Source organism: Acinonyx jubatus, chromosome B3 (assembly GCF_027475565.1).
Source record: "Acinonyx jubatus isolate Ajub_Pintada_27869175 chromosome B3, VMU_Ajub_asm_v1.0, whole genome shotgun sequence".
NCBI lineage: Eukaryota > Metazoa > Chordata > Mammalia > Carnivora > Felidae > Acinonyx > Acinonyx jubatus.
The window spans coordinates 127572861-127717039 of record NC_069386.1 but is presented as its reverse complement, the minus strand read 5'-3'; the positions used below and the strand labels follow the sequence as shown (position 1 = coordinate 127717039).

At 36.5% G+C, this 144179-nt stretch overlaps 2 long non-coding RNA genes across 5 annotated transcripts; one reads left to right on the top strand and one right to left on the bottom strand.

The window, feature by feature from the left end:
* Nucleotides 1–40106: 40106 nt before the first annotated feature.
* Nucleotides 40107–131568, bottom strand: LOC128316094 (uncharacterized). Of its 4 annotated transcripts, none has more exons than XR_008299580.1 (5): nucleotides 130439–131568; nucleotides 127821–127892; nucleotides 90987–91066; nucleotides 44294–44372; nucleotides 40107–43560 (listed from the first exon to the last, which is right to left on the bottom strand). It is a non-coding gene; the product is annotated as an uncharacterized LOC128316094 (long non-coding RNA). The 4 variants fall into 4 exon arrangements; XR_008299581.1 differs by lacking the exon at nucleotides 90987–91066 and having other exon boundaries at nucleotides 40107–42758; nucleotides 43315–43560; XR_008299578.1 differs by lacking the exon at nucleotides 90987–91066.
* LOC113601576 (uncharacterized) lies at nucleotides 130590–135612 on the top strand. Its single transcript, XR_003422868.2, has 3 exons — nucleotides 130590–130724; nucleotides 132419–132550; nucleotides 133918–135612. It is a non-coding gene; the product is annotated as an uncharacterized LOC113601576 (long non-coding RNA).
* The last annotated feature ends 8567 nt before the right edge of the window (nucleotides 135613–144179 follow it).

Below are 144179 nucleotides of genomic sequence, written 5' to 3'. Positions count from 1 at the left end.
ATATAATTTTATATAATATATATATAAAACATATGATATAAAAATATGTATATATATGTGTGTGTATATATATATATATATATATATATATAACATAAAACATGCCATTTTAACACTGGGATTCAGTGGCATTAATTGCATTCATGATGTTGTGAAACCATAACCACTGTGTACCTCCAGTAACATCTTGTGGTAGAATCTGCGTAGGTTACAATTCAGAATCCCTGAATGTTTGAAAAGTCTTCATATCACCAAGTCTGTGGTTGCTATAGATGGGTTTAAAGTTACTTTTGTTCAAAAACTTATATTTGTTGCCCTATTGATTTCATGCTGAGAATATTGTGGATGAGAGTTTGTCTTAGCTTGGACTGCCTTAACAAAATACTATAAACAGAATGGCATAAACAACAGAAATTTATTTCTCACAGTTCTGGAGGTGAGTTGTCTAAGATCAGGGTGCCTGAATGGTCGGGTTCTGGTGAGAGATCTCTTCCTGGCTTGTAGATAATCACCTTCTTAATGTTTCCTCACATGGTGGTGAGAAAGAGAAAGAGCTCTCCGGTTGTCAGCGAGCCCTCTTGCTCAACTACAGACCCCAACAGTTATTTATCACACTTCCTTGAGGCATTAACAATGTCTGGAACATTCTAACTGCCAGACCAGAAAAGCCCTAATAGTAACTAGAGGCCTAGACAACCACACCCCATGCATTTCCTTCCCTGCCCATGAACAAGGGCTCAACATATAACCACCCCACCCATGGTCATATGCTTCCTGCCTGCTTCCTTGCATGTACCCCTGAACCTCTACCTACAAAACTCTAAGTGCCCATCTTGCGGGCAGAGAGGTCGCTCATTAAGGCTTCAGCCTGCCATCTCCTCCAGCTGCCAACATTTGAAATAAATTTCTCTCTTTTGCTTTTCCAAATCCTTGTTTCTTGAGTTATTGGCTTCTCTTATGACAAGTTTCTCCCAGTTTGCTGCACGAAAACTCAGCCAGAAGCTGTGCTCTCAATTTGTCTAGTCCCCATAGCGTTCCCCCAGGTCAGAGCAGTTGGCCATGGCCTCTCACCAGGGTTCACCTGTTCATCTCCTGAGTTAGCAGCTGTGATAGTTGCATGGTAACATAGCCTCTCCTCTTCTGTGTTGGGTTGGTCTGAGACTGTAGGTATTGATACTTTTGGCTAGAAACTCCCAGGAGGCACTCACCTGGGCTTGTTTTAGTTGTATTGAGTCCCCACTAATGTTTCCCCAGCTGGAGCCCATGTTGTAGCTGAACCAGCCCTTGTGATTCTTACTATGATTGCAAGACACAGCTAAGCAACAACCACCGGGGAAAGAGAGAGGTAGTGTGGACCCAGAATGTTGTGCCTTTATTGGGGTTGAGAGTGCAGTGCCTAGGTTATTTTGGGTTTACTCTATTGGTGAATTTAAAACCATGGTGGGAATTAAAGCACAGGAAGGAGAAAGCAGGGCCACTCAAAACATCAGTGACGTAGGTCAGGCAGGCTTTCTAAAATGACAGCTTCATGGGTGTGGGGGGCAGTGGGGCTCTGTATGTAGTTGTGTAATGCGTAATATGTTTATTTGAGAGAGATGGCTTTCTTTGAAATGGATGCCTACACTTGAAAGCTCAATGTCAGGCACTTACATAATAACTAAAAAAACAAAATCAAAACAAAACAAAACAAAACAAAAAACCCTAATTGTCAGACATTTACATGATATCTTCTTTGTGACACTGATCCCATCATGGGACCCCACCCTGATGATTCTCTAAATGTAATCACTTCCCAAAAGCCTCCCCTCAAATATCAACACATTGAGATTAGGACTTCAGTTTGTGGATTTTAGGGGGAAACATTCTGTATAAGAGCTGAATCTCATTCAGTTGTAGATTTGTTTTTTCCCCTGCCCTTCTCTTTCTGGAAATTTTTAGGATTTTCTTTCTCTCTTTGGTAGTTTTACATTTTATTACAATGGGTTTAATAGGTGTGTCTGTGTGTGTTTGTTTTATTATTCTTGGCACTAGAAAGTCTCTTTTGGGTAATTCATGTCTTTCATCAGTTGGAGAAAATTTCTTCCGTTATTTTGTTGGGCATGTTCTCTCTTTAACCTTTTCTTTATTTTCTCCTGGAACATGGTAGATACATTTAGAATTTCTAGATCAATCCTTCATTTTCTTCCATAATTTTTATTTTACCTATTCTGTTATGCTGTATTTTGTGTCTCCCTATTTGTGAAGTTTTCTAACATATCTTTCTGAATTCTTTTTCTCTGCTTTTCAATTCTCATAATTCAAATTTCTGATCACTAGTTGATTCCTTTGTATGAACCCAATGCCCTTTTGCATTTTCCTAGACTATTAAATTAATGAAATGTTAAGGTGTGCTATATTTTCACTTTTTACTCTGTTTCCTCACATAATTGTTCTTATATTTATTTTCTTTACTCTTCATGGTGTGAATTTGCCTTAAATATTTGGCAATTTATGGGTTGTATACTCATCTTTATAGCTGAAGTCCCCTGTCTTACCAAATCGTAAATCTTCTTGCCCACAGGATGTTTGTGAGGAAAAGATATACATGTAGGGCTGTTCGTCTTTTGGTACTTTGTCTTTATAAAGAGGTTGGTAGGAAGAATGTGATAGCTGGAAGGTTATTTCACCTGCCCATCTTTTGGGTATGAATGCTCCCATTTCATATTTGCAATCATTAGCCATTAAGTACACTGCCCTGTTTACCCTGATCCACGGCTCACAGTGCAAAGTACACACAACCACCATTGCCTTGTGGAACAGGACGACATCAGTGTATGCTAAGAGGTGTTCCAAGGGTGTAAATTCACCTTCTATGAAGCCCCAATTTATCACCCTATAAATTACACATCAATTACTTTGTAACTGGGATCCATCTGTCAAGAGTGATGAATCTCTTCTTCTTGGTACTATTTTGCGGCAATATTTTCTTATGTACATTTGAGCAGAGGTTTCCTTATTCAGTTCTGGCCCTGCTTGCCTTCTGCCTTTCAGGATTTTCTAAAATTATCTTATCCTCAAGGATTCCCTTGTTGTTCTCCAAGGTGATTATTGATTTTTTAAACCATCACCTTATTGAGTCTAGGGACTTTAGAGAAAATGGAAAAACTATAGCTCATGCTCTTCAGGCATCATATTCAAGCCCTTGTAAGCCATTAAAATTTTGCTGACTTTAGCTATACATCCAAGGCCATAACATATATATGTATGTGTGTGTGTGTGTGTATATATATATATATATATAATTTTTTTCAGTAATCAATGTTTAGTATGTTAGTGTATTAATAAATATCATACATCTTTGTTATATCAGAACTATGGGAATTTATTCCAGTGTTTACATTGGATAATAACAATAAGAACTGGATGCTAATGCACTATAAAATTCTACAGATTCTGGTTTGCAATTTTCCTTCTTCCTGGGAGGTAATTCTAAGAAAACTCTAAGCTGCAAGTGTATTTTATACCTCTTTAATAAAAATCTGCTGAAAGTTTATTTTAGGAAATTTAACAGAGAAGTGAATAGTATTAATTCCAGACCAACAATATTTATTGCTTTTCCAAGTCAGTGTTCAGGAAAAAATAAATAATAAAACAGAATGAAATGACTTTGAAACATATTCTTTTGGGGATCCTTAATACTTCCCTCTTCTAACCCTCTGATGCCCAGAAATAGTTATGCTGGAGATTCATTGCTAAGACAGTTAAAAAGAAAAATAAATTGTCAACAATCAGGAACTTCTGTAAATTACAAGATAGATAAATAAATAGATAAATAAATAAATAAATAAATAAATAAATAAATAAATAAAACTAGCTTGTCACTAAGATAAATTAGAAAAACACATAAACAAACTAACAAATAAAAAAACTGAGACAAACACTGGCTTTCCTGAATCACCACAAATCTGAGATGTACAAACAACCAAAAGAATAAAACAAAAGGTTTTAAAGTATCTCCAAATCTACTGTTCTAAAGGTGGGGAGGGGATATAGATTCACTTAGTTGTAGATAAAAGTGTAGAAATTTAGTAAAAAACATCTTCCTGTCTTTACTGGATTTCGGGCAAGCTTCACCTATTTTGTTGTTTATCATAAACTTCTGTCTTTTCGAGTCCTATAGGGCAAACTACACCTAGTTTACCTCACTAGCAGGGTCTTATAAAATTTACATACGATCGAATAAGGGAAGGACTTGCAATCTACTTATCATTCATTAAAAATATAGAAAAATAGCCATAGAAAGATGGAGAAATTAAATATGAGTAGTGCTGGAACAAATTTTGGTGTTTCAATCTGCTTTTAATTAAAAAAAATGTTTTAAGGGTCCTTTCAAATAATCAGGTAGTTATCCCAACCTTAGGAATAAGTAGATGATGGACTGGGTGTTTGACATGGGGTTTTATCTATAAAGCACAGGGGTGACTGGGTGGCTCAGTTGGTTCAGTGGCCGACTTAGGCTCAAGTCATGATCTCACAGCTCATAAGTTTGAGCCCTGCATCAGATTCTGCTCTCAGAGCCTGGAGCCTGCTTCTGAATCTGTGTCTCCCTCTCTCTCTGCTCCTCCTCTACTCGTGCTCTGTCTCTCTCTCACACACATACAAAAATAAATAAACATTACAAAAATTAACAACAAAAAAGGAAGGAAATACTTTTTTTGGGGGGGGGGTGGTGGTGGAGGATGTAACTGAGTGGACTAGTCAGTGGTGTACAGCTTTCCCACATGCTATTTGATGAAATCTCTGAACCGAAAGATTTTTCTGGGGTTATGAAATAAAACTGTTTCCTTCTTATATGCCCTTCTAGCAATAGTCTGCTCCAGGAAATGCAAGTATTTACGGATGATATAAAACTTCAGTAAATACTAAAAAACAAAGCAAAGCAAAACAAAATACAAACTAAAAACCTGACATGGAATCAAAGTGTGACTTCATCAAATTTACAGCTATACTTTCACATTCATCAATTTTGCATGGCTGCTCATAGGTATGGTTTTCAGGAATTTAATTTCAAAAGCACATGCAGTAGTTTCTATTATTATCCTTCTCTTAAAAGACCTGACACATTAATAAGTAAACAGAGGGGAAGACAATTCCAATATGCCTTATTACAAATACAAAATGCAGAGGGGTACCAATGCAGGGGCATCTATGGTTCTCTGGGATTCAAGGAAGATTTAACATGAAATATACTATGTGAGGTGAAATTTGAAGAAGGACAAGTAGGCAAGGCAGAACAAAGTGAGAATATTCCAAAGAGTGTTGGAGAATGTTCTGTGAAAAACATGGAAGCACTGTAGCTCCATGGCAAGGCATGGGAAGTACAAGTGTCGGTAATGCGAGAGTATAAACAAAAGGGGTGATGGGGTGGACTGTGCAGACAGAAGTCAGTTTTTATGGCAAGTAATTTTAATTTGTGCCATGAGCTATTAGCCATGTTTTAAGTAGAGTTGTCAAGATTGTATTGTCATAGTTGAAAATACATTAGACAGGGTTGAAATCCCAGAAAATCAGCCCAGAAGAGAGAATACTATAATGGTTCGAACAAAGGTAATGCACACCAGAAGTGGGAAATAGATTTTGAGAATGGATAAAGAGATACAGATTCAGAGGTGTTGAGAAGACAGAATCATTAGGGTGCCTGGGTGGCTCAGTCGAGTGTGCAATTGTAGGTTTTGGCTCAGGTCACGATCTCATGGTTCTTGGGATTGAGCCCTATGACTGGTTCTGCACTGGCAGTGTGCAGCTTGCTTGAGATTCTTTCTCTCTTTCAAAATAAATAAACTAAAACAAAACAGAACAAAACAAAAACCAAAAGAAGAAGACAAAATCATCAAAGAGTAATGTTGGATTGGAAAAATTAGGGAAGAGAATAAAATACAATGGGAAACCAGGAACACTCTGCATTTTAAGTCTTAGGACATTGAATTGATTAATTTATCATTTTTGATGAAAACATGGGACTGGCATCATGTTTAGGGAATACATGATGACATTAGCTTTGAATATGCTAAAGTAGTAATATATGCGATTTACCAGTAAGAAAACGTAATAAGTAAATGGACATGACCTGGAAGTAGGAGAATCTCTCCTCCAAGTAAAGATAGATTTAGGGGCGCCTGGGTGGCTCAGTTGGTTAAGCGTCGGGCTTTGGCTCAGGTCATGATCTCACAGCTCATGGGTTCGAGCCCCATGTCAGGCTCTGTGCTGACAGCTCAGAGCCTGGAACCTGCTTCAGATTCTAAGTCTCCCTCTCTCTCTGCCCTTCCCCAGCTTGAACTCTGACTCTCTCTCTCTCCCTTAAAAATAAACATTAAAACAATTTATTTAATAAAAAAATAAAGATTTAATATTCATTACATACTTTTTATGCATATACCATGTGTAGTCCTAGTAACAACCTAAAAGGTTATAGAAGAACAGTCCTTAGAGAGGAGAGAAACGGAGGGTTTTATTATTATTATTATGAAATTTATTGTCAAATTGGTTTCCATACAACACCCAATGCTCATTGAACAGGTGCCCTCTTCAATACCCATCATCCACCCTCCCCTCCCTCACACCCCCCATCAACCCTCAGTTTGTTCTCAGTTTTTAAGAGTCTCTTATGGTTTGGCTCCCTCCCTCTCTAACTCTTTTTTTTTTTCCTTCTCCTCCCCCATGGTCTTCTGTTAAGTTTCTCAGGATCCACATAAGAGTGAACACATATGGCATCTGTCTTTCTCTGTATGGCTTATTTCACTTAGCATCACACTCTCCAGTTCCATCCACGTTGCTACAAAAGGCCATATTTCATTCTTTCTCATTGCCACGTACTACTCCATTGTGTATATAAACCACAATTTCTTTATCCATTCATCAGTTGATGGACATTTAGGCTCTTTCCATAATTTGGCTATTGTTGACAGTGCTGCTATAAACATTGGGGTACAAGTGCCCCTATGCATCAGCACTCCTGTATCCCTTGGGTAAATTCCTAGCAATGCTATTGCGGGTTCATAGGGTAGATCTATTTTAAAAATTTGAAGGAACCTCCATACTGTTTTCCAGAGTGGCTGCACCAATTTGCATTCCCACCAACAGTGCAAGAGGGTTCCCATTTCTCCACATCCTCGCCAGCATCTATAGTCTCCTGATTTGTTCATTTTGGCCACTCTGACTGGCGTGAGGTGATATCTGAGTGTGGTTTTGATTTGTATTTCCCTGATAAGGAGCGACGTTGAGCATCTTTTCATGTGCCTGTTGGCCATCTAGATGTCTTCTTCAGAGAAGTGTCTATGCATGTTTTCTGCCCATTTCTTCACTGGGTTATTTGTTTTTCGGGTGTGGAGTTTCATGAGTTCTTTATAGATTTTGGATACTAGCCCCTTGTCTGATATATCATTTGCAAATATCTTTTCCCATTCCGTTGGTTGCCTTTTAGTTTTGTTGGTTGTTTCCTTTGCTGTGCAGAAGCTTTTTATCTTCATGAGGTCCCAGTAGTTCATTTTTGCTTTTAATTCCCTTGCCTTTGGAGATGTGTCAAGTAAGAAATTGCTGCGGCTGAGGTCAGAGAGGTCTTTTCCTGCTTTCTCCTCTAGGGTTTTGATGGTTTCCTGTCTCACATTCAGGTCCTTTATCCATTTTGAGTTTATTTTTGTGAATGGTGTAAGAAAGTGGTCTAGTTTCATTCTTCTGCATGTTGCTGTCCACTTCTCCCAGCATCATTTGTTAAAGAGACTGTCTTTTTTCCATTGGATATTCTTTCCTGCTTATCAAAGATTAGTTGGCCATACTTTTGTGGGTCTAGTTCTGGGGTTCCTATCTATTCCATTGGTCTATGTGTCTGTTTTTGTGCCAATACCATGCTGTCTTGATGATGACAGCTTTGTAGTAGAGGCTAAAGTCTGGGATTGTGATGCCTCCTGCTTTGGTCTTCTTGTTCAACATTACTTTGGCTATTTGGGGTCTTTCGTGGTTCCATATGAATTTTAGGATTGCTTCTTCTAGCTTCAAGAAGAATGCTGGTGCAATTTTGATTGGGATTGCATTGAATGTGTAGATAGCTTTGGGTAGTATTGACATTTTGACAATATTTATTCTTCCAATCCATGAGCAGGGAATGTTTTTCCATTTCTTTATATCTTCTTCAATTTCCTTCATAAGCTGTCTATAGTTTTCAGCATACAGATCTTTTACATCTTTGGTTAGGTTTATCCCTAGGTATTTTATGGTTCTTGGTGCAATTGTGAATGGCATTAGTTTCTTTATTTGTCTTTCTGTTGCTTCATTATTAGTGTATAAGAATGCAACTGATTTCTGTACCTTGATTTTGTATCCTGAAATTTTGCTGAATTCATGTATCAGTTCTAGCAGACTTTTGGTGGAGTCTATCAGGTTTTCCATGAAAAATGTCATGCCATCTGCAAAAAGTGAAAGCCTGACTTCATCTTTGCCAATTTTGATGCCTTTGATTTCCTTTTGTTGTCTGATTGCTGATGCTAGAACTTCCAACACTATGTTAAACAACAGCGGTGAGAGTGGACATCTCTGTCGTGTTCCTGATCTCAGGGGGAAAGCTCTCAGTTTTTCCCCATTGAGGACGATATTAGCTGTGGGCTTTTTATAAATGGCTTTTATGATGTTTAAGCATGTTCCTTCTATCACAACTTTCTCAAGGGTTTTTATTAAGAAACGACGCTGAATTTTGTCAAATGCTTTTTCTGCATCGATTGACAGGATCATATGGTTCTTTTCTTTTCTTTTATTAATGTGATGTATCACATTGATTGATTTGCCAATGTTGAGCCAGCCCTGCAGCCCAGGAATGAATACCACTTGAACATGGTGAATAATTCTTTTATATGCTGTTGAATTCGATTTGTTAGTATCTTGTTGAGAATTTTTGCATCCATATTCATCAGGGATATTGGCCTGTAGTTCTCTTTTTTTTCTGGGGCTCTGTCTGGTTTAGGAATCAAAGTAATGCTGGCTTTATAGAATGAGTCTGGAAGTTTTCCTCCCTTTCTATTTTTTGGAACAGCTTGAGAAGGGTAAGTATTATCTCTCCTTTAAATGTCTGATAGAATTCCCCAGGGAAGCCATCTGGTCCTGGACTCTTATTTGTTGGGAGATTTTTGATAACTGATTCAATTTCTTCTCTGGTTATGGGTCTGTTCAAGTTTTCTATTTCTTCCTGTTTGAGTTTTGGAAGCGTGTGGGTGCTTAGGAATTTGTCCATTTCTTCCAGGTTGTCCAGTTTGTTGGCATATAATGTTTTATAGTATTCCCTGATAATTGTTTGCATTTATGAGGGATTGGTTGTAATAATTCCATTTTCATTCTTGATTTTATCTATTTGGGTCATCTCCCTTTTCTTTCTGAGATGCCTGGCTAGAGGTTTATCATTTTTGTTTATTTTTTTCAAAAAACCAACTCTTGGTTTTATTGATCTGCTGTACAGTTTTTTTAGATTCTATATTGTTTATTTATGCTCTTATCTTTATTATTTATCTTCTTCTGCTGGGTTTAGGCTAACTTTGTTGTTCTGCTTCTATTTCCTTTAGGTGTGCAGTTAGATTTTGTATTTAGGATTTTTCTTGTTTCTTGAGATAGGTCTGGATTGCAATGTATTTTCCTCTCAGAACTGCCTTTGCTGCATCCCAAGGTGTTTGGATTGTTGTATTTTCATTTTCGTTTGTTTCCATATATTTTTTAATTTCTTCTCTAATTGCCTGGTTGACCCACTCATTCTTTAGTAGGGTGTTCTTTAACCTCCATGCTTTTGGAGGTTTTCCAGACTTTTTCCTGTGGTTGATTTCAAGTTCCATAGCATTGTGGTCTGCAAGTGTGCCTGGTATGATCTCAATTCTTGTATACTTATGAATGGCTGTTTCATGACCCAGTATGTGATCTATCTTGGAAAATGTTCCATGTGCACTCAAGAAGAAAGTATATTCTATTGCTTTGGGATGCAGAGTTCTAAATATATCTGTCAAGTCCATCTGATCCAATGTATCATTCAGGCCCCTTGTTTCTTTACTGATCCTGTGTCTAGATAATCTATCCATTGTTGTAAGTGGAGTATTATAGTCCCCTGCAATTACCACATTCTTATCAATAAAGTTGCTTATGTTTGTGAAGAATTATTTTATATATTTGGGGGCTCCTGTATTCATCGCATAGATATTTATAATTGTTAGCCTTTCCTGATGGATAGACCCTGTAATTATTATATAATGCCCTTCTTCATCTCTTGTTACAACCTTTAATTTAAAGTCTAATTTGTCTGATATAAGTATGGCTACTCCAGCTTTCTTTTGACTTTCAGTAGCATGATAGATAGTTCTCCATCCCCCTCACTTTCAATCTGAAGGTGTCCTCAGGTCCAAAATGAGTCTCTTGTAGACAGCAAATAGATGGGTCTTGTTTTTATATCCATTCTGATACCCTATATCTTTTGGTTGGAGCATGTAGTCCATTTACATTCAGTGTTATTATTGAAAAATATAGGTTTAGAGTCATTGTGATGTCTATAGGTTTCATGCTTGTAGTGATGTCTCTGGTACTTTGTGGTCCTTGCAACATTTCACTCACAGAACCCCCCTTAGGATCTCTGTAGGGCTGGTTTAGTGGTGATGAATTCCTTCATTTTTTGTTTGTTTGGGAAGATCTTTATCTCTCCTATTCTGAATGACAGACTTGCTGGATAAAGGATTCTCGGCTGCATATTTTTTCTATTTATCACATTGATGATTTCCTGCCATTCATTTCTGGCCTGCCAAATTTCTGTAGATAGGTCTGTCACTAGTCTTATGGGTCTCCCTTTGTAAGTTAGAGCTGTTTATCCCTGTGTGCTTTCAGAATTTTCTCTGTATCCTTGTATTTTGCCAGTTTCACTATGGTATGTTGTGCAGAAGATCGATTCAAGTTACGTCTGAAGGGAGTTCTCTGTGCCTCTTGGATTTCAATGCCTGTTTCCTTCCTCAGATCAGGGAAGTTTTCAGCTAGGATTTGTTCAAATACACCTTCAGCCCCTTTCTCTCTCTCTTCCTCTTCTGGAATGCCTATGATATGGATATTGTTCCATTTGATTGTATCACCTAGTTCTCTAATTCTCCCCTCATACTCCTGGATTTTTTTTTTATCTCTCTTTTTCTCAGCTTCCTCTTTTTCCATAATTTTATCTTCTAATTCACCTATTCTCTCCTCTGCCTCTTCAATCTGTGCTATGGCCGCCTCCATTTTATTTTGCACCTCATTTATAACATTTTTTGGCTCCTCATGACTTTTCTTTGTCCCTTGATCTTTGTAGCAATAGATTCTCTGCTGTCCTCTATGCTTTTTTCAAGCCCAGTGATTAAATTTAGGACTATTACTCTAAATTCTTGTCCAGTTTATTGCTTAAATCATTTTTGATCAATCATTAGCTGTCGCCACTTCCTGGAGTTTCTTTTGAGGAGATTTCTTCCGTTTTGTCATTTTGGGTAGTCCCTGGGGTGGCTCCAAGCTGCAGGGCACTTTCCCTGTGCTGTCTGGAGTAACTTCTGTTCATGGGCGTGGCCTCAGTCAGACCAGATGTCTGTCCCCAGCCCACCGATGGGGCCACAGTCCGACTGGTGTGTACCTTATCTTCCCCTCTCCCAGGGCAGGACTCACTGTGGAGTGGTGTGGCCCCTGTCTGGGTTACTTGCACACTGCCAGGCTTGTGTGCTGCTTTGATGGGATCTGTCGGGGTTAGCCAGATTAGCTAATTAGCCAGATTAGATGAGCTAATCTGGGATTAGCTGGGGTGGATCTGCAAGGTGCACGGGGGCAGGAAAAGCAGGCTTAGCTTGCTTTGCCATAGGTGGTCCCCTATGGGAGGGACCCTGCAGCACCGGGAGGGATGCAGGCAGACCTGTTGGAGGGATGGATCCACAGAAGCACAGCATTGGGTGTTTGCGTGGTGCAAGTTCAGTGAACTAGTTCCCTTTGGGGTTTCAGCTGGGGAATGGAAGAGGGAGATGGCGCTGGTTAGCACCTTTGTCCCTGCCGAGCTGAGCTCTGTCTTCCAGGGCTCAACACCTCTCCCTCCCAGTGTCCTCCCTCCCTCCCTCTCTCTTCCCCGAGCAGAGCTGTTGCCTTATAACATTCCAGGTGTCAAGTCCCGCTGGCTATCCTCTCACCCTCCCCACTCTTAGAGAGTAGAGCTGTGCCTTTTAACATTCCAGATGTTAAGTCCCGCTGGCTGTCAGAACTCATGCAGTCTGGCCCCTCTGCTTTTGTAAGCCAGACTCGGGGTTCTGCCTTGCCCGGAGGGCTGCCCCTCCACCTCCCTGCCTCCCTCCCGCCAGTCCCACCAGTCCCTGTAGCGCGCACCGCCTCTCTGCCCTTCCTACCCTCTCCCATGGGCCTCTTGTCTATGCTTGGCTCCAGAGAGTCCGTTCTACTAGTCTTCTGGCCGTTTTCTGGGTTATTTAGGCAGATGTGGGTGGAATCTAAGCGATAAGCTGGACGCGGTGAGCCCAACTCCCCCTGTGCCACCATCTTTCCCTCCATCCAAGAAGCAGAGGTTTAAGGGATGTAAAATACGGCCCCAAATTAAATGGGGTTTCAGAATTCAAACTGGGAGTGAAATTCGACAATTAAACAGTTGTCAGTGCACATAAGGTAATACGAGCTATCAGTTGAGGTCTAAAAGTTGGACCATGCAGGGCACCTGGGTGGCTCAGTTGGTTGAACGTCCAACTTCAGCTCAGGTCATGAAAAAAATGTGTGATGTTGGTCAGGCTGACAACACAGTGAGCAAGCATAGACTGTTCAGTCCTTTCCATAAAAACTACCTCATGAGAGAAAAAATAAATTAGAGGAAAATACATAAGTCAGAAAAATTGATGTTAAAAGCTGTGTGGAACTCCTACAGAGAGAGAGATAACTTGCAAACTGTTGTGGAGAAGAATTGTCAGTCTGACAATTTTTTCTCCCTGAAAATGAAGGGAAAAAAATTTCAGTCTTCAGAGAAACAAAAATTGACAATCAGCTAAAGTACAAAATCACACTGAAATTAAACTGATGAGTAGTAGCACTGAAGACAAGAAGATGAAAAGACAATGGCATAATACATTCAAAGTGTGGAAGGAAAATTATGTCAGAAGTAGAATTTAAATCTGCCATTCAATTATAAAATGTACAATAAAAAATTTTAATTCATAACAACATCAGAAGGTTCATCGCATAAAAATCATATTTTAGAAAAACCCTTGAAGAGTATACCCAGAAAAAGAAAAAATTATAAATAAGACATAATTATATATATGAAAGAAATGTAAAGAGAATAACTGAGCATATGGTCCTGTTTTCTTCAAAAACAAGAGACATAAAAAGTTATGCTCTTTAATATAATAAAGCACAGAAGAAAACATGGAACTATTGACTTCCCAACTTATAAAAAACTGTATCCATAATATACATGTGCATACATATTTTGTATATTTTTTTCTATATTTAGGGTTTATATAGCAGATATGAGTACGTATGTGTAAGTATATATAAATGAATAAATTTTAATTTTCAATGTGTGCTGCATGCTAAGATTTTTTATTCTGTTTCTTTTTTAATGGTTGTGACCCACTGAATTGGTTTCTCAAACTAAAATCGAGTATGACAATTAATTTTGGTGACTGGAAACTAGAGAAAATTAATTGTATTATGTCATAAAGTTGTTATACTTGGAGAGAGAGTGTGTGTGTGTGTGTGTGTGTGTGTGTGTGTGTAGTTTTTATCATTCACTATAGAGGCTAAAATGCTTAATTATGTTATTATACATTAGCGATTAAAACCATAAAAATTCAAATAGAAGTGAATTGAGAATAAAAGAGGCACTAAAGGCAAAAAATCAGCAGTATGTAGCTTATAAATAATAAACTGAAAAAATATATGTAAAGTTGAAAATAAAGGACTAAAAGTCGGTAATATTTCTTCTTTTAATACTGGTGGCCTAAGCGATTTGATCAAATGTCCCTCCAAATATATTTTAAAAGGCGAAATGAAAAAGAAGACACATCTTAGTAGCATAAAATATTTAATAAAATAATGAAGAATTACTGGTTTAATGTCAAGAATAGGGTAAGGACCCCCCCCCCCCCGAAATGAAATTCATTAGGATCTAGCCCCAAGACATTTGCCCCCTGCAAAATGTAGCCAGACCTGAAAGAGCTCCCTTACAAAGTCTGGGGATAGGGATCAGAGTTCTGAGGACATGAGGAATGGAACCTGAATTACCCCCACTTTCTTCTGCATTTACCCCATTGCTTTAGCTGTGGGGCCCAAAAGATTCACAGTCATTTTCAAATGACTCTAGTAGTTGGAGGGACAGGGTAGGACTACAGGGCCAACCAGAGTGGAAGTCCTGTGTGGTATACCTGTTGTGGGCAGAGGTCCTGAAGAGCCAAACTCAAGAAGAGGGCTAAAACCTCCATGCTATTCCTTCATTACAGAGACCAGAAAACTCCAGAGCCATGGCCTGGGATAGTGAGACGCCACCTGCACCTGGCAAAAGATATCCAAACTCTACCTAGAAGGAAACCTAGTGTCCTGTAATGCAAGCAATGACTAATATGTAGAAAATATGTATAGTCTTTGCAGCCATGCCGAAGAAAGGGTAGTTTGAGTCTAACCAGGAGAAAATAATCAAATTGATGGATATTGCATTCTTTGAAATAACCGAAACTATTTGTGATGGTATCATGAATGCCAAATTGATGGAGTACTGTTCTAGATAAAAGAAGCTGGGAAGTCTGGAAAACTAAATACAAGAGGTGATCTTTGCATGCCATCTGGATTGGTTCTTAAAAACTATAATGTAAATTATTAGGACAACTGGTAGATTTGGTTATAACTATGTATTAGAAAATAGTTCTCCATTCATGTTATATCTTCTGAATATGAGAAATCGTGTGTTTATACTGGAGAATGTGTTGATGTGCTTTTCTTAGAAGATACTTACCAAATGTTTAGAAATGAAATGTCATGGTGTATGTATCTTTTAAATGTTTCAGCAAAAAAGGTGTGTGTGTATGTGTATGTGATAACGCAGATATGACAAAATATTAACAAGTAATGATTCCAGATGATAATTATATGGGGTTCATTGTACACCTCTTACATCAGTTTTGTAGGTTTAGCATTTTCAAAATAAATAGTCAATGAGGAAAAATGGGAGAAATCATCATCATAAATATTTTCAGTGTTTTATATGTATTATTTTATTTAATACTCATAACAATTCATGCAATCGACCCTAGAGATTTCACAACTACAATATGTGTTATGTTGAAATTTTTTTATTTGTTTTGGAGAGAGAGAGAGAGAGAGAGAGAAAGAGAGAGAGAGAGAGAATGAGCAGGGTAGGGACAGAGAGTGGGAGAGAGAGAATTCCAGGTTGGCTCTGATATGGGGCTCAAACCCAGAAACTATGACATCATGACCTGAGCTGAAACCAAGAGCCGACTCTTAACAGACTGTGTTACCCAGGGGCCCCTTGAATTTTAACATTTCCAGTTTAATTTTAGACATGTTGTTTTTGTGGAGCTATTGGATCATCCAGTTAAAGATTTACAGCAACAACTCTATGCAGTGGGAAGGGGAAAACACATCCTTTTTGGATAGCATGCTGTCTGTGATGTTAATAATTCATGATATCAAAGTCTAAAAAATCATAATATATTTCCTAGTGGTCCTAAAAATCTAAAGATTCCTTTTGTTATTAAGGATTATCTTCTTGTAAATCAATCCCGAGCCTCATTTTTTTGTAAAGTTTATTTTATTTATTTTGAGAGAGAAAAAGGGAGAGTATGTACATGAGTGAGGGAAGGGCAGAGAGAGAGGGAGATAGACAATCCCCAGCAGGCTCTCCACTGACAGCATAGAGCCTGAAGATCCTGAGGTGGGGCTTGATCCCAGGACTCTGGGATCATGACCTGAGACAAAATCAAGAGTCAGTCACTTAACCGACTGAGCCACCCAGGCACCCCAATTCAGACCTCATTCGTAAATCCCATTAATTTATATCAAGCAAAATATATCTGTGGATAAAAGGAAAAGCATGAAGTTATCAAACAATATTTTGAAATTATATGGAGAAAGACATTTAAATGAAGTAATTGTTCCTAAATTCTTACATATTGCCATGGAGACAAGTATTGTCTGTTTTACTTATTAACCTTTTCTTTTAAAGTTAAAAATCAAGCTTCCAATTTTTTGAGGGAATATTATTTGACTTAAGAACTAATTTAGTATAGAGTTTTGAACTCTTTCTGCATTAACAAATTAAAAGTTAAAACAATACAAAAATTTACCATGCCCTACTTGTATGAAAAATATGGATATATGTCACAAGCTAATGCAAACACATTAGTATCGAGACAGATTGAGCCACAGGAAAATAAACAGGAAATGATGACTGACTAGTGATTAAAAGTAAAATTTTAAGCTTATTTATCTTTGAGAGAGGGAGAGAGCGCAGGCACCTAAGTGGGGCAGGAGCAGACAGGGAGGGAAAGAGAGCATCCCAAGCAGGCTCCACTCTACTTGGCACAGAACCCAACATAGGGCTCAATCTCATGACCATGAGATTATGACCTGAACTGAAATAAAGAGTCAGATGTTTAACCTGCTGAGTCACTCAGGTGCCCCTAAATAGTAGATGTTAAAGATCGTAAGAAAGATCTTCTCTGCTATTCTCAGTATTAGCCATAAATTATATTCTGATGTATATAATTGATTAGCCATCAATTATGTTAAAGAAAAAAAATCTTGGTGTTTTTAATCATTTCTCCAATATTATCTTTTGAATGGCAATGGTGGAAAATTCCTACAAAAAACACAAAGAGGAAAATAAGATCACGTTTTAAAGTTAAAACTTTTAGATCAACAAATTAGAGCAACAGAGCAAACATAAATATCAGCAAGTCAGGTCTACCAAGACTTGAGTAAAATTCAGTTTAATATATTGAGATGTCTGAATAATAATATATTAACACAAATTGGGGCTAGACAACCAAAAGAGCATAGAAAAGATAACCACACAGACAGGCAGATAATGATGTCAGAATCCTGACAATGGGAGATCTCCTTCATCAATGGACTTTGAGTATTGTGGAGACTCCATGATTGACAGGATGATATTTGTTTTCTCAGTAGTTTATGAGGGAGGGTTACTGATGTTTATTGTTTCTTTAAATAATAAGATGCTAGATTCTAAGAGCCAATTACGTATGGTGCATTGGTTGAGAAAAGGGTGTATGATATTCCATAATGGATAAAATATGATAAATGGACATAATGAAAGTTTCTTTCTCATTCAGGCAATGGCCCAATGTGAAATACAGTGTGCTACACCTATGTAGGGATTTGTAATCCTGACCTCCCTCCATCTTGTGCCCTGGAGTAGTTGGCATTCAGCTAGCCAATTGGAAGAGAGGTACATGTATACTAATTTCATTGGCAGGAACTAGTCACCTGCTACACTTAGTTGCAAGGGTTTCCATCAAATGTGCAAGTGGAATTCAAGAGTATCTCTGGAAAATAAATTAATCTATGCCAACAGAACTCAGAGCAGTAATTGCTTGAATGGAGAGGGGTTAAGAGAAAAATAAAAATTGGAAAGGACCACTTCGTTCCTTGGGGTGGTTATACAGGTGTATATAATTGTCAAAACTCATCAAACTGTGTTCTGAAAATATGTGCATTTTATGAAATGTAAACTATTTCTTGATAAACATGTATGGACTTTTTAAAGGAAAAGAATGTTCCAGGTCAAAGTGCTGCATAACAATTTACCCAGAACTTAACGGTGTACTTTATTAGTCAAAGCCTACCTTGATTAATTGGAAGGCACATAAATTTCCACTCTCAATGGGATGATTCTCAAAAGTTTTGGGGGCCATGTTTTGAAATCACTACATTGAGTCTTCTGACCACAAATTATTTGCATCCCTTTTACATTCAAGATACCCCACCCCCTACACACACACACTCCTACAGTCTCATCCTATTAGGGTATCAGCTCAGTCTGGAAATCTTCACCATTTCACCTCTGGAACAATATCTATGTAGCAGTTACTTTTGCTAGGTAACTATTATCCTACAACAGTACCTAAAAGCAATCTTTTTATCATGCTCACAGAATCTGTAGGTTAGGGCAGAGAGGCAGAGGGGTAGAGTGGATAGTTTTCTCTCTTCTGTAAGCCCGGGCACTTCAGCTAGGCAGACTCAAAGATTGGGAGGTCAGTCAATAACCGGGCACTATAATAACGCAAAGGCCCTTTTGCTCCGCTGTTTGGAAGCTGGGCTGAAAAGATGTGGAGGCTGTGCTCAGCGGAGGAAGCTGACAGCAGCATCCATGGGTCACATCGCTGTGTGGCTTGGCTTCCTCACAAGGTGGTTATAGGATAGGCAGATATTCTCCATGGCAACCCAGGACTCCACATTTGAATGTTTTGGTGTCACATCACCTTTTATCACCCACCCTCAGAGGGCTCATGCATGCCTTCTGATCCAAAGGCCATAATGCCTGCCTCTGAATGAGAACAGCATCAAAGAATTTGAAAGCCATATGATGAAACAAATGAGAAAAAGGGATTCTGAAGGTGTGAAGGACATTTCTTTTACAGAGAAGACTGGATTGCTATCTCCCTGAAATGCCTACCACAATATCATGAGACATTAGTTGCATGTCTAAATATGCCACAATCGCCTTTCAGTTTCTTAAAATGCAGACAACTTCATCACCAGAACCAATTAATTTGGAATATTACAGGTCTTTTTGCTTTGATCCCTTTTGCATATTCTAGGCAGTATTGTGTGCCCAGGGATCAAGTTTCCAGATTGGAGAGAAAGGGAAACCTACTCAGGTCTCCTGAAAGCAGTAGGCACTTTCAGAAATGGTCACCAGGGATGATACTGGTTAGTGGAAGAATCTGCCTTAATCTTTTATTAGTTTTTTTCAAAACAGTCTCATCAAGGAAGTAGGGGAAATATTGTTGTCCTCATCTTGCATTGGATGATTGAGGCACTGAGAGAGGAAATGCAGGACAATGTTCAAGGCGGGGACCTCTGGATTGCCACTCTTTAGCATCTTGGCATCAGGCTTTTGGGAAATTGATAGTTAAAACCTAAACTTCCTTGTGTATTGTTTGCATATATTTATTCACTTGTACTTGTTAATCAATATCATAACATGACACATAGTTATGGCAGTTATGGATCATTAGTGACTAAGAGAATTCTTTCTCTTTTCTTGGAATTTCTAGCATCCACGCCTAATCCCATTCCTTATTTCTATCTGCCACAGAAACCTTGGTTCTTAGCACTGGTATGCCCTGAAACACAACTACTTTTTCCTAGTTAGATCACTTACTTAACCTGCTTGGTTAACTGTATGTTGCTTCCTGGTAAATGGAACCTCAGAACATCTCAATCCCTCTAGCTGCTCTGAATGAGCAAAGAACAGAATAATAGATATTGAAGAACTTTCAGAATTGATAAATAAAAAGACATGGTTATTTGTCCAAAGCCCATGAAGGGCAATCTTCTTATGAGATTTATTAGTTTGTTTTCAGCATAAAATAGTTACCATAGAAACGCATTATGACGATATAGATTCTCATTTTCTATGGAAATGTAGATTAGAGTAACCTTGAAAGGAGGAACCTTAGGCTTTTGTAAGAGTTGTGCACAGTTTCCAGGCTCTTATACAACATATTTAAAATAAATTTGTATATTTCCCTTCTGTTATTACATGATTTTAAGGAATTAAAACAATACAATGATACTATAAATTTTTGTAAGACAGATTATTCAAGGTTAGGGGTATATTATTGAAAGGAGCTCATGGATACCAAAGCTTAAGAGTGGTAAATTTTGCAAATCCCACTTTGAGTACATTAACTCTGTTAGGAAACAACTGGTTTCCATGTTTTATCACCCCTGGTAGTTTATAAATATAGTTGTTTCATTGTTATATACCTAACTTTTTGCTGTTGAATTTCCTTTTTTATTCCACAGCTTATGACCAATATTTTAATTGAGAAGTAGCATAATTTCTTCATTGGTCAAGAAAGTCATCCTGTGTGCACTGAATTACAAAATAATCTTGCTGTGTATTGAAAAGTAGTTAGTGATAATATGTTGTAAGTAATATGTATTTAAATTTTTTTTCTTTAATTGAACATAATATGGAAGTACTTTTCATAAGTCTCACATTTCAGTACATTTTATTTTGTAAAGACTGCTGCTCTTGCATTATAAACAGATTGGAAATGAGTAAGTTGAAAGGCCTCATACATTAAAATTCGAGAAAAGCAAGTATACTTGAAAAGTTTCAGTTTGAACAAATCCTGAGAAATGTAATGCTTATTAGAAATATCAGAATTCTTAATCTTTTTAAGAAATCAAAGCAGCAAACACATACAGACCAGCTTCCTAAGGTCATAAATTATGGCCACTCCTCTAAAGGTGATGCCCTTGACACTTTGATACCTTCCGGCCGGTCCTTTTCTGCATTATTCATATGAATGCTTCCAGAACTGTGTATTTCCATATACACTAGAGATAACATTGTTCTGGGGTTTCAGTGGCAGAAGTGCCAAGTACTGAGTTCCATTGCCAAACACTCACTGGTGAAATAGAGTGGACAGTCTCACATCTCAGTCTTCTGTATGTAGTGACCACAAGCTTAACCTCATACACGGATGGATAGTATTTCTGAAAATTGTTTTCAGAGAGGCAAACCTGACATCCTCACACTACAGGCTTTGTGCTCATTTGTGTAGCAGTTTGTGGCTGCTTCCAACTTAGGTATAAATCTCTATGTTCCATTCTTCCTTTAAATTGCCTGAAGAGGGTTTTATTCCTTGTGTCAGCCCCAAATGTGTATTTATTTCATCCTCTGTCATTACCCACAGTAGCATGTAAAAAGAAAGCTTTGAAACAAACTGATAATGAAAAGTCCAACAGAAGCTAACTGTCATGCTACTGGATATATTTGTAATTTTCCTTCTCTCCAAATGTAGAACCCGGGCTTACAGACAAATTCAGTGTTAACCTTGGGGATTCTCAAAGCATTTTATATCCTCAGTTAAATGTTTGGTTTCCATTATCGGCAGCCGGTGTTATTATGCTCTGTATATAAGACATTAGAAGTAAGTAGAAGGTTAAAACACAGAAAGAATACAGTACGCGGTTTATCTGTTCTTACTGCTCAACCATTTCCTAAAATTCATTCTTCAAATGGCACATTGCTATAAGCTTTCACCTCAAACTGTTATTTCATTTTAAACACTTATAACAGAATCTGAAGAGCCTACTCATTTAGATTTATATTTCAGAAAATGGGCAAAAATAATAAACTTCCCCTAAATGTATAGACATGTAACTGTGGGTAAAAGAAGCAAATCAGGAAGATAGTGTAGCCCACTCTGAGGCACAGACTCTATTGCAAACTGGAAAGAAGATGTATCCAGCCCCAAATCAAGATGAACATTTTGAGGATTTGAAACCCAATGTTGTGATCAGAAGTAGATGTACCAGTTGGATGGATTCTATAAAGGGCCATGGGGACCATGATTTCAGCTTCCCTAATATACTGAGAAGGAAAAGTGCTTCTCAAGAGAAACGTGACTGGACCGGAACACAAAGTTTGGAGGAAAAGGTGAAAAAAGTCTACTGCTTTATGCAGTCTGGAGTTATGACCCAGAGCACCTTCTGACTAAGGGAAGTGAGAAGACAAAAGATAGAGCCTAGAAAATGAGATCTTAAGTAAGACACAGTCTCAGTCAGGATTCTCCAGAGAAACAAAACCAGTAGGCACAAAGAGAGTTCGAGCATTTGACGTATGTGATTAAAGGGGGTGGCGAGTCCAGCGTTAAGTAGTCCAGAAGGCTGGAAATCTGGGGCAGGAGCTGATGATGCAATCATCTTTTCTTTCTTAGAGATACCTAAATTTTGTTCTAAGGCCTTTCAACTGATTGGGTGAGGTCCAATGACATCATGAATTATCTCCTTTACTCAAAGAGAATTTAACCACATATACAAAATGCCTCCACAGTGATACCTAGATCGATGTTTAATTGAATAAGTGGCTACCATAGCTTAATCAAATAGATGTATAAACCTAAGGATCTCTATGTCTTTGCCTAGGTCTGCTATTCAAACTATCATCTTGGGCAAAGAACCACGGATTGCCAATTAAAAATAGTAACTGAAAGATAAACAAAATAATTTAATGGTCTTATAACCATCTGTGGAGAATAAGCTTAGGAATTCTCTAAGCTTGCACTGATGGGTTAACAAGGCATATAGGAATAGGAAACCTCAGGAAGAAAGCCTCCAGGATTAGGTAGGTGGAAACGCCCCCCAACTTAGTACAATAGCAGAAAGCTGCTTTCACAGGAAGAAACAAAATAGGTAAACAGGTAAACAGGGCTATAGGCCACAGCAGCATGAAGTTGCCCAGAGCAGAGCCAATTAGCAAAAGAAAGGTGCCTTGTTGACCCTGAGGCAGCAAGCTCTGTCTTATCCCCTAGGCTAGCTAAGATAAAAGATGTACCTGAGGCCTGCAGTAAACAACCATCTGCCAGGTGCCAAGATTTTGTTTTGTATTGGCCCAAACCCCTAACGCTGCATATCTTCAAAACCCCCTTTCCCTCACACACGTGTGTTAATGTTCACGGTTACACTGTCTCTTTGTGCACATCCTTCATGCTTGTAAGCCTTTTGATCCTAATAAAAACACAGCAAGGACCTTTACTCAGGGCTCTGGTCTCCTCCAGGACAGTAGCCTTCTTTCATTTTAATCATGTGTCCGCTTTCTTGCTGGACAAGAGAGAGCACCAGACCCAGAGTCTACAACAACCATCAAATAAAGTAAATACATGGTTTCAATATTTTAAATATAAAAATTCCAGACTCAAATATGTTGTAGTAATTGCAACATTCAAACATATAATTTCAATCTTACACAAACTCATTCAGAGAATAAAAAGGGAGAGAGAATATGACCCAACACACACTAAGAAGTTCGACACAGGGGCACCTGGGTGGCTCAGTTAGTGGAGCATCCGACTCTTTATTTCAACTCAAGTCATGATCCCAGGGTCATGGGATCAAGCCCTGTATCAGGCTCTGCTCTGGGTGTGGGGCTTGCTTAAGATTCTCTCTCTTTCCCTCTCTCCCTCTTCCCTACTGATGCATTTCTCTCTCTCTCTCTCTCTCTCTCTCTCTCTCTCTGTCTAAAAAAGTAATAAAAAAGAAGGTTGACACCAGAAATAAGTTTGGTACCAGAATTCAAAAGAATTTATAATCAATCTGGGTTTATGCCAGGAGAGCAAAATGCAAAGTTGATTTTAAATCAGAAATGCTATCAATGATATTTTCAAATTAAAGTTAAAAAGCTGTATGATCTTTCCAAAACATGAAATAGAAAAGCACTTGAGAAAATCTTCAACCCATGTTGATAAATTACTTTACACACCCAGGAATTGATGGATACTGTATTAACTTGATAAAAGATAACCAGAAAAATCGCTAGTAAACATCATAATTAATGGTAAAATGTTAGAACAATTCCTTTTAAAATCAATAATATGTTCATGATCACTACCTCTACTTAACACTAAACTGAAATCCCGTAGCTAGTGCTGTAAGACAAGAAAAAGAAATAAATGTAATGGAAAAAAACTCACATCTTTCAGTTACTCCCAGATGGTATGTTTGACTACATCAAGAACTCAAAGTGGCTATAAATATTATTCGAATTAATGAGAGTATATTTTACAATAATTTAGAGAAAGCAATTACTTATTTATGTACCAGCCAATAAAAAGTATGTCATTTTTATTACAATATAAAAAGATGTCATTTTTATTACAACAAAAACATAAGGCAGCTACGGACAGGTCTGGGAGAAACTGAACAAACATACTGAGAAAATGGTAAAATATTATTTTCTGTATTAAACCAGACATAAACAAACTTAAGCATGTATCATGAACAGGAAGATTCAATATGGCAAAGATAGGAATGCTTGCAATTGGATCTGTATAGTTAATGCGATCTTATTCGGAATTCAATATAATAGATTGTGATTAGCTATTCTAAAATCTAAACAGAAAGCTAGTTAAAAAGGGCAGTTAAGATAAGAAAAAAAAAAGGAGAAGGAACAAGGCAGGGCAGGGGAGGGCGGGGCTTTCCCAGTTAGTTATGAATGCTTACTGTAAAGTTCTAGAAATTAAGACAGTAAGAGTGGCAGAAGGATAGGAAAGTAAAACAGCACAATACAATAAAACTCCAGAAACAGAACCACACTTATATGGAGGCCTGATACACGACAGAGCACTATGGTTCAAAGGAAAAATAGGTGACCTCTTCAATAGTTGGTACTAGTATAATTGGTTATCCAAAAGCAAATGAATAAAATTAGATGCTTGTATATACGAGACATAAACATCAATTCCACATGGTCAAAGGCCTTAAATTGGAAACACAAATCTTAATAAATAAAAAAAATAAAGAGGATAAAAATTATTCAACGTATTTTCATATAGTTAGGGTAGGGTTGAACATTTTAAACAAAGGACGATGAAAGGAAACTATAAAGTACAAAGGAAAAAACTGATTAATTTGATTCCACTAAAACTGAATACTGAACATCAAAAGACACTTAAGCAAACTGCAGAGTCATACCTGTAGTTTTATGTAGTGTGATACAGTGTGATATGGTTTTATACAGTTACAACATGCAAATCTATGCAATATATTACTTAGGAATAGATTTAAAGAATTATAGATTTATATGTATGCTACAATATTTAAAAAGCAAGGGAAATACTGATACATTTCTTCTTGTTTTTTATGTTTTTACTTATGTTTTGAGAGAGAGCACAAGCGGGGGAGGGTCAGAGAGGGGGGAGACAGAGGATCTGAAGCGGGCTTTATGCTGACAGGCTGACAGCAGTGAGCCCAGTGTGGGTGGAGCTCAAACTCATGAACCGGTGAGATCATAACACGAGCCAAAGTCGGATGCTCAACTGACTGAGCCACCCAGGCCACCCTCAACACATTTCAATGTAATGTTCATTCTGGGGGAAAAGGGTAGATGGCACATTTAAAAACATGTGTAGAACTTCTGAAATGTTATTAATGTTCAAACGAATATTCATTAAGTTTGGTGGTTATTATTATCTATTATTCTTGGTTATTTGTCTAGCATATATTTATATGCTATGTATGTATTTTTTTATTTTTTTACTGAATTATAAAATGTATAGAGTGAAAGGCACACATCTTAAGGTTAGAATCCAGTGAATTCTGGCAATTTCTTTACCTATAAAATACACAGCTATATTCATATAAAAAAACATTTCCATCATTCCAGAAATATTATTACCCTTCATAGTCCATCACTGTTCTCTCTCGGCAACTGCTATTCTGATTTATTTCCTCATAAATTAGTTATGCCTCTTCTGGAAATTCATATAAATGGAATCATATGTATTCTTTTTTATCCTGGATTTTTAAACTAAGGTAGTGTTTTTGAAGTTCATTAATGTTGCATGTATCAATAGTTTCTTTCCTTTTATTTCGGAGTAGTATTCCATTGTATGAATATCCAAACTGTTTATTTGGTTTCTTGTTAATGGATATTTGGGTTATTTCCAATTTGGACCTAATATGAAAAAAGCTGCTATAAACATATTTAACTTTATAAAATTGCCAAAGCAACCTCCAAAGTGGTTACAGATCTATACCTATGCACTTTAAATACCCAGTGTGGGCAAGACAGAAGAATCAAAGATGATCTCAAGGTTTTCGGTATGACTAAACGGAAAGATGAATTTGCCATTTACTGATCTGTAGAAGATTTAGGCAGGAAAGATTTGGAAGGTTAATTTGAAATTCTTAAAAGACATTTGAATAGAGCCCTCAAAGAGGCAGATGGATATATGTTTGGAAGTTCAAAGGAGAGGTCAAGGCAGGAGTTCCAGAGTCATCATCATACTGATTTACAGATTCATTCATTCACAGAAATATATTTTACTGAATGAGCACATATATGTGTCAAGCTCTTGTATGTAAACGTGAACCATATCAGTGAAAAAAAATCAAAATCCCCCCTCTTATGAAATATATATTATGTCATTTGTGGCCTACGAAACTGGATGAGAAAACTTAAAGAGTATAGAGAAAAGAAAAGGGGTTTGAGAGCTGAGCCCAATGGCAATCCATTGATTAGAGATTTAAGTGATGAAAAAGAATAGCTAAGAGTCTGAAGGAAAAAATGTCCTGAAATACAACAGAAAATGTGGGAATGCTTTGAAGCCAAGTATGGTCAATTGCATTATTGGCCTGTTTCAACGAATCTTGTATTCATAGACTTTTCCATGGGACTTTGAATTTACTCTGACTAAAGGAGTGGAGTATACCTGTCCATGTCTTGGGTTTGTTGTGGCCAGAATAAAACAGGAAAGTCAGTGGGTCAGTTCCATTCTTCGCCCTTAAGAGGATTTGCATGCTCCTGTTTGTACTCTTGTACCTCTGCCTTTCCCAGGAGAACATGTTTGGACTGACCAACTTGTCTCTACAAAAGATGTGAAGTAGAGCTTCCCACCTCCATCTTCACGTGGCCTTTTTCTGTCTGTCTATTTCCTCTCCTCTTGTTATAAAGACATTGGTTTTTGGATGCAGGATCTACTCTAAATCCAGTGAGACATCCTCTTGAGATCATTAAATTAGTTATAATTGCAAAGACCTTATTTCCAAATAAAATCACATACACTAAAACTTGGTTATATCTTTGGGTGGACACAATTCTTTCTAGTACAGTATGTTAAGGGCATTGTGTTTCTGCCCACTTAAATATAATTTTCTCAAGGAAAAGAACTGGGTTTACCCATGTTTCCGTTCCAAGTGTCCAGGAAAATGCCTGGGAATCAATAAATATTTGCTGAAATAATGTTCTATAGTGTTTTCTCCAAAGACATAGCAAGGATTTCTCTTGTGAGTCATAGCTTATACTTTAATCATCAGGAATGTTATTATTATCATGAATTTATTATTTAAATCTATTGTCTTAAAATCTTGGGTAGTATCTTCTGCCATCTTGTTCTGAAGTAGCTTCCACCCCCCCCCCCTCACTCCCATCCTCAATCTTTTGAAGCACACATGAAAAAATCTCATCAAAGTCAGATATGGTCGTCAATATAAAAGGAAATAATAAATCAAAAGAATTACCTAAAATTTCTGATAATAATTTGGCCTTTTATCCTGACAGTAATCATAAGTCCATTTAACAAAAACCAACCATCATGGTGTCTCTTTCATTAAAGTTCCTTTGTCCTAAAGCATATTGCTTGATGTGCTCTGTTGATTTATTTCCTCTCTCTTCTGAAAAGTTCTGTTTCTTTTCAGAAAAGATAATAGTGAGTTTTCTATAACATGCTGTTCCTGTTGTTAGGTAATTATTCTGTCTGGAAAAATATATTATAATAGATTTTTACAAAAGAGCTATTCAACACAATGCATTTTAGTATGGAAATCAACCATCTCAGGAAAATGGAAGAACTTAAGGCAGAAATGAACCCTTCTCTATCTACCTAGTTCTTTCTCTGCTACATTTTGAGAAATCTAGCCCATAAAACTAGTGAAGAAAACATGTAGCAAAAACATATGAGGGATATTTTTCCATCTACCATAAGTGAAGCAAAATGCTTAGTATTTAAATTAATAAATTAAATCCATTATTATAATGTATGCTTATCTTTTGTTTATGATGAATCTATATGACAAGAGTTAGGTAAAAATGTGTTTCATTAGCATAAAGTAGGGCAAATATAAAGTAAAAGTTAAAAACAATTGTTTTTCCATTCCATATATAACTTTCTTTCAATTCAGTTCAAATACCCATGAAGTTCCAAACTTAAAATTCCTAAGATGAAGATATATATATATATTCCAAATACCTCTGAACATTGAAGATTGTGTATTGTTTGAGTTATTTAAAGAGGGGTGGCTGAATCAGTTAAGTGTTTCAGCTGACTCTTGGTTTCAGCTGAGGTTATGATCTCACAGTTTGTGAGTTTGAGCCCCACATCAGGCTCTGTGCTGACAAAAGAGCCTGTTTGGGATTCTCTCTCTCCCTCTCTCTCTGCCCATCACCCTGTTTGCTCTCTCTCTCTCTCTCTCTCTCTCTAAATAAATAAACATTAAACAAGAAGTTATTTAAAGATTTTTTCACAGTGGAAAAAAAATTAACATTAGAGACAACACTGGCCAGACCTAACTGTTTTAAAAGCTGCCACTGTGGATAATAGGTTATAATTTGTAATTTGAAATGCATAATGCATGGGATAATAGTAAATATATATTCTGATTTTACGTGCTTAAAGATTTTTACTTTAAACTAATTGTTGATGTGCAGAAGTTGCAAAAATAGCACAGTGAGTTTCTGTGTACCCTTCAGCAAGTTTCTTCCAATGATAACATTTCCTATCACCACATTCATTGCCCAAACCAGGAGACTGGCATTTGTGCAATACTATTGGTTATGCCACAGGCATTGTTTCGATGTCACCAATTTTCAAATGAAACTTCACTTTGGTGTATAAATCTCAATTTTTATCGTATGTGTGGATTTGTGTAACCACTACTTAATCAGGATATTAACCTCTTCTGTCACCACAAAGAAGCACCATCATGCCACCCCTGTATAAACCTATACAAGAGCACTCTCCCCAACCCAAACCCTTGCTGACCAATGATCTATTCTCTATCACTAAAATTGTACTTCAAGACTGTTATATAAATGGAATCATGTAGTGTGCAACCTTCTGCAAGTGGCTTGTTTCACTCGGTAAAATGTCTTGAGATACAACCAAGCTGTGGGTCTCAGGAGTTTATTTCTTTCAGTGCTAAGTTCTGTTCCATTGTATGAATATATGACAGTTTGCTTCACCCAATGAAGGACATTTGGCTTCTAGTTTTGGGCTATTACAAATGAAACTGCAAAAAACACTCATGTGCAGGTTTTGTGTGGACATAAATTTTCATTTCTCTAGAGTAAATACTCAAGAGGGTGATTGCTAGGTTGTATGTTAGCTTTACAAGAAAGCATCAAGCATTTTTCTTATTAAACTACATGTGTAGCTTTTTAAGAGTCTGCCAAATAAGTGTACTATTTTACATTCCCACCAGCGAGGTATGAGAGTCACACATCCACACCAGCACAGCCATATAATCTACACCTTGTGGTATCTCGTTGTGTCTTTAATTTGTATTTCTAGAATGGTCAATGATGTGGAACATATTTTCATGTGCCTAGTTTTCAACTATATATCCTCCATGGTAAAGAGTCTTTTCAGGTGTTTTCTTTTCTTTCTCTACACCCGCCCCCCCCCCCCCCCCGGGCTGCCCTACATTTTCTTACTGTTGAATTTCTTTATGCATTCTGGATTGAAGTACTTTGTCAGATATGTGATTTACAAATCTTTTCTCCCACTTTGCAGCTAGCATTTTATTCCTCTTAAAAGTTGTCTGCAGAGCAAAATGTTGTCAATTCTCAGCTTTTTCTACCAAATATATTAAACTCTAACATAGATGCTTGACTTAGAAAATGTGTATTTTAATTCATTGAATTAGTGTGTTTGTATGTGTGTGTATATCATTTTTAGAAAAAATAATAAGGGAATATAGATAACTTAGAAGAAACTAAAAGAGATTCTTAGGATTTTTAAAATCTTTTGCAAAGTTATTATTTTATACAGCATGCTTTCAAGGGAACTGAAGCATATTTCTGCATACTTTGTAGCAGTATCTTTGATGTATGCATGTGGCATTTTGCCCTTTAATTACTGACTTTTTCAGCTAACTGATTTTAAGTATTAAAAACGTTTAAACCAATTTTTCTCTAAAAGAAAAGGCAATTTTCTTTGGAGAAATTATTTTAAGATACTGCACCATATAACTAATTATAACACAAATCAGCACTGTTTATACAGTGTCATCCAACAGAGAAGTGTTTTGGAGGACTGAATGAACAATATAAAAAGCTGTCCTTAAAGGGAACATTATCAAACACGTTTTACCTTGAGCCAGGCTTCTTTAATACAGAATATGTAAATAAACTAACTTTACCTGAAAACCTCAAATTTTGTGAGGTAGTGTTATCTTTAAAGGGGACAACCAAACAATAAAGCCAAAAAAGTTATTAAAGGAAAGATTTAGCATGTGGTTGATTACGGCATGTCCTAATTACAGAAGCAGGACATTTCAAGAGCAATCAATAGATTCAGAATAATGAAATCATTGTGCCTATCTTCACAGTAAGGATTAAATGAGAACAGAATTTCCTCATTTTGTATGCAATCATTTAAGTTTTTAAAGTAAAAAAAAAAACCTGCAAGAGTGACGTAAAAATAACACATAATTGCATTGTTGACAGTTAATGGGAATTATTTGAATGTGGTTTACAGCTGATGTTTTCTTCTCTTAACACTGTATCATTTTAGAGACAGAAAGGACCCCAGAGATCTTCTAAATCAAACCAAGAGTAGAAACGTTTCATTTACACGAGGATCGAAGACTTATGTCATATTAAAACGATTCGTGAATCCGTAGTAAGGGAAGTGGTACAACACTGGGGTTATCAGCACAGCACACGGGCAAATCAGTTAATTTCTGTGTGCCTCAGTTTAGTCATCTGTAAAAAGGGCAATATCTATTAGCAATATCTATTTTCTTAGGTACGTTGTGAGGATTACATATGTTAGCATACGTAAAACATTTAGAAAAGTGTCTGACATGAAGAAGTGCTACACAACAATTAGTGGCTATAATTATGATTTCGAATCATCATATAATGCGGCACATTAGCCAGAAGATCTCACGGACCTCTTAAAAACCGTTTGCAGAGCAAACCTGTCTTCCATGTCAGTTCCATGGAGGGACATAATATCCATGGAAGGATCATAATATCGTTGGAATCTGTTGCATTAAATTGCTTTCACAGAGAATGATTTTGAGGATCGAAAAAGCATTTTTCCAGGGTCAGGTTAAAAAAAAATTTAGGAGCAGCCCTTTATATATAATTTTGCTTCTAAATCTTACCCAACATTCATGCAGTAACAAGGGCTAGAATAGAACAAGGCAAGGTTGGGGATGCAGGAATGCACCACTAATCGTCTTCAGAGACTGTGGACTGATGGCTGACACCTGCCTTCAGGCAACTGTGTGATTTTGCTAAGTGACTTACCCATACTGTGCCTCAGTGTTCACATCTTTACACCTGAAACAGTAAGGGAGCGAGGCAGCACAGATCAGAATAAGAACTGGGATCCAGCTTTGCTACTAGGAGGATATAGATGTCTCTGGAATTAGCAGTTTCTATACCTCTACAAATAATAATAATAATAATAATAATAATAATAACAACAACACATGTATCTAAGTTTATGGGGCAATAAATTTATATAATTGGGAGCTCTCTTTATAGGCATGCAACAGAAAAACCAATGAATGGACAGATGGCCACGGACACACAGGGCGAGGAGAGGGAGACAGCAAGATAAGAATGGAGCAGGACTAGGTATCCCAACTAAAAGGTCCCTCAAACGTCACTGACATTTCCTAATATCAGAAGGAAGATTATGGAAATGCAGAATTACCTAAAGTAGTTTGAGTGGCAGAGTACTCACAAATTTTAGCCTTAAAAGATTTTGGATAAAGCGTACAAGCTTGGGACATAAAGAAAGGGATGCTTACCATCCTTCCCGGCAGCCTGCATTCCCCGTTTCCATGATCTGTCTCACCTTCCCTGGCACCACTTGGACTGCTTACCTATGCAGGTCCTTCCTGGGCCCGGGACCTGTGCAGCCACAGGGAAACCCCTGCTTCTAAACCTTCCACACTTGTTTTAATGCTCTCCTGTCATTGTCTTGAAATTCTTCACCACTTTCAAAAAGACAAACAACATTTTCATTTTGCACTGGTCTCTGCAAATTATGTAGCTCCCTCAGTCACTAGGAGTATGAGCTGCTAGATGGAGTTGAAACTTTTCAGCTATTTTGACAGGGATCCATTGCACCAATTGATGCAAATATAGTAATGAAAAAAATCCCTTTTTTTTGTTTTGTTTTGTTTTGTTTTTTAGCTGGCCTGTGGTTTTTAATTTGGAGACTCTAAGTAAATTTACTGAATTTACGATCAGCATTGTAGCCTTGTGCTAACATTTTATACAACCTCAAATACAAAACATAAAGTATGACAAACAAATAGCTTTTTTTTTTCTTTTTTTCTGGCATCTACGCCATGCAAGTTCTCTACCAGCAACGTCAACTGAAATCCCTTAAGATGCCACATCTCTTAATAACTTACTTGTAACACATGCCGAATTGGGGCTGGGTGGTGCCACCACTTATTTCCCCAGTGCATGCTGTGCTGCTGGGATTTCTTTCCCAGGTCGCTCATGTGATCTCAAGAAAACACATGTTGCAAGTTGTGTACCCTTTAGTTTAATTCAGCCCAGATTGTGGGGGATGAAATGTATCCTCAATGAGACTAAATTTTTCACAAATAAATCCTTCAGATTTTAAATCCTAGCTATAAACCTTAAAGTCAAAAACAGCAACCTGAGACAAAAGGGGGAAAAAAAGGAAAATGAAACATCGCACATGGAACCTGTAGCCTTGCAGAAGCCACTGGGGGGTCCGCCTGCGTCTTGATTTTGCCATCTGTACATCGGAAATGTCTCTAATCTTTGACAGGATTGTCATAAAAGTTAAGGAAAAATCAATAAAATACTTGGTCCTTGGTGGTATATCAGTAAAACAAATATATATGTATATACACATATATATATATATTACTTTTTACTGTCATATCAAAAACAGCTGAATATGGTGTTCACTAACCCAATTTATTTAGTGATCCCAAATCATTCTACACCCCAAAATGCCTAGTAGATACGACAGAAAGGGTGTTGAGAAAATAGTTAACACAAATAGGTACAGAAACAGATTCACAAAAATGACACTTCTGAAGTACAGACAGGAAAATACACACATATTAGAAGGCCATGACAAACATACTTTTGAAAGATATTCTTCAAAATATCAAAGATACTTTTCAAATTTTTTTATTTATCCATACCTAAAATACTCATTTTATCTTGAAAGCAGATTATTACCCTTAGTTCAAAATTATTTTGTTTTTAAATAATTTTGCATTTTCCATGTTTTTTTTCTAGTATCATTTAATGACAAGATAATCTGATCCCATTAACATTTCCCTCCCTTTGTGAGTAAATTGTCTTAATTTTTTTTCTTCAATACTTCACTCTATGTAGCCTCCCTTTATAGAACTCTATGTGTAGATTTGTCTACATTCATTCTATTTGTTCATTTGGTCCTTTGACTCTGAATACATTTTGCCTTACTTTGGCTCTGTAGCATTTTCTTATATTGTTTCCTTGATTATTTTCCTCCTCTTATTTTTGCTTTCATTACTTTTTTTTTGGAAATCCCATGACTAGGGTTTTATAATTTTTCAGAGTTCTTCAACTTCATTTTTACCATATTTATCTTTTTTCCTGTATTTTTGACCATCAGAAGACTTTTTTAAAAAAATTATTTAATGTTTATTTTATTTTTGAGCGCATGAGAGACAGAGCATGAGCAGGGGAGGGGCAGAGAGAGAGGGAGACACAGAATCCGAAGTGGACTCCAGACTCAGAGCTGTCAGCACGGAGCCCGTCGCAGGGTTGGAACCCACGAACCGCGAAATCATGACCTGAGCTGACGTCAGATGCTTAACCAACGGAGCCACCCAGGTGGCCCCAGAAGACCTTTTTCATCTCTAATTGCTTCTTGTTCTTATTTGTCTACTCTTGTTTTATGGCTTGAATATATTCCTCTTAAGATATTGATCAGAGCATGTGTAGATTTTCTATGTTTTTTTTTTTTTTTTTTTCCCCTGTTGTCCTCTGTGCTAGTCTCCATTGTTTCCTTTGTTCTCTGGATTTTCTTCAAATGGGTATTGCTCCGCGGATGTCCTTTTGTATTCTCTGGGACAGCCCTGGCTGATTAGACTAGTGCTGCGGATTCTCTGCTCTATATAGTCCAGACCATTTCCACAAGCCAGCCCCTCTCCCGTGGGAGGGTGGGCTGCAAGCAGAATGGGTCCCGGGCAGCAACTGGTGGCTGTTGAGTGTCACTACAGATCACAAGGCCCGAGAAGAGCTAGGGCCTCTTCGAAATGCTAGGAGGAGGCAAAGCAACTGGAGAAGTCTAAGCTATTTCTGGAAAGGTTAAATATTTTGATATTTTTATTGCTGTTCAGCCCCTTTTTCGGGCCCCAGGGGTTAAATGCCAGGTGATCAGTGCTCTCAGTGTGGAGCAAAGGCGTAGTCAGTATGAAGAAATGGGGTTAGAACGGAGCCACAGGCAGCTTCTCAGGCAGTGTCCCCGGTCTGTGTTCAAGCACTCACCCCACCTCTTCACAGCAGCCAGTGTTGCTGCCGGGGACTTTGTAAATCAGTGCTATAAAAACACTCCCAACTCAGGCCACAGGGATCTTTCCCCTACTGCAGAGCTTCTTCAGCTCTCTTTTATAGATAATATTCTCCCTCACACTTCTTATTTTGCAGAAGCCTAGGAAATGCCTCTGACCACCAATGAGCCCATCAGTCCCACACCTGCTCAACGCAAGCAAAGTTTCCTCGCTGTTGCAAGTTAGTACCTAGTCAGGCATCTCATTGCAAACTGGTGATTGGAGTGTGACAATACCTGGGCTTATTTTCTCTGGTTAAACAGAAGCCTGTAAATGTTTGCCTGATATTCATTACATGCAAAACCTATAAATTGACACTATCTCACTATTATTTGACATTTACTGACCTACTATAAAATACACACGCAACTGAAAAATTGATATGTGATGTATAGGATGATAGCGGTTGAGAGGTTGAGAAAATAATGTTCAAGGTAGATTTCTTGAAAAGAGGAGAGATTTTAATTGCATCTGGAAGGATAGGTTTATCAGACAGACAAGCTAATGTTGAGGTAAAGGAAGGGAGAGGAAATGATATTTGCCAAAGTGGTAAGGTATGAAGTATTATAAAATATTATGGAAGTGGTAATAATATACCAAAATTTTAAGTTTCATCCTTAGTATTTGGTAAAAATCTGTCGTACAATGTTGGCTTCAAGCTTTGGACAAAGAGACTGTCAAATATCTACATCAGTGTCAATTCTGTCATACCTGACGTTGCACGTGATTGGCAATGGTAGGATTGCATTTTAAACTCATAATAATCAGGCCAAATACATCAGTAATACCATTTAGGCAACGCTATTAGGTGTAATGTTAATATCTAGAGTCATATTCAAAAATTTATTAGCATTGTAGATACAATTAGGAGTACAATTTCTTAAAAATATTTTGACCAAAATGATATCAGTTGAAATAAAAATGTGTGTTTATCATTGCAAAAATCAATGTTCCAACAATGAAGACTGTTAATTAACTACAAATGTAGTTAAACAGACACACAGATTGGTGAATACTATAAATACCAGAAGTTACTCCCAATGCAATACATTTTGGAAGAAAAATGTATCCTCTTTGAGTTAAATATATTCAAATAATTTTAAATTAAAGCAAAGATTGATGGATACTACACTGTATCAAAATTCTAGTCTCTATACAAGTGTTTATTGTTCTAAAATTTATAACATTAAACATAACCTTTAAATGTTTGGTCATGTAATACCATTGACCCCAAGAATTTTTAAGGAAAAAATTCTATTTGAGAACTGAAGATTTCTTCTATCTTGAGAGGATGAATCAACACTGTATCAACATTATCACCTAACAATTTCACAAGAACTCCGTGGCATGTGTGATATCCAAGAGAAATCATATTTTATCCAGTTATAAAGCATGCAGAATATGTAAAGGCTATGCGAAAGCTTTAGAAAATGGATGCATTAATTAGAGAGTGAGAAAGAAAAAGAAAGAAGTGGTTAGCATAAGAATGTTTTACAAAATAATCCAAAATGTGTGGGAACACTCCAATTGCAATTAAAGTTTATTTCTTACTCCTGTACTGATTCACAGAGGGTGTTCTTAGCAGATGGCTCGCCTCCATATGGTGGTTCAGCTGCCCAGATTTTCCATATTTTGGCTTCCCTGTTTCCCTAGAGACATGTCATTACCTGCCTCTAGCCAGGGAAATGAGAAGGAGAGCATGGTTAGGGGTGAGGAGATACACTTATTTCTTAAATGCTTGACCTGGAACTGATATACATCACTCCTGATACATTTTCCCTACTGTGCAGAAAATAGTGATATTTTAAAATACAATACCTCTTTATAGCAAATGTCAAGTATCTGTACATATATAGAAAAGAAGACTTTTTTTTTTAGCCTTACAGCTTGGTGGTCTTAATGGTGTTTTGGACTGTTTCTTTGTGTCCTTCCCAAAATTCATACGCTGAAATCCTAACCCCCAATGAGATGATATTAAGAAGTTGGGCTTTGGGAGGTAATTAGGTTTTTAGGAGATATCATGAGGTAGAGCCCCATGATGTAATAAGTATTCTTACAGGAAGAGAAATAGACTAGAACTTTCTATCTCCATCATTTAAGGATACAATGGTAAGACAGCAGTCTGCAAACCAGGAACCGGGGCTTTCACCAGGAACATAATTGGCTAGTAACCTGATCTTGCACTTTCTAGACTCCAGAACTGTGAGAAATACATTTCTGTTGTTTAAACAACCTAGCCTGTAGTATTTTGTTACAGCAGCCTGAGCTAAGGCAGAAACTAGTATTGAGAAGGGAGCTGCTGCTGTAACAAATACTATAAATGTGGAAGCAGGTTTGGAACTGGATAATGGGTAGAAGCTTGTAAGAGTTTTGAAGAACATGCTTGACAGAAATCACTGATACTGCTGTAAAGGGGATTTAAAAGGGATTTCTGGTGAGGACTCAGAGGAAAAAAAAAAAAAGAGAAGAGCTGTAAAAAGAGTAATACATAATATAATAATCACATACAGAACATTGGTAGAAATAAAAATGGTAAAGGCCATTCTGATGAGGTCTCAGACAGAATTGGGGAAAAATATGGGACAATGGAATAAAGATGATCTTTGTTCGAAAGTAGCAAAAACTTGGCTGAATTGTGTTTGTGTCGTAGGGTTTGGTGAAAGGTAGAACTTGTGAGCTAAGGAATTAGACACATTTTTTGTTTGCTTTATTGTACTTTGTTTTATTGTATTTTATACAAATTGAAGGTCTGTGGCAACCCCGTGTTGAGCAAATCTATGGGCACCACTTTTCCAACAGCATTTGCTCACTTTGTGTCTCTGTTCACATTTTGGTAATTCTCACAACATTTCAACTTTTTCATTATTACTTTTTTAAATTTTTTTAATGTTTATTTATTTTTGACAGAGAGAGAGACAGAGACAGAGCATGAGTGGGGGAGGGGCAGAGAGAGCGAGAGACACAGAATCTGAAACAGGCTCCAGGCTCTGAGCTGTCAGCACAGAGTCCAACACGGGGCTCAAACTCACAGACCACGAGATCATGACCTGAGCTGAAGTCGGACGCTCAACTGACTGAGCCACCCAGGCGCCCCTATTATTATTATATTTGTTATGGTGAACGATGATCAGTGATCTTTGATGTTACTATTGTTAATTGTTTTGGGTCATCATGATCCATGCCCATATAAGACAGTGAACTTCATCAATAAACGTTGTGTGTGTTCTGACTGCTCTGTTGACCACCCATTTCCCCATTTCTCTCCTTCTCCTAGACCTCCCTCTTCTCTGAGACACACAATATTGAATAGGCCAATTAAGAACCCTACAATGGCCTCTAAGTATACAAGTGATAGGAAGAGTCGCACATCTTTCACTTTAAATCAAAAGCCAGAAATGATTAATCTTAGTGAAGAAGTCATGTTGAAAGCTGAGATAGGCCACAGGCTTCTTCAACCAGTTAGCCACGTTGCAAATGCAAAGGGAAAGTTCTTGAAGGAAATTATAAGTGCTGCTCTAGTAAACGCATGAATGAGAATGAAGCAAAACAGTCTTCCTGCTGATCTGGAGAAAGTTTTAGTGGTTTGGAGAGGTGGTCAGAAGAGCCACAACAGTCCCTTAAGCCAAAACCTAATCCACAGCAAGGCCCTAACTCTAATTCTGTGAGGCTGACAGGTGATGGAGCCGCAGAAGGAAAGTTTGAAACCACCAGAGTTTGATTCATGAGGTTTAAGGAAGGAAGCCATCACACGGTGAAGCAGAAAGTGCAATGTAGAAGCTGCAGCAAGTTACCCAGAAGATGCAGCTAAGATCATTACTGAAGGTGGCTACACTAAATGACACATTTTCAGTGTAGATAAAACAGTCTTATATTGGAAAAAGATGCCATCTAGATTTTCACAGTTAGAGAAGAGAAATCAATGTATGGCTTCAAAGTCAAAGGACAGGCAGACTCTTTCGTTAGGGGTGAAAGCAGCTGGTGACTTTAAGTTGAAGCCCATGCTCATTGGCCATTCTGACAATCCTAGGGCTTTTCAGAATGATGCTAAATCTACTCTGCCTATGCTGTATAAATGGAATAACACGGCTTGGATGATTTCACATCTGTTTACAACATGCTTTACTGAATATTTTAGGCCCACTGTTGAGACCTACTGCTCAGAAAAAAAGGCTTCTTTCATATTATTGCTCATTGACAATGCGCATGGTCACCCAAGAGCTCTCATGGAGATGCACAATGAAATTACTATTATTTTCATGCCTGCTAACACGATATTTATCCTGCAGCCTCTGGATCAAGGAGTGATTTTGACTTTCAAGTCTTATTATTAAAAAAATACATTTCATAAGGCTATAGCTAGGGCCTTTGGAAGTAATTAGGTTTAGATGTGGTCAAGAAAATGAAGCCTCCATGACAGAATCCGTGTCCTTATAAGAAGAGAAAGGGCCTGTAGTCTGCCATGTGAGAATCAAATGAGAGGACAGCTACGTGGGAACCAGGAAAGGGTTCTCGTCAGGGACTGAAGCAGCAGGCACCTTGATCTTAGACTTCTAGTCTCCAGAGCTGTGAGAAATACATTTCTGTGTTTAAGCCACCCCATCTGTGTCATGTGTTATGGCAATATAGATTGACTGAGGCAAATGATGAATTTAACTCTCCTTCTGCTTTATTTACTTGCTGAGAGATAAGCACCTATTGGATCTCCTGGAGCTAACAAGAGAGTGAAACAGATTGAATGAGTATTCTATAATAGAAAATCTATACAAAAAAAACATCTTGGGGGCAGCTGGGTGGCTCAGTTCATTAGTGTCCAACTCTTGGTTTCAGCTCAGGTCATGATCTCATGGTTCCGTGGGACTGAGTCCTACGTCAGGCTCCACAATGACAGTGCAGAGGCTTCCTGGGGGTTCTCTCCCTCTCTCTCTCTGCCCCTTCCCTGCTTGTTCTCTCTCTCTCTCAAAATAAATAAGTAAATATAATGTGTGTGTGTGTGTATATATACATGTAATTGTTATTGGCTATAAGTGATTTAGTGATCACTAGTATGCAAAGTTATATGTAGATCTTTCACAGTTGATTTTTTTAACAAAATAATTACAGAACACCTTTTATGAAACAGAATTAATGACCATGACTACAAAGATGGGTGATTGCTTTCAACATTTTTTTTTTATCCTATAGCTGAAGAACTCTGTGACATTCAGGAAAGATTAGATCACACCCATTTTATTCTCACATAAATGTTTTTAAAAGAAGGAAGAGCATTTTTGTTTTTCGTTGAGGAGGATTCTTGAACAAAAGAAAGGATTAAAATTATACATTGTAAATTGTTTTCCCACTCTTGATATTGTTCAAAACTAATGGTTATTTGAATATAAAGCAGTTCCTTTCAAGTAACCGGAACTGATGTGATCCAGAGTGTAAGTATATCTTCCTTGACTTCTCTGTAAAGTTGCTGCTATCAATCTGTTACAAAGATATTGTAGGAAGCGTGCATAATATGAATGCAGAGGCACATGAACATTGTTTTATTACCTTAAAACCAACTACTTCTGAGCCCATATATCAGGACAATTTTTCTTACAACTTCTGTATGAATCAGTGGAACTCATAAAAATATTATAAATTAAAACAAGACAAACAAGATGTTGAATGGAGACAATCATATTAGGTACATACTTGAAAAATATTAAAAAGCTTTTTGTCACCTAGTATGTGAAGCTTCACTTTGGGGATCACATCAATAAAAGTCCCGAACATCATGAATCATATTTTCCAGTCTAGCATATGAATGAGTGATAAATCTATACCCCAATAGGTCATCTTGGAGAGAAAGGTAAAATAATGACTAGGCCACAACCTTAAGTACCAAGGTAGGGAAGTCAAAACAAACATTTTAGTGTTGCTCCATCTCAAAGGAAAACAAATGTCATTTGAACATTGCACATGTGTAGTCCAGTAACTACAGGAATAATCCAGCAGCTGACACTGTGTTCAGAAATAATTGTTCTTGTAGGATAATGTGAAATTAAAAAAAATTGTCTACTAATTTTTGGATAAAGCTGCTATAATTAATTTTGATACAATTTCAGGTTTATTTTGGTAAACTAGAAATTAATTCTATCCATTATGGTAGGATTGGGCTTCTTCTGAAAGCCCGAATATGGATGTTAGCATCTACGTTTTCATATTTAGTGAAAATGCATATTGGTTACAACTCTCTTTACCAAGGAGGACCTGTTTATAGGAAGAAAGAAGAAGGAGATATTAAAAAAGCAGTCTAAAGTCATAACATAGAGGACTTTGTGGATCATGCAAAGAGTTTAGAATTCATCTTCTGTATAATAGTGAACACAAATGAAGAGTTCAAATGTAGAAGAGCAGATACATATTTGGAAAATTCCCTATATATAGTCACTCTTTTGATAGTAAGAAACATTGGGTTTTACTAGTGCTGCTTAGAATTTGAGTCCTTTCATAAAGACATCAGATTCTAGGGTTTTGGTCAAAATTCTCTGGCAGGATGCAATAAACTGAAACACTTTATGTTAGGGCTCAAAAATATTTTGCGTGCTTGCCTTCTAAATTCATGACTTTAGATCGTCCTGTATTTTCCTAATCAATGCCATTGAACAACTACAGTTGAACTAGATATGGAAAGGCAGGAATGGATTCAGGAAAGTGTTTCCCTTACAAGATTTATGTTTTAAAATATGCAAAGGGGTTTTAGCTGAAAGAGAAATACATCACATATAGTAGTTTCTCACATGCTCATCAAAAACACCACTTATTAAAAGATAATATCAATTTTGGGGTGTTTAGAATTACACAGTTGAGAAGATAACCTTATGACTCTGAATTCAAGGATTTCTGTAATGAAAATGCATATGGTATTAGAAGCAGAAAAAAAAGGAAAAAAGGTGGAGGGTAGAAGAAAGTGACACCCTGCAGCAAAGATGAAAAGAAGCAACTTAGCGATTAATCATGTCTCAAGAACTTATTTTTTTAAGTTTATTAATTTTTATTTTGAGAAAGACAGAGACAACATGAGTGGGGGAGTGGCAGAGAAACAGAGAGAGAGAGAGAGAGAGGGAATCCCAAGCAGGCTCCCTGCTGGCAGCTCAGAACCCAGCAAGGGGCTTGAACTCAAGAAACCAGGAGATCATGACCTGAGCTGAAACCAAGAGTCCAATTTAACTAGCTGAGTCACCCAGGCGCCCCTCTCCAGAACTTATTTTAATTCCCTAATATTTTATCTAACATGCCTCCAAGTCTCCCCAAGGCCTCACAAAATTTTCTGACATCACTCTTTTTTCATGAAGGTGTGCTTCTGGGTTTTGTCATTTGCCAAGCCAGTCAGCATTCACACCTCCATCCATTTTCTTGGTTGTGGGGTATCTCAGAGAGTGATGGGCACTCCCACTGCCTCTAATTGGATGGATTTACTACCTACCATGCCAATAGTTAGAAATTAAATTGTTTTCTGTAAGGATTTTCTGCATCTTTAGAATGATTAGTCTATTTGTCTGCTCTTTTCTTGTAATTTTGGTGTATATACAGGCAAAATGGGGAATATTCTCCCCAAATCTGGTATTTCCTCAAATATAAGCATAAAGCCTCAGTCTCATAAAGTATCAGAACTAAATGGTAGTCATGGATAGAACTGTTTAAACAAAACACGGTGACTAGTAAAACCACTTTATGCTTTTTAATTAGTCTACCTCGGCGCCAGTTGGAATTTAAGGTATGGCTTCAGATATTACTCGAAAACACTAATAATAATATCCCCAAACTTAACACACTTTACCATCCAAAAATATATGATACTCACATGTAACTTATAAAATAGTTTTCATAATATTAAATAAAACTTAATATGATCTAATATACACTATTTGCCAATCTGATAAGAACTAAAAATAGAAAAATAGAACTAGTGATTATTCATGTTAGACCCCAAATACAAGTTTAAACAGTCTTTGTAATTTTGAGATTTAAATGAACTATTTATAATACAATCCTGCAGAAAATAGTCCATGTCTCTGAATCGAGATACCAGAGCAGACTTATGGTTGCCAAAAAATGACAGTTTTGAACATTCCACATGTCTGAATGATGGCTTCATCCGACTTCACAACATCTGCTTTTGGTAAAGGTCTCGTAGTCTTGTAGCACATTGCAGATATTTCAGGGAAGAGAGAGAATTCTTTGTCAAAACAGAATTATCTGGAATTTTGCTGTAAATTATGTTTAGGAGCCCAACCCTTTTGTGTATATAGTTATTAAGAGATTAATTATTAACTCAAAAATAATATTCTTCTATGTGCTGGCCTCCAAAATCCCTGATCTTAGCGGACTCATAGGTTAAGTGTGGCATTTCACAAGTAAACAGATAATTGGAATACTATGCTGCAATAGATAAGATAGAGCAATACACAAGATATCATGGAAGCAGAGAAAGAGAGTTCCCAGTCTAGATTTGGAGGCTTAATGCATAGTCAAAAAAGTAATCTAAAATCAAGGAGCATAAACAGAAATGGACTCAAAGAAACCAAGCAATGGGCCTTTGGCAGCATCTAGTTCAGCCACATTTTGTATGCAAGAACACTGATGTGTAGAAAGATAACACGTCAAGTAATCTAATATAGAGACTGATGAAGCTCAGAACTTTAATACCAACTTAGTTTTCCTTGTACCTCAGTGTACTTAGCAGTCAGTTACCTGAAGTTGTTCTGCCCAGGCCTAATTTCTGGACAGGTGACTCCATATTGTGTTGATGACTGGTCCAATCATCATGGATCAGGTGAGTGTGGAATAATGTCGTAGAAAACAGCTAGAGCCCGTTTTGCAGTTGGTAGGTGTACTTAGAAAGATAATCGAATGAACAATAGCATTGTCTCAGCCATGGAAAGGATTCTGTTACCATATTTGCCTTGAGAACTTTTAGTCACCAAGTCAGAAATGTCTCTGTCATATACCAAGAGGGCAGAAGTCGAGAGGACTTGTAGGCAGGATTGTAGGACTTGACCAAAGAGGGATAGAAACCCTTGATGGAAGACTTTTACCACAGGGCAAAAAACTGTTCAGGGCAGTAAATTACTCCATGGGTTGCAGAGAAGGAAGGTTTTGCAGAAGCACATGGTGATGTGTCAAAGGAAAATTCAAGTCTCACTTTATGAAATTTGCCTCATATTTCATGGCAGAGGGGACCACAAACAGGGAAGAAAGAAAGAGAGAGAGGGAAGAAGGAAAGAAGGAAAGAAGGAAGGAAGGAAGGAAGGAAGGAAGGAAAGAAGGAAGGAAAAGAGAGAGAGAGAAGAGAAAGAAATACCAGAATGGCATTGTAAGGCTCTAATATAATAGATCTCTGAAGTGGTAAAGTGGTAGAGACAGATGATTAAAGCAAGTGAAAGCTTATCAGAACAAAGGTAGGTGGGGGACAGTATCAGCAATTAACCTTTGTGGCTAGGGACTCCAATTTTTCTACAGACCTCAGAGAAAGCACCTGAGATAATTTATTATCCAGACTTCTGAGATTATTATGTATCATATTGAGAGCATATTCTGGCTGAATGAAGGTTATATAAGAATTCATGAAGTGCTACTTCATTTGTAAATGAAATATTGATGAGTATATATAACAAAAAAGTAGATGCCATTTCTTGCAATAATTACCAGGAAAAACAAGCAACATAAATACCTTTGTATATTTTGCTGTTCTTTGCATGAGAAGATAACGCTATAGACATACTGCAAGATTCATGCTTGGAGTAACTTTTCTGAAAAAAAAAAAAAGGAATGAAATGAAGGTACTCTTGAACAAAATTAGTAAGTAATCCACAAAGCCTGTTTTTTTTCTTGACTTTATTATTAGCATGTCATAATCTCAGCTACTGAGTGGTATTTCTAAAGAGAATATATTTCAGGTTGTAAACTTTACTATTTATTTCGAATAACATTACATAAACCTGATAATGATTTCAGGACTGATTATAGGACTCCATTTGCAAACTTGACTAGGTCTGTCATTTTATTAACAATGTCACTATTCCTTCACGTGATTACTATCTTATCTTATCTATATTATATTATATTATATTATATTATATTATTATATTATATTACATTATATTATATTATATCAGTGTTACAAATAAAAATGGACAATTATTTAATATAATAATTTAAAGAAAAACAAACTATGGAGGTCTCATGAAAATGAAGACCATTTGGAGCATTAAAGCTTCCATAATCGTGGGAAAACTGGACAGTTATATGCAAAAGAATAGAACTAGACCACTGTCTTACACTGTACAAAAAAACTAAAAAACTAAACTTAAAGTGGAATAAAGACTCAAATGTGAAACCTGAAACCATAAATCCCCAGAAGAAAACAAGGTAGTAATTTCTTTGACATCAGGCATAGAAATGCTTTTTCTAGATATGTCTCACCAGGCAAAGGAAACAAAGCAACATTAAGTTATTGGGACTACATGAAAATAAAAAGCTTTTGCACAATGAAGGAAACCATCAACAAAATGGCAAGGCAACCAACTTACTGAATGGGAGAAGATACATGAAAACGATGTCTTTGATGAGCGGTTAATATCCAAAACATATACAGAATATATATGACTCAACATCAAAGAAACAAATAACCCAATTAAAAAATGGGCAGAGGACCTAAATAGACATTTTCCAAAGAAGGCATAGAGATGGCCAACAGACACATGACAAGATGCCCAGCATCACTCATCATCAGGGAAATGCAAATCAAAACTACATTGAGATGTCACCTCCTATCTGTCAGAATGGCTAAAATAAAAAAGACAAGAAATAACAAGTGTTGGCAAGGATGTGGAGAAAAAGGAACCTTCGTGCACTGTTGGCAGAAATGCAAATTGGTGTGGCCATGTGGGAAATAGTATGAAAGTTCCTCAAAAAATTAAAAATATAATTATCATTTAATACAATAATTCTACTACTGGGTATTTTCTGAAAGAAAGTGAAAACACTAATTTGAAAAGATATATGCACCCCAATGATTACTACAGCATTATTTACAATAGCCAATATATAGAAGTAACCCAAGTGTTATCCATAGATGAATAAAGAAATGTGTAATGGGTGTATATATATATATATATATATATATATATATATATATATATATAATGGATATATAATGTGGTATATCTATATATCTAATATAGATATATAATGTGAGGTATCTATATAAAGATATGTAATGTGAGATATATATAATGTGATATATATCACAATATGATGTGATATAAATTATGTGATATATATCACATTATATACATATGTGGTATTATATACATATACATTATATACATTATATACATATAATGTGGTGTGTGTGTGTGTGTATGTGTGTGTGTATATATATATATATATATATATACATATATACATATATATTTATAATTACTCAGCCATAGAAAAGAATGAGATCTTGCCATTTACAACAACATGAGTGGACCTAAAATGTATGATGCTAAATGAAATAAGCCAGACAGAAAAAGACAAATACCATATGAGTTTACTCATATGTGGACTTTAAGAAACAAAATAAATGAAGAAAAAAGACAAAAAAAAACAGACTCTTAAATAGAAAACAGACTGATGTCTGCCAGAGGGGAGGTGGGTAGGGGTGATGGGTGAAATAGAGAAAGAGAATTAAGAGTACACTTATCCTGATGAGCACTGAGTGTGTAGGGAATTGTTGGATCCTTATATTATACACTTGAAACTAACACAGCACTATGTTAATTATACTTCAATAAAGTTCCCATAATTGATCATTATGGTTCAGTGCTTATGAACTCTGAAGTCAGCTTCCCTTTGTGCAAAACCTGTGGCATCTCTTCACAGTTCTGAGGATTTAGGCAGAAATTTCATCATATAATTTTTCAGTTTATTTTGCTATAAATAGAGCAAAATACAATGACCTACTTTGTGTGCTGATTAAATGAGATTTTTTTTTAAAGTACCTAGCAAAATACTGCTCATAGAAGAAAAAAAAAAAAACAACAAGAAATCTTAGCTATCAATATTCTAAGATTAAATGTTAGGAGATAGGAGTTTCTAAATCCTAGCTTAATATTTACTAACCAGGAAATTCCACACATAGGATTGCTTTGAGTTTCAAAGGTAATCTATAAATTCTTCGATGAAGTGTAGTTACTTTGAAATAATTCTGGGCTCACAGATTGTAAGAAATAAACTTTTAAATAACGTCACCTGAATATCCAAATTAAAGAGGTGAAATGCCATACAAGAGTTGTTTCACTAGCATATTGGGGCTGGGCAAAATATGGTCAATTGAATATACGAATAATTCAAATTTATCACGAACATACTTTATTTTTCTTCCATTCATATTGTGGAGAAAAATTTTAGTCTTCGGTTATTTCAATAAAAACAGCCAACTAAGTACCACTGAAAGACTCTTGAGTGATTTGTGATCTTACAGGGCACCTATAGGTTTCCCCCCAAAACCTGCATGCAAGAGGCATACCATTGCAACTAGAGATTTGTTATTAAATTGATGCACAGCTGAGATATAGGCAAATACATCTTAAGTAACAGAATTGTTAAGAATACTGAAGAAATCTCACTGAGTCCATTAATATATTCAGAGAAAATAACTTGTCAATCAGAAAAAAAAAAAAGAGAGAGAGAGAGATTGGTCAGGAAAGTGAGCCTTCAAGCATGATTTGCAGAGGCAAGTATCTGTAACATCAATTCAAGCACAATTCAGAGGTTCTTTAAGAAAGAAAATATTCACCAAAGTATTTATGGTGCTATTGGTAAACCATTCCAGGAGAGAGGTAGACTACCTCAAGGTAATTCTATTAACATAGGTAACACATTCCTTTCAGTGTAGGAAATTCTAATTATAATAGAATCAGCATCAGAACAGGGGCATTTAAAGGATTAGCATAAGAAGGGTCCTAAGTAAAATTTAGTTCCATTTATAGAAATTCCTATTGTTTAAATATAGATGCCTTTCATTTCAAAATTATCTGGTCCTTACACTAATTAATAAATTATGATTTGGCTTCATATTTCAGTTTTGTGAACTATTGGTTTTTGTGTCCCTGAGGAAGGAATTGCTTCTTATTGTGTAGACCTATCAAGTTTCTGACCATGAAAATCTGAGCACCAGGTCTTGCCTGAGGTAAATCCCCCAACCCCCAAGGTAGGTATGCTGGCTCCTCTGGAAACCTCCAGACCCCAACTAAGTTTCCATTATACCATTCATGTAACTCTTGTCTTTATAGAAAATATGTTCTCAGAGACTAGTTACTATTCAGTCTCTTGGTTTTAAAGCTTCTTAATAAGCTCTTATTCCAAACCTCTACCAGCAGCTCAAGACTTTTTAGCTCTTGACTCATCTATCTGCACTGGGATATCTAAAAGCGTATCTAAATTAATCAGTTTAGAAGGGATCCACCCACCAACTGCATGAATGTCGTGTCTCTCCTGTATTCTTCCCCATTATGGTAAGTGGCACCATTTCATTTAATTGTTCAGGCTTAAAAGCCAGGAGTCTTGCTTTCTTACTCACCCCTGAACAAACTATCATAGCAATTGCTGTCAATTCCTCACTTCAAAACTGATTACATTGAATCTATTCACCTCACTACCACCCCGATCAGCTGTTATCCTCATAGTCTATGAACTAGTCTAATATCTTCCACCTTCCCTTTCTCTCATAGATGGGGTGTTTGTACCCCCCTCTCCCCACGCCACATTTATATGCTGAAATTCTAACCCCCAGTGAGATGGATGTCGGGAGGTGGAAGCTTTGGTAGGTAATTGGATCATGAGGACTGAGGTCTCATGAATAGAATTAGTGCCCTTATAAGACATTAGGGAGTTTCCTTTTTCTGTACTTGAGGAGGCAACAAGAAGAGGGCCATGTACAAATCAGAAAGAGAGCTCTCACCGTAACTCAATTTGGCCGCACCGTGATCTCAGATTTTACAGCTTACAGAATGGTGAAAAGTACATTTTTGTTTGTTTGTTTGTTTGTTTGTTTAAGCAACCCAGTTTATTCTGTCTTAGCAGCCCAATCTAAGACTTGTCCCAGTGATTTTTTATACCCAGCCACCAGGGTTGTTTTTTAAAATTATGAATCCCTTCATGCAATTATCAGACATCTAAGATTAAAATCCACACACTGAGGGGCGCCTGGGTGGCAATCGGTTAAGTGTCCAACTTCAGCTCGGGTCATGATGTCATAGTTCGTGGGTTTGAGCCCCGGGTCAGGCTGTGCTGACAGCCCGGAGCCTAGAGCCCGCTTCGGATTCGGTGTCTCCCTCTCTCTCTGCCTCTCCCCTGTTCATGCTCTGTCTCTCTCTCTCTCTCAAAAATAAATAAATATTAATAAAATAAAATAAAATCCACACACTGAATGCTGATTTATGAGGCAGTCCAAGATCTGCCCTCTGATGGCTTTTGCACCCCAGCATCTCCTCTTGCCCACCGGGTTCCAGACCCACTATGGTGTTCTCTCTTCCCTTAAAACAATTTTTTTAATGTTTATTTATTTTTGAAAGAGAGAGGGAGAAAGAGCATGAGTGGGGGAGGGGCAGAGAGAGAGAGGGAGATGCAGAATCCGAAGCAGGCTTCACTCTCTGACCTGTCAGCACAGAGCCCAATGAGGGGCTCGAACTCATAAACCGTGAGATCATGACCTGAGCCAAAGTCAGACGCTTAACCTACTGAGCCACCCAGGCGCCTCTCTTTCCTTTTTAATTCTCAGTTCTTGCATTTTTTGTTAAGTAGCCGGTATGCCCATCATGGGGCTCGAACTCACCACCCCAAGATCAACAGTCACACACTCTACTGAGCCAGCCAGACGACCCTCGTTCTTGCAGTTGTTAATTCTCTGCTTGGAATTCTTTCTTCCTAGGTCTTTCCCATGGTTCAGCTCTGACTGTGAAGTATCTCCCCTCAGAGGGTCTTTCCCACTGTAACACCACAGACATTCTTTTGCAAAACATCATGCTTTGTTTCCTTCATGATACATGCCATTTCCTCATAGAATCTCATCTGTTTCTGTCTATGAAAACAGGGTAGCTGTGGGACAGATTCTTGGTTGTTTTCCCCACACCAAGAACAGATCCTCCTAAGGATTTATTAAAGGAATAGATTTCACAAGGAACAGAGGTCAGAGGACACTGGGAGAAAATATATTTTGGGGATGACATAGTGCAATTTATTTTTTATTTTTTATTTTTCAAAGTCCAGAACTGTGTCAGTGATTACATTTGCCTACGGGCTTTCAACTGGTTAACAATGAGAGCACAACTCACACAAAAGTTTTCTGACTTCCAGTTCATGGTACATTTAACATATCACACCACCTGTTCAATAGCCCTATTCCTCTAGAAATACACATAGAAGTCATAGAACTTTCACTAACTTTACTTTGCATTTATAGCCCATCTATTCTTATACAAGTAGGGCTTTGAGATAGTGGACAAAATTTAAACATAAATAAAACATCACTGTGTTGAGACATACACATAGATTTTCTGTGTAATTAAGGGGCCATAATATAGCGTGCCATTTATTAAAGAATAGAGTAATAATTGTTTTAAACAGTGCTTCTCCCATAGACTAATTAATACTATTTAAATCAGCATTTCCTACTCACACACAAATTGTAACCTGATTTCCTTAATGTGGTATTTTTATTCTGTCTTCAATGGATTACAATATATTTGAGGGAAAAACCCTACATTCCATTCCTTTTCTCACAAATCATTTGGCATCGTAGTTAATAAAATGCTCACCATACGGTGGAATCCAACTGCCATGTTCCAGAGTTCATTTCATTTTTCAAGAGGTAACCTCTGAGAACAGAAATAGTTTCTCAAGAGACCTGGGAAGGGTCTGTAAAAGGATATCATTTATGCCCAGATCGCATCGGTGCATTCCACCCAAATAGTCAAACATAAGAACAGGATTTGGCCAGAAGATTAAAACATAGCAAAAATAGCATTCTTGTTCCTCTGTGTCTGTGACATAAATTAAGAGGCACCGTAAAACCAACATCCACTCTAGACATCCTCAGGTCTAATTTTGTTATTTTTCTCATTAGTGGTCCAAACTGTAGTTCATCCTGAAGTGATCATGTTTCCTTTGCAATCTACTTTTATTTTCTACTTTTAAGAAGTCCTTGTCAGAGCCTGGATTAATTAAGCTATGGAGTCCATTTTATAAATCTGGCTGTAGAAAAAGCCTGAGCCCTGGCTCCAGCAAAATGATCATCTCTCAGACATAGTCTAGGTTCACTGGCAGATCCCACGCTTCTGTAAATAATCTGTATGGTTTTCGGTTTGAATACTATTTTGACCAATAGATTTGACCATTGTCTACATTTCCACGGTTTTGTGGTTAATCAAATGTCTTAAGTTTAAGAGTCCTTGAGGCTATGAATTGTACACAGCTTTTAAAGACTCCCTTGCTCACCAAGCTGAATTCAATACAGCAGAGTTGGTACAGGGCAGAGCAAAAAAGGAGGTTAACCACACTTGACTATATCAGGTGTACATGTTTTGTCTGCATAATGCCAAAATACTGGTGCAAAGGAGAGACAAGAAGAACTTTTATTTATTTCCCTCTCTTGTTGTGCTGAAGTTATTACCTCCTTGTCCCCTCTCCAAACACACCCCTATTTATTGGGGCCTCATAAAGTTGTAAATGTCAATTCATTATAGCAGAAATAATATAGGCATTTCTGTAAATGATGTACTTTACCCTCTCCCCAGGTTGTTTTTGAAGGAAATCATGGAAAATTCATTGCAGCCTCGAAAAATGTCCAGATAATAAATGTTTCTCTTTATATAAGTACACGGTATTCCTTGTAGAAAAATAACAACACATATTTGCAGATCATCTGTTAAGTTTGCTCAAGTTATATTTTCCTCTTTATTAATAGAGTTCAGAGTTGTAAGAATATAAAAACCCAACCAACTTGAGAAAAGGCTTCTGAATGTTACCTCTGTCATTATAACTTTTGTTTAAATTCTTTAAGAACTAAAATTAAATTCAATTGGAAAGTTATGTATATACATATATCTATATGTGTGTACATATATGTATACATTATATATATATATATGACATATATACATACAGCATTTTTCTTCCATATTTATTCAAATGTATTTGGAGAATCTGGATGACATTTTACTGTGTCCATCAATGTGCCCACTTCTCATTACCATTGCTAACAGGAAAAAAACAATCTGTTCTGATATTCATAACTTTCAACTGTCCCTGCTTTCTGAAATCTTACAGCACCTTGAACTGTGCCTGGGATTCTATTATCCTGTTAATTTTAGGGACAGGTCAAATCACACATCTTAAAGTATTAGATCATAAAGCATGTTTAATGCATGCTTAATTCATCTTTGTACCAAATCCCAACCATACTGCACTGCTTCAGAAATCTTTTCTTAACACGTAAACACGTGAAATCAATGCACATGGGAGCGCTGCACAGTTGAAAAGGGCAGGTGAACAAGCTGTGCGCGTGGACACATTCTATCTGCATCTTTTTGTTCACTCCATTTGCTATACAGCTTTTGGGCTTCAGAACATATTTTGAGATTTCCCATCTTCCAAGCTATCAGCAATTTTCCGAATGATATTTTCAGCTTTTTTAGGGACAGACAATGAAACCAAAAAATGAGTTCCATGGGGAAGCTAATGGTGGGTAGTTATTCAGAGTCATGTCTGTACAGCTCCCTTTTTTGTAGGGGAATGAATTTCAATGATTCATCTATTTTGAGTCATGTTCATGCAAGTGTATTTCCTGGGATGGATTAAATTGACTGAAAACTAATGTAAGCAGAGTGAAAAATTAACAGGGTTTTAAAATCATTTTATTTATTGGTAGTGGGTAGTAAATTCAGAAGTCAATTTTCTATCCATAAATCAGGACAGAAGTTTATTTTTTTCTGAGGTTTATGAGTACATAGCGTGAGATGCATATATTAATATATTCAGTAAAGATGCAGTTACATTAAGTAACTGTCAGATTATCTCTGATGATAATTTATTCCTTTGACATCAACTACTGGTCATCCCACAGTATGTAACACCATGAAAGTAGCTTTTAGTGAATAACTTTAATTGATAACAGTAGATGGAAAGGACATAGTTTAAATATGCATAAACACACATTCACACATATATGCACACACATATATGCATAACATATATGTCTTATATAACATATAGGATACAGAATATGAGATACAAAACTGTAGGTGCTTATAGCTGGTAAATAGGGAACAACTGTCATATTCTCTTAAAGCAAGGAAATATTCTTTAGTCATTGATCACGGGGGCTGAGGAGGAAGAAAAATATCCTACGGTTAAAGAGACGGTGTTTTGTCTGACATGATCCACACAAAAAGTGAGTTGGGGGTGACTGTGCATCTTAACAATTTTAATCAGAAAGAACAGTATGTTATATAATACCAATCAAGGTTATATGTAAAAATCCCTCAAATTAATATAAAAGCACAATCTTGTTCCAGAGAATGCTATCTGCCTCGCTTATGATGTGCTGGGCTAATAGCAAGTAGTGGTATTGGCTGTGTTGGGTGTTCAGCTGTGCTGAAAACCTACTGAAAATGTGTGCTGACCGAACTACAGGAAGTATGGGTTCTTGCTTTGAAAGTTTCATTCATAATACAGGAGGTTCTAGATTATCAGTAGATCGCCATTGCATGGCAAAATTTTTCAGTAGGCTGTAAAAGGAAACAAGTAGACCAGGAAGTATAATCTACAGTGCTGTCTGAAGCAATGATACATAAAGTAAAAGAAAAAGGCAAGGCACTTATTAGTAAATCATGAGAGGCTAAAGTAGAGCAAATCTTTACCAGAACTGTCTAGCAGAACTTTACCAGAACTGTGTGAGCTAAAAATATGACCACATAAGTAACTGAAAAATTTTTGGTAGCCATTAGCAAGTAAAAAAAAAAGTGAATTTTAATAATACATTCTAACTACAAAGATCCAACATATTTTGAGATGTATTCAATACACAATTATTGAGGTATTTACACTGTTTTTCATACCAAGTCTTGCAAATCTAGTATGTAATTTACACTTGGACTACATTTCAATTTTGACTAGACAGTTTCAATTTCAGTAGACACATGGGGTTAATAGCTTTCCAAATGGGACTGCTCAGGTTAGACAGAACTTCCTATAGTTAGCAAGAACTCAAAGGAAGGAAAGCTGATGTCACTCATGCACTAAAAAAAAATATCATGATGTTTGAGGAAACATATTGAGTTAGATAATTCCAGGAACAGCCTCATATTCATGCCAGCTTCTTCTCATTTGGGGAGGAAGATTTCAAATTGAAGAAGAAAACATGGGGAGAGAGGTAAGAATATATCCCTGAAAATGCAAGCTGAATTGAGGTAAGGGATATGTAAGGAACCCGAAAACAAGGAGATATTTAATTTTTATTTATTTTTGAGACAGAACGTGAGCAGGGGAGGGGCAGAGAGAGAGGGAGAGACAGAACTGAAGCAGGTCCAGGCTCTGAGCTGTCCGCATGGAGCCCAATGGATCCCAACGTGGGGCTCGACTCTGGAAGTGCAAGATCATGACCATGAGATCATGACCTGAGCTGAATTTGGAAGCTTAACCAACAGAGACGCCCAAGGGTCCCAAGAAGGAGATATTTAAAGAATCTGTCTGTGTGCTCTACTGAGCTGCTATTAAGTCTAGTGTCTTCTACAGACTTCACAATTTGGTGACCACCTGACTGATTTCCTGGGATCCAGATGATCTTGCAAGTAAAGACCCTCCCCTCCCCCCCCCCCACACACACATACACACTCACACTGTGGCACTGGAGATCAAACAACTATGCTATACAAGGCTCTGGTCTATTCTCCAGGATAGAGGGGTCATGTGGAGGGTAAGCAGATATTCCAGCCGGCCCAGGGCAGTTCCCCACCATGCTTATTATGCCAGTGTAATTATCCAAAGTTCTTTCTGCCACTGTCAAACATCTTCGGATTTAGAAGATAAATTATATGTTCACTCCATGAAGCAGACCCAGAAGAGCTCAAGGAATCCCACATCCAATAATGGTTCGAAGACCACAGATGCATTCCCAAGGTCCACACAGATGGGGAAAATTGGATGCAAGATTGTAATCCGTTGAAAACAAGTTGATGAGAAGAAGGAACTAAGCTGACTTCTTTGTACTTAAGTTGGTTTATTTCAAATGAGTATATATTTTCTCTCTCCATGGCTCTCCTTTTCTATGTAATTTTGTGTCCATTTGAATCCCAAAGTTGCTGTCACCATTAATAAAACTGAGTCGTTTAAAGCCACATATTTATTAAGCACCTAGCTGTTTCTTGCTCTATCTAGAGATTTCCTTAAATTATTAGACTTGTTTATTCTGAACTTACAGTTTTAAAATATATTCATAATAAACAGCCCTAAATAAAGTGGTTGATTAAGACCCTCACCTTGTGTCCTATTTTTTTTTTAATAATTATTATTACTTCTTTACTGACCTTTATATGGATACGCTTTAGGGGACATTTCAAGTTTCCAATTAACTTTGAATGTGACTAGAGTTTTATAAATGAGGGATGATTTAGGCAAATTTATGGCATGTAAAAGATTATAGTTAACTATGTGCTAAAGTAAAAACCTAGCTATCTGGAAAGTATTTATTTATAGAGGAACATAAACAACTTGCATTAGAGAAATTTACAAGAATCTGAGGAATGATCAGAATGTATCTAATGCATTTATATGTGGATATAAAATATGTAATTTATTATACTGATTTTCAGCTATCAAAGATGCAGCAATCATAGTGACTTTACCTTCTTTTCCAAGATATCATATCAAAATGATTTTATTTTACTGTGTGTCCATAATGACTACATGAGTCAGGATGCCTTGACTTTTATATTTTCTTCTATCTTTTCTATTCAAGCCCTTAATAGACAAGGGACAAAATCCTCATTATCTACAATAAGAAAAAGCAATAATTTAATGAAAAAGGTACCTCCAATGCAGTAATAACAAGCAGATACCAATTCATAGTTTTGTTTTCTTTATTTTTTAAAGTAACTTCTTAATCCTGGATATTTACTAAAGTCAATCTTTGTTCAAAATTGTTTGGAATTTGAGTGAATTAAATTAGATGGCATTATAAAAATCTTACCTTTTTACAACTTTCAAAAATGCACATGCACTCATCAATCTGAAAAGTTACCAAAATATTTCCTAACAAATATACTGCAAAATTGGTTCAAATAAATATACAGTAACTTTTAATACACATTAATCACCTGGATACTACTGATGATAAATCTACTGCTAAAGCATTTTATTAGTGTTATTACTTTCATACCAAAGCTTTGTTATGTTTTTCAAAAATCCATAAATATAGATGGAATAACATAATTGAACGCCAACCTGAGATTAAAGAAATATCAATGTTTTGTCATATTTGCTTTATCTTTTTTTTTGCTCAAATGATATTTCAAAGTAATTCCTAGATAATTCATTCCTAAATACTTCAGAATACATCTCTGAAAAAGAACATTTTCTTAAATGACCACAATATTGTGATCACATCCAATGAATATTACATGTTAGAAAATTACATGTAAAATATATTCTTACATGATCACAATACTGTCAAAACATCTACCAAAATTAATTCAGCTTTTAAAAATATCATCATGGAATGCATATCTAATCATATTAGAAAGAATGGATTACCTAGTTGTCAATTTTCCTATTATTTTATTATTATTAAAGGAAATAATAAAATCATAAACATATCAAAATATAAATAAATAATATACATGTGTATTATGTAAGTATATATTTACATGTATGTTTGTATGCATATATGAACTATTTATATAATTGCAGTTTGGGTTCTAAAGTGTATTATGTATTTCAGTGAAATCTCTTTTGAGCCTCTCTAATACAAATATTATACTTTAACTTTTCTTTTATTTTTTTCCTTTTGGTTGGTGAAGCCAGGTTATTTTTCCTGTAGATTTACCTAATCTGAATACTGCTAATTGAATACATTTGATGTGTCTTATTATCATTATCTGTGTCATGTATTTTCTATAAATTGAAATCTAGATCTAGAGTCTTGGTCAGATTGAAGTTCAAATTTATTTTGGTAAAAGTATTTCACATGTAGTCCCCATGAGACATATAAGCTGGGTGTTACATACTATATTTTGTGTGAATTTGTCTGTGTGGTAACTTGTTAGTTGATGTCAGCCACTGATGAACTTTGGATAGACACGGAAATCCATTAAAGGGTTGGAAAAGAACAATATACTAATTCTCTTGTGTATTTTATTAGCTAGAAAGCTTCTTTCAAGATAAATTTCCTCTCCTCAATTATTTGTTTACATGAGGTGTAGTTCATATAAAAAATATAGTTCAAATGTTTTTATCCATTTTTTTTTTTTACTCTGTGTCAACCCATGCAATTCTTTTTTCCCCTATTGTTTCTATTTAAATTCTAGTTAGCATACAATGTAAAATTAGTTTCAGGTGTACAGTATACTGATTCAACACTTCCATATATCACCTGGTGTTCATCACAAGTGCACTCCTTAATTCTCATCACCTATTTTACCCATCTCCCCGACCCACCTCCCCTCTGGTAACCATCAGTTTTTTCTCTATAGTTAAGAGTCTACTCCTTGGTTTGCCCCTGTCTCTCTCTCTCTCTCTCTCTCTCTCTGTCTCTCTTTTTCCTTTTGCTTGTTTGTTTTGTTTCTTAAATTCCACATATGAGTGAAATCATGGTGTCTGTCTTTCTCTAACTTTTTTTGCTTAGCATTATACTCTCTAGCTCCATTCATGTCATTGCAAATGGCAAAATTTCATTTTCTTTTGTGGCTGAGTGTGTGTGTGTGTATATATATATATATATCTATATATCTGAGATATATATATATATCTCATGAGATATACATATATATATATATATCTCATCTTCTTTATCCATTCATCAGTCAATGGACACTGGACTCTCCATAATTTGGCTATTGTTAGTAATGCTGTGACAAACATTGGGGTGCATGTATCTCATTGAATTAGTATTTTTGTATTTTTGGGGTGAAACTTATTTAATTTGTAAAAGAATATTGATTGCTCCAAAATTAAAATATAATTTCCTATCTCCAAAATTTATCAATGATTTTTGAACTCACATATATTAACCCATTTCAATCATTATGCTCTTTGGTGTCCAAATTGTCCCCTCTCTGACAGGTGAAAGCTTTTTCAATATGTCTTGATTATTATCAAACTATATCAGAATATGAAGAAGAAATATTCCCAATTGTTTTTATGAAGTTACAATAACCTTCATGTCTAAATCTTACAAGGAAATGGTGAGAAAATACAATAAAAAATTACTACCCCTTGTGTACATAGATGCAAAATCCTTCAGTAAACATTAGGAAATCAAATCCACCAATATATAAGTAGCTATTACATCATAATTTATGCCAGGAATGCAAAGATGGTTTAACATAAAAAAAAAACCTGGGAAATTACATGATCATCTATATAGCTGTAGAAAAATCACTGGATCAAATTTAACACACATTCATGAAAAAAAAAAACTTTCAGCAAGCTAGGAATAGAAAGACATTTTTGTCTGTCTCTTAAAGGACATCCACAAAGAGCCTACAACTAACAACATTCACACTGGTGAAATTTTGAATATATCTCCTCTAAGTTTGAGGAGAAGGCAAGAATCTCTTCCTTCACCATCTTCATTCAGTCATGTACAGGAGAACCTATCTAATGTAATAAAGCACAAATGAAAAAAATAAATAAAAAAACAAAAAACAGCAACAAAAGTATAAACATTGGAAAGGAAAAGTCCAACTCTTTGTGCACATTTGGCATGATTATTTACATTAAAATACAATGACATATGCAGAAATCTGTTATAAATTATATGTGCTTTTTAACAAGGTTACAGATATATAACGTAAATATATAATAATTATCTTTCTAGGTAGCAATAATGAGCAATTGGGAAGTTTTTTGAAGATTCTCAACACCAGAAGCACTAAATACTTGGGGATAATTTTATTAAAAGGATGCAAGACTATCATAGCTAAAATTTTACAAAAACAGTGTAGAGAAAACTTAAAATAAGACCTAAGTGCGAATTGAAAGACTCATATTGTTAAGATGATTATTTCCCTAAATTTGATGCATAGATTTAACACAATTTCATTTAAAATCATAAGAAGCCTCTTTTGTGTGTGTATAAATTGATAAGTGAATTCTCTATTGGAAATAAAAGGAAACTAGAATAGCAAAAACAATCACAGAAAAGAGTACCAAGACATGAATTTAGTTTATTTTAAACCACAGTAATTAAAACCATATAGCATTGGCATTGTATCAGTGAAAGAGAATAGAGAGTCCAGAAGCTGATGCACACTTATCTGATAAATTGATCTTTAGAAAGGTATAAAAAAATAAATTGTGTAAGAAAATTATTTTTAAGAAAGAGTTTTCAAACAACTAGATAATAATTTTAAAATAGAAAAGAATCTCATACGTTACCTTACACTATACATCAATGTCAAACTGAGGTTGAACATAAACTTAAGTGTAAAGACTAAATAATAGATTCTAAATAGCCTAAATAGATTCTAAAATGTCTAGAAGATATCATAGGAGAATATATTTACAGTCCTCTATTAATGCAAAAAATTTATTATGACTCAAAAAATGGAAATTATAAAAAATTGATGTTAGTTTATTAAATTTATAATTTTCTGTTCATTAAAAGACATGCTTACAAGATAAAAGATGAAGCATACTCTGGAAAAAATGTTTTCAATACACATTCTGAGAAAGAATTTATATTCAAATTATATAAAGAACTAAAACTCAATTTTAAAAAAGACTATAGGATAAAAATAAATAGGCACAATTTTGAAGACACTTCACAAATAAGTCTTATGTACAAATGAAGATAACACTTAAGCACTTTAAAAGATGCTCAACATCATTAGCCATAAGGAAAATGCAAACAATAATGAAATACGACAGGACACACACTAGAATGGACAAACTAAAAAGATTAACGCCAAGTTTTGATGAATTTATGGAAAAATGGAGATCTCAATCACTGGGAAAAGCAGAGTATTATACAAAAAGTTGGAGTAAAGGTTTGGCAAGTTTTTACCAAAAAAAGTCACACATATACCTTTCCTGTGACCCAGAAATTCCACTTCAGGAATTTACACAGGAGAAATTAAACAAATACTCACAAAAATATTGTATAGGAATGCTCATAGAAGTTTTGTTTATAATGGTCCCAAACTGAAAATAATCCAAATGTTCATAAACACAAAAATGGATAGGCAAATTGGGATATGCTGATTAAATGGAATATAACAGTAAAAAAAGAATGTACTACTTCTAAACTGACAACATGGGTGAAACTCATCAATGTAATATTCATGAAAGAAGCCAACTCAAAAGAATATGGGCTATATTTCTTCATTTGTATGAATTTCTAAAATATGAATAACTAAGCCATGGTGATATTAACCAGAACAGTTGCTCCTAAGAAGGGTAGGTGATTGATAAAAAAAGGTCCTAAAGAAACTGTCTTAGAGGAGCACCTGGGTGGCTCAGTCGGTTAAGTGCCCAACTTCAACTCAGGTCATGATCTCAACAGTTCATGAGTTCAAGCCCCCAGTAGGGCTCTGTGCTGACACCTCAGAGCCTGGAGCCTCCCTGGGATTCTGTGTCTCCTTCTCTTTGCCCTTCCCCAACTCCTGCTCTGTCTTTATCTCTCAAAAATAAATAATCATTAAAAAAATTCAAAAAAAAAAATAAGCTGTCTTAGATTATGGGCATTTCTAAATCATACTTGGATATGGACTTCAATGTATATAAGTTATTCTCAATAAAGAAACAATAACAACTCATGCAACAGGAACTAAAAGTATGTATTAATTCAATGACCATAGAAGTTTGTTTTCAACCGTTATAGATGTTTATTTCTCACACAGGTAACTTTAATTTATATCCTGTATAGAGAACATGCCTGTCAATGGATGCATGTCTGTGGGCAGCTTCTCTTCAAAAAGTGATTCAGGGATTCAAGTGTCTCCCATCTTAAGTTTCCCTGCCCATTTTATCTATGTTTCAGTTATTTTTTTAAATGTTTATTTAGTTTTGAGAGAGAAGGAGTGTGAGCGAGGAGGGGCAGAGAGAGAGAGGGAGACAGAATCTGAAGCAGGCTGCAGGCTCTGAGCTGTCAGCTCAGAGCCCGACATGGGGATGGAACTCATGAATTATGAGATCATCACCTGAGCTGAGGTCGGACGCTCAAGCCACTGAGCCACCCAGGCATCCCTATGATTCAGTTATCTTTAACTTGTTGCTTTCATGTGGCTTATACTCATCTACACTAAACTAACAACAGAGATATGAGAAGGAATATTGAACACGGATGGTTTCTCTTCATCTGGTTTGAGAAGTGGTACCCATTAGTTCCGCCTATATTCCACTATTCAGAACTCAGGCATCGTAGTCAAAGAACAAGAGTTGCTGGGTAATATGATCTCTCTGTGGTACAAGAAGAAGGGGAGATCAACTTGGTATCCAGCTAAACATCTCCGCTACATAATAAGCCAAATGTTCCTCGAGAAAATCATTCTGATATATTTTTTTTCTCTGCTGACACTCAGTAATAATAAATTCTAGGTTTGCTTCATCATTGGACTGAAATCTTAACAAGTTGCAGGTTTTTAAAATTGTGATATAAAAAAAACAAAATAGTAGCACAATGTCATATTTAAAAAATATTAAATTGTTTTGTGTTTTTACATTGAAATCATGTTGTCAATTTTTTCCCAGTTAGTATTTTTCTAATTAAACAAAATATTAGCATGCTTTAGGTCTTCTAATGTGGACCTTAAAAGAAGTCTAAATAGATTGAAGATATTAATAAATGCTGCCTTGAATAATCCGTTTTGGGTATTCCATCAGAGGATAAGCCTCAGCTATGACTTCCTGACAGACAAAAGGTTCTTGCAGCTTCTTTGATCAGAGATCCACATAAACCATTTATTTCCACCCATTTACATATGTAGCCATTAATTTACCTAATACTTATCCAGCTGCCTTTATCTAGGTATATGTGTGCTTTTAATTTTAATTAACCATCCTTTTCCTTATGCATATAACTTCAGCTTTATCCAGAATGATACAGCATCCTGCTTCCTTGTCTTAAAAATGACCTGAACTTTAAATGCTAATTTTTCCTTCTTATGCCATCTATCAGTATATAGCCACCTTGACATTTGCATAGAGTAATTTCGTCTTGCCCCTTAAGAACTCACTGCATCTTAAAGATGTATGCAGAGTTATCCACATGAGTTACACTGATAAGTCTCTGGGTTGGAACTTTGGTGAGAATTCTGTGCATGAGATTTTGTAGTGAACTGCTTTCATATAAGTATATAAATTCAAAGCTTGATTATTAATGTATTACTTTGTAGAAGACAAGGCATCTTTAAAAATATTTTCAAAATATTTTTAATCTTCCCTGTGAATCTCATTTCCAATGTGGAAGACGCTAGATCTTTTAAAAAGCTATGAACTAAGTTTGGGATGGAAGAATGTTCTCAATGAAGATCATCAAACTAGTCAGTTAAGTATGAGGGCTGACATATATACATTTTATAGATAAATAAACTGTGTAAGCATAGTAGGTTAAGGAATTTGCCATGGTAAACAAAACAATGGTGAGGACAGGATTTGAATTCAATGTTTCCTGAGTCCAAAGCTCCTGATCTTAATATTGCACTAATATATTTCCACAGCAAGTGGTGTATTGTAATGAATTGCAAGTAATGAATAAAATAACACTTCACATGAAGTATCAAGATGTTCTTATTTCATACTTTTTTTGAATTTAATTTCTATCCTTTTTATTTTATTTAGAAGGACTTTAAACAATTAAAATGGCCCCTGAGAGCTCATCAAAATTCTAACTGAACAAATAGTACCTTCGATTTGATACTTTCATTGCCTACAAAGTGTTTATAAAACTAAACACTTCTGCAATTTTACTGAGCATTTGAAAACAGCGCTGATCGCTAATAACTATTCAGTATATACCAGACAAGGGGGGAATTCAACTTTTAAGCTTCAGCTATTTTTGAATTGCCTTTGTGCCAGAGAACTCCACCTTAAATTGCTTTTAAAGTAGAAAATATACACTGTCTCCTCTCACATAATTCAAAAATATTTTAAAGTTATATTTCTCAAAAAGAGTAAAATGACAAGGGAGCTGTGATCAGGTCTTTGTAGTCTGTCCAAAGGAACATGATTTAAATTTTTTTTGTTTTTTTTTTCTGAAGGGGAAGAAGGATCTACGGTACAAGTGTTTGGAGAAAGTTAGCTACAGTCTCTGCTGTCATAAATATAATGTTTGTGTGGTATTTGGAGATCCTGTAAAGGGCAACACTAAATTATAGTGTGAGGTGAAATGTAATAGCCAGAGAAGAGCTCGATCTTGAATGGCTGGGATCCAAGTTTCCAAGGTTACTATTACCCGCAAAATGTTATCCATTCAAGCTGTCTTCTTTGAGTTCAGGAGGCAAATTAGATCATCATTTCATGAACTTCATGCATTCACACCTTGTTCGTGGAAATATTGCTATTGTAGTGACTTAGCATACTATCTCAATGAGGTGCTTGTCATTAGTTTTGCTATTGTAGTGACTTAGCATACTATCTCAATGAGGTGCTTGTCAATTTCAGCAGAGGCCACTTAGTTTTACTGTGTCCTCTGGTCAAAGATTTAACCCATGACTCAGAGAGCCAAAGGATATAATTTTGGGGGGAAGGTGCAAACGTTTCAATCTTTTGTAGTGGGGGGGGGGAAGCGGCTCCAAGTTGTATTTCCATCAGGCGGAACGCAAACGAGCACATGATACGTGTCCACAAACACCTTGTTTATGAACAAAACCACATACCAAACGATAGAAACATCATCTGTGTGTTGAGCATATTTCTACTGGACACCTCTGACTTGCAGAGACAGATGAGATACAAGGATGCTTGTTTTATGTTCTCAAATTGTGTTTTTTGTTGAATAATCTATCTTTGGAGCTCAGGATCCTGGGGCTAAAATGATATGCAAAATGTTACTACAAATATTCTTGAAAAAATAAATATTTTGGAAGTGTAGGTGGGGAGCAATTAATTCTACCTACGGAGAGCCACCAGGAAGCCTTCATATTAAAGGTAATGTCACCTCTGACAGAGGAGATGCACGCGTGACATTGCATAATTAAAAGGGGGTTGCTAGACAGGAGAATGCAGGGGCATTCCAGACAGGAGACAGAATACACCCGAAGGCAGATATGAGAAAGCCGGTTTCTGCAGGGCCTTTGGAGAAATTCAAGGTTGAGAGTCGTGAATTGTGTTTAAGAGAGGAGTGAGGAGAGGAGTAAATTAAAAAGGAACAGAGACTTAAGCTTCTGTTTTACGTGAGGACAAAATGAGTGAATTGGAGGATTATCAATAGTTTTTAAGATAAGGCTCAGCATGATCATGTTTCTATTTTAAAGAGAATCCTGGCAGCAAGTGAGCGATGGGATAGAAAAAGACTGGGGCAGCAGGGTCAGATAGGAGGTATCAGCTATTATCAGATGGATTCTATGTAGTGGGTTCCATATAATGTCTCTTCAAATAGGAGTCCCGAGTTACATACAGTATGCCACAAGTGATATGTGGAAGATTAACGCATAAAGCCTGGGTTCAAATGTGCAGACCCTTTCCCGCATCTCTTTCCAGAGTAGGACTGCCACAATAGGCAAATTAGGGCAACTTAATTTTTAGACTGTATCATTTTCTAGATGTGTTGGAGGAAAAGAAACACAAAGTTGCAACTGAACATCTAAATCATAGAAAAAGTGTAGAGAAAGGTCGGCACAAATGCCTCAACTCTGCTGCTAGGTAGAAGAATAACATAATCTGGCTACATGTGTGCGATAAATTGTACAATAAATAAATTTTCAAAATGAATGAGATTAGAGGTTCCTCTTCTATGTAGTTTAACATTAGATAATGGATATATTAAGTACCTGAGTTGTCTATGTTTTCTGGGTAAAGGCATTGAGTTTTGGGATATTCAGAAAGATACACATGAATCCAGAAGATAAAGCATGCTATTCACGCCTTTACTGAATTCTATAAATGATACTCCCTGTGTAAGCTTTACAAACTGATGATGGTCATAGTTCAATGACAGAGAAGGGCACACCCTCTTAAGCAAAACACTTCCCACTGCTTGGAATGAAACAGCTTCAAGGTAAAATTCTTTCAAAAAAAATTTTTTATGGTTATTTATTTTTGAGAGTGAGAGACAGAGCATGAGTGGGGAAGGGACAGAGAGAGAGGGAGACACAGAATCCAAAGCAGGCTCCAAGCTCCGAGCTGTCAGCACAGAGCCTGACGCGGGGCTCGAACCCACGAACTGTGAGGTCATGACCTGAGCCGAGTCAGACGCTTAACTGACTGAGCCACCCAGGTACCCCAAGGTAAAATTCTTTTAAGGTTTCTAAGCTTCAAGGCTTAAAAGAATTTGCCTTATGGAAGAAACTCTGAGAATCAGACTCAAGCTTTCAAAATGCTTTTCGTTTTGTAAGATCATTTTATTATAAATGACCATGTGCCTCTTCCCACCCAATAAAAGCTGGTGAAATATTCTGAGTGGCTTAAGTTTCAATCTGAGCAAAAAGAAAAAGAAAAAGAAAAAGAGGAAGAAAAAGAGAAAGAGAAAGAAAAAGAAAATGACTCCATGCTTTCAGTCAGGTAACAACAAAGATATACAAACCCTACCATCAAAAAAAATTTAATTATAAGTAAAAACCCTAGAAGAATGTTCACCATTAATTGCATGTTTGCACCAATGAACAATTGTAAATTACATAAATCTGCATCATATGGAAAATAAATAAATCAGGGCATAGTCACATAATGAAATTCTAAAATGTTAACTAGATCTATGTGTACTAAACATATTCATAAAGTCACAACTTTTTTAGTGAAAGAAGCAACAGCCAAAATGATATATAAACTATTAAGTCAATTATGGATATATTAAAAGCAACAAAAATATAAGTTGTTGGAGATGCCTACCTATAAAAATACAAATCATAAGGACACTCAATAAGTTGAAAATAATACTTACCTCCTGGGAGAAAGAGACACAATTGGGATAAGTTGAATGGGTATTAAACAATGTTTAGCTGGGTGCCTGGGGGGCTCAGTAAGTTAAGCATCCCACTCTAGGTTTCCGCTCAGGTCATGATCTCATAGTTCATCACCTTGAGCCCTGACAGTGTAGAGCCTGCTTGGGATTCTCTCTCTCTGCTTCTCCCTCTCTCTTTTTCTTTCTCTCTTTCTTAAAATAAGCTTTAAACAAACCAAACTATGTTTATCCGTTTAAGCAAAAATGATCTGATACATATAGTGCAACATGATGAAATATGTTAAATATATATGGTGAACATATATATAGTATAGTACTCTCATGTCAGTATAGTACTCTCATGTTTTTTCCATGTTTTAAGTATTTTGTAATAGCATGATTCAACCCACACTAATGAATCACTACGACTATTTCAACTGATAAAACACAAATTCTCCTCATTAATTTTTAATGTTTAAAATGACCAAATGGGTGCTATGTTACAGAAATCACCAGAGTATGGGGCACCTGGGTGGCTCAGTCTGTTAAGCATCCGACTTGGGCTCAGGTCATGATCTCACGATCTGTGAGTTCGAGCCCCGCATCGGACTCTGTGCTGACAGCTCAGAGCCTGGAGCCTGTTTCGGGTTCTGTGTCTCCCTCTCTCTCTGCCCCTCCCCTGTTCATGCTCTGTCTCTCTCTGTCTCTCTCTGTCTCTCTCTCTCTCTCTCTCTCTCTGTGAAAAATAAATAAACATTAAAAAACAATTAAAAAAAAAGAAATCACCAGAGTAATTTCAATTGATCATATTTGGTTCAACACTTATATGGTAATTGTTTCCGTGTTTACTGATTCTCTCCTTTATTTTACAGAAGATCCATGGGAATTCCAAGAGTCCAATTAAATCCCAAGGGTAAATAAATGCATATACATGAAAAGAAACACAGCAGAATTTTTGGCTCTAATTTTAATGTGCTAACTTGGCTACTTACAAATTCAGAGGGGAAAAAAAGGGGCAGTTAAAAAAGCTGACAAGTAACTTGTAAACAGCTAATATTAAACATCCACAAATACACCAAAAATTCCACCACATTGAGATTGCTCTGTTTTTGCTTTTACATTTTGATTTTGTTTGTTTGTTTGTTTGTTTTGCTCCAAGAAGCAAAATCTAGTCTGCATCCAATTAGTCAACTTTTTTTTCCCGACAAAGAACTACAGCAACAAAGAATGCGAATGCATGATATTCAAATAATTCCTCTACTTTCCTAAGCATGCAGCCAATCTAATTTCTGATGCAAAATAACTGGTGTTTAAGTAGATAGACAAAAGAATATTGCATAGGCTTACCTTTGCTAAAAAATTAGCTCACCAATAGAAAGGTTGAACCATGTGGGAGAGAACCACAGATCTAAATAATTGCTTTTTGTAGCAGTTAATAAGAATGCAAACATCTATTGATTTACTGATAATTAGATATTAGAAACTATTCCACCTACGGAAAAGCAGTAAACAACAAGGCCAAGTGGCTTAGAAAGTCCATGATCTATATTTTATCAGAATAAATCAGCTACAGTGTTTTAAATTACCTTATGTTCTAAAATACAGTATGCTGTGGCAGAAAGAACAGGCCTTCTTTGTCCCTTTTTATTATCAATGCAAAAAACCTTTTTAAAAAAATAAGAAAATGTGCAAAATATAAATCTCCTATGAGCAATGGGAGAAATGAATAAATAAGGACTGGCTAAAAATAAGAACAGGGCCAAAATCACATTCTAGGAAAAGACTGTTAAATGAAAATCTATACCCAGAAATTGAAATGATCAATGCGAATTACACAAGTGTGTTAGTTCAGTCAAGTAGGGTAGCATGGGAAATAGCAGTAGTTTATACACATGCAACAGTAGCAACTTTTGTGCATTTCAAAAATGTGACAGGGGCCCCTGTGTGGCTCAGTCGGGTAAGCATCTGACTTCGGCTCAGGTCATGATCTCACAGTCTGTGAGTTCGAGCCCCACGTCAGGCTCTGTGCTGACAGCTCAGAGCCTGGAGCCTGCTTTGGATTCAGTGTCTCCCTCTCCCCTCTGTGTCTCTGCCCTCCCTCACTTGTGTTCTGTCTCTCTCTATCAAAGATAAATAAATGTAAAAAAATATATAAATAAAAATTAAAAACGAAACAAAACAAAACAAACCCAAGGCAGTCATTTAAAAAATATGTAATATAAATGCACATATACACCCCTAGACATATATATGTAGGCGGACAAAAATCAGCAACTATTGGAATTTTTCATTTTCAAAATATCAGTTCAATTATGAAATTAAATTTAAGGGCATAAAACCAAACCTTTAAAAAAAGCTATCAAAAAGGTTTAACTTTACATAAATTAAAAAAATTAACACACATGTCAAATAAACACACATTATTCAATTGGATTGAAGTGAACATGTTTGGAAAGGTAAAAAGACCACCTTATAAAAATTCAGTGATTTTCTTCCACTTGAACTGGTCTTATGAAAGTTCTATAGAAAAGTTTCTTTTATTGTGGTTAATACAAGAAGAATTAGTGTGTGGCTTCATGTGGAAAAAATAAACCAGCACATTTTGGAAAAGAGGTAAGAAGTTGGGAGTTAGTTAGGTGCACTTACATTAACAAATACATGCTAAACCTCACAAATGTTTTCATTTTACATCAATTAGTTTTATGGCCCAGGAAACATGTCATATTATTTTATAGATTATGCAATTACTAGTATTGGATTGATAATGTTCACCCATAAATATCAGAGTAACTAATTAAACTGAGTAGAGAAGGAGTGGGTATAAAGATATATGTATGTATGTAATATGTAATAAACTACGTACTGAAACATTCAGCATAGATTTATAACAAGTAGAGTTTTGATAAAGCACTATAAAATATAGTGTTACTTTGCAATCAGGGACACTTTTCATTTCTTGTAATTTTGCTCTTCACATTAACTTTCCCCTGAGGCTTAAATATTTCTTTATACATTTCTTATTTATGCACAAAAATCAAATTCACAGCTCACGGAGATATTTCATTTTAAGTGAAAATATTTATATAAATTGAAAAGGTACAAACTTTATAAAATAAACATCGTGTTGGGCGATTGAGATTGAAGCAATTCAAGAAAGAATCAGAGGGAAAAAAAACATGTTGTATCCCCAAATTATCACAGCAAATGCTATTTCTAAGATAAGCTGATCTGGTCCTCTGTCCTATCTGAAAGGCAAAACAGTGACGGCAAGGCTGCTGTGCACATAGATTGAAACAGAGAAAATACCAAAGCTTGTCCAAAATGAGACTGAAATTGTTTGCAATAATCTTGGAAAGGCGTCAGCATGAATGTGGTCAGTAATATTTTCTAGGAAAGCATCCCGTTCTATTTTTCCAGATTTTTTTTTCATTTGTCTTCAGTGGAAGAAGTTAATGTGTAGTGTCTTGAAAAGACAGCTGGCCTGAGTCACTGAATTAGCTTTAGTATCAGCTCTCAGTTTACCATGTGGCTTCAAATAGGTTACAAAGTTGTCTTTGAGCTGTTTCCTCATTTTTCAAGAAGGGAGTAGTAGGCTTCCTTCTGCTCAAAAACTCCCTTATTCTGAGTCTGTAGAGAAGCTATCTAATTGCATGTATGGAACACTCCTTATGGTGTTAGTCTCTGAAGGAGTGTCATGGTACACACCGGAGGTGAGAACATATCAAAGATAGATTATTGAGTTTTTTTATTTCAATAGATGTATGCATTTCACAACCGCCATACATTATGCTCAGTTCCATGATACCAGAGTTTCAAGAGAGACAAGTCAAGAGATTTAATGAAGATGGGCTCTCGTCTACATGTAACCAACTATGACCTTGGTGAGGCCACTTAACCACATTTCATCCACCCCTCCTTAAAACCAGCAAACAAATAAACAAGTTGTGTTTAACTGAAAAGGGTTTCATATAGAGCAAACAGAACAGCACATGTGAAAATATTCTGAAAAACATAAGGTACAATGAAAATTCAAGTTATTCTGATGAAATCACAACTGTACAGTTTCTTGGTCAGTGTTCCCAAGGAATAATGATCAGGATTAATCCATCAGTGTCACCAATTGTACATGATGCCAAAACATGAGGCAGTTCCTACATCTATTTACAAATATCCAGATGTTTAGAGTTATTCGGGCACGTTATTGATTTTTTAAACAAAATAATCTGGATATGTTGGCAATATTGGCAATTTTATTCCACGCTGAGCCTGTACTTTATCCCTTAATGTGGTTCAGATGTTCCCAAGTGTTAACACATTCACTGAATTACACACACATAGTTAATGAAAATATTATGATCCCATAAATATGGCAAGTCAAACTAGCACCTTCTTCTCCTAGGCCCTTTTTTCAAATCAAGAGTGGTGAAGCACAACCAGTTAATCTAACATGTGTATGGACGTGGTGTGGTAGAGTCTGGCATTAGCCGATTCACGGCGGAGCAAGCAGCTCTTGGTTTAATGGCCCCCAGCCTGAATAGATTTCTCGATTTGGATCACTACAGATAGTATGAAAAGTCCCTTTGTTGAGTTTTAGTTTTTCTTGGCTTTCAGTAGCACAGCATGAGAGGGATAAGATTTGGCACTCGGTATCTAAGCTGTCATTTGGAAATTTCAGATTTGGATTCTCTTCCCAGCATTTAGACTTCTTAATTCAAACCATTCTATACTCCCTGAGCACTGATGCTGGATCCTCCTGCAGAGAAGGAAAAAATGACTCCAGAATGTCACCTGGCTCTCCACGTCCCCCGATATTCTTGACGCTATTAATGGAGTTTTCAATAACAGTATTACGGGGTTTTTCAAAGTGCCAATGAATCTTACCAATATTTTATGACTAAAAATTGTACTGGTCTGTCTTATTTAACGTCTTAAGTAATCATGAAAATATTTCAGACATACTAAGCACTCTCTGGCCACTAAACTTCCATAATATGTGGGAATGTTTACCAGAAAATCATTAACATTCTAAAAAAAATATGGCTCTTTGTCCACTGGAATATCTTCAAGGTATATATTCCTGACACTTTTGCTAGTGACGTCTATCAAGAAAGTATGTAGTTTGTTAAAATAAAAACAAATTCTGAAAAACAAAAAACAAAAAACAAAAACAACCTCGTAATTTTAGTCGAGGGAATGTCTCTACCTCTAAACTTTTCTTCTGCCAAGGACAACCTCTTCTTTTCCAGTATTAAAATATTGTAGTGGGGTTACAGGTTTGCACACTTCACATTTTATTTATTTTACTTTAATTAGTATGCAAGATATGTATAGAAAGATGGACAAATCATAAATGTATGGCTTGAAGAATTTCTTAAAATGAACATCTTCATAAAGCTGGCACTAAGATTAAAAAAGAAATAGAACACTGCAGAGCTTTAGAGACCATTTTATGCCCCGTCCAGGATGTTACCTAGCTGCATAGGTAACTATTATCTTCATTTCTACCATAGATTAGTTTTAACTATTTTTGACCTTGACAGAATGTATGCTTTTCTGAGTGTTTTTTTTTTTTCAGCTCAATATCATGTTTGTGACATTTCTGCATGTTTATGACTATAATTCATTTTCATTATTACAGAGTATTCCCACTATGGACATACCATGAATGACTTAATCATTTAACTGCTGTTGGACATCTGAGTGGTTTCCAGTTTGTGACTATGATAAAGGGTGCTGCTATGATCATTTGCGCATTCATCTCTGGCAACTACGGATGCACATATAGTAAATATGACTATATACTTAGATGCGGAATTGGTAAGGATTAGGACATGAACATATTTGGCTTTAGCAGGTAATGCCAAATGGTTTTCCAAAGTGGTTACATCAAGTTGTACCTATACCAGCAGAATACAAGAGTTGTAGTTGATCTAGTTGATTGTATATTCAGTTGGAATATATCTATGGTTCAGTTTGCTTTTGTCTAATAACTAATAAATGTGGTCACATTTCTATGTATTTGTTGTCCTCTTGGTCACCTTCTTTTAAGAAGTCCCTGTTCAAGTCCTTTTTCCCCTAATTTTTATATTTTTTAAACTAAACATGCTATGTTGTATCCACAGATAAGCAGCATTTAAGTAAAACAGGTACAACTCAAATAACTTATTAAAAATCTTTTAATATTTATTTTTGAAAGAGAGAAAGAGAGAGAGTGAGAGAGAGAGAGACAGACAGAGAATATGAGGGGGTAGGGGCAGAGAGAGGAGACAGAATCCGAAGCAGGCTCCAGGCTCTGAGCTGTCAGCACAGAGCCTGACATGGGGCTTGAACTCACGAACTGTGAGACCATGACCTGAGCCAAAGTCAGATGTTTAACCGGCTGAGCCACCCAGGTGCCCCTCAAATAACTTTTAAAGATAAGTTTAGCTTATTTATTCAGGCATCACCTAGTTATGAGTCAAGAATCATAATATCATCAGCACCTCTTTCATCATCTTCTGGTCTACCAACACCCAATAATAATCGCTATTATGACAGCTAGTAGAAATTACTTCTGCCTTTAAAGAATTTATATAATTACCTTGTATGTACTTTTTTGTGTCTGCTTTCTTTGATCGGCATTATATATCATGGCTTTAAAATAAATCCATGAATTCTTTGTTATTCCTCCCTTGAGAATATGAAGCATAATTTCTCTCTACCCTTGAGTGTGAGAGTATAGAGTGGATTCAGTGACTGACTTTTAATAATAGAATAGAGAATTACAGTCTTAGTAGTCAGAAAGCATGATGCTTACTTACATAGTTAACATTTTTTAACTGTTTATTTGTAAACAACTCCATGTCACCTACATTTCTCAAATATATATTCATTGACATTTCCTTTCTTCTATTTTGTTAAAGACTTAATTTTCCTTGTCTGGATTCCATCATTTCTACTAAAACATGAGCTATCATCACTTCTGATTCCATGAAGGTGGAGAAGACTCATTTTCCCATTTTTCCCACAATAACAACTAAAACCCCTTTTTACTGCATATGAAACAAACATAAGAATATTCTGAAGCATTGAGAGAAGAAGGCACAATGGCTACAAACTTTGGGACCCAAGGAATGGCATAGCATTGAGTTCTCTGGGGTTTCTTTATGTCTATAAATCTTAGACTTAGAGAAGATAAGAGTGGCAACATGAGTGCAGATAAAAAATATTTCTGGAAAAGCCTTCTTTTTCTAGACAAACTCCATACAAGGGACAACCTAACAACACAAAGAATTTTCAGCTAATAGTCACTCCTCTCTAAAAACACCGTGGAAGAAGGCTGTGGCCCCATCTCCACCCATACCAGCAAAAGCTGAATGGGAAAGCTAGATTTCTTCCCTTGTAGGCTGTAACAAGATCCCTCAAACCACCGGTGGGGTGGTTTCAGAGAAGTCAAGCAGGGAGCCAGGACATTCACTACTGCCCAGTGGTAATGAGGCAAAACACTTTCTTCCACTTCTGTCAAACAGACCACTTGGGGAGCAGTATCAAGGCACTCCTCCCTATCCCAGCAGAAACGTATCAGTGAAGCCTTACTGAGAAGCCATAACATTTATCCCCAACCAGCAATAACAAGGGGCCACTTCCCTTAGATGTCAGTGGAGGCCAAACGGGGAACCTGGCCTTCTCCCCAGCTTGACAGTAACAAGGTGATACCCTCCTCTTGTCCTGCCAAGTAGTGTCATAAAAGACCAGCTTAAACAGAAGTTGTAATCAAATTCAAAGTCCGGCAATATACTATCTAAAATGTCCAAGTGTTGGTTAAAAAATTCTTTCATCATACTAAGAAACAGTACACCCTCAAACTGAAATAAAAAGGACAATGTGTGTCAACACTGAGGTGGCACAGATGTCTGAACTATCTGACAAAGATTTTAAAGCAACCATCATAAAAATGTGGTAATGTGCAATGATGCACTTGAAAAGTTGAAAAATAGAAAGGATCAGAAAATAAATAGAAAATCTCACCTAAGAAATAAAAGATATAAAAACTGCCAAATGGAAATGTTATAACTAAAAACACAACTGAAATAAACTTAAAAAAAAAAAATCTCCAGAAATGGCTCAATAGCAGCAATGACACGACAGAGGAAAGGATCAGTGAACTTGAAGATGAAACAATAGAAATTACTCAGTATGAACACCAGAGGGGAAGTAGCTTGTAAAAACAATGAACAGAGCCTCAGGTACCTGTCAGACTATAACAAAAGATCTAACATGTGTGTCATCAGAGCCAGAAGACAAAAATTATGATCAGAAACTTCTCAAACTTGGCAAAAGACATAAATTTACAGGTTCAAGAGGTTAAGGAAACACAAACAGGATAAACCACCAAAATTCACATCAAGACACATTATACACAAGCTTGTGAAACTAAAGAAAAAAACCTTAAAGGCAATGAGAAAGACATTTTATCTATAGGGAAAAAATAAGTTCAAAATGACAATGGATTTCTCATCAGAAATCATGGAAGTCAGAAAAAAAAAATGGCACAAAGTTTTTCAGCTGTTGAAAGAAAAAAAAAAAACAAACCTTTCAACTCATAATCCTATATCCCACAAAAATATGTTCAGGAATGGAGAGGAAATCACAATATTCTTAGAAAATGGAAAAAAAATAAGAGATTTGTCACAAGTAAATGAACCTATAAGGAATGGCTAAAGAAGTTCTCTAAACAAAAAGGAAATTATAAAAGAAAGGATCTTAGAATATCAGAAAGGAAAGAAGAACACCGTAAGCAAACGTGGGTAAATACAAGAGACTTTCCATTTCTTCCCAGTTTTTCTAAATTATCATTGAAGATTGAAGCAAAAATCAGAACTCATAAGGTTCTAAATGTATGTAGAAGACATTGTGAGGACAATTATATTATTAATGGAGAAGGGTAGGGTCTACACTTTACTTGAAATGCTAAAATAATGACACCCATACACTGTTATGTGTTATGGATATGATATACATGTGATGTAGATATAAATATGCAAATATGCTGTATATATAATACCCAGAGGAATCACTACAAAATCTATATACAGTGAGTGTTATGGGTAGAGTTGGTATTCTAATCTGCCTTACTTCAAACTGTGATCTATTTAGAGATAGGGTGTTTACAGAGATAATCAAGTTAAAATAGGGCCATTAGTGTCAGTCCTAATTGACTATCACTGCTGTCCTTATAAAAAGGGTAAATTTGGCCAGAGACACCCATAGAGGAGAGATAATGGAAGGAAAACAGGGAGCAGATAATTATTGACAAGAAAGGAGAGAGGCCTAGATCAAATTCTTCCCACTCTGCCCTTAGGAGATACCAACCCTGTCTACACTTTGAATTTGGACTTCTAGCCTCCAGAACATGACACAACACATTTCTGTTTTTTAATCCCAGCTTGTGGTCATTTTTTTGTGGCAGCCCAGTACCTTTCAGTTATAAACTAAAAAACACTAAAGACATAAGAAGGGAATTCTATGGGGCACCTGGGTGGCGCAGTCGGTTAAGCGTCCGACTTCAGCCAGGTCACGATCTCGCGGTCCATGAGTTTGAGCCCTGCGTCAGGCTCTGGGCTGATGGCTCAGAGCCTGGAGCCTGTTTCCGATTCTGTGTCTCCCTCTGTCTCTGCCCCTCCCCCGTTCATGCTCTGTCTCTCTCTGTCCCAAAAATAAATAAATGTTGAAAAAAAAAAAAAAAGAAGGGAATTCTAAAAATAAATAAATAAATAAAGTAAGTTCATTTTGTGTAATCCAATAAAGAAGAAAAATCACATGAACCCATAATTTTATAGAAAAAGAATTTCACAAAATTTGGTACACATTCATGAAAAAAATGTTCTCTGCTGATTTTTTCCTCTATTCAATACAGTAATGAAAGCACCAGCTAAAGAAAGTAATTAGGCAAAAAAAAAGAAATCTAATTTAGAAAGAACAACATGAAATTCTCTGTTTGCAGATGACATGATCTTGTATGTAGAGAACACTAAAGACTCCACAAAAATCCCTGTTAGAACTAGTTAACAAATGCAGTAAAATTGCAGGATACAAAATCAACATATAAAACCCAGTTGCATTGACAGGCATTAACAACAAACCATCTGCAAAGAAAACTAAGAAAACAATCTAATTTATCATAATATCAAAAAAAGACCACTAAAATACTTAAGGATAAAGTTAATTAGGGAGGTGAAAGAATTGTACACTAAAAACTACATAACACTGATGAAAGAAATTAAAGAAAATACAAATAGAAAAATCCTGTGTTTGTGGATTAGAAGAATTAATACTATCAAAATGTCCATACCTCCCAAAGCAATCTGCAGATTCATTGCAATCCCCATTAAAATCATAATGGCTTTTATTATATTTAGAAATATAAAAAAAAAGGACTATCCTGAAATGCATAAGGAACCACAAAAGACCCCAAATAGTCACAAAAAAAAAAAAACTTGAAAAACAACAAAGCTGGAAGCATCACACTTCCTGATTTCAAACTACATTACAAAGCTGTAATAATCAAGACAGTATGATACTGGCATAAAGACAGACACTTAGACCAATGGAACATAATAGAGAGCCCAGAAATAAGTACAGTCATATCCTGTTAACTGATCTTCAGTAAGAATGCCAAGAACACATAATGGAGGAAAGAACAGTGTCTTCAACAAACAGTGCTGGGAAAAGTGGATATCCACTTGCAAAAGAATGAAACTGGGTCCCTATCTTATATCATATACAAAAGCCAGCTCAATATATATCAAAAATTTTAGTGTAACACCTGGATCTATATCCTAGAAAAAAACATAAGAGAAAATCTTCATGACACTGGTCTAGGCAATGATTCGTGGATATTACATCAAAAGCACAAGCAACAAAAGCAAAGCGGAAAAAAAAAAAAGACAGACAAGTAGGACAACATCAAACTAAGAAGTTTTATCCACAGGAAGCAATCAACAGAGATTAAAGACAGCCATCTTTTTCTAATGAGATTATTATTATTATTATTATTATTAATTTTGAATGTTTGGGATATCTGTATGTCCAGCTTAATTATACAGTGTATTTTCATAGAAAATGTCATTTACCTAAGTTCTCATGTTATTTAAAAAATATATTTATTTTGTTCTTCATATGAGAAGGGAATTCTCAAGGACTGCAGAGTAATATATCTATGTGTCTTAAGTCAAAATCCCAGAAGCAGAGTTTGAGGCTGGGATTTCTGTCTATATGACTTATTCAGGGGGTGCTCATAGACTCAACCTTGATAGGAGCAAAAGGAGCTGGGCAGGATACAGAAAGAATTCACACATGGATGTGGTTTCAGTTGAAGTCAGCTTTGAGCGTGATCCTGCAGGGAGCTTTGGAGCAAAAAAGTTTATAGCAGAGTTTGTCTTGTTTTGAGGAAGGTGGAGAAGTTTTGTGTCCCAGGTGATACCTTCAACAATGCAAAAGAACTCCTTTGGGAAAGGTTCTGTATGTCAGTTAATGAGCCAATAACCAAGGCACTTATAGTTGCCAGGGGATGACAGCTATATCTAAGTGATAAAAGGGATCTCAGAGAGTCTGAGCAGACATCAACCACATTGACCAAAGCAAAAGAATCTGTGACACAAATGAGCCTATCATAGATTGGCCTAATTTCTTCATCTCTAAGCCAAATTTAAGGGGCAAGAAAACTATTTTTACTAGCTCATTTGCATATCAATTTAGGTTATTATGGAAATTATGAAGCTCTATTATAGTTTCTGGCCTCATTCTCTCCAATCTTTTCCATTATTTATTAGAGTAAACTTATTGGAAATAAATAGGTAGTAACCCACCATTTTGACTTACCCATCCTATTCCTTTCACCCAACACCACACCCACTGTGAAACCACCCCCAGTCTACCTTCAACTGTACTCTCCAGCCCTCACAGAATTGGTTTCGGTCCTCTGTCACAACTCCATTTTTGATATTTTTCTTTATACTTTTTGTTACTGTTATTCTCCATTGAGTTAAACTGCTGTTTGGCTAATTTCTATCCTCCTCTCTAAACAGTAAATGCCATGAAAGCAAAACATTTAGATCTTTGTTGCGCACTGGCACAAAAAATCTGAACACAGTTCTTTCAATCCCAGAACATAGAAGGTACTACAGAAGCATTGATTGACTTTGTGAATGGAGAAAGAGTGAGAGAGAGACTGAAAAAATTAAGACTCATATCCTGACTTGCCCAAGGACTGAGAAACTGGAAACAAATCCAGATTTTTCTCACTCCATATTCATCAAACTTTGATGTTCCTTTTTCATGCTAAACTGAAACATGCCTCTCTTCATGTCTTTCCTCCAGAGCAACCGAGAACAAAATGACTACCTAATATTTTCCTTTTCTTAAGAATAACTACACCTAGTTCTTTCAACTATTTCTGATGAAATCCTAAAACCTTTACTTCATCTTTACTTCATTCACTTATTAGTGCTTTTGTTCTCTTCATAGTTTACGTGATGTAACTTCAAATATAATGAAATCTGTGGCAGTAACATTTTAAAGATGTTTGTGTGCATTTTTTCTCTCTTTGTTTTCCCATTTTGCTTTTCATTCAAGCAGAGCCATGTTTTTATGCTTTCTTTCCCCAGGGAAGATTTGTAGCAATGCAGAAAGCAGAAGTTGTCCACAGACAATTCCCGTTAAGGCATCTATGTTTCTCAAACATCTCAAGGCATTGAGGAGATTAAGCTGAATGTCCTGTAAGGTGCTAAGAAGTAGGAAAATTGTGAAGAGAGAGAAGTTTCCTAATCAACAAATGCCTGGGATACTCCTTGTCCCATTATCTCTCTGCCTTTGCCCTGGGAGAAGTAATGTCAGGAGGGATTTTTATGTAGGTCCAGGCTTGTCCATGATTCCTGGGCTCTATCTAAGGCACAGAAGCAGCAAAGCCAGCACTTGAGGGAACACTGGGACAGTTGGGTCTCTGTGATAACTGGGAAAGAAAGATGCCTAAGGACTGAAGTGAACTCCTAGGAACCTCCACCCGTCAGGTCATCGAGGAATTGCACTATGCTGGGGTGGAAAGAGAACTTCAGGATAAATAAAGTTGCCTTTCATGGCTCCAAGGCAGGTTGGGAACTGAGAGTCAAAATTTAAGCAAATTTAAGACCAGGAAGTAATATGTGACACTCTGTATCCCTGGGATTATAAACTGGGATTCATTTTTCATATAGCCTATTCCTCACAGAAAGATGACCTGAGAACTGAACTTGCTTTTCTCATTCACAAATGTTGTATTTAGTTACTCTGAGGAAGCTTTCAAATGAGGAGAAACATGACAGAGGCATCAGTGAATAGGCTCACTAGACTCTGACGATAAGGTCCAAAAAGGCTGGTGATGACACACAAATACTGTAATAAGGCTCCGATGCTGACAATCTGTGCAGAAACTAGTTAAAGTTCAGTTTTCTTTAAATAATAATATTTTGGTCTTTCTGAAAACCAGAAAACATAACAGTATTTGGCATATTCTTGATCAGATGTTACTATCATCATCATTTGTATGTGATATTTACTGAGCACTTAATGTAAATTTTGGAGTTAGAAATCAGAAACAATCTGTCTTCGTCAATATTAATAAAGAGGAAAGCCTAGCCTATAGAAAACGCTAATATCTCTAGAACATCTATAACAATACCTCACATCTCAAGAATTCACATATTTTATCACTGCTGCCTCAGAATACAAATTTTCTTTTTCTTCTAGATTATGCAAAAGAAAAAAAATGTTCTCCCTACAGAACTCAGATTCTAGTGGATATATATAGTTGGGGGTGAGGGTAGATGAGATATAAAATAAATAAATCATTAAAATATAAATTATTTCCCCCAAGTGCATCGGGAGAAAGTAAAACAAGAAAGGGAGTAAGCATGGGAGTTAGGGATTGGCCTGTTATCTTGTATTTGGAGGTCACAGATAGCCTCACAAAGAAGAAGACATTTGAGTAAAGGTCAGAAGAAGGTTAGGGAATATATCGTGAGAATGCCTGGGGAAGGAACATTCCAGGGAAGAAGGAACTTCCAGTGAAATGTCTTTGAGACAGAAATATACCTAATATGGTAGAAGAAAAGCCACTGAGACCTGTGTGGTGAAAGGAGAGTGAGTAAATGATGTAGGCACATAAGAATAAGTCAAAGAGGTAGTGGTGGCATGGGGGAAAGTGCTTGGGAACCCAATCATTTACTGACCCATGAGCTGTTTTATTGTTGGCTTTTACCCTGAGTGAGACAGAAAGCTACTGGAAATCTTTGGATTGAAGAGTCACATCATCTGATTTCGTTTTTAACATTGATCACTCTGGCTATTGCACCATGGAAACACTATAGAGGGTTGGAAGTAGAATAGAGGTGGAGTTTCAAATGAGGAGTGGATAGGAGGCATTTATAGTCCCAGAAACGGAAATTGGTTGATTGTAGTGCAGTGACTATAAGGAAGTAATGAGAAGTGCTGGTCAGAATCTGGATGTATTCTGAAGGAAGGGCCAAGAGTTTGCAAATGGGTTAGAGGGTGGAAAAAAAAGTGTTGAGTTCAGAAGCATCTGTCTTAAAGACCTGGAAGGATGGGGTTGCCAAGACTTTATTTTAGGGGATTGGTCCAGGCTAGAACTAAAAATATGATCATCATTTCATGACTTTAAATATTGAGACAAGATGAAATAACCAAATGAGTGAGTGTTATGGACAGAAATGTATTCCTGCAAAATCCATATGTTGAAGTCCTAAACTCCAACACAGTACTCAGAATGTGATTGTATTTGGAGATAAGGGTTTTAAAGAGGTGATTAATCTAAAATTATGCCTTCAGGGAGTCTGGGTGGTTCAGTCTTTAAACATTCGATTTTGGCCCTGGTCATGATCTCATGGTTCATGAGTTTGAGTCCCACATTGGGTGAACTTGAGCCCCACATCTGGCAAGCTCAAGCCCTGGTGTGGGTGAGCAGGAGCCCTGCTTTGGGTGAGCCCCCTTCTGTCTCTCTCTCTCTCTCTCTCTGTCTATCTCTCTCTTGTTCTCTCCTCCCCCCCCCCCCACCCCGGGTTTTTCTCTCTCTCTCTCTCTCTGTACCTCACTCACTTGTGCTCTCTCTCTCTCAAAACAAAACAAAACCAAAAAAGAAAAGAAATGAAAAATAAAGAAAATAAATAAAATTAAGCCTTTAGCTTATGCCCTAATCCAATTTGACTGATGTCCTTATAGCAAGAGGTTAGAAGACAGGGAAACATTAAATGCATGCATGCACACAGGGACAACTATGTGAAGAAGCAGCAAGATGGTGGCCATTTGAAAGCCAAGGAAAGAGGCCCCAGAAGAACCAATCCTGCTGGTATCTTGATCTTGGACTTACGGTCATTACAACTGTAGGAGATAAATTTGTGCTGTTTAAGCTACCCAGACTATGGTATTTTGTTATGGTAACTCTAGTCAACTAATATAGTAAGTGATGATAAAAAGAAGGAGGAGGATGAGAAGGGGAAGGAAAAGAAGAAAATTAAGAAGGAAGGCCCTATTTCAATTATTCCATTAAGACCAAAATCTAAGGTTTACTGACAGAAAAACTTCATTTACTTCATTTAGTAACATTTACTAACCTCAACAAAGGGGCAAACACTTTGAAGAAACAGGGGATGTAACTATAAATTATGGTTCTTTTCTCAAAGGTAGGCTAATTTAGTAAGAGGACTAAATTAATGATGATGATGATGGTGATGATGACGTTGATATGTACTTAGATAGTTGCATGAAGTTTGCTTAAAAGATGGAAATGTATTATTTATTAACATAGTTTATTGGTTTTCTTGTTTTAAAAGCTATTGTGTACCCAGTATTAAAAAAGATTCCAGAAATACAAATATAATAATATCAAGTGATTGATGGTAATGATGATGATGATGATGGGGAGTTAACAACAGTCAACCTTTAGTTTTTCTGAAGGACAGCAGCAACACTGGTGAAGCCAGTTACAGAAATGGTGAGTCTGAGCATGTTGAAGTTGAAGTATTTGGGGAATATAAATAAGGGAAGAAGGCAAAACAGTTATGGGATGAAAAAGTCAGATTTCAAGAGGACCATCAGGGATCTATAGATAAACTCTTCCAAGTAACATATTTGGAATAAAACATAGTGGATCAATGAAAGGATCATGGGTAAGACCTACCTTTAGGAATTTCATGAAGAAGGCCAGAAAGGAATGGTCGAAAAGTAAAAAGAATGTAAGAGAGTCTTCTTAATGATGGCCAAGTAACCAAAAAGAAGCACTAGAAGGGTGCCTGGGTGGCTCACTCAGTTAAGTATCCAACTTTGGCTCAGGTCATGATCTCATGGTTCATGGGTTCAAGCCCTGCATCAGGCTCTGTGCTGAACGCTTGCCTGGAGCCTGGAGCCTGCTTTGGATTCCGTGTCTCCTTCTCTCTCTGCCCCTCCTCTGCTCATACTCTGTCTCACTCTGTCTCTCAAAAATAAATAAATGTAAAAAAAAAAATCAAAAAGAAGCATTAGAGAACAAGCCCATATGTCCACTAAGATAAGGAATGAAATTTATCATTTGAATTTGGCAATAAGGATATTAAAGGCAATATCTGCCAAAACAATCTCAACAGAGTAGAGGAAGAAACTATAATGCAATGAGCTTAAAAAAGAACTGAGAAGAAAAGAATCAGGGAGTGTTAGTGAGGACTTAACTTAAATTTTTTTTTAATGTTTACTTATTTTTGAGAGAGAGAGAAAGACAGCATGAGTGGGAGAGGGGCAGAGAGAGAGGGAGTTACAGAAACCAAAGAAGGCTCCAGGCTGTGGGCTGTCAGTACAGCTCAAACCCATGGACTGAGAGATCGTGACGTGAGTGAAAGTCAGGGTGCTTAACCAACTGAGCCACCCAAGCACCCCAAGACTTAACCTTTTAAAAGCCCATCTGAGCAAGGAAGGAGGGCAATGAAGCAGTATCATAGCACTGGGAAGCATTTGTGGTGACTGTTCAAGAGCATACCTAAGGTGAAGGAAAGAAGTCACTGGCAAGCATACACAATAGAATGGGTAACTACTGCAGAAAATGGAATAGCAACAACAACAATAATTACAACAGGAATAACAATAGAATACAACTCAACCTCTTACATTAGAAGAAAGGAAGGGAGAATACATTTAAAAACTTCAAAGTTGGGCTGGTCAGAAATAAAAGAATTAATACTTTATAAGGTCTTAAATTAGTCTAAGTTGGTAGAATACATTTCCTGAGAATAAGGAAGATAGAATACAAATTTGTAAATATGTTTCAACCAGGAGCTTACATACCTAGAAGAGCCAGGATGTAGGAATAAGAGAGGAGACAATATTTTGATGAGATAGTTCAGCACCTGAATTGAGCCATGTTCAAACTCAGCTGAACACCTAAATTCTGTCATTTGAGTCAATACCTTTATGTACTTTGTAATCTAGGATTGCTAATAATTGAAAAATAAACTTTTGCTTGAGTAATTTGAGTTTGGTTTGTCTTCTTACAAATAAAGTGCCACTACTTGTTCAAGGTGGAGGAAGAAAATATGTTAGGGCAGGAAAGGGATGACAGATTAAAGAAAAGGGGATGAAGGAGTGGAGGTCTATGAAAGCTCGGGGTAGGTGAGGTAAGGATAAGAGCGTGTAAGTGTTGGAACGATAAAACATTCCAAAGTACTAGAAATATAGTGCTGGAATTCTAATGTGAAGCATTTCCAAGAGATCATGCCCAGTTCTGGAGTGGAATAGAAGCCTGGAGACGTGCAAGGAATTGTAAGGTTACAGTGTTGAGTGGGTTATTCTCATGTAAAATAAGCTTCCCCAGAATATGACGATATTAAAAACAGTTACAGCTCCCACATCTGAGTTTAAATCTTGTCTCTTTCACTGGAGATGTTACTTAATTTATCTGATATTTAGTTTCCTCATACATAAAATGAGGATAAGTAGAATACCCACTTCATAATGTTCTATAAAGATTAACAAAACCCACCCTAAACCACAGAATATCATGGTTACCCATAATTTATCATTCAACATTTAAAATGCTGGCTTAGAGAATACAAAGTCAGGTAACTATATGTTGAATGGACATGGGAGATTCATTAAAATATGCCTTTGGAAGTCTGTAAAGATACTAATATTAACAGTAATCAAAATAATAAGAAAAACAAACAAAAAAAAAAACTTCTGCATTTGGAGTAGCTGTTTAAGGGTCCCACTGAATATGGCAGAATACATCCATTCATTTATTCATTAATTTATTCATTCATTCATTCCCCAAATGTTACTTAAATTCTACAAAGTGTCAGTGACTGTTCTTGGAATCCCTTACAAAAGAGTTAAGCCAGATAAGAAGGTTGGGGAAAATAAGAAAAACAGGGAGATGAAGATATAGTTTTAGGGAAAAGTGGCCTTCCAGACTTTGGTAATGATTAAGTTCTTTCCATTTTGGTAAAGAGGTCATTGCTGATAAAGGAAAATTTATTCATTCATTCAGAAAACATTTTGAGCATTTTGATTACAAAGAACTGCACACAGCACCTAAAATACAAGAATGGATAATTTAAGTAGGATGGCAGCCTGTTCACGCATCTTTGTGTGGTCTGAGGTTCAAAGTCCTCGGTACCGACTCTCCTGTAGCCTGCTCATTCGTGTTTTCCAGCAGAAGGTCCTTCGGTGTATATGAAAATAGAGCACTTGGTCCTTAAGCAGGTTGCTTTTACAGCTAGGTCAAAGCCTGACTCTGTCACGGAATTTAATTATAGAATATATAGGAGACAAATTAGTATGCAAAAATGCAGGGTGGTGTTTGTTCCTTATTTCTACAAATTTACAAGTGTCCTTGAGGTATCCTTCTAGTATCTTGTTTAGAAATAAACAATCAGAGAATATTGTTGGGTCAAATTATTTTGTGAACATGTTTCTTCTCTCTTCTTTTTCTCCAATTGGCTGTTTTTGCTGCTGAATATTATGCAGCTAAGGGCAGAAAATTTGAATACTGATTTAAAGAAAAATGTTGCTTTTTGTTTTTATTTGTAACTGTGGAGTTGGTTTTGTTATAATCATCTCATGACCTGCCCTTGCTTTTCTTTAAATGTCGACATATGCAAAATTATTTTCACATCTCCAGAAAACTTATAGAATCTCACATGTATTAAAAAAAAAAAAACTAACCTAAAATGCCTAGAATAAACTGACTAATACTATTAGTTGTTTGATAATAAAACAACATTCTGCAAAAGGATTCTTTCTAGAGCAACATTGACAAATCACTGATACTTGTATTTGTGGCTCTCTCCATATAAATAATTAGTATTCTCCCACATGTATAAGGATGACTCCAAAAATTCATTGCTCCATTCTACAACTCTCTACTGAATTGCAGTGTAATTGCTTATAATTGTAATGATTTGCTGGTTACCTCTATCTGAAGGCCACATGGATCATTCAATTAAAAATTGAAATATTAAAAAAATACGGTTGTAATATCCAAATTAAAACTGTTTCTCTTTCTGACTCCATTTTCTAGGTTACTCACACTGGAAACCTGAATGATAGACAACTTGATTTCTGTTCTCTCTACCCCTCTCCGTGAAACCATTCACTAAACTATGATATTACCTACTACAATTTTTTTTTCAGATTGATTCTTTGTTCTTCAAACACTGATCTAAGTGATCATTATTATGTGACTTCTAGTGTCCTTCAACAATCCCCTGAGATCTGATACCTGAATTTCTCTAACCTACAATTTCTTCACCCTGCTGTCACTAAAGATATTTTGTGAAAGCAGGTTTTATGACAGGTTCTTGCTAAAAAGTCTGGATGGTGTCCAGTTGCCACAGAACAAAGAAAATTTGTTTCATCACTTGAATTAATTCAATTTTATTTTCTGTAGCTGATCCTGGAGACAAGTTCAAAAAGATGGGAAAGTAGAGTAGAAAGTTATCCATGAAAATGTGAAAATATACATCCAAGTGAAGTCTTATCATACTAGAAGCATTGTAGAATTTTTTTGTCACCTCCAAACAGTCACAATACGAGTAGAAAACAGTAAGATGGTGAGAGAGTAAAAGAAATGATGTGTACAGAGGACACAATAAAGTATTGACAAGCCAATAATGGTGAAGGAGAGAAAAATGAGGTGACCCAAAGGCCAACTCACATCATCAAGTTTGAGGACAGAACAGCAAAAGTGAAAGACTCCAGAGACAGAAGAGTCATTGACTAGAGAGAAAAAAATGAATGATTCTAAGAACATTTGAGTCATCATAAGACCAAGCCAAAATAAGACAGGCATTGACAGAGAGATCAAGCAAAAGAATGGGAGGCTGGTAAGGATTTGAGGCACAATATTTTTAACCATATGGGTATCTCTTTGCTTATCATCTTCCAAGCTAGTGATGCCAAAGATATTGAGGGGCAGGTGAGTGGAGGATGGATATAAATAGTCATTACCATACATTTGTGTCCAAATAATGAGAAAATGCAAGAGTCACAGAAAGTTATATTTCATATTAATAAGAGCAATACACTTACTATCATCATGACTAAAACAGATTTCATATATATCTATATATCTATACACACATATATATCCTTATATATTTATATAATATTTCTACCAACAAGTGTAGTTGATAATGCTGGCAATATAAGAAAACCACATAGAGAGCCACAAATAAACCTGCACATATATGATCAACTGATCTTTGACAAGAGTGCTAAGAACACACAATGGGGAATGGATAGTCTCTTCCACAAAAGGTATGGGATAAATTACTGAATATAAAAAAAAAATACAAGTGGATTCCTATCTTACACAAAACTCAACTCTAAATGGATTAAAGTCTTAAAAATGTAAGATCTGCAACTGTAAAACTCCTAGAAGAAAACAAAAGGAACGCTTTTCTTGACATAGGTGTTGGCAATGACTTCTTGGTTCTGACATCAAAAGCTCAGGCAACAAAAGCAAAACTGACAGGTGGGACTATGTCAAACTAAAAAAAAAAAAAAAAATTCACAGCAAAGGAAACAACAGAACGAAAAGGAAACCTACAATATGGGAGAAAATATTTCCAAACCATGTGTCTGAAAAGAAGTATTTCCAAAATACATAAAAATCTTCTGCAACTCAGTAGAAAGATAATATTAATAATAATAATCCAATTTAAAAATGGGAAAAGGAACTGAATAGACACTTCTCCACAAAGGCATACAAATGGCCCACAAGTATAAGAAATGATGTTCAACATCATTTATTACAGAGGTAATGCAAATCAAAACTATAATGAATATCATCTCACACCACACAACTTAGGATGGCTATTATTAAAGCAATAATAATAATAATAATAATAATAATGGAAACAACAACAACAGATGTTGGTGAGATTATGGGAAAACTGGAACCCTTGTACACTACTGCTAAGAATGTAAAAGGTTGCAGCTGCTTTGGAAAGGAATACAGAGAGTTCTCAAAAAACTTAAAAATAGAATTAATATGATCTGACAAAAGAACTGAAATCAGGATATTGAAAAGATATAGGCACTCCATGTTGCATGCAGCATTATTTATAATAGCTAAGACATGGGAACCAACTAAATATCTATTGATGGGTGAATGGGTAAAGAAAATGTGGTATATCGATTCAACAGAATATCATTACACCTTAAAAAAAAAAAGAAAATCCTTTAATTTGTGAACATGTGGATGAACCTGGAGAATATATGCTGAGTAATATGCCAGAGGCACAAAGGACAAATACTGACTTGAAAAGAATATTTGAATTGTTTTGGCGTAAAAGAATTACTAAACAACACCTGTAAGATATCTCTACACATGAAGAAATAGGTAAATACATCAGTAAAAACGTAAAGGATGTGAACAGCTAAGACAGAAATGAAAACCCTGCAGTTCCATAACTATATTAATACATGCTCAGTTTCTAATACAAGGTAAATTAAAATTAATACAATATACTACATAAATTGATAGAAAAATCTAATTCTGGAAAAAACAAGTAAGACTATATTGCTGTAATGTGTACTAGAGTTCAACTTTTAGTATCTAGTAATACTGAAAATTCTCCCAACCCATCAATTCCCATGATAAAATTTCTGCATTTGTTAAATTTTAGTAGTAGGTGCATAGATTTTCTTTGTGCTTGAAATTTTTCATAATGGTACATTCATTCATTCATTCATTTATTTATTTATTTATTTATTTATTTCTCTGTTACAGCACAAGTAGGGAAGAGGGGCAGAGGGAGAGAGGGAGACAAAATTTTAAGCAGTGTCCACGCTCAGTGCAGAATCTGATGTGGGATTCGATCATCCCACAATTATGGGATCTGGGATTGTGACCTGAGCCGAAATTAAGAGTCAGATGTTCAACTGACTGAGCCACTCAGGTGCCCCCATAATGGTACTTTTTAAAAAAATAACTTTTACTTGTTTTTAAATATATTTATTTAAATTCAAGTTAGTTAACATACAGTGTAGTATTGGAAAAAAAAAAAAAAAACTTTTAGAGCTTATGAGCCATTAGATTGAGGAAATACAGTATTCTCTTGACTGAATCACGTATTAACATCAGAGAGAGGGTGTATCTCAGGTCTCATGACTATCCAGTGGGAATTCTATTCCCTGAATTTTACTTCCTCTTTGGAGACATACCAAGATTCTCATGGAAATGACTCAAAATGTCTCCAAGCTTATCAAACACTCTTTAAAGTATTAGAAATAGGTATGTAATTAACATCTGCCCAAACAGCCATTTATTACTTGATGTTCAAATTGTTTACCATCTTTCTACTAATGTTTACACCCTTATTAAAAACATCCTCTCATAGTATGAAAATATCTCTATTTCTGAGACAAACATAGTATGACTGGAATGACTTTATGGTTTGCATTTTCAAATGAAACGGATATAAAAAACAGATACTTTTAGCCCAATCTTTGCCACTCTTCCTATGACTTCCAGTTTGTGATAATGCATTTACCAGGAACGATATTGGTCACAGATTAATTACTACCACGAAATGTTTTAGAAATGCTATCCTCATAGTATGTATGGGAGACATTCGGCTCCGCTCCTTAGCCAAAATATAAGGCTATTAAAATGATCAGTGATGGTACACTGACTTTTCCAGGACAATCTGGATGTATTGCTATCAGCCTGGGATGCCATTCGGTTTAGCATCTGTTCTGGATTTTTATTTGCTTTAAATAAAGCATTATTAGTGCACCACTGCATTTTGCTTATGATTACACAATGATAAATTAAGATGGGTTTTACTCCTAGTTTCTCGCGTGGTCTCCATAATAATTTAGGAGAATCACATGCACTTAACAGAGTTCTCACTGTAAAAGGTGCTTATATCTAAAGGATGATTACCTATATCTATCCCTATTCTCTCTGCCCTTTCCCCAAAGCACTAAACTCTTCTTGAAGAACACTTGAATAAAATAACTAGTACTCTGAGACACCAGCAGTGAGGGGGAGTTAACTCTTGTGCTCTCCTTGGAGGAAGGGGGCTGAAATAACTTCTTCACCCTGGCTGGCCACTTCCACCAGCTGGTCACATCACTGTCCATCTTCAGCCTGCAGTAGGCACAAGTTTGCCTGGTCACCATTTGATGGCTCGGTGGTGAGTCTGAAGAATTGTAGATTTGGTTTCTCCGTGATATGCGTGGGGATTCAGGCTTCGCTGTTGAGCCGTCAAACAGAGATAGCTGTCTGAACACACTTGCTCTGGAGTTTTTTTGGTCATTATTTACATGACATCATTCTAAAGCTATTTATTTCATTGTGCGGCAACAGATTTTTTTTAAAGAACTCTTTTGATTGCAATGAATTCAAGAAAACAAAAATAAATATTTGAGAAAAAAATTAGGCACTGCATTTTCTGTTTCTCTGGAAAGTTGACAATACGTGTGTTTTTGTGCAAATGTCAGTTAACCTTTCCCACACTCCACAAGGAGTGCGGTGACACCTATGCCAGTTGAAATCTAGAATTTTCACATTTTCATCTACTTTCAAAGTTAGAGTGCTAAGCAAAATCAGTCAGAGGAAGACAAATATCATATGACTTCACTCATCTGTGGCATTTCAGAAACAAAACAGATGAACATAGGGGAAGGGAAGGAAAATAAGATAAAAACAGAGAGGGCGACAAATCATAAGAGAGTCTTAAATGCAGAGAACAAACGGAGGGTTGCTGGCGGGGTATTGGGTGGGGATGGGCTAAATGGGTGATGGACATTAAGGAGGACACTTGTTGGGATGAGCACTGGGTGTTGTATGTAAGTGAACAAGCACTGAATTCTATTCCTGAAATCATTATTAAACTATATGTTAACTAACTAGTATTTAAATAATACAAAAAATAAATAAAAACAACAAGTTAGTAGTTGTGTTTCCAAGTTGGCCTAGCCTCTGTGAAGGTGCCCAGTGACCTCTGTCTCCTGGTATTCCTACCCAAGTATAGTCCCCTCCACACAAAGGCTGGTCAGTATGACAAACAGCAGAAATGATGGCATGGCACATTCAACATTAGGTTAGAAAAGACTATGATTTTCATCTTGAGCACCTACTCATTCTCTCTCTTTTTTCCTCTCTCTCTCTTTCTCTCTCTTCTTGTTCTGGGGAAAACAGCTGCTATGAAGAGGCTCACATAGGGAGAGACTAAAGCCTCTGGCCAATAGCCAGACAGGAACTGTGGCCTGCCAGCTACTATGGAAGTGAGCACGCTAGCAAATTCTCCAGCCCTAGGTGAGTCTTCAAATAATTGCAGACCCTGCCAACAGCTTGATTACAACCTTGTGAGAGATCCGGAGCCAGAACCACCCAGTTAATCTGTTCCTAGACTTTCAACGCTCAAAAACTGAGCTGTTTCAACTAAAATTTTGAGAAAATGTATTCTGCAGCAAGAGATAACTAATACACTATTTAGGAGACTATGACAATCACCGCTATTAAACACATATAGCTATGGAAAGTGCATTTACATACCATCCTGTGAAGCTTGACATTTCATTTATATCAAGCGACTGTTCTAAATTAATGTCTCTTACTTTCTACTTCAAGTTTTCCTGGGAATGCACAAGAAAATAAAACAATCTCTGTTAATGTGTTCGACTGTTAATAGGACTTTGCAAATAGTTAGATATGCCAGATTAATGTCACTCTAGGAGATGATTTAATTAGAAAATGGACTAATTTCATAATGGTTTAACATTTTTAATTCTATTAATAGAATTAAAGTCTTTGATGTGCATTTTGCTGAAAACAAAACATTGTGAATGCTGTTGCAATTCAATTAAAAAGTTCAATAGATGATAGAATTATTTGGTTTTGAGGTGACAATATACATGTCAAATTCAGTTTAAAGTAAAAAAAATCAGAAACTTAGTTTGATAACGATGGAATATATAGAAATTAAGAGATTTGGAGCAGAAATGTACTTAAGGGTTGTTTATTTTGTGTGTAGACATAACTTATAACTGTGTCCATGACATAGGGATGCTCTAGTTACTATAGTTGCCTATATTTATAATTATTTGATATACATAAGTCCAGGATAACTAAATAAGAGAAGTTTGAGATGAAGCTGACCTTGAATGCCAAAAAGTACTTCAAAAATACATACATATTTTCTCATATTTTCACATTCTTTTGCTTGTCTTTTTTTGTTGTTGTTTGTTTTAGGTTGTCAAATGATCCTTTGAAATATTATTTTCATTTCTAGTTCTTAACTAGCTGGCCTTCCACTGCACCACTATTCAGGTCTCCTATCATATCACGAGGGTCACGGTCATCACCATTGCAGCCACAGATCGGGGAGTCCCCAGGATCTCTTAAATGGTTCCAGAGTTCTCTGGCTAAAGATTGGTGCTGCCTCTGTCAGGCAATGTTGACAAACTCATCAAAAGTGATTATTTCCACCGTGCTTAATGTTTTTCTGCTTCTTTCTGTCTCTTGGCGGTTCCTTGAGGGCTTTGATAATCAGGGCAGAGGCAGAAGGTAGCTCTTCAATCTGGACCTGTCTGTTCTGAACTGTCAGTTTCACTGTCATCCTCAGATCCTTCCAATCACCAGTTGCCGTGGCGATGTCATCACCTACCATTTTTAGAGACAGACCCAGTGGCCTGGATCTTGGGGCCAGGGCAGACATGGCATTATGACTTTGATCTTCTTGGGGTCGAATTTAGGCAGCATGGTGTCGATTCCAGAGGACCAAAGAGAGTTGCACCTTGGCCTTCTCCCAACCAAAAGCCAAAAGCTCTTTTGCTTGTCTTTAGTTTGAAATTGAGAAAGACTTTGGTAGTGCAATATCTATATTTTGCAAAACATTCAAAAGAGTAAATGGCAATAATTAATTTGGCAAGTCTTCCTTGTAAAATTAATTATTGTAGGATTTCATTTATATTTAAATAAAATTTAAAAGGAGAATATTCTCTCAGCAAAACGTGCTGTGAGTTTGGTAAGTATCCTAACACCTACAGAGTTAAAAACATTATGATCTACAGAAAATAATCAATTGAAGATTTATTTGTTAGTTTATTCATTTATATATGTGGTATATATATACCTATGTACGTATTTATTTAGTAGCCATAAAGTTCAATTTTGAGGAAAGTTGCAAATAATTTACAAAAATATTAAAATAATAAAACCATGTCAACATGTATTAATTAGAGAAAATTCCACTGAGATATTTCTGAATGGCTAAGAAACTAAAATATGATTAAGACTCTGTTTTAATTGTAGAAATAAGACTCAAGAGCAATTAACCAACTTATTCTTAAATGTTGAGAATATCAATATAAAACCATAAATACAAAAATAATATTAATATAACATATAATATGTAATTATATAGTATACATTATATATGTACATATCAATATATACATGTAATGTAATATGATATGAATATGGATATCAGTATAATGAACTTTCTTGTTTTTCTTTATAATAACTAATTATGTTATGGGTATTTTTATTTCTGAAATGAAAACTTTATTAAGACTAATTTATAGATCTACCAATATATTAAAATAATTTTTGGATCACTAAATGTTAAAAATTATTTTATTATTTATTATAATTTTTTAAATTTTTCAAATGTTTATTTACTTGTGTGACAGAGACAGAGAGACAGAGACAGAGACAGAGAGACAGAAACAGAGACAGAGTATGAGTGGGCAAGAGGCAGAGAGAGGGACACAGAATCCGAAGCAGGCTTCAGGCTCTGAGCTGTCAGCAAAGAGCCCAATGCGGGGCTTGAACTCACAAACTATCAAATCATGGCCTGAGCTGAAGTCGGATGCTTAACTAACTGAACCACCCAGGTGTCCCCCAAATTATTTGATTTTAAATATTTTTAGTGATCCTATCCATTTTAAAACTGCTTTGCTTTAGAGAAAAAATAAAGTATCACCCCAGTTATTTTATACCTATTTTACAAGTCAGACTGTAGGCCAGTTCTGTTGACCAAAGATAAACACCTCCCCACTGAGTGATAAGAATTGAATGGTAAGTAGTAATTGGTATGAGATTAATACCTTCTTCTTTCCAAATATTGTCTATTTTTATAAAATGTGATTTAAGTTCCTGTAGCAGAAAACATTTGAAATTATTTATATAAGTATAGAAAATAGTCAAAACTTGGGTTGAAATCAATTTAGGTATAAACATAGCCAATATAATAAGCTGAGATCTAGCCTTGTTTTTCAATCTCATGGAGTGAGCTTGAATTTATATCTAAGATTCATCTTAAATTTCACTCAATCATTATAGGAAATGTCCTGATTTCTCAAAAAGACTCACATCCAAGTGTGAACACTATTTTTGGAAGTACTGTGGAATGGTAAAGGCAAAGTGAGTTAAGCAATCAGGAGGAAATTTAAAATCCTGAAACAATCCAGAAGAGAAGTGGATAAACATGGGAGAAAAAAATAAAGAGACTCTTAGAAATCTGGGACTTGATTGTTTGCCCTTCCAGGGAGCTTTTGTCTTGACAGTTAAGTGTGGATGCCTTTGATAATATTTTAAAATATGAATCTTTCCATGGTTGTGAGTTTCCCGGATTGTCTACAAACTGACAAACCCTACAGACAATTTATAATCATGGGTCCAGAAGGAAAGGCTCACTTTTATTTATCAGTAATTGACATTTCTTTTTCAACCAGTGAAAGGCAGTGCGATCATTGCTTAAGATCATCCCTTGTTCGGTAACAGAAGAACTGTAGCTGGGAGCCCACAATTCTCCCTAGTCATCCCCCTCTCTCTCCTCTTCCCCAATAAATAGAAGGTTTTCACATTATTCTTAAAAACTTGTCAAGGGGATAAATCCAACATCAACAATATATCTCAATGGGCCATCCTCAGTTCTTGAGGTCTTCTGGAAGACTCACATTAGGGCAACATAGCTTGTGGCTAATGCATACTTCATTTGCACTGCATTTCCTGAACATGAGAATGAATTATTGCAAGACAAAATGAAGCGAATTCTTCCCAAATCCTTGACATTCTGTAGGGGAGTATTAGGAAGAATAAATGAGTGAGATCTTTCCTTTGCATCTGGTGAAATTGATTTCAAGGATGTAAGAAAAGGCAGGGTCCTTTCAGAGGTCACTGATACAGATTTCACCTGAACCAGTTTTGGCTGACCTTTCTGTCCCTTTCCAAGTCAAACCTGGGGCAGCCAAATGCAGCTTTGTGAGTGGGAAAACAGTAGATAGCTAGGTGAGAAATAAGGCAAAATCAGACCATAAGAGCCTCACGCAAAGGAGAGTTTTGAGTCTGAGTTAGACCTGAGGAAGTTAGACCTGAGGGAGGCACATGATTTCTAGGTTGTTCATTTAGGTTGACTAACCATCCCAGTTAGTTATTCCAGGCTTTAGCACTGAGAGTCCCACATCTCAGGAAACTCCTCAGTTTTGGGCAAACCTGGATGCTCGTTACTCTAGCAGCACTAACATTTTGTTAAGTGAAATAAGAAAATATATGAGAATTGGTATTTCAACCAATGAGGCGAGAGGGGGGAAAGTATATGTGGTCAGAAGACTGAATGAAGAGGATGGGGTTAAGCATGAAGTCATAAGAAAAATAAATTTGCTTTCCGCCTACACCCACACATTTAATAGCCCATCCCACCTGTCTTGTATATCCATTTGCCAAACATCAGTTATCAACCATTCTGGGAAGAGTATAAGAAAGTTTATAACCAGAAGTAAATTTTGTATCCTGGATACAAAATTTATATAAATTTATATATATATATATATATATATATATATATATATATATGAACAAATGTGACACTATTGTCTGTCCTTTTACTCGTGTTTTTGCCCACAGTAACATTAGGATATGATTTAAGATATGATTTAAACATTATAGTATTTATTCTGCTTAATTTGATGCCACAGACATAAAATTAAGACTGCTTTAAAATAAACTCAATATATCCTAGGAAGAGAGCTATCTTTCAAAAGACGAGATTTAGTTAGAAATGATATAATGAGTATCCATATAGAAATCTGTGCTTGCATGCCTCTGTAACATCTTTGTGTTTTTACTATAGCTCAAAGTCAAATAGAAATCAATAAAATCATTCTTATGTATAAATTCTCTGGTTCACATTCTAAAACAAACATCACAGGGAAAGCACTCTTTTTCCCAGAGTTTTGTGCCTGACAAGGTCAACCTCTAGATGATGGTGGAGTATGAAATCAGGTTATCAATCAAAATGTTTATGATGCAAGGATACATACGTCCCCAAAGAAGTTTGACTATGAAAGGAATCACGTGCTTATGTTTTCCCTATCACACTATTTTAATTTTTTTTTAACGTTTATGTATTTTTGAAACAAAAAGAGACAGAGCGTGGGCAGGGCAGGCGCAGAGAGAGAGGGAGAAACGGAATCCGAAGCAGGCTCCAGGCTCCAAGCTGTCAGCACAGAGACAGACAGGGGGATGGAACTCACAGACTGCGAGTTCATGACCTGAGCTGAAGTCAGAGGCTTAACCGACTGAGCCACCCAGGTGCCCCTACCTAGCACATTATTTTAAAAACAATCATTTGCTTTTAAAAAAACAAATCATTGAAAATTGATTTAAAACAATTTAAAAAATCATTTAAAATAGTGATTATTTCTTAAGAAAAGTTACCAACATATCTTACAATATTGTTACAATATATCTTACTTTTAAAACTAAAGTCTATATTTACCTGCCCTATTATTTCAATAATCATGACTTTATATGAATCCCATTTCTTTAACACTTATGGCCATTTACTTGGTTATGCCATTGATAAACCTAATAATTTGTTAGTAAGGAAGAGCATATCTTACATCAACAGAGCAACAACAGAAGAAACTAATAAGTAACACATTTCTCCTATTTTTCTTTTTCATGATCTAGGAAACAGAGCTTATAGGGAATTATCTGGTGTTGCCTTCCTGCTGTGTAATTTTGAGTCCCTCTTAATAGACTCTAAAATATCACTGAAGCACCCTGTGCAGGAGATTCAAACTATTAAGGCAGGTAACGCTTCATTTTCCACCAGCTCTTGTTGAAGAAAGGTCATTGAAAGAAAAAAAAAAAAGGAGGAAGCTCCATCTTCCACAATGTAGTTAACATTTGACATTAAGTGAAAAATATCCATTCCTTTTCTATCCGGAGCATAGTGAATGATGTCAATAATGCAGCAAATGCAAACTATCATCCAGAAAACTTGTCTAGAGCTCTCCATGGCTACCCTTTGTGTGGGACAAACTGGAAAGGAACTGGGTATACCAGTGAGAGCCTCCAAATGCTCACCTTAAGTTTACCCCTGTCCCCTGGGACATTCGGGTTTGTCTGGAAATACCATGAAGGCCTGGATCTCTTGTGAGAATTTTCAGCACTTCAGGCTCCAGTCTCAGCTGGAAATCCTATGAGCAAGGTCTTTCATGTGGTGTTTGAACATTTTTCACTCCAGACTCTGAAAGAAATGGAAATAAACCTTGCCTATGTTTATTAAAGCCCTAGAAGGGAGGTTGAATTTCAAGACTCCTCGTTCAGAACGGTGAAAGTTCAGTTTGGGAGTGAAAAGAAATAATAAAAATTATTCTCGCCCTACCTGAGTTCTTCTTCAAGCTGACCTCCTCATTCCTAATGGGGATCCGTGATGCTGGCAGCATGGTATTTGTGCGAGTGATTATTTTTCCATGATTATTTTCTTTACATTTATTCATATTCTTCATGACAGGCAACGACAGCTTTTAGGAGACATAGAATCCTCCTAACAGTAGCTCTTGTTTATAAGCAGATCATATCCATCTGCAAATTACTGTATTCCGGGGCATTTTCAAAATCATATTGTCATTTCAAGTACATAAATGCAACTAAATATTACAGTATTATGCAGTGGGATACCATAATAAGAGCCAGCTCTTATTCCCAGTATGAGCTTTAACTTCTTAACTTGGCACATGTTTAAAGTTTAAAGTACTTTCATCTACATTATATTCATTCGAAGTTGCAGAATGAATTATTTTTATTTATAAGACAACAGAAATTTTTATTTTTTATTTTATTTTTTATTTTCTTTGTAGAATTCAGTGATTTATTCTTTACATAAAACACCCAGTGCTCATCACAACAAGTGCCTCCTTAGTACCCATCACTCTTCTGGCCCATCTCCTACCCATCTTCCTCTGTCAACCCATAGTTTGTTCTCTATCATGAAGAGTCTCTTGTGGTTTGTTTCCCTCTCTTCTCTTTCGCGCCATTTACATATATTCATATGGTTTGTTTCTTAAATTATGCATGTGAGTTAAATCACATGGTATTTGTGTTTCTCTGATTGACTTATTTCACTTAGCGTAATAACCTTCTAGCTCCATCCATGTCACTGCAAATGGCAAGATTTCACTCTTTTTGATGGCTGGGTAATCTTCCATCACACGTGTGCGCGCGCGCGCGCGCGCGCACACACACACACACACACACACACACACACAGCACCTCTTCTTTCTCCATTCATCAGTCAATGGACATTTGGGCTCTCTCCATAGTTTGGCTACTGTAAACAACGGGGTACATGTACCCCTTTGAACCTGTGTTTTTTGTATCCTTTGAGTAAATACCTAACAGTGCAATTGCTGTACCATAGGGTAGTTCTAGCTTTAGTTTAAGGAACCTCGATACTGTTCTTCAGAGTGGCTGTACCAGTTTACATTCCCACCAACAACGCAGGAGGGTTGCCCTTTTTCTGCATCCTTGCCAGTATCTTTTGTTTCTCATTTTGTTAATTTCAGTCATTCTGACAGGTGTGAGGTGATACCTCGTCATGGTTTTGATTGGTATTTCCCTGATAATGAGTGATGTTGAACATCTTCTCTTGTGTCTGTAGCCATCTGGATGTCTTCTTTGGAAAAGTGTCTATACTATGTCTTCTGCCCATTTCTTAACTGAGTTATTTGGGTTTTTTTTTGGGGGGGGGTTGAGTTTGAGAAGTTCTTTATAAATTTTGGATACTTACCCCTTTATGAGATATGTCATTTGCATATGTCTTCTCACATTCCATAAGCTGCCTTTTAGCTTTGTTTATTTTCTTCACCGCGCAGAAGCTTTTTTATCTTGATGAAGTAACAATAGTTCATTTTTGCTTTTGTTTCCCTTGCTTCAGAAGACATATCTGGTAAGAAGTTACCCCAGCCGAGGTCAAAGAGGTTGTTGCCTGTGTTCTCCTCTAGGACTTCGATGGTGTCCTGTCTCACATTGAGGTCTTTCATCCATTTTGAATTTATTTCTGTGTATGGTGTAAGAAAATGGTCCAGTTTCATTCTTCTGCATGTTACCATCCATTTTTCCCAACATCGTTTGTTGAAGGGACTGTATTTTTTCCTTGGATAATCTTTCCTGCTTTTCAGAGATTAGTTGACCAAATAGTTTGGGGTCCATTTCTGGATTTTCTATTATGTTCTATTGATCTATCTGTCTGTTTTAGTGACTGTACCATACTGCCTTGATGACTACAGTTTTGTAATACAGCTTGAAATCTGGAATCGTGATGCCTCCACTTTTGTTTTTCTTTTCCAGGATTGTTTTGGCTATTCAGGGTCTATTTGGTTCCATACAAATTTTAAGATTGTTTATTCTAGCTCTGCAAAACTGCTTGTGGTATTTTGATAGGGATTGCATTAAATGTGCAGATTGCTTGGGGCACCTGGGTGGCTTGGTTAAGTGTCTGACTTCAGCTCAGGTCATGATCTCATGGTTTGTGGGTTCCATCCTTGCATTGGGCTCTGTGCTGACAGTTCAGGACCTGGAGCCTGCTTCAGATTCTGTGTCTTCCTCTTTCTCTGCCCCTCCCCCGCTTATTCTCTGTCTCTCAAAAATAAATAAAAAAACATTATTTTTTTTAATGTGTAGATTGCTTTGGGTAGTTTAACAATGTTTTTTCTTCCAATCCATGAGTACGGAATTCTTTTCCATTTGTTTGTGACCTCTTCAATTTCTTTCCTACATGTTCTATAGTATTCAGAGTACAGATCTTTTACCTGTTTAGTTAGGTTTATTTCTAGGTATCTTGTTTTTGGTGCAATTGCAAATGGGATAGATTCCTTGATTTCTTTTCCTGCTGCTTTGTTTTTGGTGTATTGAAATGAAACAGGTTTCTGCATGTTGATTTTATATACTGTGACTTTGCTGAATTCATGTCTTAGTTCTAGTAATTCTTTGGTGGAGTCTTTGGGGTTATCTACAGAGAATCATGTCATCTGTAAACAGTGAAAGTTTGACTTCTTCCTTGCCAATTTGGTTGCCTTTGATTTCTTTTTGTTGTTTTATTGCTGAAGTTAGACTTTAAACACTATGTTAAATAGTAATGGTAAGAATGGATATCCTTGTCTTGTTCCTGACCATAGGGGAGAGTCTCTATTTTTCCACATTGCGGGTGATATGAGCTGTGGGTCTTTTGTTTATGGTTGTTATGATGTTGAGGTATATGCGATCTATCCCTACTTTGTTGAGAATTTTTATCAAGAATGGATGCTGTATTTTCTCAAATTATTTATCTGCATCAATTGACAGGATCATATGTTTCCCATTCTTTCTTCTATTAATGTGATATATTGCGTTGATTGATTTGTGAGTATTGAACCAGTCCTGCAACCCAGGAATAAATACCACTTGATCGTGGTGAATAATTATTTTTAATGTACTGCTGAATTCGATTTACTACTATCTTGCTGAGAATTTTTGCATCCATGTTCATCAGGAGTATTGGCCTATAATTCTCCTTTTTAGTGGGATCCTTGTCTGGTTTTGGAATCAAGGTAATTCTGGCTTCATAGCATGAGTTTGGAAGTTCCCCTTCTATTTCTATTTTTTGTAACATTTTGAGAAGAATAGGTAGTAACTCTTCTTTAAATGTCTGGTAGAAGTCCCTTGGGAAGCCTTCTGGCTCTGGAATTCTGTTTATTGGAAGATTTTTTTTTTAATTTCTATATCATTTATTTTGAGAGAGAAAGAGAGAGAGAGAGAGAGAGAGAGAATCCCAAGCAGGCTTCACACTGTCTGTGCAGAGCCTGTCATAGGGCTCAACCTCATTGTGCATTTTATTATTCAAATCCTAACAATAACTTTGTAACACAAGAGCAGTGTTATCTTTGTTTTACAAATATGTACATCGTTATGCTTCAAGAGGGCAGTGGTGTACCCGATATGCAACTAAAGAGTAAAACTTTAGAACTGACTGATTCTATAGCATGGAATTTTAGCTATAGTATATGCTGTCAGGTGTGATGGAAACAAAGTAGAGATAATGTGAATTTTCCTATTAAGTTTAGGTTAATAAAGCTGAGAGATCTTTCCAGGGAGTCTATAGTGCTCAACTGAAAATAGATGTTCATAGTGGCAGTAAGCAAGCTTATCCTTCAAGCTTCTAGGATGAAACAGAGACCATCTGGAGAAAAACAGTCTTTCCATTTTAAGTCAAGAGCATAATGCTTGGAAAATAATTTAATCTGGACCCATTTTATTTGCTACAATAACTTAATTATTAGATATATTTTTACATTGTACAAATCTTACTGTTCTTAAAAACCCTAAAATGGGTCCAAGTGATTATCCTTAATTAACTGTCGTTTTTACATGCTCTGTGTGCCTCTGAAAGGAAAATAGAAATATTTTTCTTAAATTACTCTTCAAGATTTTGCAGCTGATCCCAGAGAAAATTACTGTCAAATATGTAAGAAAAATTTAAAAAGGTACGAGATCTCTAGTTCTGGTCCTGCTTATTTCTTGTATTAGCCTGGCTAAATTTCCTATATAATCTCCCTCATTTGTAAAATGGAAGCAACATTAGATCATGCTTCATGAGACACGAGATAAGGGAGAATGAATTTATTTTTCCCTCAGAGGAATATTATAAAGTAAGTCATAATATCCACGATTCTTTTCTCATTGAGATATAATCTGCCAAAAAGAGGATGAAAATAGGTACCTTACACAAGGCTTGTGATGGAAACAGGCTACTGTGTAAGCCAGTGTGGCAGGCAGGCTTTTCATCCTCTGTGCGCATTTCTAGAATAAACATTCTCCTCTGTATCTTCAGTGAAAGCATTTTGACACTATGAAGAAAATCTAATGTTTGACTGACAGGATTCTTTGCTTTTCAATTAGTTTCAGCTGTTTTGGAAGCAGGCAGACACAACTATATTTTAACAACATCATTTGCCAAAGGAATCAAAACCACAATATCCATAGGGATTAAAGCTGACTTAATGCATAAATTTCTGTTGAACCCTTTCTTTAATGCTTCTTCTCACCAACCTTTTCATTTTAGCAGTGCACCTATGATCGTTTAATTTTTCGATGGGAAAAATAGGGAGGATGAAGCCATTTTGGAAACTTTCCATATATTTAGATAGAAAGTTAAAAGTGTATGGAGAAGTAATTCAGAAGATATTATTCTAAGGACTATCTTTAAGTGTTTTGTCTACCTCAGACTTGAATTCTCAAGCTCTGTAATTATATACCTTCTTAGGGGATTTATAAATCAATTTTTCTTCAACAGATTGATAATTAGATAAAGCAATAATGTAACTATTTTGTGAAAAATACTTCAAGCTATATGATTCTCAAAATAAGGAGTTAATGATATAAGAACTTACAAAATACCGTAGGCCATTTAACTAATGAGAGGCAATCAATCAACTATTTCTTCAACAAGTGCCTCTTCTCTTTGATTAAAAGAGTTAAACTTGCTGAGAATATTTTGAAATTGGGGAGATATTAGTGTCCCCTTTGTATACTAAATTAATGGGGGAAAGGAAAAAAAAACTAAGAAAATATTTTAGATGAAAGCATTGCAAATAAATAGTGCACTCGGATGATCATCGAGTATACTTTCCTGTGCCTTTCATGTGTAGCTGTGGGAATGTATTAATCTTTAAAGCCCTCTTACATTATAAATATTGCTTATGGCACAAATCATGCAAATTTATCCCCCTTTCATTACTTCAGAGCTTCTCAGGTCAAGAGTTATCATTCAGACAACATCAACTATTTCCACTAAACCGTATTATATATCTATGTCAGTTCATATTCAAATGCATGATGTAGCACCACGATAAATCCTTCCTGGCCTTTGGCAAAGGTGGTAATGTGAGGCCCTGTTTAGAAGAGAGGGGTTTATGGTTTAAGTGCACAGTTCCCAGGGAGTTAAGCAAATAATAAGCAACCCTGTCGACTAAAGAACTTTTAAAATATCAGGAAACAATGCCAATGGTGTTAGGACCAGGATGCCTTGAAGAAAACTGTCCTATGAATACCTATTAGAAAGGGTAGAATTTTCCACTCAGCTTTCAAAATGTGCAGAAAGAAACAACATACTAGAGCAAAATTTATGATAAAATGGAATGTAAAAGCACCATCTAGAACTGCTACTAAATAAATTTTTGAAACCTTCAAGAGTCAAATGTTCTCTTATGAACATTACTCCTCCCTGGCTTCCAAAGATGCACACACCCCTATCACATACCCAGTGTAGTCACCCAACTCCTTCATTAAACATTTCAAATCTGTTTAATCCTTTGTAGATTGTCAACTCTAAGAGGGCAGGGAAGCCTCCCAAGAATTGAGAAGTTGTAACTTAAACAACAAACAAACAAAAAAAGTTTAAAGCATTATCCAGTATAACTATTACGTATAATGAATGCTATCCTTTTAAGGACAATAATCTGGGAAGTTCATATACTTGTTACAATTATATAACTCATTTTGGGGATTATTCTTAAGAAGTTCCTCTAATTTATAAGATAATTCAAGGATTTAGGAGGGAAGATGGCGGCGTAGGAGGATGCTGGGCTCACCACGTCCTGCGGATCACTTAGATTCCACCTGCACCTGCCTAAATAACCCAGAAAACCGCCAGAGGATTAGCAGAACGGAGTCTCTGGAGCCAAGCGCAGACGAGAGGCCCACGGAAGATGGTAGGAAGGGCTGCGAGGCAGTGCACACTACACGGACCGGCGGGAGGGAGCTGGGGCGGAGGAGCAGCCCGCCGGCCAAGCAGAGTCCCCTAGTCCAGCTTGCAAAAGCGGAGGGGCCAGATCGAGTGTGTTCCAACAGCAAGCGGGACTTGACATCTGGAAGGTTATAAGCTAACAGCTCTGCTCGGAGAGTGGGAGGGCTGGAGGACAACGGGAGGGAGAGTTGTTGAGCCTCGGACGACAGAGCTCAGCTTGGTGGGGAACAAAGGCGCTCGCCAGCACCATCTCCCTCACCCATCCCCCAGTCAAAATCCCAAAGGGAACTTGCTTGCACCGCGCAAACACCCAAGGCATCTGCAGATCCATCCCTCTGGCGGGTCTGACTCACTCCCAGTGCCACAGGGCCCCTCCTGAAGCAGATCACCAAAGGATAAGCGAGCTGAGCCTGCCCCTTCCACCCCCGTGCACCTTGCCGATCCACCCCAGCTAATACGCCAGATCCCCAGCACCACAAGCCTGGCAGTGTGCAGGTAGCCCAGACAGGCCAGGCCACCCCACAGTGAATCCCACCCCTAGAAGAGGGGAAGAGAAGGCACACACCAGTCTGACTGTGGCCACGCTCACCAACGCAAGTTATTCAAGACAGCACAGGGGAAGTGCCCCGCAGTCCTGCACCACACCAGGGACTATCCAAAATGACCAAACGGAAGAATTCCCCTCAAAAGAATCTCCAGGAAATAACAACAGCTAACGAACTGATCAAAAAGGATTTAAACAATATAACAGAAAGTGAATTTAGAATAATAGTCATAAAATTAATCACCGGGCTTGAAAACAGTATAGAGGACAGCAGAGAATCTCTTGCTACAGAGATCAAGGGACTAAGGAATAGTCAGGAGGAGCTAAAAAAGGCTATAAACGAGCTGCAAAATAAAATGGAGACAACCACAGCTTCGATTGAAGAGGCAGAGGAGAGAATAGGTGAACTAGAAGATAAAATTATGGAAAAAGAGGAAGCTGAGAAAAAGAGAGATTAAAAAAAATCTAGGAGTATGAGGGAAGAATTAGAGAACTAGGTGATGCACTAAAGAGAAATAATCTACGCATAATTGGTATTCCAGAGGAGGAAGAGAGAAGGAAAGGTGCTGAAGGTGTACTTGAAGAAATAATAGCTGAGAACTTCCCTGAACTGGGTAAGGAAAAAGGCACTGAAATCCAAGAGGCACAGAGAACTCCCTTCAGACGTAACTTGAATCCATCTTCTGCACGACATGTCATAGTGAAACTGGCAAAATACAAGGATAAAGAGAAAATTCTGAAGGCAGCTAGGGATAAACACGCCCTAACATATAAAGGGAGACCTATAAGACTCGTGACGGATCTCTCTACTGAAACTTGGCAGGCCAGAAAGGAATGGCAGGACATCTTCAATGTGATGAACAGAAAAAATATGCAGCCGAGAATCCTTTATCCAGCAAGTCTGTCATTTAGAATAGAAGGAGAGATAAAGGTCTTCCCAAACAAACAAAAACTGAAGGAATTCCTCACCACTAAACCAGCCCTACAAGAGATCCTAAGGGGGAATCCTGTGAAACTAAGTACCAGAGACATCGCTACAAGCATGAAACCTACAGGCATCACAATGACTCTAACCCGTATCTTTCTATAATAACACTGAATGTAAATGGACTAAATGCGCCAACCAAAAGACATAGGGTATCAGAATGGATAAAAAACAAGACCCATCTATTTGTGGTCTACAAGAGACTCATTTTAGACCTGAGGACACCTTCAGATTGAAAGTGAGGGGATGGAGAACTATTTATCATGCTACTGGAAGTCAAAAGGAAGCTGGAGTAGCCATACTTATATCAGACAAACTAGACTTTAAATTAAAGTCTGTAACAAGAGATGAAGAAGGGCATTATATAATAATTACAGGGTCTATCCATCAGGAAGAGCTAACAATTATAAATGTCTATGCGCCGAATACCGGAGCCCCAAATATATAAAACAATTACTCATAAACACAAGCAACCTTATTGATAAGAATGTGGTAATTGCAGGGGACTTTAACACCCCACTTACAGAAATGGATAGATCATCTAGACACACAGTCAATAAAGAAACAAGGGCCCTGAATGATACATTGGATCAGATGGACATGACAGATATATTTAGAACTCTGCATCCCAAAGCAACAGAATATACTTTCTTCTCGAGTGCACATGGAACATTCTCCAAGATAGATCACATACTGGGTCACAAAACAGCCCTTCATAAGTATACAAGAATTGAGATCATACCATGCATACTTTCAGACCACAATGGTATGAAGCTTGAAATCAACCACAAGAAAAAGTCTGGAAAACCTCCAAAAGCATGAAGGTTAAAGAACACCCTACTAAAGAATGAGTAGGTCAACCAGGCAATTAGAGAAGAAATTTAAAAATATATGGAAACAAACGAAAATGAAAATACAACAATCCAAACGCTTTGGGATGCGGCGAAGGCAGTCCTGAGAGGAAAATACATTGCAATCCAGGCCTATCTCAAGAAACAAGAAAATTCCCAAATACAAAATCTAATAGCACACCTAAAGGAAATAGAACCAGAACAGCAAAGACCCCCTAAACCCAGCAGAAGAAGAGAAAAATAAAGATCAGAGCAGAAATAAGCAATATAGAATCTAACAAAACTTTAGAGCAGATCAACGAAACCAAGAGTTGTTTTTTTGAAAAAATAAACAAAATTGATAAACCACTAGCCAGGCTTCTCAAAAAGAAAAGGGAGATGACCCAAATAGATAAAATCATGAATGAAAATGGAATTATTACCACCAATCCCTCAGAGATACAAGCAATTATCAGGGAATACTATGAAAAATTATATGCCAACAAACTGGACAACCTGGAAGAAATGGACAAATTCCTAAACAACCACACACTTCCAAAACTCAATCAGGAGGAAATAGAAAGCTTGAACAGACCCATAACCAGTGAAGAAATTGAATCAGTTATCAAAAATCTCCCAACAAATAAGAGTTCAGGACCAGATGGCTTCCCAGGGGAGTTCTACCAGACGTTTAAAGCAGAGATAATACCTATCCTTCTCAAGCTATTTGAAAAAATAGAAAGGGAAGGAAAACTTCCAGACTCATTCTATGAAGCCAGCATTACTTTGATTCCTAAACCAGACAGAGACCCAGTAAAAAAAGAGAACTACAGGCCAATATCCCTGATGAATATGGATGCAAAAATTCTCAATAAGATACTAGCAAATTGAATTCAACAGCTTATAAAAAGAATTATTCACCATGATCAAGTGGGATTAATTCCTGGGATGCAGGGCTGGTTCAACATTCGCAAATCAATCAATGTGATACATCACATTAATACAAGAAAAGAGAAGAACCATATGATCCTGTCAATCGATGCAGAAAAGGCCTTTGACAAAATTCAGCAACGTTCTTAATAAAAACCCTCGAGAAAGTTGGGATAGAGGGACATGCTTAAACATCATAAAAGCCATTTATGAAAAGCCCGCAGCTAACATCATCCTCAATGGGGAAAAACTGAGAGCTTTTTTCCTGAGATCAGGAACACGACAGAGATGTCCACTCTCACCGCTGTTGTTTAACATAGTGTTGGAAGTTCTAGCATCAGCAATCAGACAACAAAAGGAAATCAAAGGCATCAAAATTGGCAAAGATGAAGTCAGGCTTTCACTTTTTGCAGATGGCATGATATTTTTCATGGAAAACCAGATAGACTCCACCAAAAGTCTGCTAGAATAGATACATGAATTCAGCAAAGTCGCAGGATACAAAATCAAAATCAAGGTACAGAAATCAGTTGCATTCTTATACACTAATAATGAAGCAACAGAAAGACAAATAAAGAAACTAATGCCATTCACAATTGCACCAAGAACCATAAAATACCTAGGAATAAATGTAACCAAAGATGTAAAAGATCTGTATGCTGAAAACTATAGAAAGCTTATGAAGGAAATTGAAGAAGATATAAAGATATGGAAAAACATTCCATGCTCATGGATTGGAAGAATAAATATTGTCAAAATGTAAATACTACCCAAAGCTATCTACACATTCAATACAATCCCAATCAAAATTGCACCAGCATTCTTCTCGAAGCTAGAACAAGCAATCCTAAAATTCATATGGAACCACAAAAAGCCCTGAATAGCCAAAGTAATTTTGAAGAAGACCAAAGCAGGAGGCATCACAATCCCAGACTTTAGCCTCTACTACAAAGCTGTCATCATCAAGACAGCATGGTATTGGCACAAAAACAGACACATAGACCAATGAAATAGAATAGAAACCCCAGAACTAGACCCACAAACTTATGGCCAACTAATCTTTGACAAAGCAGGAAAGAGACAGTCTCTTTAACAAATGGTGCTGGGAGAACTGGACAGCAACATGCAGAAGGTTGAAACTAGACCACTTTCTCACACCATTCACAAAAATAAACTCAAAATGGATAAAGGACCTGAATGTGAGACAGGAAACCATCAAAACCCTAGAGGAGAAAGCAGGAAAAGACCTCTCTGACCTCAGTCATAGCAATTTCTTACTTGACATATCCCCAAAGGCAAGGGAATTAAAAGAAAAAATGAACTACTGGCACCTCATGAAGATAAAAAGCTTCTGCACAGCAAAGGAAACAACCAACAAAACTAAAAGGCAACCTACGGAATAGGAAAAGTTATTTGCAAATGACATATCGGACAAAGGGCTAGTATCCAAAATCTATAAAGAACTCACCAAACTCCACACCCAAAAAGCAAATAGCCAGTGAAGAAATGGGCAGAAAACATGAATAGACACTTCTCTAAAGAAGACATCCAGATGGCCAACAGGCACATGAAAAGATGCTCAACGTTGTTCCTCATCAGGGAAATACAAATCAAAACCACACTCAGATATCACCTCACGCCAGTCAGAGTAGCCAAAATGAACAAATCAGGAAACTATAGATGCTCGCGACGATGTGGAGAAACAGGGACCCTCTTGCACTTGATGGGAATGCAAATTGGTGCAACCACTTTGGAAAACAGCATGGAGGTTCCTCAAAAAATTAAAAATAGACCTACCCTATGACCCAGCAGTAACACTGCTAGGAATTTACCCAAGGGATACAGGAGTACTGATGCATAGGGGCACTTGTACCCCAACGTTTATAGCAGCATTCTCAACAATAGCCACATGATGGAAAGAGCCTAAATGTCCATCAACTGATGAATGGATAAAGAAATTGTGGTTTATATACACAATTGAGTACTATGTGGCAATGAGAAAGAATGAAATATGGCCCTTTGTAGCAACGTGGATGGAACTGGAGAGTGTGATGCTAAGTGAAATAAGCTATACAGAGAAAGACAGATACCATATGTGTTCACTCTTATGTGGATCCTGAGAAACCCTTGGGGGAGGGGAAGGAAAAAAAAAAGAGGTTAGAGTGGGAGAGAGTCAAAGCATAAGAGACTCTTAAAAACTGAGAACAAACTGAGGGTTGATGGGGGTTGGGAGGGAGGGGAGGGTGGGAGATGTGTATTGAGGAGGGCACCTTTTGGACGGAGCACTGGGTGTTGTATGGAAACCAATTTGACAATAAATTTCATATATTGAAAAAAAAAGACAATTCAAAAGGTAAAAATATGTTACTCAATCTGAGTATTACTGGGCCTACCATGTATTACCTAAACTTGACTTAGAATGATAAGAGCTAACACTCATTTACTTTGATTAGACACAAGTCACTGTATTATTGCTCCCTAAAGCTTCATGAAGTTAGCTATTCTCAATGTTTTCATTTTGTAGGTGAGGAAATTGAACTGGGGGGTGTGAAGGTCACATAGCTAGTCATGTAGCAATGTGGCTCGGCCCCAGGAATCTGAAGTCAGGGAGCTGTCTCTGATTTCCATGTCTATATTGCCTCAAGGGATCCATACTGGAATACAGATTAAAGACAAAAATTTACCCTCTTTGAAGAAATTAAAAATAATTTATTGAGGACAAGGACCCAAAGCAGAGTTCCAGAGCAGGAACAATTTTATTGGAATCAATGTCTACTTTCAGCCAGTCGGGGGAAAAAGAAAATAAAATTCTTGTTAGGAGACGTAAAGCTTGGCATATTTGCAAAGGAAAGAGTTATATGACCTTATATGTGCATTTCTTATAGATCCTAGGCTGGCCTCTGACATGAGTCAGTGTTAGGAAGACTTGTTTTTTTTCCATGATGATGATATAATGATGATGCAAATGAAGATGAAGAAAAACAGCTTCCTCTCGTAAGTTATAAACTAAACATAAACATGGTTTGTTAGATGACATGAAACAAAAACAATAGCAGATAATTAATCTTTGTATATTCAGGTTTATGGAGGAGAAAATATGCAAAACTGGAGAGCTAAGCTGAATTAAAGGTGGTCCAAAATACACAACATTTTAATAACTGGGTGACCTACTCTGCAAAAGCTTATCAGTGCCCTTAATTTAATTTATTGCAAAGAAGATAAACAGGGTCGAGTGCGTCACTCTACCTTTAGAAGCAGGACTGCATCCCACCCACAGGAATCCTGCAGTTTTTTTTAAGCATGACTGTGTGGTCTGGGAAGTGTTTATGGCAACTCCTGATGAAGTCCAGAGATTAAACACAAAACAAAGCAAAAGTGATAATGAGAAGAAGCTTTCAATTAGTGATGAGATTTGATAGGGTGGCCTCATTTTCAATTTCTGTTCCTACATATGGGCCAACAACACAAACGGGGGTAGCATGTAATTTAAACCTGAAACAACTGATCGAAGCACTGTGATTATTTTGAGATACCTCTATAATCCATTGCTGAATTCAGGTAAGGGGACTTCAGTTACAGTTTCTAGTTTGGTCTAGAATACTGTATAATTTGAAAATGTTCTGGAAGCTTTCTGCAAAGATTCCTCTTTAAATTATTTAAATTATGGATAGTACTGATGACTTCCCAAACTTAGTTGAAATAGTAGGGCCTGATCATCTTTCAACATGAAAGCTGACGTTCCTATCATGCGTACATATGTGTAGCCTTAAAGGGCCCCAGGCTTTAGTGTCTCTGACTCAGGGAACCTAGAGAGAGGACACAGCTGAAGGATGGGGACCGGCAGTCTCAGAAGGTCCATTCTGGGCCTCCATCCTCTGTGCACTGATCCTTGTTGAACAAAGGGCACCTTAGGACCCCTGCCAGTCCTTATTATCCAGTAGATACTATCCCCACTTTAATCCATATCTCAGACCCCCTACCTACAGACTTAAAGGCACATATCCTTGGTCGTACGACTCAGCAGCAGTTTAAACTGTAAGAGTAAAATCTCAATAGGCATTAAATACTCACCTTTCATTTCAAAACATGAAACTGAAATATAGGATTCTAGTATCAATGAACTTCTTGATTTTACATATAATATATACACATGCTCTACATTAAATATATATATATTTTTGCACTTAATACTAGCACAGGTACATTCTTTCCCTTCCATAATGCTTTTAAAACCAATGAGTCAGTAAAGCAGAACTTAACCTATACTTTTGAGTTTTCAAGGCAATATCTCTAGCTTGGATGCCCTAACGTTTTCCCTCAACCTGTTTTCCTTCCATGGAGATGGCAGCACAGACCTCTACCTAAACCACTTCTCCCTTTAACATTATAATAAATGGCAACAACTTAAAATCCCTTTAACTAAATTTAGTTTCAGTGAATGTGAATTCTATAGACACAATTCTCTAAAGCATGTGTCTGGTCACTTAGAAAACATGCACCACGTGTTTTTGTTTCCTCTTGCCTTGTTATATGGCAGGAATATTTTTCAGTACCAAAATCAACTACATTAAATCCATGGAAATTAAACTTAGTGAAAGAGAAACAAAAAGGAGGGAGGGAAAGAGGGAAGGAGGAGGGAAGTTAAGACGTTTTAATACGCTGCTCAGGTATGTCAATAATTGTTGAGCTACAACTGACATTATATGTTCCACAAATGCTTAGCGATTGGTACAAGTCTATTGAATTACCTCAAATAAAGGAGGCTTGGGCTAGAGATGGGTAGTTAGCAGTGTCAGATAACACCTGTGAGAAGTACTCAAATCAATGCTATTTGCATTTATAACTTATATACATAATATATATATTATATTATATATATGTATATATTACATATATAAGTTATAAATATAAATATATATTATAAATATAAATATATTATTATATGCAATATATTTATATTTATATTTATAATATTATATATTTATACTTATAATATGTTTATAATATATAAATATATTTATTATATATATAAATATGTATATATAATATATATAATTTTCCCCCCTCATTTTCCCCTACTTTTTCTTGGGCTATTTCCTGTTTCCAAAAGAGAAAAAAATTACCCTGAATATACTGGGTGCTGTTAGTTATTGAAAACAATGATTATCATAAGAATGGGGAGAACAAAAACAAAGTTTTTTAAAAAAAGTCTCCTAACAAATATGTTTTGATTCAATTAATTATGCAGGAGAATAATTCCCAAAAATATATATTTAAGAGGTTGTTGTCCGTCTTGAAATAATATACTTGATTGCTACCAAAGACATCTTATTGGCTTATCAGGAGATCAATGTGACAGAAATCCCATAAATATCATTTGGTAAAGGACTTAGCAAAATCATTTCTGTTCTTTCTTATTCACGTATTTATTAAGATTTTAAACATCTCAGATTTTTACTTGTTTTTTTAACATTTCTATTTATTTTTTATTTATATTTTGAGTCTTGAGACAGACAATGAAAATGATTTCTTCTCCAGAAAAACTGTCCTAACCTTCCTCCAAGTGATCTTAGAATCTCAGGGGATAGTTGCAGTGAGAGATAGCCTGGATATTAGATGCTCCCTCGTGTAATATTCACACAGGTTGGGAGCGGTCTTCTGAATTTCATTCCATTTGCTGAAGATGTTGAGTTGGCAGTTCTGGTTGGCCGTTTGCCATTCAGTATTCTTAGTACTCAGGGCTTGCACCTCTGCTGAACCAAGGTGCCCACTTTGTATTTTGCGTTGCAAGCCTAACTCTCTTCTGCCTTCAATGATTTTTATGGATGAACAGACCAGGTCAATGAAGATAAGCCACTGTCACTTTCCACTAAATCTTCCAACTTTTTAAGAAATGCCCCAAAACTGAACTTCTTCTAAGAATTTCTCATTAGGACAGGAACACAGGACCATATTTTTAGCACTGTTTTCTTGAATCAAGGAAGTAAGTCGAGGTTGTCAGTTTTAGCTCGTTTACTATCTCTTGACCATGAGGGAGTAACTAACTTCTCCAAGTCTTAGGTACTTGATTAAAAAGCTAGAATATCAATGTCACCCTTGCCCACCTCCCTAGGTCCTAGGGAGACTTAAGTGAAGTTGTGTATGTGAACACACCTATAAACTGTGAAGCATACAGGATAGAGATGGCGTTTTTCTTCTTTCTGATGAAACAGACATGGCACAATAAATCTTACTCTAGAAAAACCTAATACGTTTTGTAGTTTTAAAGAGTTTCTTTAACGTTTGAAAGAATAAATGTTTGAGCATATACTGATATCCTGGTTAAAAGGAAGCGGGGGGCAGGGGGAGTAAAACCTGGATGTTGAAAAATAATAATAAATCCTTTCTTTGATTCTAGGGACAAAGAAATTACTGGATTTTAAACATGTCCTCCCTACCTTCATTCTGTTTATCCTCTACTTACATTTTTTATTATTATCAGGGAAGCCTAGAATTTGTGCTCTTTTGATAGAAAGCCTCTTTCGTGTCAGACTGTGGTGTCAAAGTGAACCATGGGACACAACGTCAAAGAATCTTGTTATGACTGTGGATATATGAAATACAAATAATTCAGTTAGGAAAGATGGGTTACATCAATAGAAAGATAATGAAAATATTAATGATGCACATTCGTGAAAATATTAATGAACATATTAATGATGTAACTGATGCCCTCCAAGGTAGCTCGACAGTCACCATCTGAAGATATCACGATGACATGATAATTTCCATCGATACATGTTATTTTGTTTACTGTTTTTAGCATCTTTATTTAGGTATAATTGACATTTAATCAGCTTCTCCTATTTAATATTTGATAAAATATGTCATGTATATACACCTCTATAAAGAAAATGTACATAGAATATGTATCTTTGTTTCTCTATTTACATAATCTTAAAAATCAACATAGGCCTTAGTGAAATACACATTGACATGAAAAAGATTTCCTTTCTTCTTTCATCTTTACCAGTGACTTTTTAATCCCTTTTTTCCACATCGCAAAAGAGCCACTTGTAATTACTTGTTGGTTTCTATTACAGATAGCCACGGAGATGACTTACTTTTTTCCAAATCCATTTTGCAACAGTTAGCATTTAAAAACACTTTATCAACTCATTTTAGCCTGAGAAAATAGGGGAAAACCTCTGAAAGCCAACTCATGATGTATTGTTTGAAAATTTAGGACTAAAGCACAAAATCTAGGAATATTCCATCCTTTGTTTTTTTTGTTTGTTTGTTTGTTTTTGTTTTTTCCTATCCAACCAGACTATTGAGTTTCTTCTCAGGATTGTTCTGTGTCCAGTCCCAGGAGTCGAGGACTCTACTCCTCTGTACCTCATAGTGTACATCCTCCCTCTCTGAGTCTGTGATACTGGAACTCAAGATTCTTCGTCATCAAACTTTTTTCTCAACTTCCCTCATTTGCACAGAATCTTCAGGCTGTAGATGCCAGTGTACTAACTCAAAGACCCGTCTTCAGTCTACTTCATGCCTTTCTTTACTGTCTCCTTTAACAATCCCAAAATACATTTTAGAACATCTGCCATTACTTCTGGGGAAAATGGCCTGCAAATTTTAAGCTCCAGCAGAAATTCTCTTCCAAGTTACAAACTTTTTTTTTTTTTTTGGAAAACTTGCATAATATTTCCTTCTTAATATTGAACAAACACTTCAAATTTCAAATTTCCTATATCTAGTACCAAACCAGTATTGAGCATAAATGTGATGGTTAATTTTATGTGTCAACTTGGTTGAGGCGTGGGCTGTGCAGATATTTAACATTATTTCTGAGGGTGTCTGTGAGGGTGTTTCTGAATGGGATTAACATTTGCATTGATAGAGTAAAGCAGATCCCTCACTCCAGTGGGGGATGGATTTAATTCAATCAGCTCAAGGCCTAAATAGAGTAAAAGTTTGAGTAAGAAACCCATCTTTCTCAATTCCTTATAGTAAGTCTGTCTGTCATTTGTCTTTCTATCTCTATCTATCTATCTATCTATCTATCTATCTATCTATCTATCATCCATCATCTATCCACCCATCCTATTGGTCCCGTTTCTCTGGAGAAATCAGACTAATATGAGAAATATTAAATCAGGGGCTCCTGGGTGACGCAGTCGGTTGAGTGACCAACTTCAGCTCAGGTCACAATCTCATGGTTCATGAGTTCGAGACCTGCATCAGGCTCGCTGCTGTCAGTGCAGAGCCCGCTTCAGATCCTCTGTCCCTCTCTCTCTTTGCCCCTCCCCTGCTCACGTTCCCTTGCTCAAAAATGAAGAAACATTAAAGAAAAAAGAAATATTAGATCACATTTCCTAGAATATGATTCTGTGACACATTAAAAAAAAAAGAACAGTTCTTCAAATAGATTCTCAAAATAATACCAACCATTATTACTTTTATTAATAAACAGCTGTGTTAAAAATTTGGGGAAATCATATCAAATACAGGAAGGTGATATAAATAAGATGGTTATGGAACACAACTTCCCCAAAATGGTATTTATGTAAATATTATTTTATTAATAGTGTCTTGTTAACCACTGAAATGAGCTATTTTTTTAAAATTTCTGTCACTTGGCAAATATGAAAGATTTGTCATCTGCTTTGTGAAAAGTATATTGACTCTTATTCAGTTTCCTGGATAATTGGGTCTCGAGTAATTCAGATTAGATTTTCATTTTTAAATTAAATCTTATTTGATTATACGTGTCCATATTTTTGTGGAAGTATTTGTGTTATTATTCAGTCATTGATGTTCACAACATCTTATGAGTCAGAGCAATCTGCATCCTACATTATAAACATTCTGCTTACCCCTAACTTCACCTCATTAATAAAGTATTTAAGAGAGACCAGAGCTGTCAGTTAATGTTTACATGAGTGGTTAAAAAACACAAAGTAAAGAAAGAAAAATATAATCTTTTCCAGCAGCCAGTAAACCAAGCATTAGCTCATATTATTTTCTTTTTGGTAAATCAAAATAACATACAGATTTGCATCTTTATATATCAACGCTTGTGCCAAAAACATTGACAGGATGTAATGTGACATTACAAAGTCTGCAATAAAGATAAAAGAATAAGAATGTGTCTACATGCTCTAAAAATTGAAATCTATTTAAAAATAAGAAAAAAGAAAATGTACCCACACAGATTTGTTTGTTCTATCATAACTTTTATGCTTATAAGCCCAAAGACCAATCAGTAATGAAACAAAGAAAAAAGAAAAAAGAAATGAATAAATAATTCCACAAGTGTAATATTTAAAAAAATAGTTTTGAAACATAAGGTGGCACAGTTGTCTAAACTATTAAACAAAATTCCTAAGAGACTATTAGTTATACTTTCAAATGTTCCTCAGCCTTCTGTAATAGTCACGACAGTATTATCCAGGCGGTTCTTGACCTTGTAAAGCTACGGCAGGAGTTCGCCAATACTACTCAGCTTTCTGACTGTAGAACTAATCTTGTGGTCTAGATAAACCTAACATGTGACCACATACTTATGCGATCTGAGTAATACATAAAAAATTGACATCGAATTTCTTATGGTAAGACTAGTATGGTAAGGCTAGTGACAAAAGTATGATGAGAAATAAGATGATTGCATCATCTGGAAATCTCTGCCCGCAAGGTATTTACTAATTGCAAAGCAAAAAAGAACTTGACAGTAGAGAAGCCTGGCAGACAACAGCCTACTCAAGTGATAAAAATTAACCATAAATGGAACGTAGAACGAAAGGAAGCCAGGTGCCTCCTCATGTGATACACTGAGAAAGACAGGACATCACTTATCTCATATTTCTGCCCCCAGAGAACCAAGGCTGAATATCATCCTGAACTAATATCAGACAACCCTGAAGTGAGGGACTCTGTACAGAATAACTGGCTTGTGGTCTTCAAAGTCACAAGACCTTTAAAACAAAGACAGAAAGGCACTTCCAAAAGGAAGTGGAGGGATGCAGGGACAGAAACAGAGAGAGAGAGAGGGAGAAAGAGAGAGAGAGAGAGAGAAAGCAAATGTGATAAACTGGTACATTTGGAGAATATGGGTAAACGGTATAAGGAAGAATTTTGTATTGTTTTGGATATTTTTTTATAAGTTTGAATTTATTTCAAAATAAAAGGCAAAAAATAACACAGAAACATCTGCATTTACGTTCATTACAATTCTTCTGGGCACAAATCATGGTTTTTTGATTTTGTTTTTGTTTTTCACATGTTCCCAAAACCATACTGCAATGATTCTCGGGGCTTCCAGGCTAAAAAGGACTTTAGATATTATTTGGCCCCCTACCTCTTCACCCCGCCAAATTTTTATTCATAGAAGATAAAGAGGCATCGGCCTACATAGATAAAGTCACTCACTTAAATACATGCAAACAGTAAATGAAAAAAAAAATCAAAATTTGATAAATACTATTCATTTTTCATCCTATCTTTTAATATATTCTGACCTGTATAAAGAAAATGCTAGAAACATCTATCTCTGTATATTTGGCCCTAGAACAACATAGGGGTCAGGGGCTTCAAGACTTCACACAGTTGACAATCTATATCACTTTTGACTCCACCAGAACTTTACTAATAGCCTACTGTTGATCGAAAGCCCTAATACTAACATAAACAGTTGATGAGCACATATTTTCTACATGATATGCATTATGTACTTATAGTAAAGTAAGTTAGAGAAAAGAAAATGCTATCAAGAAAATCGTAAGAGAAAAAGCATTTACAGTATTCTATAGTATTTGTACATAAATATAAATGGGTATGAATGTGTGTGTGTGTGTGTGTGTGTGTGTGTGAGTGTATGTACATGTAGTTCAAACCCATGTTGTTCAAGGCTCAAGTCTGTATTTTCCTACTATCTAGTACAAGATCATGCATAGAGTAGAGGCTCACAAATGATGCCACCTAACAGTTCTACGTCCTGATAGCCCTACTACCTGAATTCTGTCTTCATTCTCTTAGGCAATCACCAAATGCTTATGACTCCCTAGCAGACTCTTCTAGAGCAGACACCACACTGGGGAAACAAACATCACTATGTCTTGATCTTCTCCCTTACCTCTTTTTTTAAAATTTATTTTGAGAGAGAGAGAGAGAGAGCAGAGAAACAGAGAGAGAGGGATAGAGAGAGAGAAAAAATCCCAAGCAGGCTTCATGTCACCAGTGTAGAGCCGTCACAGGGCTTGATCTTACAACCAGTGAGATCATCACCTGAGCTGAAATCTAGAGTCAGACACTTAACCAATTAAGTCACCCAGGCACCCCCCCCCCCGCCCTTGCTTCCCTCTTAAAGAAACTCACACTCAACTTGGGGAAGACAGTCCTATGAACCAAGAATGAAAGTATGGGACAAATAATGTGGTCAAACCTAAGGAAAGAGACATACCTGAGACAATAGTCCTTTGCTAATTCAGACAATTGATGCATCGGTTGATCAGCATACTAATGTTTAGCTATGTTTAATGTAAAGGTGAGCAACACATTGAGTCTATTATGGTACAGAAGAGTCAATGTGTTTCAGCAGCTTGCAGGCTGGGACCAGGATCTGGCAGAGTTGTGTTAGGACAGCATTTTAGTACACTTCCACTTAGGTTGAGTTTGCCTTCTTGAGTTTCTACCATCGTCACTACTCCAGATTGTCCATACTAGGTTCCTCATTCATTTTCAGCCTGGCACCTTATGGCATTTAAATCTATGAGCCCTAATTTAAGAGGAGAAACAAAGCAAGCACATATATAACAATAAAAGTAAACAAACAAAAACAGTAAGAGATAAAAGTTTTAAAAATATAGATAAATTCTCTCTGAGATAAGAGGAGAGATTACTTTTAGGTTCAGAGAACTGAACATAGTACTTCCTAGGGGAGGGAGGAGTTTTCTAGGCCTCAGAAGACAGTGATGAAGGTGGGTAAGGATGTTGCAGAAAAGAATGATAAAGAGAGCAAGCAGGAGATAATCTCTGAAAAGATTGTTAATTTCCCCTTTTTAGATTCTTTATGAGGCCATGACAGTATCTATAAGAGTTCTATAGGAAGACTGCAGATTTTAAAATAAGACCCCTTAGAGTATTCCAAATTTGATGTAAAAATAAATAAAGAGATATATATATATATATTTTTCCAAATTTGATGTAAAAATATATATATATATATATATATATTTTTTTTTTAGGATTCTAGACTAATGGAATGAAAACATAAGGAAAGAAAAAATGAAGGAAGGAAGGAAGGAAGGAAGGAAGGAAGGAAGGAAGGGGAGACAGAGAGAGGGAGGAGGAGAAAAACACATGGCGCCCCTTCCTATTACCAGCAGATGCAATTACATCTGAACTTCTTGGAAAAACAGGCAGAGATTCTGTGCTTATCTTTCCACTAACATTCTAGAGTTAAACCTGTGTCTGTGATACTTTCTTCAGAATAGATAAAGGACAAGTCAAGAACCAAGAGAAAGCTGAACTAAGCCTTTATGTTTTATTTTATTATATTCCATTTCAATTTATTCCAACTTATTTATTATTTTTATCTTTATTTGGATGTAGAAGAAAAACTATTCGTAATTTTTATTATCTCTCTGCATATTGGAAATGTTGCAGAGACTTGGCCTAGGTTACATCTTAACAATTAGCTGTAACTGTTTTTCCTCCTATATAGACAGACTTTTGTCTGTCAAATATCCTGTACTTTTATCATTATTTATTTACTTTTATCAGCAAAGAATGCTACACAACCAGTAATTCAATTATTTTATATTTTTAGGTTTTGAAAACAATTTAGTACTCATTTTATCCTGGTGGGGTTTCAGATCTCAGATCAGAAAGACTATACCTCCCAGAAAATGGCAGGGCCAACTTTGTTCAAGACTTTGCAAAACTTCCATTAATTCTATGGACTCTAATTTTAGGTAGAGGATTTCAAACATGCTGTTTGTTAATAAACTGAATAGCTAGATCTAAAGGCATTATGTATAAAAAGTATCTAAGAAAACACCTTTCAAGTTGCTTTTTTTCTGAATGTATGTATACTAAATTAGTGAATTAATTATTAATTAATTAGATCAAAATTCTTATAGCATTAGACAATTTCTTAAAAAAGAATTAATGTTTATTTTTATTTTTGAGAGAGAGAGAGAGTGAGCATAAGTGGGGGAGGGGAAGAGGGAGAGGGAGACACAATCTGAAGCAGGCTCCAAGCTGTTAGCACAGAGCCCGGTATGAGGCTCGAATCCATGGACCGTGGGATCATGACCTGAACCAAAGTCAGACGCTCAACCAACTGGGCCACCCAGGCACCCGAGCAGTAGGCAAGTTTTAATGGTCTATTCTATACAGTAAAATGGTAAATGCTAATTGATCACATGGGAGGAAAACATTCTGATAAACTTCAATATTTAACTACATTGCTGTCGGTTTGTAAATTGGCTCCATACGCCGAGCAAGGAGGCATCGAAGAAAGAGGCTACTACGGATAGGTAGCACATTTAATAAGCAAGGGGATTTATGCATGAAACATGTCTTGGGGGAGGGATGTTTGTCTACTTGTAAGATGAGTAAATTTCTGCACCTGCCTGGTGGGTTTATAAATCTTAAAAGCTTATACAGAGGCCTTATATGGGTTCAGTCATATATACTGTTCTGATGATCTCAACATAACATTGCTCTCTCAAGGCAATGTTTTTAAAAATAGTTCACACTGTGTGAACAATGGGCAGAGCGTACATTCTAATGAAGTGGGAAGGGGGTGATGAGCTTCTGACTGCCCAGGTCCAGCTCACGGTCAACTGGTAGTCATATCCCCTCAATGACCTCCTTCGGGTTATCACAGTGAATTATCCGTCACTTTTAGTCACAACCCCTGGGAACCTATTCCCTCACCACCACCCACACAAACATAGATATGGTTAAAACACATACACACCACACATACTAACACGTGTCACTGAAAGCACTGACATCTGTACTAATGAAAAATGCTAACAAATTTACAGTTAAGTAATAGTTGTGTACACAAGAAACAGGGCTCTCAGCATTTCTCAGCTAATATCTAAACTAAAACATAATGATCACTTTAATAAAAGAAATCTTAGGGGTGCCTGGGTGGCTCAGTAGGTTAAGCAGCCAACTTCAGCTCAGGTCATGATCTCATGGTTCGTAAGTTCGAGCCCCGTGTCGGGCTCTGTACTGACAGCTCAGAGCCTGGAACCTGCTTCGGATTCTGCACCTCCCTCTCTCTCCACCCCTACTCTGCTCACACTCTGTCTCTGTCTCTCAAAAATAAATAAATATTTTAAAAATTAAAAAAAAAATAAATTTAATAACAGAAACCTTAGAGTTTTCTACTTTATTAAAAATAAGTATGGAAAGATGAAATGATGTCAGGAGACAAAAATGTCTGTGAAATGTTATCTCCAGCCAAATATGTGTCACTGGGGGAAATTGAAACAAGACAAAGCTTTACATTCTCATTGTTCTTATAGCTTCTTTATTCTGAGATCAGACTAAACGCTGTGGAGACATTAGAAGTCATAATCACTGGTATTTTTTCTCTTACAAGCATGGAAAAATAAACATTTTATAGCAGTTCTAGCTTGGCATGGGCTCCTTTTGATGGGGTCTTGTATAAGATCCAGCATGAATACAGACAATGTCTTCTAGACACTGTGTCAAACCCAACCTCAACATCTTGTGAATACAGTCTTCATATTTAGAAAGGAGATTCAAACAGTCAGAGTCAACAGAGGAAAAACCCATTTACTTCCTCCTCTATTCTAGTATAAAGAGACAAATAGCTACCTTTATCTAAGGTTCCTATCACAGAGCACCTACATGCTCTGAGAGATTCTTTTTTTGTTGTTGTTGTTTACTTATTTTGAGAGAGAGAGAAGGAGGAAGTGAGCACACAAATGGGGGAGGGGCAGGGAGAGAGGGAAAGAGACAGAATCCCAAGCAGGCTCCATGCTGTGAGAGTAGAGTCAACCCAGGACTGGATCTTATGGACCGTAACATCATGACCTAAGCTGAAATCAAGAGTCAGACACTCAACCTACGGAGCTACCCAGGCACACCCCACCTCTACTTTTTAAGTTTATTTATTTTGAGAGAGAGAGTGAGAGAGAGAGAGGAGAGAGGGGCAGAGAGAGAGGGATATATAGAGAGAATCCCAAGCAGGCACTACACTGTCAGTGTGGTGCCTAATGGGGATGTCGATCTCAGGAACCTGAGAAGAAACCAAGAATCTGACGCTTAACTGACTGAGCCACCCAGGCGCTCCTCTGACAGATTCTTTAAGTGAAAGACTGCACCCCGCTCCATTCAAAGCCTTATGTTTGACCATTAGCAAAACACAGAAATTATAACTCAAACTAGAAAAGCACTGCTTGGGATTCTTAGAATTGTTAGAATTCTCCACTTCAATTTTACTCTCAATAATAGACTGTCTCTTCAAACCCACACGTCCCTTCATGTAGCCAGGACGTGTAACTGTTCAACTGGTCTACATAATTTGCAGTATATGTCACTCCTGAATCATAAAAACTATTACACAATCAAGATTCAGTCAATTAGAGATGGTTACTATTTACTCAAGACTAAAGTAGGTGAGGACGACTTATTTTATGGATGCACTACAGATGCTTTTTTGGCTAATATTTCCATGAGAACAAGTGAACTTATGATTTTCAATAAATTTCCAAATAATTCAAATTATAAGACATTTCATTTAAATATGCTGTTGTGACTGGGTCATACAAATATTCCAAAAATGAATTTCTTGTTTGTAGTTATATCATAAACCAAATCAGAGGAAATTAATTTATCTGTAGCATCTTCTCCCCACCCCCTCCTCTCCCTTCTTCCCTCCCTCCCTTCTTTCCTTCTCTTTCCTTCCTTCACTCTACACGTGTTCAGTGTAACTTAAGGTCTAGAATGTTAAATACACACAAATCTAGTGAATTGAACTTGAAAAGCTTTGGTCATAGCTTTTACTATTTTGTGTGTGTGTCTTTTTAAGTAAAAGTAAGTAAAACATGCTTATTGTAAAATGTCCGAACAATACAGAAGTAACATTCTTCTTTTAATGCCCTTTTAACTTTGCATGTATGTCTTTTCTGGTATTATAAAATGATCTTATCAAATCAAACAGTATTTATTAAACATCTGGATTAAACTCATAATGGTCACTTGACCATGATACATACAAGAAAAAAAAAAAGAAAAGAATTAGTTTGTTTCTGTCCTCAGAGAGGCAACCATGTAGCACAGGGAAATATATTTGTACTAATAATTAGTCCCTTACCTAAGAAAATATATTGGAGAGTGGTCAATTAAATGGGTTTACATGTCAGAAACATTTGGTACAAAAACAATAGCATGAATTCTAAAAAAATCAGGGACTTGACCTTTTCTCTGCAGCCCCCATTCCTAATTCCTCTCCAACCATTGGTTCTCTGTCCTGCCACGTAGATGCTGGAAAGGGTGGGCAGACAAGGCTGGGAGACTTTGAATAGAACATGGCACTGGCTAGTGTTCAGACCAGAGAGTTAATGTAAGACTTTCCTCCACTGCACAGGAAGAGAGTTTGAGGACTTTTGCCAGAGAACATTGATGCAAATATAAGAGGGTGGATCCCAGAAAGAGCTTGGCTACTTGGGATTTGTCAACTCCTGTAGGAAAGGAATGACCACCCCATGGTGGAGAAGCCACTGACATCCCTGCCTTTACAAGTTGTAGGGAAACATGTCAGGTAGACCGATGTTGATAGCACTATTGCTTGGAACTGAGACACAGACAAGCCCTTCCTGGTGCCTCAAGTCAAGAGACCTGGGAACTCAAGTCGAGGTTGTCCAACGTTGGCCCAGGGTCACCTTCCTTCCCCCGAAAGGTAGCAAGCATGGCTGATCCTCAAGGAGGCAGTGAAAGAGCATTTAAATGTTGCTATGGGGATCCAGCAGCAGGAGAGATGACAATTTAGCAAGAGTTAAAAAGAATCTGTTCTCTGTGGCAAAAATAAACTATTTAAGGTACACACGACAAAACAACAATAGAAACAAAAAAGAACATTACAAAATGAAAATAAAGTGGTTCCATTATAACTCCAAAAAGTCTTTCTGAAGCTAAATGCACAGTATTTTTAAAATATAGAATTAAGTAGATAAACAGAATGGAAAGTGCTCAGTTTAAGATCTACTAGTGGCTTGGAATATCAAATTATATATATGTAATATATAACATTAAATATTATATATATAATATCAAATAATATAAAATATCAAATTATGTACATATATGTGTATGTGTGTGTATATATGTGTGGATATATACAACTTGTAACAAATCCAAAATTTAAAACAAGATAGAAATCATGGAGTAAAAAGCAAAAGACTAAGAAGACAGACATAGGGGACCTCCAATGAATTGGAACTGAACCAGAAATAGAAGGCAGAAAAAACAGGATAAACTGAAGACAAGTTATTCCCAAACAAATGTGGGGGAAAATATCTAAACTGGAAATGGAACACATTGATTAGAAGGTCTTTTTCATTTCAAAAATGCAAAAACAAACAAAGCTCTATGTAGATCCCTATACATTTTCTAAATTTCAATAATTAAAAACAAAATAAAATAATTTAAAAATCTTCTAGAGAAAGTCTGAAGGAAAACAAAACAAACAAACAACAACAAAAACCCAAGAACTATCACCCAGACATCAAACCAAGGTATCATTTACCTGCCAGGGTGGAAGAAAATACAGTACTTATCAAGATTCATGCAATGTATGACCCACACATCCGATGTGAAGAAAATATTTAAGAACGAACTCTAATTATCCAAAATATCATTAGGGACAAAGAGCTCAATACAGGGCAGGATGGAGAATAAATGAGCTATGAAGGAATACTTACTATGGGACCAGAACATAAATACATGTTAATCCATACGCAATTTCCAGTTTTTAAAAAGCCCAGATATTGGTAATTTCATATGGTTTAGATCATTTCAACACATAGGGGCTGAGGAGTGGGAAGGGAAGATGGGGCAAGTAAAAATATCTTAAAGTTTTATGTTAATGAGGAGGGAGAGACCAGTAGGAGGAACAATACAACATTTTTACTAAAAGGGATAGAAGGCATCTGTTTTCATATAACAGTAAAGGAATGTGGCTTGCTTTGAATTATCAGAAAAGGAAGTTAGTAAATAAAAGAACAAAGAATAAATAGTAACTTGAAAACACAGGCCAAATAAATAGAAAGGAAAACAAACAAACAAACAAAAACTTGAATAGTATACATCAAGTAAGATGGGAAGAATAAGGCTTTTTTTTTTTTTTACATCAAATGAAAACCTTCTTTTTTTCTTCCCCATTAAAGAACAGTGCAGTTGTGTTAACAAAGAGAATATAATCTGTGTGCTTGATGAGAATACTTCAAAGTATGCAAAGCCGAAACACAGGGCCGATGTTCTTTCGCCTCATCTCATCTCTGATGCCTTATCTGATCTCAGAATCTGTCTGACTGTATCCCTGACAGACACCCAACAGGAGCATCATCCCTAACATCCTGAGTCCAATCCCATTTTACTGTCTGGCTGAGGATCACCTCTGGTTAAGGGAAATCAGGATGCGGAGAAGATTCAGGATAGAGACGAGCTTACATGCTGTGCAAATTGAGATATCTTAAAGACCAATTAAGCAAAGCTTTAATTTTTAGGTTTCTAAAATTGTCTACATCAAAAGGGCCACTAACAATGGTTTCTTCAAAATGTCACATGTATGGTAACTTCAGCTGTCCTTTTATAGCCAATGATTGAAGAAAGGCAATTTATGAAGAGAGGTATTATTTTGTTTTGCAGCATTTCGCTGATCAATGAGACCATAGGAAAAATTATTTTTGATAGCTCAAAGAACTACAGAGACAGAAATTAAGTAGTTTCAAAAACATGGCATATAAGGACCTTAACAGTGTATGGATGAAGATTATGGAGTCCACACGAAAAGGGGGAAGAAGCAGAGATGATAGAAAGGTAAGGAAGGGGAAAGCCTGGATCTCATTCTTAGAATTTGCATGGACAATGTCTCCAGTTCTAAAAGGTTTTGGTAAGCTACGACGTAATGGGATAAAGGGCTACTTTTGACTATGTTCATCTATTTTCCTATGCTCCTTCACCTTAGGGTTCAGGGTACTTATGTTACTCCTTCCAATACATAAAATACTGCATTAGCATATTAGGGCTACCGTAAGAAATCACCACGAGGTGAATTTAAAACAACAGAAGTGTACTGTCTCACAGTTCTGGGGGCCAGAAGTCCTAAATCAAGGTGTCAGTACGGCCCCGCCCTGACTGAAGCCTTCAGGGGAGACTCTTTTCCATGTCTTTCTCTTAGCTTCAATTGTTGCCCATAATGCTATCTCTGTTGTCACATGGCATTTTCCCTATATGCTTCTGTATCTCTTCTTAAAAGGACACCAGTCATACTGGATTAAGGGTCCACTTTATCTCAGTATGATCTCATCTTACTTAATTACAACTTCAATTAACCTATTTCCAAATAAAGTGATGTTCTGAGGTCCCAGAAGTGATATGATTTAGCTGTGTGTGTGTGTGTGTGTGTGTGTGTGTGAGAGAGAGAGAGAGAGAGAGAGAGAGAGAGAGAGAGAATCCAACCCCGCACAAGAAATAACAGCTAAATGGTACCAGTTAACCCCAGGCATTTGCTTTTAAATACTAACCTCTAACCATGGAATGAAATACTTTTTTCTACCTGTTAACCTGATTTAGAGTATCAACATTTAGAGAGGTAGAAAGACAAGGGCAGAAAGACTGTCCCAGGTCCTTAAAATCACAGCATTTATGCTCAAACCTTCTCTACCTAATTGTTCATTGCTAAGAAGTGTATGTATATGGCCTCAGGCCACCCTCTTAATCAAATCACATAGAGAGCAACCACATCAGAGAATTCACAATGGCCCATAGAATAATTGCTTGACCCCACGGTTGGACAGTCTGTAAGCCGACTTGCAAATTGGCAAGCAGAGCTTAAGTGTCAAAAATGGATAGCGGTTTCATGGTGAATTACATCAGATCACAGAATGTTGTGCCTTCATCAACTGTGACTTACAAAGCTGCAAGGGCAGGGAGAAATGGATATGAATATGACCCCTATATTTTGCACAAAAGTGTCACTTCAGAAACAAAGACTCTTTTTTCAGGGCATGATCACAATGGACCTGCTGTTCAAAGATGGGTATAGAGATCTTTAAACCCACATAGGATGAGTGATAGACTAAGGTCTACTTAGCTACTTAATAACAGAATCCAAAATATAACAAAAAAGTTTTGGCTTCCACCACCTAGCTGTCAGTCTCCAGTCAGCACTCCACCAACACCAGGAGAGGGGGTGGGGGGGAGGGAAAAATAAAAAAACTACATAAAGCTCACCATTGATAAAACGGTTCTTGCATTTTAAAGCTAAATTAAGAAAAATGTTAAAGAAAAAAAAATAAGGGCAAAGGAAGCGTGGGAGGATTGAGCAGGAGTTTGGGACAGACTGAGTTAGTTTTGGCAGAAAGACTGTTCCAGGACTCCGGTGACAGTAACTACTAACAAATGCTTTGAGTTCCTTGTTAAACAAATGCTTATTTGGTTGGTACATTTGCAGTTGGACTAAAAAAAAAAAAAAGTGCTCTCCAGTCGGCTGGATGTTTAACAAGCTTCTCTTTGGGAGTTCAGCATCTGTCAGGTGAATCAGAACAAGGGTTCCACTTATATGGAGCAGGAGAAAAATTATGTCTAATGAACTGCTAATACCAAGTACTTAGCGAGTATCTCCAAGGCGTGTTCAAATCAGGCCTAAGTTAAAAGGCTAATATGAGTGTTTGATGATCTGGGAAAACTATTCACAAAGAAAAACCAGATTGAAATTTTTATCAGCAAAAGCAACTGTTGACAATGTATTATATAAGGAATCTAATGCCACGTGCCTTACCTGTTTTGTTATTTTATCCTCACGTTGATTCTGGCCTGATTTCTTTCCATTTTACAGATGAGGAAACACGCTCTGTGAAATCAAGAGACGTGCCCATGGTTATATCACCAGCGTGTTGCAGAATTGGAATTAGAAACCACCTGACTTCAGAGCTTTGGTGCCTACTCCATTCTAACATCTCCCCAGAAAATGATGCAGCTAGAAAAAAGATTTTGAGGAAGTATTCAGTCCTATCGACACACGAGGCCATTTCAGAACCAGGTGTTAAAGTCATCGTACAAAAGTCACACAACAATGTCAGGACTAAATACTGGTATTCTGGCTTCCTCAAAGGAGCCACATGTCATTTTGTAATACTATTTAATATGGAACATACAAAGAGATTTCAATATTTTCATGTAGACCCGAGAGTGAATCATTATGGAGACGGCTGGTTCCTGGAATATAAGAGTTGATAACAAAATACAGACAGTCACTTTACGTCCAACTAGTGTGGATCAACCACCCTTTCTCACATGTGACTTGGTTACATAATATGCAAGGGAGCATGTGATGTCTGCTTTACACATCATTCTCTCTCACTGGCTTTCAAAACAATATTTGTTATTTGGGACCTCAGCACAGAGAGCTGACCCTATTACACTCCTCAGTTCTTTGGCCTTCGTCACCTACAATCTTTATAAACAAATCCATGTTTTTTCCACGTATCATCTCCACTCACCTCTGTTGTTTCACATAAGTTCTTTCATATTGCAGCATAATAGGACATGTTTTTTGTGTGTGTGTTTTTAATACAGCTGATCCTTGAACAACAGCAGTTTGAACCACACATGTCCACTTATACACAGATTATTTTTTTGACAAATACTGTAAATATATTTTCTCTTCTTTAAGATTTTCCTAATGACATTTGTCTAGTTTACCTTATTCTAATAATTCACATAACATACCAAGTATGTGTTAATCAACCATTTATGTTGTCAGTAAAGTTTCCAGTCACCAATAGGCTATTAGTAGTTAAGTAATCGGGGAGTCAAAAGTCATATGTGAATTTTCAACGAACCCCTCCCTCTACCTTGTTCAAAGGTCAACTGTATACATAAATAAAACTGTGGTTCAAAATGTATTCTCTTTCCTACTTTTCTCACTCAACATTTAATTGTAAAGGATTTCAAACGATACTTAGAGCAAAGTTGTTAAGAGTTTTACACTGAGCATCCTTACACCTGTTATTTAGACTCAGCCATTAGTACTTTCTGTCCATCTATTCATGCTTCTATCCATCCATTAAACTATCATATGTTGAGATCATTTCAAAGGCCATTGCGGATATCAAAACATTTCTGTCTAAATGTATCAATATGCATGGTTATTAGCTACAGAGCTGAGAAGAATAGAGAACATTTCCTTACAGGGAAATAGGGAGCCCTCATCCCCCGTGCTGTGCATGTGACCTTGTTTGGAAATACCTTCTTCTGTTCTGGGCTCGCCTTTCTTTGTTCTGCTTAGGTGTGTGCATCATAGGACACCTCGCTGTCCAACTCGTTGCTTTATCTGCTCCTGGCAGGGCGGGAACATGATCCTTCACATGCAGTAGAAGAGTATGTGAAGACCATCTCCCTGCTGTGGCTGTGGGATGAGACCCACTGGCCATCAGTGACCTCTGCTCACCCCTGACACTGATCGTACTCTATCTTGCTCTATGTGAGTAAAGCATTGTTCCATCCAGTGCCCTGCGTGAGTCGTACCTTTCCTGACATCCCTGACACCTGTGAACCATGCATGCAGTGGGTTGCCATCCTGGAACTGCTGCTCCTGGCGGTAGGCGACAAGTGTCACCTACTTGACATTTCCTTTACCCGTGCTTTTCTCAACGATTTGCAGACTCGTGCACTTTCCTTTAATTTCTGCGGTACCCCAGGATTAAGTCAGAGGGGGTCATACTAGCCCGTGGTTAATTTCCACCTTGTTAAGAGCTCAATCAATCAAAAATAAAAGGTGTTTTATTTGTTTTTTAGACATGATAACGATTACATAACTTTTTGCCCATTTTATGACTAATTTCGGAAACTTCGTTGACATTTTATCTAAAATTACATATATTTCTCTTAAAAGTAGAACAATATCCCAGGGGCGCCTGGGTGGCTCAGTCGGTTAAGCGCCCGACTTTGGATTTGAGCTCAGGTCATGATCTCATGGTAAGTTCAAGCCCTGCTTAGGATTCTCCCCTCCGCCCTCTTTTGCCCCTCCCCCACTCACATTCTATCTCTCTCTCAAAATAAATGAACACTTAAAAAACAGAATAATATCCAATTGCATTAATGTACCATGGCTAATTTAATCATATCCATACTTTTTGAATTGGAACTGCTTGATTTTTTTTCTTACTTTTATAAATGACACTGCAACAAAGTTTTGTTTGTTTGTTTGTTTGTTTTTTATCCGCATGTACTAGCTTTCTGTGTAATAAAGTACCACAACCTTGTCGGCTGAAAAGGATAGAATTTTATCCTCTCACTGTTCTGGGGGTCAGGGATCCAAAACCAGTATCACTGGGCCAGAACGGAGGTGCTGGCGGAGAAGAGCTCCATCTGAAGGTTCCGAGAGAGGATCCATACCTTCCCTCTCCCAGCTTGTGCTGTCTGCCAGCCAGCATTCCCGGGGAATTGTCGCATCACTGGTTTTCACGGCGAACACCTTTGAATCTCTCCCTGCCTTGACACCGCATCACTTCCGGGTGTGCGTGCGTGTGCATGCACTTACGTACGTACGTGCGTGCTTGCGTGTCTCCCTCTGCCGCCCTCTCAGAAAGACGCTTACGAGCAGGCTTGGGACCTGCTGGACTTTCCCAGATGATACCCCGAACTCATGATCCCTTGCTTACAGCTGCAAAATCTTTACCTCGTAAGGCAATGATTACGAGTTCCTGCCATTGGGACGTGATATCTTTGGGGGGGTCACGATTCAGGCTTTGACACAGTATTTATAGTTTTACTTCTAATTTCTTCTCAGAATTAGCACAACCTGATCGATGGGGGTGAAACTTTAAAGCCCTGATATATTTGGTCATCGTATTTTCCAAAGTCAGAGCTCTGATTTGCAGCCACTGTGACAATATAGGAGAGTATCGCTTTCACTGACGAGCTGCTTGCATTTTGAATTCGTATTTCAAGCGAGAAGTAGGATATAAACTGTGTCTTCTTGACTATTACGAAGGAGAAATATTTTTCTGTTTCCTCCCTGGTTAATTTTCTCCATTTTCAGTCTTTCAAGTGTGGTCAGCTCTTTTTCCTCAGTATGTGGTGCCGTTTTTAAAATTGATTATTATTGACAGAACATTTTCATTTCACATAGACTGAGCCAGGCTTTTATCCTTTCTTGGGGCCTCTCCCTTCTAAACTTAGAAGTGCCTCTTTTCTCCAGAGAGCAGGGGCCTTGAATGTCAATGCTATTGCCTTTTAAAAAATACATTATATTTAAAGTGAACAATGAGAATGGACCTAACAGAAGATGAAAATCACATACTAGCCTCATTCACAAATTCTGTGAATAAAACTATAAGGAAAAATATTGACCAAGTTTGTTAAAGTATAAAGATAGCATCGCTTCTCTGAGCCCTTGACTTTGTAACTGAAGTCTGTATTTTATGGAAATATTTTTTAATGGAGATTGGAAATTTTTCCATTGGAAATTGACATGATGATATAAATCATAATTGCCATCTATAATGTATTAGTCCCAAATTAATTTCTATACACATTTGCTGAATCCTTGTTATATATATATATATATGTATATGTATATATAATGTATATGTATGCATACATATACATTATATACATATATATGTATGTAATATATATGTATGTATACATATACATTATATACATATATATGTATGTAATATATATGTATATGTATGTAATATGTAATATATAATATGTAATATATGTATATGTATATGTATATATGTATTACATATATAATATGTATTTATATATTATATATACATATATACATATACATATACATATATATTATATATATATAATATGTATATATATGTATTACATATATAATATGTAATATATACAATATGTATATATCACATATATAATATGTAATATATGTAATATATATTATTATATATAATATATATAATACATATATATTATATATGTATACATATATGTATACATACATATACATATATGTAATGTATATATATACATACATATATAAAACAAGGATTCAGCAAATCCTTGTTACATATCCAGCAAATATTCAGCAAATATATATATACATATATACACATATACATATATATACATATATATACACTTATATATACATAACAAAGATTCAACAAATGTGTATAGAAATTAATATGTGTATATATATGCATGCTTTGGACTGAATTACATCCCCCCCCAAATTCACATGTTGGAACCCTAACCCCCAACATGTCCATATTTGGAGAAAGAGCCTTTAAGGAGTCAGTGAAGGTTACATGCAGTCATAAAGTCGGGGCTCTGATTCAATAGGACTCATAAGAAAAGGCAGAAACATCAAAGATGTCTTCGTCTCTGCATGCACAGAGGGAATACCATGCAGGACACGGTGGAAAGGTGACCATCTCAAGCCAGGAAGAGAAGCCTCACTGCCACCGACGCTGCTGGCACCTTGACCTTGGACTTCCAGCTTCCAGAACTGGAGAAATAAATTGTCGTGTAAGCCACTCAGTCTGCAGTATTTTGTTCTAGTAGCCCGAGCAGATTAATATGCTGTATATAGTATAATAATGGGACTATAGTTAAATAATCTCACCTGATTTTTAGGACCTTTCAGTTCTTCTGGGGCTGCCACTAAGCAAAACCTAAAACATGGTTTATTTCCCTCTGTATGTGTACTTACGTGTTCTGAGTGCATGTGTGTCTGCTTCTCTCCACCTTTCTTAATCAACTCTCTAACCAAGTGCTTGCCCATTTTATTTATACCTAAAGCTTGTGTTAAATGAAAAGGACACTCCTGGCTCTGAAGAAGAAAGAGTAAAGTTGGTTTATTTTGATAAGTTAAAAAAGAAATATGTTCCCAAGATATTTGAGAAAAATATTTTTGCGGGGGGCGGAACCCCAACGAACTACAGCTTTAACATTCTGCTTACTTTAGGCATTTCCTTAATGTCCCCCTGTCTGCGATGAAAGGCGTTTGACTCAAAAATCGGTTCTTTAAAATCTTTTCCCTCACTTCTTCAATAATGTCTATTTTCTCATTTTACACTGTGGTGTTATTGGATTTGTAACAGCAGTTCTGCATAGTATCATTTACCTGTAAGCTAAACCAGCAAATTCAAAGAGTTTCAAATTATGAAATCTGATTTAGTAGCTTTATGCTAAAATGAGAATCAGATGGAAAATAAAAATGTGCCGAGATGCACCAGTAGGTATCATTTCCTTATAAGCAGAAATTTCATTGCTGAAGTAAGAATGCCTAAATTGTGATAGTGTCAATCATAGGCTCTAAGATTACAAGGGAATTGTTTAAAATTCCATTTTATAGAGAAGAATATTAAGATTTAGAGAGACATGCCATAATAGAAAGAGCACAAGTAATGAATTACAAGTTATGAACTGGCTTTATGGGCTAGTTACACCAATTATAATGAAAGGATCTTAGACAATGCCCTTAACTTTCTGAGCCTTCGTTTCCTCTGATTATGAAGGTGATTTGTTAGAAAATATATATGCTGTATTATACTGGGTAATGAATAGCTTGTGTGGAAAACAGAAACAACTCTAGGTATTTCCATTAAGCAGAGATTATAGTACAAAGAATTAGAGGGTTATAAAACTGTTGGGTGAGTGGAGACAGTAAAGATCTGGGAAATTGCTGCTGCTGCCTTTCCAGAAATCACTGTCAACCCCAAGCAAGGCTCTCGGCACCAAATGGGTCGATTCACATTCTGATGCCTGGAATCTGTTGGCAAAAATCTCCTGCCTGCCATCTTCCAAAGCTTTGACACCTCTGAGCTGAAGCCAAGGTGACTGTCCATTCTTCTCATCCTATCGAATCTTTAGCAAGTGTTTTCCATTTGCAGGGCATAAACTGGAACTCTGCCTCTGAGACATTCTGGAGAATGGAGTTTCTGGGCTTCCAGCTCCTGCTATGGAGGTGATAGTAACGATCAGTGTGGGAATGGGTTTCAGGTTCCAACAGACAATTGATAAAATAGACTGTCCATTTCGAAGACACTCAGAACATCCAATCTGCCCACCAGTTTTGTCTGCTTTACCTACATAATGCAATTCAAATCCATTTCAGTTTGATCTCTGTACTCTGCAACTGCCAGTAATTCAAGATAACAGTGCTTCTCATGTGAAGTATTACAACACTTATCTTGTTTTCCTCTTCCCGCATTGCCCTCTGTATTACCCATGATAAGTCTGGTTATGCCGTGGTTACAAACAATTCCAAAATGGCAGTGGCTTAACCCAACTAGTATTCCTTTCATGCTCCTGTTATATGCTTCTTATGGACTTTCAAGGGACTCTGTTGTGTATCATCATTTAGGGGCCCAGGCTGACTGAGACTCCACCATCGTACAGAGCAGCGTCTGGAATATTCAGCCGCCTCCACGGCTGTGGCACAAAATGTAAAGGGCTGGAGCACTGTTGATGGGGGTTTGACGACTAAGCCGACCAGTGACATGGCCCCACTCAACTCCAAGAAATATGAAATATGGACTATTTGGTTGAAACTAATGTTTATACCACACTTCCTATAGTCAGCTTTCTATATTTCATCCAGATGAATAGTTATAGAACATAAGTCAGATCATATCATTGTTTCCGCTTAAAAACATTCAGGTGTTCCAGTTGGCACATAAAATAGAACTAAGACCTTTTATTATGTTCTACCAGACACTACAGGATCTGCATTAGCATTTTTAAAATTTCTTAATGTTTATTTATTTTTGAGAGAGAGAGAGAATGACAGCAGAGGAGGGGCGGAGAAAGAGACACAGAATCCAAAGCAGGTTCCAGGTTCTGAGCTGTCAGCACAGAGCCCTATGCTGGGCTTGAACTCACAAACCGTGAGATAATGTCCTCAGCTGAAGTCAGAAGCTTAACCTACTGAACCACCCAGGCATCACTGCAGTACCATTTTTTTATCGTACTTTTCTTATCATTTCTGTTCTTGCTCAATTCGGTACAAGATTTTTTGTTTTGTTTTGTTTAATGTTCTTTAAACACATCAAGATATTTCCTGACCTAGGGCTTTGCAACAGCTATTCCTTCTGAGTAGAACTGCTTTTAGTGAGGTTTTTGCACGACTAGTTCATTCTCATTCTTTAGGACTCTACTTAAATGTCAACCTCCACATTTTATTCTCCAGTATAAGAGCTTTATATCACTGTTCACAATCTGTAAATTGTTTACAAGTTTACTGTTTGTCTCTAACCCTTTCAAAAGAAACTTCATGAGGGCAAGGACCATTTCAGTCTTATTTTAGCCTTGTCTCCACCTCATAGACTAGCATCTGACCTAAAATAGTCACCGCATTAATATATGTTGAGTAAAAAAACAGATCAGTTAATTGTGTCTATCATTATTGACCAAAGTGTTTAAAAAGGGATTAATATAAGTTGGGGTGCTATATCAGACATAGGTTAATTTGAGAATTTCTCTTTATTTCTTTCTTTAAGAGTTAGGCAACTTCAAAAATTCTACATATTTTCTTATTAATTAAAGAGTACTATCTGATGACAAATTTTGTCTATCTTACACACACACACACAGGGGCATCCATCTAGTTAGAAATCAGTATGGTAACCTATAGTGAATAGGAAAAAAAATCAGCTAAACAATCCAAATGCATTTTGCCTCAAAACACAAATTTTCATATTTAGCCATTAGCTACTATCTGTTGATAACAATGGTGTCTTGTCTTTCTAAAATAAAAGCTATTTTTTTCCCTTCTTCACATACATACTCATACTGGCATAACATTTAGTCATTGGGGTGCTAATGTTATTAAAGAAACATCTGGAAAATCATGACAGGTAACATTTGCATGGGTTACAACCAAGCCAGTCATCCTTGGAATTTTATTAATGAAATGAGGTTTTGTGGTAGAAAACAATGAGCACATACTTGTACTCAGGAAAACCTAAATTCCGAGCAGGGCTCTGCCTCTCTTAGCTGTGTGATATTATGCAAGTTACTTTGGGGCTCCGGATTTATGTCTATGTTATTTTTTAGTATTAGGAAGAGTTCTGAAACATTCTTGAGTAGGTATTTGCTCGTGTCTCAAGAAATATTAATTGCTTCACTCAAATATGGATCAGAAAAACATTACAATAACTAATTCTGATAGAAGTAAAGAGAAAGTGCATCAAGAACTATCATTTCTCCAAGTGTTTCAAAATGATGGTATTTTTACTTCAAAACAAATTTGAGAGGAAAAAAAAAGAGCTGGAAACTTCAAATTATAAAAAAGAACAGATGATCCCAGCATGGAGTGTATGAAGTCCAGGGCAACCTAGGGGGCACCTCAAGATATAATGAACAAAACAAAGCAAGTATTACCAAGTTCATTTGATCCTGAGACTCCATGACTTTGGAAGAGAGTAAACTTTTAATATAAAAGTGAGATATATTAATACACTTCAAGAAAATCTTTAAAATATTTTATAAGTGTACCTATGGATAAGGGAAGAAAATAGGATTCAGAAGACATAATTAAGAATTGGAATTAATTTACAGATTGGTTTATTTATCTTAATTTATTAAAGACTGTTAATTCCTCAAAATGTTAGGATAAGAGAGAATACTAATTCAAAATTGTGTGTTGAGTATAGATACTAAAAATATACAAGGATATATTTTTGATTGTTATACTTAGGATCTACTTTTAGGGAGACTTTGAAATGAAATACATACACAAATTTTCTCTCTGATAGGATTGGTTTCCCCCAAATCAATTAATACTGGGTCAATTAAAATAATACAAAATTAAGAGATGAGTTTAAGCACATGAGTAGCTTTTCAGTGCCATGTAAATTGATTTGGTTACATGCCAACAAAATATCAATGTGGTTGAATTATTAGCTGCTTATTCATGTCTGATTTGGTCTAGTTGTAATTTAAGAAGCAAAATGCCTTCCTTAGAGAGAGTTCTATGTATTAAGGTTTAAGTGATGGAGTTGAAGCTGCTTTTCCCAAACAATGGGTTGGAAGGTCACCTCAACAGCAACAGAAAAGTTTTCCATGATCAAATGAGTTTGAGAAATGCTGTGTTGAAGAAAATTAAGCATGATATTTGTTGAAACTTTGATCAGTTTTTGTCTATTAATTTTTTTTTTTACATATTTTACTAGAGACCCTGATCTCAGAGGATGGTATAGTATGAAGTGTTTTCCAAACTGATTTTTCCATGGAAAATATGTGATCAAGTATAAACACATATTCTACAGAATGTAATCCATGAGATAGACATTTTCCAAAAGCTTAGTGGATCATAAAACCATTTGGTGGAACTCAGAGTTTATCTGTTCCTTTTCCATCTGTGAGAAAACTATAGATAAATCCCTGGAAAGCTTTGAAGATGTCTATAAGAGAAAACATCCAGGAAATTTAGGTAAATAGCATTGCTTACCAAAGGGAGGCGAGATGGGGGTGAGTCAGCATCAACTGATTTAACTTTAAGGTATAAGGGCATCCAGACGACGGCTTGGCAGACAAGTTCAGCAGGATCTCTAAAACCTTTTACTTTGATGTTGCAGCCAGTTCAATGACCAAGCACACGCACAGCCTGCCCAGACTAATTTCACAATCTCTAGAGAGAACCAAGCTCCTTTTTGTCTCATGGATTTTTAAAACATTTGTCCTTTTACAAATCCTTTCTTTTCCTTTAGTCTATCTACATCATATGCTCCCAATAAGACCCCACCCAGACGCTGCCTCCACCATTAGACCAGCAGGAAACCTTGCTTGATCACTCCAACCTCATCATTACATCATTTAATTTAAGTTGCATCCATTTTTTTTCTCTCTCATCATACCTATCTTTTAATGTCGAGTAATAGACGCCAACACGTAAGTACATATTTATTTCTGCGTTTGTGTAATTTCTCTCCTTCCATGGGATTCTACACTCTATGAGACCAGAACAAGAATGTCTGCACTGTCCACTACTCTACCTAGGCACCTTGCTGGACACAAGGACAGGACACACTTATCTGTGATGGATAGATTAATATGGGTACAGTGCAATGGGACAATGCTGAAGTTCACTGAGAGACCCAGTTTCAACTTCCGGCTCTGTCATTTATTGGCTTTATCTCCTCCCCAGGTCCCTTTCCTTGTCTACAGAATAGTGTTAGTATTACTAACCTCATAAGGACTTGGTAAGAACTAAAGGAGATAATGTGAAACTTTTCAGCAGTTGTTAGGCAATAAATAACTATTTGATTAACCACTGGTTTTCCTTTTTTTTTATTAACAATTTTGTAACATATATTGCCCCATCGCATAACACACAATATAACTGTTATCACTGTGTTAGGAAAAAATAAAATTACAGAAAAGACCTATTCAAAACAATCCATAGTAACTAGAAGTCCGGAACATATTTTCATTTTTCATGTATTCAATGTTCTTATTGGTAATCAGGTTCTCATGCCAGGTTGGGAAAATCTATTTTACAAAATATTTTCAATTAGCTTTCATCAATCAAATGTAGTACCCCACTCAGGCTCTCTGAAAAGTGCATGCAATCCCTTCAAGGATCTCAAATGAGTTTTAATCTCCTCCCCAGATTCCAATTGAATTGGTGCAGCTAAGCTTACTTAGGTATGGGAGGAAAACTAATTTTATTTTAATTACAACCGATACTTCTGGAGCCTAGAGCTTGGGGAAGCAAATGCACACAAGATCATTAGCTTATATTGATGCAAGAAGAATGGTAGCCTTCAATTCCCTCTAAAGTGTCTTTATTCTAAAAGATGATGCTCAATTTGTGATTGATGGAATTGGATGCCAAAACTCCTGGCAGAGAAAAAGTCTCAGGCATTTTGGGGAAGAAATCTTGAGACCCACCAGCTCTGCTTGGGGATCTGTGCACATCCATTGTTAAGTCAACGTGAAGTTCCCATCCATTGTTAACATCATTGTTAAATCAGCAACACTCTTAAACTCTTCGTGCTTTATTCAATTAGTCCTTCTTTTAATAAATACTTATTGAGAATGTATTACTTGATAAAACCTTGGGTGAAAGAAATATAGTCCATAAGCTAAAATTGTTATTAGCCACGGAAATAGAACTAATTGAGCACAAAAGGTCTGGGAGAAAAGAAGAGGTAAAGCTAAACCAACGAGAAGAAACAAGGTCTCATACCTACTTTTCCAGTCTGAGTCCCCTTTGCCATGATACTTAGCACAATGTTATAAACACTAAACACATGGGAAATGCTTGATGAATAAATCAATACGTTCGAAGGGACCTAAAATTCAGCAAGATAAGTACTTAGAAACTTATCAAAAATCACAATAGAAACAATTTCTTTTTTAATGTAGCCAACTTCATTAATATACCTATTCACCAACACCTATTTTTATTCAGCTAACATCATGGGACATTAACCACGAACCAGGTAAGATCTTTGATAAAAATTTTCACAGGGGTGCTTGGTTGGCTCAGTCAGTTAAGAGTCTGACTTGTGGTTTCAGCTCAGGTCATGATCTCATGGCTTGTGAGTTCGAGCTCTGCATCAGGCTCTGTGCTGACCGTGTGGAGCCTGCCTTGTATTCTGTCTTTCTCTCTCTCTGCCCCTCCACCACTCATTCCCTATCTCTCTCAAAAAGATAAATAAATAAACTCGAAAAAAAATTTCACAATAAATGTACGAACATCACATAATGAGGAGGTGCTATCCAAGGGGATAGCAACATATGATGAGGGAGTAGTAACACCATATAATGAGATGAGACCGAAGGTAAACCCACCTAAAATCATGAGGTAGTAAATATTGGGATAAGAATTCAAATTGAATCCTTTGGTTCAATGCCACTTCATACTTTGCAACATTCTATACTGGGTATCAGATACAGAAGGAAGTCTGGGAAAGGGGGCCATATTTTAAACTTTGGACAGAAGAGAAGGTATAATAAAGCAAGCAGGGGAAGGTGGCTCTTTTCCAAGAAGACTTGAGAGATTCAGCTAATCATTTAAAGTCTTTATACATGCCCTGCCCTCACAAGCCTCTTGGAATCCCCTGGAATACTTCTTGCCACATCCTGAGAGATACATAGTCTGTGGTAGAAATTTATCTCATTCAAATGCTAGAAACAAAAAGAGCACATAGTGAAAGGATTAGACTAAGGTTAGCTGGTATACTTTCACTCAGAGCTACAGTAATGAGCATATTCTTAAAAAGAAAAATTAAAAAGAAAGAGTGGGTGAAAAATTAGGGTGGGAAAGCATAGTAGGATGAAGCTGTAATGTCCTGAGGGGTACTTTCCAATATGGGGATGAAGCTACCATCATATATGTTCAGTAGCAAAATAGTTATTATTCTCCTCACTAGTATTTTTAAGCCACACAGAAAATAGTCAATTGTGAGTTGCTTTCAAGTACTATCATTACTCAAAGAAAAGAAGTAACTTTGGGTGTTTGTTTTAAAGTCCACTTATTAGAATTAGAATACTGATAGTTTTGATTGGTTTGGATTTCATTTTTTTTTAGTGTTTATTTATCTTTGATAGAGAGAGAGAGACAGATCATGAGCAGGGGAGGGGCAGAGAGAGAGGGAGACACAAAATCCTAAACATGCTCCAGGCTCTGAGTTATCAACATAGAGCTGGACGCGGGGCTTGAACTTACAAATCACGATATGACCTGAGCCAAGGTTGGAGGCTTAACTGACTGAACCACCCAGGCGCCCCTAACCCATTTTTTTTAATGTTCTATAAGAATTATTTAGTACCTTTCTGAAATGAAAAAAAAATCATTAAATTCAGTGCACCAAGAAAATAATTGTTTTAAAATACATATTTGATATTTAATTTAATATATATATATATACACATATATATGTGTGTGTATACATACACACACATATATATATATACTTTTTATTTATTTTGAGAGAGACAGAGCACATGAGCAGGGTAGGGGCAGAAAGAGAGGGAAAGTTCCAAGCAGGGTCCATGTGGTCAGTGCAGAGCCAAATGTGGGGCTCAAACTCATGAAACTGTGAGATCATGACCTAAGCCAAAATTAAGAGTTGGATGCTTAACTGACTGACTCACCCAGGCACTCCTAACTTAATATTTAATTTAATTCAATTCATATTGATAAATGTAATTGATTTAAAAACTAAAATACTACTCATCATGACATGAATAAGATTAGATATATATTTCATCTTTTAAATGTTACAAAGCAATCATTTTCTGTACTTGTAGATTCCATATGCACATTTGCAAATGAAAAGGACATTGACTAAAGAACTTATTTCTTCATGTGCACCATACCATTTGGGAATATGTGTGTAGAGAAGTTGAATTACCTTATTAAGCCTAACATTTTAGAATTTACAATGTCTTGATGTACATTATTCTCATGAGACCTGTGTAGGGAAAGATTCAAATAAATCACCTATTGAAGGGATTACTTAAAAGGCCACATCTTCTATGACCATGGTGATGACTAAGAGTGCCTTCAAGTAAATCTTCCAGTGCAGTTAATATCACCAGTACTAGTGTGGATACAAAGTTAATGTCCTGTAATTTGGTTGTGGGAATTTTGGACAAGTTTGCTTGAGATCCCTACCTTATAGACAGCTTATTTTGATTCAGAGCTCAGGACATTCTAAGAGACAGGGCATTATCTCTTGCTTCCCAGGATACAAAATTGGAGTCAAGCAGGATAAACTTGACCAAGACTCAGTGAGAGTATCCTAAAATAAAATATGCTGAATAAAGAAAACTGAGCCAGTAACCCAGACTCAAACAATGACCTAAGGGGCTAAGGTGGAGAATAGGGCTGGCATCCAGCACAGCTGGGCTAAGAAGCTCCCTCGACCCAGACATCAGGTCAAGATGTTGTATTTTGAGGAAGAATAGGGATGAGAAATAACAAAGTGAGGAAGAAAGAGAGACGGGGAGAGATTCCGAGCCTGTGTGTGTGGCCCAGCAGTGGCACTCAAGACTTGGCACCCCAAAAGGCTGGACAATGTTCAAGGGACGAGACACTATGAGTCTTCAACATTGACTCTCTCTGATCGTCAGAAACAATGGAGGTGTGTCCACACCCTGCTTTCTTGTCTGCCTGGCCTCCGAAGTAACTCTGACCAAGTAAATCCCCAGTGTTCTTAAAGAGTTAAAGGAAGTGTAGAGCATTTCAAAATGGCAGTATTCGATTTTTGGCTTCAAAGGTATGAGGGGGCTTTAGCAATTACATAGAAAACTATGCTACCATATTCATATCTTGAATTTATGGAGCAATTCATGAAAGTAAGCAAAAGTGTAATGAGTGTGAGGAGTTTGATCACATATATTTAAACCATCTTAATTACTTTCCAGGGGCAGAAAAGAAGTCATAAAAAATTAAGTGATTTGTTTGGGATCACAAGTGACAAAAATGGTTCAGTGCTTTTTTATTTTCCTAAGCTATTTCAAAAATTAGAAGAAAAAAACAAACTTTATTTTACTTTTATTTTTAGAGAGAGAGAGAGTGCAGAGGAGAGGGGCAGATGGAGAGAAAGAGAGAATCCCAGCAGGCTCCACTCTCAGTGCAGAGACTGATGCGGGGCTTGACCCCACAGCCCTGGGATCATGACCTGACCTGAAATCAGAGTCAGATACTCAACTGACTGAGCCATCCAGGCACCCCAACTTTTTTTCCCCAGAGGGAAAGAATACATGGGTAAAAGTGAAACTTCATAATTGATAACTTTCTGCCAAGTCTTATTAGTACAACTGAGGAATTACCTTTTACAAAGTACCTAAGGTGATTTTCTTGAAAACATTGCTATGCATAAATATGCAAAAATCACTAAAAGTAGATTATTCTAACTTGGAAATTTAGACTTATATAATAGATATATTAACTCACTGAATAAATATTGACTGAAAACCTATGCATAGCAAGAGTAACTGGATTATTTAATTGGTTACTAGCTGTGGAGGAGCTATTATTTTTTCTTATAAAAGTATTCATTGTAGTATCTTAGAAAAAATGAGTCAATTAATGCCTTTAAAATTGGATTTGTTATATAATGATACAATTTGCTCTCAAAATTTTATGATCATGACTAGTCTATTAGGCAAGGTACTAACTCACTTGAGTGTTAATTTAATTTAATCTATCCAACAAGAGAGGGGTCATTTCAAATTCTGGCTGTTGTTCCATAAATCATATTTCTTCAAACAGTCTAGAATTTTTCTCAAGATATTTCTATGCATTGACCATAATAATCATTAAAGTATTTTCAAACCTCATTTTGCATGAGCATTAATGAACTTAGAATAAAATGGCCCCAGTTATTGACCATTTAATCAATTACTCTAAATCAATAAATATAGTAATTGAGCAATTCATTGAAATGATACTTAGAAAATTACAATAATTAAAAAAGAGTTCCTTGCCAATAGTCATCATTTCAGAGTGAATGGCAGGGTTACTTATTTTCATTTTAACTCATCTATTATAACTATTTAAAAGGAAAGTACAAAAATAATTTTATGTGTAGGAGGTAGGCCTTTTTCCTTTGTAAAAAGAACTATTTTGCTTTCATACCTACAATGAAATGAAATGGTCAACATTTTTTTTTTTAATCCAAAAACTGAGGTCAGGTTAAAATATTTGCGAAGTAGGTGGATATGTATTTCATTTACGGCAAGCCTGTGCTTCTAACAATATTGCTGGCTCAGAAAGCATAGTCTAAAAAGAATGGAAATTGCTGTTAGTTTTTGTTTTTTTTTTTTAAATTATACAGCTTTGACCTATCTTGATGGACTTGAAGGGATGGTGATGAAAACTGTAATCTTAATAAATCTCCCACAGCTAGAAGTTTAAAACTCATACTGTTTCAAATTAGTGAGGACAGCAATATTTATTTGCTGCTGAATAACAGTCAGCATGGCATTTCAGCAGGAAACACTTTATAAGACTTAAACTTATGAGTAGCAAAGTTGAAAACTCATGTTAAAGTAAAGGAACAGAAACTAAATACACCCAGTGATTCATTCTAAATCAAAAAAGAAACAAACCAAACATTATTGTTTTCTTCTCTTTGTCTTTCCTCACTACCATTGGCTTCTTTTACAAATGATAGCAAAGAATTCTGGCATTAAT